This window comes from Corythoichthys intestinalis, chromosome 17 (assembly GCF_030265065.1).
Source record: "Corythoichthys intestinalis isolate RoL2023-P3 chromosome 17, ASM3026506v1, whole genome shotgun sequence".
NCBI classification, from domain to species: domain Eukaryota; kingdom Metazoa; phylum Chordata; class Actinopteri; order Syngnathiformes; family Syngnathidae; genus Corythoichthys; species Corythoichthys intestinalis.
In genome coordinates this window covers 37,782,767-37,911,064 of record NC_080411.1, presented here as the reverse complement: position 1 = coordinate 37,911,064, position 128,298 = coordinate 37,782,767, and the positions used below count along the sequence as shown (strand labels likewise).

Below are 128,298 nucleotides of genomic sequence, written 5' to 3'. Positions count from 1 at the left end.
ACCTCTTCAATTTTGCAGCAATGCTGACAGCACTCATGTAACAAGTCACATGACATTTGGAGGGAAAATGACAAGCAGTACTCAATTTGGACATTTAGGGATGTACACTTTTTATAGGGGTGTACTCACTTTTGTTGCCAGGGGTTTAGATATTAATGGCTATATTTTGAGTTATTTTGAGGGGAAAATAAATTAACTCTATTATGTAAGCTGCACACAGACTACTTTTCATTGTGTTAAAGTTTCATTTTGTCAGTGTTGTCCCATGAAAAGATATACTTAAATATCTGCTGAAATGCGAGGGGTGCTCTCACTTTTGTGATACACTGTAAGTACAACAAAGATTCAACATCAGCATAAAGTCATGTCAGTGCTAAAGTGCAGAGCAAAAATATACCTGATAAAAAAAAGGTTATAAATCAGTGCAAAAAGCAGATCAGTTAATCAAGTATACTGGTCGTCAACCAATGGGTAAGGGTCAGGGAGGAGGAAGTAGTGGGGAGTGCCATACTGCAACAATGCAAATAAGTTCAGAGTTGTTGTTGTTGGTGGTGGATGTGGATTATTGTCCGTAAGAGGGGGGTAGAGAGGGGAGAGGGGCAGAGTTCAGTAGCCTTACAGCCTGTGGATACAGACTGCGACCTATTTGTTGATTTATTTGGTTTTTACTAGAGGTAACACTTTATTTGCCAGCGGCGTCATAACACTGCCATAAGACCGTCATAATTATGAAATGACATTATCATGAGCATTCATGAATACTTATGATAGATGTCTTTAAGTGTCATCCAGCAAATTATATCACTAACTCTATTTATGTCCAGCTTGGATCTTTTACATCCATTCAATAGGTAGATCATTTGCCGGATGACACAAAATGACATCATTCATCACAGAACATGAATTTCAATTTGTTATTTACAGCTGTAGCACTGCAATGCCTGCTAGAAGGTATATTAGACGACAAGTGATGACAGTAGGTGGCAGTAAAGGTTGACTGTCTCCCCCAAGAGAACAGTGATGGCCAAATGAAGCTTCTTGAAACAATGAAGCTTTGCAGTGAATCGGTTCAAAGCTTCATGGTGGTTCTTTTGGTTTTATCACAGTCTTATGATGCTGCTGTATAATAAAGTGTTACCGGTTGATATCTTTTGGTGTAAATATCCCATAATACAGTGAAGACAGCTGCAGCTTATAGTCCAGTGCGGCTTATCTATGAACAAATGCCATTTCCGTTTCAAATTTTCAAACTCACTACGGTGGGAATTCGTTTCGCAAGGGTGAGAGTGACTGGGAAAACTTGGCATTAAATTGGAAATCTTCGCGGAACGCAAAAATTGGCATCTACTTCTCCACAGAAAACCTGCGCGCTCACACACGCACGCACATAGCTGGATGCTTGTATTTACGAGCATGGGCTAAGATACTAACTGGGTAAGTTAATTTTAGGGCTGTCAAACGATTAAAATTTTTAATCGAGTTAATTACAGCTTAAAAATTAATTAATCGTAATTAATTCAAACCATCTATAAAATATGCCATATTTTTCTGTTAATTATTGTTGGAATGAAAAGATAAGACACAAGACGGATATATACATTCAACATACGGTACATAAGTACTGTATTTGTTTATTATAACAATAGATCAACAAGATGGCATTAACATTATTAATATTCTCTTAAAGTGATCCATGGATAGAAAAACTTGTAGTTCTTAAAAGATAAATGTTAGTACAAGCTATAGAAATTTTATATTAAAACCCCTCTTAATTTTTCGTTTTGTTAAAATTTGTAAAATTTTCAGTCAAAAAATAAACTAGTAGCTCGCCATTGTTGATGTCATTACGGCATGCTCACTCCCCAAACCCATAAAATCATTTGGACCCAAGCGCCAGCAGAGGGCGCCAAACAACAAAAAACAAGTAACAAGCGGACATTACACTGCTGTCATTTTAATCTGAGGGGGGCATGTGCGTTAATTGCGTCAAATATTTTAACGTGATTAATTAAAAAGATTAACTACCGCCCGTTAACGCGATAATTTTGACAGCCCTAGTTAATTTTATTGCTGACCCCGCGTTTCGGGGTCATTAACATGCCCCCCCGCCACTAAAATCAAACTCTGCCAATGGGAATAGTGAATAGAAAAAATATATGGACAGTAGCACCTCTATGTGTGGGTGAGTGAGCGAGACCTATTACACACTACATAGTGGCATTAATTCAATAACAATAAAAAAATATATACATTTTACCAGATAATACAAATAAATGCAGCCGTGCCGCAGTTGGTAGCTCGAGTTGTCCTGGGCCCGGAGGGTCAGTGGTTCAATTCTCGGCTACGACTACCCACTGTCGAAGTGTCCTTGGGCAAGGCACTGAACCCTAATTTGCCCCCAGTTGGCAGTGCCTTGCATGGCAGCAGCACCATGAATGTGTGCTAATGTAAAGCGCTTTGGGCATCGTAACAACGTAGATAAATGCGCTATATAAGTACTCTCCATTTACCAAAAAATTAGAAATACCAAATCATCACATTTAGATTCATACAAACACCGGAGTCACAGAAAATTCAATAAAGGGACGGATTGCAAATATTAAATCAAGATTAAAACGAGAACTTAAAAGACCTTTCTAGATAACGTTGTGAAGAGATCGAACAAATATGGTTGCCTATAGAGAGTATAGACACACGGATCAAAATAGCCATGCGGGGTAATTACAGTTACTAAAATAGAAAACTATATAAGAGAAAATTACGTATTTTTAAAAAATCCCCACAACAAACCTGGTGTAAGGTGTAAGTTTCACTATTTGCTCGAACACGGTTTATAAGGGTAACACTGTTTGTTTCCAACCTCGAGATGTCCTCCTCACCACACACCCAGGTCAAAGAGGAAGAGTGTGTGGGCCGGGGGGCGGGGGTTCATGGCGGCTTAGCAGGACAGAGACGGATTTTTAAAAAAGGTATTTTCGGTGTTCAAGTAAAGTACTGTACAGTCGGCCAGCACACACATATGCACCTCCCTCCGCTTTGCACGTGCCAGTTGTACAATATATTGGTTTTGTCTCTCCTTAGCAACATGCAGCAAAACATTCTCAAATGCATCTTGAATTGAAATTACTTTGTTATAAGAACCACCCGTTCCTGTTGATTATCATGCGTTTTTGGCGACTGTACGTCATGCCTTGATAAGCAATTGCTGAAGATACATGAATGTCAGAACAAAACAACCCTAAGGAACATGATTTTCTTTTTCTGTTCTTTTTCTATGTCAAAACACTAGTTTTGACATACACCAACACAGAGACACATGAAATATTTCAATTTGTAGCAGGCCACCTTATAGTTATGTTTTCCCTTGGATGGCCATCATTGTGGACTCATTTATATTTACAGGTACTGTATGTTCATATATGGAGTTAAATATAGACAAAAAAATTCAATGATACCTGCAAATCAGAAGCCAGTAGGCCTGTGCAATATATTGTTTGAACATCGACATCACAATGTGCGCATGCGCGAGTGTCACATTGCAGGACATGCAATTGTTTTTTAACATGTTAACTTTTGTTTTACTTCATAAAAGCAGCAAGTGTGCAGATCCTAGATCCCTTTTATATACAGCAAGCCTGGATTAAAAAGCATTATATAAATTAGGGATGGCCCCGATTCGATCACGTGATCGGAAATCGGGCCAATCGCGCCATTTTTCAGTGGATCGAAATCGGGTGAAAACGATGGGGTTTTTAATTTAAAAAATACATTCATGTTTTTCTGCATCATGCTCGAACAGCGCCACAGCCTCTCATGCTCCCTCCTACTAAGCAGTGCGACAGAACTTTTGTTTTTTTTTAGTCACCAGTGCAGCTGGTGTTTGGTACTTAAGAAAGATTGACAGTTTCGTAGCTTTCATCTGGCCAGAGAAGCCACGGTAGCTCTACGATCAAAGGCACAAATGTGTTAATCATCGTTAATCTTTCAGCCCTGTCTGAAGTGTGATGTGCCAACCATTCATTGTGTAAGTGAGAGGTTGTTTTTGGCAGTGTGAGTGAATTTGAGTGGACTCATTTAATAAAGCATTTAATAAAGACAAGCATTTTTCTATGTTATTCTTGTTTTAAAATAATTTACATTATGAAGGCAGCATGGTAGGACAATGGTTAGCACGTCCACCTCACAGTTCTGGGATCCGGCCTTTCTGTATGGAGTTTGCACGTTCTTCCCATGCATGTATGGGTTCTTACCACATGCCCCAAAAAAAACATGCATGGTATGCTGATTGAACACTCTGAATTGTCCGTAAGTGTGAGTATTTGCGTGAATGGTTGTGTGTCTATATGTGCCCTGCAACTGGCTGTCAACCTGTTAAGGGTGTACCCCGCCTTCTGCCTGGAGTTAGGGCCCAAGTACACCAGATGCATGATCGTTGCGGTTCCGGTCCAGTTCAGTGTCGACTGCGTGCCACGCAGTACGTCAAAAACAGGCAAGTCATACCGGCTGCGCACGGCTGCGGTCCGCCAACTCCGTTCCCTCGTGAGCGCTCGCATGATCGCGCACTATAATGTGCCATTTAAAACAATGAAAAACTCACGGAGTCTATACTCATCAGAGAAGCAGAGAGAGAGCACATTTTTTCTTTGCATATTGATAATTTAGTTATGTCTGTCTCTTAATTCCAGATTGACTGCATCATGTTGAGATCAGGGCTCCGTGTGTGGGGGGTAGGGGGTCGGGGCCCTATTATGCCCATGGTTGTGTCGGTGGGTTTATATCTTTGTGCGTATTTAAAATTTATGGCACATAACATGTCATGGAGCTGTTATAAACAACTGTTAAATAATCTGTAATATTTATAAAATGGATAGCAAATTATATACTACACGAACTAAAAAACAGCGTACTTGGAATTGGTGTCTCAACACTGCAGATTCCTGTGCCCAGCGCAAACTGTTGGGTTTCCTATGAAAAGTCAAGTAAAATGCAGGAAAGAAAGAGAAACGTCTTGAATAGCCCACCAGGTCGAAACTTGTGGGTGTCTCTTTATTCTCTTTAGTACTTTTCCCCCTCGACTCTGTATACAAACCGACATTGTGTGTGCGCCGGGCACGAGAATTTCTGCAGTGGAACCACTTCCAGATACGCTGCTTTTTTTTTTCCGCTCAAAGTTGTCAGCACGTCGTGTGTTTGATATCACTGTCAGAAAAACACACATAATAGGACACCTTGCAGCTTCGCTTTTAATGCTGTCCTTATAATAACCATCTGCTGCATCGTATATCACTTTGTGACTTTCCACCTCCATGATGAAATGTTTTTCGTCCATGTTCGCTGGTGTTTAAACCGTGAATAAGCAACTGGGCTGTTATGTCCAGGCCCAGCTCCGCCCATTTTGTCGGATGCGTGTCCGGCAAAAATAGAAAATAGCCATTACCATGTATGGAGAGTGATTAGAAGTATGGCGTCAAAGGTGATGCATTGAAAAATGTGGCTGCGCCTACATTTTGTGCTTGTGCATCTTAAGAAAAATGTTAGGTGCAACTAATGCAAAAAGTAATTGTAGAGCCTTGGCAATATACAGTATATCGCAATGTTAATTTTTTCCCAATATCGTTCAGGCCTAGAAGCCAGTAATAACCTTTTGATAAAATATAATCATTCAATTTATTTTAAAACGTGACTAGTTTTTAACTTGCTTAGAATAGATTAAGGTTTTTAAGGGACAATTTAGCTTTGTATTTTTAATATTTGTTATTATTACTATTAGTAATAGTAGTAGTAGTAGTAGTAGTTCATTCATTCATTTTGTAGTAGTATTTTGACATTTCAATATCAAATGTGGGTCTGTGAGGCCCTTTGGGACTTTCATCAAGGATATGGTAAATAAATTTGGCTTGATGTGACGACAATCTTTGGCATTTTAGCAAGAAACATGAAGTCGATGCATATGGTTTGGTTTTGCGGGCCTCACAAAATCATGTGGTGGATCATATCTGGTCCCTGGGCCTTGAGTTTGACACCTGTGTATTAGGGTATTGACGTTGTCAGCCATGGAAACAATGGTTGCCAACTTACTTCATGTATCCGTGGAAATCGGATATCCAGCCTTTATTCACACTGTTTCTTTTGTTTGATCGTACTATATATCTGCAGCTTCATTAATAAGCCATTAATAAAACATCACACCCAAACGTGGTCAGCTCATATCTCAGTAAGTAACAGTTAAACACCTCCTGTCACGTGCTCATAGCATGAGGGAGAGGTGAATGCAGTACATTTCAACCTTCTAAGAGATAATATCCTGGGTCTCTATCACGGACTAAGTCAAGTCGTGGAAAGCCGAGTGAGGTGGTGAAGAAAGTATGGAAAAATCGGAATTGCACCAAATCATATAAAACTGTCAATATCTTAATAATTGTGTCATGTGGAATTCCCTCAACATCTACATTTATGGAAAGACTTTTATAAGAACAAGATACATAATACAATTATAGTTCAAATGATTACATTTGCTTTGCAAAAATATATTTTGATTTATGTATCTATTTTAAGTTAATCATCTACATGAAAGTTTTAAATTTGATACCATGACATTCAATAACTAGATAGAGAACCTTGGTCAAACTACAGACAACAGGGCAAACAAACGACACCAAAGTTCTGATTGACCAAACCAGTGGTCTCCAAACTATTCCACATAGGGCCACAGTAGGTGCAGGATTTCACTCCACCAAAACAAGACCATACACTTTTCACCAATCTGTTGTTTTATAAGTGTAATCAGTTGATTGCAGTCAGGTGCTGCTTGTTTTAGTACAAACCACATTGGTTAAAAGGTCTGTGCTTGATCGGTATGAACAAAAACCAGGACCCACAGCCAGGCCCGGAGTGACTAATCGGGAGCTTCTGGACGATTCCAGAAGGGCCGGCCGGGCAGATGGGTCGGTCCGGGTTTTATAAAATTTTTTTTTTTAAAATTACACTGTTATAATTTTTTGTTTGGTATTTATTTATGACAGTGTCACTGAGTATAACTTACATTCTGTTACCGCTGTCCCTGTGGGCCGTCAAAAAAATTTTTTTTGTAAAAAAATATATATATATATATATACAGTTTTTGTTTTTTTTCCAGACTCAACCTCACGTGTGCAGACGAAAAATACAGCATGCAGCTCCGTCCCCTAATTGTAGTCTGTATTGAGCCAAATTAGCTGCTATCTCGGTGCTCGGATGGATAAAAAGAGCAAGGGTGGCGCTGAAAAATAAGAATTAAACAGAGAAAAGCACTCGTAAAAGAATCGGCAAAATGCGCGAAAATAGCTAATTTTTTTTCATGCAACGACCCTGCTGCCTCAAACTACAGAGGATTACAACGAAAGTGGTAAGGCCAGATGGCGAATAAAATGCAACTTGCACCGTGTGATACGACAATATGTAATTGTGGAAACTTTGGCTTCTTGTAGCACCTCACAAGGGATATGTAGCAGAAAGCATTAGCCATAATGAACACACCACAGGTGGAGAGCTGGAAGGCAGGATTGCCATGTCGTTCAGCGTGTGAAAATTAGAATTAATATAATCAATTACGTGGCGTTTTCAAAGTGGAAATGGAAAATGGATAATAGTATCATTAGAAGTTGTTACAATGTGCAATACGTATTCTTTATTTTTCATATTGTTATGTTGCTATGTTTGTTTTATCTGTAAGCACTCATTTTGTTAATATTTGATGTTGCAGAAAAGGTCTTATTTATTAATTTATTTTAGGGCTGTCAAAATTATCGCGTTAACGGGCGGTAATTAATTTGTTTAATTAATCACGTTAAAATATTTGACGCAATTAACGCACATGCCCTGCTCAGACAGATTTAAATGACAGTACAATGACATGCCCACTTGTTAATTGTGTTATATGGAGTTTTGCCACCCTCTGCTGGCGCTTGGGTGCGACTGATTTTATAGGCTTCAGCACCCATGAGCATTGTGTAAGTAATTATTGACATCAACAATGGCGGGCTACTAGTTTATTTTTTGATTGAAAATTTTACAAATTTTATTGAAACGAAAACATTAAGAGGGGTTTCAATATAAAATTTCTATAACTTGTACTAACATTTATCTTTTAAGGACTACAAGTCTTTCTATCCATGGATCGCTTTAACAGAATGTTAATAATGTTAATGCCATCTACCGTATGTTGAATGTATATATCCATCTTGTGTCTTATCTTTCCATTCCAACAATAATTCACAGAAAAATATGGTATATTGTATAGATGGTTTGAATTGCGATTAGTTACGATTAATTTTTAAGCTGTAATTAACTCGATTAAAAATTTTAATCGTTTGACAGCCCTAATTTATTTTTCAAATGTATCATTTAATATAGTTTTTTAAAAATAAATTTTTAAATTTGTTCAAAATATGTTGTGTTGCACTTGTTAAAATAAAGCCACCTTGTTAAACAACCATTACCTGCACTGAATTGGAATACACAGAATTACAGTACATGGCTTTAGAGAACACTGAACTTAACACGTGTATGCATAATGACATTATTTTAAATGAGTGGGCCGGTCTGAGGCATGAAATTCCAGGGCCGAAAATGAGTCCCACTCCGGCCCTGCCCACAGCGGTTCTCGAGGACCTGTTTGGAGACCCCTGGACTAAAATACAACACGAATTGAAATATCCGATCACAACTACTGAAATATTGAACAGATTCAGGCATTATGTTAAACGTGAACAAAGTCAATACCACCACCTAGTGGGAATATTATTTATAAACATTTTAAAGAATGGGACCGTATTTGTTAGTGATTGTGTTGATGCAATTTGAAAATACCTGCATATGTCAAATTGTATTCCCTCTAGTCCTTTCCTTCAACAGTCAGGGCGATAAATATTGTGACATTGACACAACTCATTCATTTTGGCTCTAAGCATATGGAATCAGCATTGTGGGCTAAAAAAAAGTTATTTGTCTTGAATCAAGTAAAGAAATATTGTTAAATGGCAATAAATAAATAATAATAAAATAAATAAATAAATAAGACATTGAGAAATGCAACTTAAACTAAAAAGTAATCTAAAAATTAAAACTCAACACTTGCCCATTGATTCTTTTCTGGCTTAAGTCTGATTAGATGGACGTTAGAACACAAATCGTTTTGTGTGGAGTGCTTAATCGTTAAAATGCGTGTCGTTTTGAACAGAAGGGTGCATATGTGTGTTATAGCTTTATAAATTGTCAAACGTCAAGGAAGTAAAAAGCTTCAAAAAGCACAATTGCTTTTTTTTGCTGACTGTCAAGCTGAACAGCTTCATGTTTAGTGAGGACAGAACAATTCATTTTAATAAAGTAAAAAATAATATACTGTGAGGTACAAAATGGCGGACGACACTCCGTCGTCGTAAAATCGAAATCACGTAAATTGAGTACGTCATAACCTGGGGATTACCTGTATTTAAAAAATAAATAAATAACAATAAATAAATAAAAGATGGTATCCGTTGAGCCATAAAATGTTATAAAATGGTGCAACACTAATGTTAGAACAGGCAGGTTAACACAACCTATGTTTTTATTAATGTTATTATCTGTTATAATAATACAATGAGCAAGCAAAATGAGCATTGGCATCTAATCGCGCTTCATTTCATCATTATCACCATCAAGTAGGCAATGTATTGTGATGGCCTTCGTCACAAAGTATGGGTCAACGTTTGCCGCAGGATGATGGTTCCCAACATAGACATTTCTGTCTCGACGCATCTGAAGAGGAATCAAGATGCTGATCTCTCTGTTTGAAAATCCAGTAGAGAATTCATTCAGGTTGGAGGTCTCAAGATGTGCTCCGAGACATCTCGTAGACTGCTCCGACCGCCAAGTTGATTGTACACTTTGATAGGATCCATGTGTCTTTTGCTTAGCTTCCCAATGGCCTGCTCAGTGTATCTGTCATCACAAAGTATACAAATGTATGTGTTTGTTTGTTTTTTTAATTAATTTTTTTTAAAATTGAAAATTGTACTTTCGTTCAAGACTTTACCAATTCACTGCATACAGTGAAAACTGCCGCAATTGCATATTTTTGGAAGAATTGTTTACTTACTGCAGGCCTTCTTCTTCCCCCACGTTCTTGCTGCTGATGCTAGTATTGGTACCAGCGCTATTCCAGTTTTCCTTCATTGGTTTTGGATCCAATATGGCAACAACCCCAAAATCTTCACATACACGTTGTAACAAGAAACGTGCAGCCCATAGTTGATCTCCCACCTCAACACCTTCACAAGGGCCTACCTTGAACTTCCACTGAGGTTTGAAGTCAAGACAATGAAACAAATAAAATGACTACGGTAATTTTTGGACTATAAAGCTCATCTGACTATAAACCGCTACGCACCAAATTTGACTTGAAAAATTTGTTCATAGATAAACCACATGCACCAGACTATAAGCTTCAGCTGTCCTCACTGTATTATATGATATTTACACCAAAAGATATTACCAGTAACACTTTATTTGCCAGCAGCATCAGAAGACCGTCATAATTATGACATAACACTCCGATCTCGCGCCACCCCGCGGCGGCTTCTCAGCGTTCTCCTGCTTCCGCCTTCCTCTCTCTTCTCTGCCTGGGTATCCGCCTTGCACTTCGTCGTAGGTCGCTGGCTGGATGCCGGTGAGTTGGCTGGGTATTGCCTGCTCTGGCGGGGGGTCCTGCCGTGCCCTGTGCTTGTTGGGCCGTTGGGGGTCCCGCGATTGGCCGTGTCGGTTGGGGGCTGCGGCTGTGGCTCTTGGGCCAGGTGGGCGTGGTCCGTGGTGGTGCTTCCCTTATCCCATCCCTGAAGGCCGGTCCTGGATCCCTGGGGTGTGACAATGGCCCCTTTGCTGGGCTGCGGGAGATGGGATGGGCTGCGCTGGCTTCCTCCCCCGCCCCCGGATTGGCTGGGGAAGGGCCATGGCCCTGGGGTGGCACCCACACAGTATCTCCACTCATTTGCGGGACTATCACATGTTAAATGGGACTCACGCATGTCTAGGTTAAATTAGACATAATCAGGTAGAAAATCCTCGGTGTCAGGATTAGCGATGAGACAGCATAGAATAGGATGCCAACATTCTCACACTCACAAAGGATTCACACACATACTGGGTTCTAGACCACACGGCCTATTTATGTACACTTCACCCCTCCCAAACACTTATCTCTCAGACGCCCCCTCTTTCCTTGGTTATCAGGTGTCAACCAGAAATACAGTACAACTAGCTAACGATTGCACCATCATATTCATAGTTGGTTAGAGTAGGCGTTTAATGTATTTCTTGTTGTTGTTTGTGCTTCTTCTGTCTCTCTCTCCCTCTTTTCTTCTGTTCCCCCATAACCCCTTCCTGTTCTCTGCTTTCTCCAAATGAACAAGGTACGTTGGATGATCACAATGGATGTATGTCATACTTCGATGTGATACATTAAAACTGTTCAGATCAATCGGACACTCAGATCTCCATTCTCCATGTCAAGCAGCTGAACAGGACAGGTTTAAAAAGAAAAAGAAAAAAAAAAAAGATATCATTTGGTGTCATCCGTCATCTCACATTTGAATGGATGTAAAAGATTCAAGCTGGACATAAACGGAGTCGGTGACAAAATTTGCCAGATGACACATAATGACATCTGTCATAAGCATTCATTAATGCCGACGACAGTGTCATGTCATTATTGGGACGGTATTATGACACCGCTGTCAATAAAGTGTTACCTATTAACCCAAATAAATTAACAAATAACCCGCACTGGACTGTATAGTCCAGTGTAATCCGCAGGATTCAAAATTAGGGGGAAAAAGTAGCGGTTTATAATCTGAAAATTACGGGATCGGAAATTTAATGTAAATTCTGTAATATTTTTCATACTTGCCTGAGATGGCATAACATCAGCATTTTTTTCAAATATTTTGATCCCAGCAAAGAGACATGCTATATAGTGACACTCCATAATGTCCCGTCCAAAAGCTTTGTCTGCGCCCACTCCACAATAGTAAGGACCTTAAAATAAATAAATATATAAGATCGCCCCCAAATGAGCTTGTGTTTTTGCTCTGTAATCATTGAATAAGATTTTGAATTGAGGTTGAATAATGATAATCAATACTTTTTACTGCACAAAGGAAAAAGGATTTAAAGAAAACAATTTCAATCCTATTGAATTTCCAATTCAAGGCCCAAATTTTCTCCTATGTTAATGATCTTAATTTAGCATCTTTTTTTTTCTGGGAATATTTACCTATATGGAACATTCATGTCAAATCAAGCTACACTAAATTAGTACTCAATGCCCCAATAGTAATGCCTTGTGCATTTCCAAAGAGTTGACAACTCTGATCAAGTCATAAGATGCAATACAATTTTGTACACATACAGACCTGGCAATGCAGGGACTTCATTTTGAGGCCAACCCAAAGGATGCCCATCTTTTCCGATAAGTTTGTATTCTTGCTCTATAACAAAACGCATGCTGTTTTCTTCAACCTGGTCGAAGACTTTCTTGCAGCTCATTCGATGGTTTGTTTCTTAACAGAAAATTTCACAACTGTGGATTTCTCTCTCAATTTGGACAATTGTGTATGTCAAGAAAAGAAAGGAGAAGGTACCTGCAGGAAGGCGGTTGCTTTTCAAAACTTCGCAGAGAACCAATTTGTTGGGGTCAAGACTGAATGGATCTCTGAACATATAAACAGGCATGAGGCACATATATTCGGAGTCTTTGAAGTGGTTGCCTGACGCAGGCGTAGTCCATTCAGGAATATCTAAGAGTAATCAGATTACCATAGGGTTGACAAAGATAAAGGCTGCGGCTTTATGGCACAATGTCACTTACAGCTACAAGTCAAGTCAGAAATCTTGGCATGATTATTGACTCAGACCTAAAATTTGACAGCCATCTAAAATTCGTCACAAAATTATTCAATTACCGCCTAAAAATATAGCCAAAATTAAGGGGCTTATGTTTAAACAAGATATGGAAAAACTTATGCATGCATTCATTTTCAGTAGATTGAACTGTTGCAACAGTATCTTTACAGGTCTTTATAAAGAATCAGTCAGGAAGCTGCAGTTAGTACAGAATGCTGCAGCCAGAGTCCTTACAAATACAGTGGTACGTCGACATTTGACACACGATCTTTTGACACACGATCTTTCGACATCCAACGTCAAATTTGACTCGCCATTTGTTTCTACATCCGAAGACATGCTCGAAGTATGACGATTTATGACAGTTGTAGTTTCTTTGTTTTCCGCAGGACGGCAGACGGCGGATTTTCTTGTGAGAAAAATCAACATGGGTTCCAAGAATGTTGGATGACCCATGTTGATGACCCCGAAAAGCAGTGTCAGCAATAAAATTAACTTAGAAGAATATTTATAATAATAAGTTGAAAATGAGCGTTTCTTGTTTCCCGTCATTCTTGAGGGAAATTCTAAATCAGGCTGCTTAGGGCAGCTGTAGTTCTCACCAAGATCGTCATCCATTGAATATGGTATATCCGCCATTGTTGTGCCAATGTAGTTACCCCTGTCAAAAATTGTATCCCCTGGGCAGAGCCACTGCGCTGTACTGATTTGTTTGATTTCCGTGTTTTGGTGATGTAGTTAACTATGAGGTTTTAAAACATGGTCCATGCATTAAAAAAAAAAAAAAAAAAAAATCTGTCGTATAACGTAACATACGTATGTACTGAACGTAAAAAAAGGCAATTTTTACTGTTTTACTCATAGGCTGACCTATAACTGTTATTACTGTAATTAAAGTCCTGTATGGAGTTTCTCCAGTTTAATAAAATGTTGATTTCCAAAATATATAACTGTGGTTCTTTTCTGGCTTCAATTAATTATTTAAGTTGACATAACTCAAAACTAATGTGTGTGTGTGCGCTCCCGCGGCCAAGGGATACAATTTTTGACGTTGGTTTTGTACAATTAGTTTCTTTAGTGGGGCAAATTGAAACTCCGCTCACGATTTTGGTGGTGCTCTCTGGTGTTTCATGGTCCACATTTTCAACCCTTGGTTCTCGTTCAGTAGTCGTTGTCGCTTTTGAAAGCTTAGGTTTGAAAAAATTATGTATATCCATCTTGCCTCTTTGGGTGGTTTTGGCTAAGCAAAGCAAATAACGTCTAAGGGTTCGCTCCTTAGACATTTTTTTAAAATCGTTTTTGTGATCTGGGTAGATTTACAAGTACTCAGGGAAAGGAAAGTGTTGCCATTTATGCAGGTGAGCTCTACACGTTTGCTTCGTCCCATCTGATAACAATAGAGAAAAGGTTGTTGAAATGTTGCCAATCATTAATACAACATACTGCATTTACCGTGGATACTTTTTGGTTCGGTGTCCATGGTTCGGGTTTTGATACGAAATGCCTCCCCAGTTCCATCGATCCAGATGTAAGTCACCTGGCATTTGTCTCCTTGCGGTAGCCTCAGGAAATGCTTACGTATAGTCTTGTTTAAACAGCAGTTGGTCCACACTGATGTCATGTTTACCTGGATTAAGAACCGAGGGGGTTTACATTCATCAGAGTTGCAGTTTAACTTAGGGTTTTTTTTTCGGGGGTTCTACAGATAAGGCAACTATTAACTTAATCTCAACAGTTAACTGTTGATGTGTTTTATATTAATGCTTAGTCAAATTATTTCGTTTCACCATGCTGCTTAATGGTAAATGTAAAGATGATTAAATTAATCCGATTCATATAATTCCTTCCAAAAATTGTAAAATACAATAGTGTATATATGTACTGATATCTTTTCTGGACAAATTACTTGTAAATTTATATTACATTTGCAAGTAAATTACAGTACTAATAAATAAATTTGGATGATTTCACACCAAATACAGCCTGGCTAGAAAATCACTGGTTTAACACATTGCCTCCTCCTGTCTCCTTGTGTTCGCATGATGAAATGCTCACATATAGCCCTGTTAAAGGGTTAACATTGCAGTTGAACGACACAGATGTCATGCTTTTTGTTACAGCTCCTTGACATGCGTTTTGCAAATTCAATAGGAATATCAAAATTTAAGACATTGTGTCTGTTGTAAACACTATTGTATATTTGTAGGCATTCTACATAGCCTTCCGATTTAAGTAATGATTTACTTACTTTGTAAGAGGTCACTTCAAGTGTCAGCACAAAGCACTCTGTCAGAACCAGGCAAAACCTGAACTTGATACAACATATAACTGCATGCAAGGTATTGGCTCAGCTCTCACAAGCACACCCCCTTTCACATTCTCAAATATTTGTTTACCGATTACAATGACTGCCCGACAATTAAAATACATTTGCATGAAGGTCCAGTGAATATATACAGGTAAAGAGGTGTTTTAAAGTACCTGTGACAGCATAAAAAAATCTAAAATAGCATTTTTATTGGAAGGAAATTCATATTTTGAAACGATTTGAATATATACAACTATTTAGCAAAGCGCAGATGAGAAATTAGTCTTTTTATCTGCTGTTTAGCCCTGCCTGTATTTATCGCGCTCTGGCGCCTACATCTAGGTGATGACGTCGTCGGAGTAGTGATTTCAAAATTCAGCCCAATGGAAAAAGAAGCGTTTTTCAGCGATTCTGGTTCAAGTGTGGCTCTATTAAGTGATATTGCTGAGCCAGAGGAAGCCTTTGGCATACAGCCATAGATGTTTGAGTCGTATGTGGAGAAGGAGGAAGATTCGGAATGACAACAAACATGAGGCTGATGACTAGGGCATACTGTAAAATCTCATAATTGTTTTTTCTCTCTACTCCAGTATTTTTATAGGATATTCTTTATATTTAAGTATTTTTCCCCAATTGCTGAATAAATTGTATGGTCACGACAAATAACAGTCTTGAGCTAAATGTAATATGAAATATTAAAAATGCATTTATTCAGTACAACAGGGCTAAATTACTGCATAAGGATCAAAACTGCCGACTTTTTAAACCTTCCCAATGTTATTTTATGCCACTGGAGTTAATGTGGCTTTTGTCATTTCCGTCCCGGCGACTCCGAGATGGACGAAAGAGCGTAAACAAAAGAGGAAGTGTAAGAGTTAGGCTACATGCTAATCAGAACCGAGCGGCTCTTCCAAGTCTCTTCCTCGCCTTTCGAAAACGAAAAATCACACAAAGCTACCCCGACACATGTCACACACGGTGGCGGGGATGATAGCCTTCACCGATGGGTCAGCCCCCGGCGGTGAGCAAGTTTTGGCTCGTCGTTCCCCTGCTGTGGCCCCGGCAGGAGTGTTCGTCGCTGGGGACGCAGCTTGGGAATGAACGCCGAAAATTTCGGTGGAAAAACTGGCCGACGTCGGAGCGTGTGGTTGCCTGAGCCCAAGCCGAGGATAGTGCTCTCTCGGCGGGCACACGAAGAGGGCCGAGAGGGGTGGAAGTCTCTACACAATCGAGAACCGCAGACGAGATGGCGTGGCTGCCTGAGCACGGGCTCTCATCGGCCAGCGACCTTGGAGTGCGACAAGCCGCTGGTCGTCGGCCGAGGAAGGTGGCCACTCCTGCCTTTTCGGCGGACAGGGAGTATTGTCACCCACAAAATGCAAGCCATCTCCTTATAAAACGTGTGCCATGACCCCAGTATTTGACATGATATAAAAAACACAGCTTACTCACTTCCTTGTCCGTCCAATGGTCTCACAGTTATCGGACTTGTTTTGCCCATTCTTCGCGGTGAAGAGGATATTATTGAAACCCAAAAAGGCTCAAACGCCTCTCTCTGGTGCAGTGATAAAAGCCTGCAGCACATTGGGCTGGCGTGATGCGAAAAATGAACGAATTAATCTGCAAAATCATCTGAATCCGCAGTCGTTCTCCATACTATAGTAATGGCTGTATCGTGAAGATGAGTAGTCCGCTGATGTCACATTCCCCTTCTTCTTCAATCCAGACTCTGGCCGGAAGATACTCATTTTCATGGCACGATATTTAAAAAAATTGAATAAATATATCAATCGCTTCCACACACATCCAAGCGGTCCATTTCATTCAGGAGCATAAAATACCACGTGAAATATGAAATACACATGCATTTTGCTGTAATAGGCACTTTAAGTCCAGAATTTGAAAGTAGGTGCCAATGTGTGCCGTATTGCAGACCTTTTTAAGATACCTATCTACTCCACACTCTTACTTTCAAGTATTGCACTCCGTGAATGGTGAAACATTAGATTACGTACACACTTTGAGTCAGTTCAGTACTTTATGGCCACTGATGGCTCTCTGACAGGCGATGACAGCTGATGGCTGATGAAGTAGTGCTTCCGGTGTAGGCCCAAAGGGCTAAACTGACTCAGCATAGTGGCTGGTTGTTTAGAGGAGAAATATAATAAGCATATTTATGCTAGCAAACAACGTGCAATACCGTATACATTACACTGAACACACAAGGCTTTATCCTCTGCTCCCACACAGTCAGTGTGAACGTCACACATTGGGAGATTTAGAGATGTTCTCCAACTTAACACTTTCTGAAAAGACAGCGGGCCCTATTTTGGTATGCCAGAGAACTGTGCTCCAGCACTTAATGTGACATGAGTAGATTTCCTTGCCATCCTCAACTGTGTTTGGCAATTTGGCGGGCTGCTCTGTGGAAAGCTGGGCATACCCGCACATCGGTGTGTCCTTAAAGACATGCATGGTTCTGATAGCAATTTCATGGAAGAAAGCTTCACTTTTAATATGCCACCTTAGGAGTAGTCTTATTTGCAGTAAAAGGTAAACAAACCGTCGGTCTGGATTTTGGTAAACCTGCGATCGAGGCACAGGCAAACAGATATGCAGCTCTGCTGACATGTGAGATGATGTCATACATTAGTCATTCAAAAATATGTTTAGAGAGTACACATTTTTACAGTTAATTAACATTAGCTAACAAAAGATTGTTTATAACGGTCCTCAAACAAATTTTCCTAGTACAACTGGACTTCTAGGATTATCTGAGGTTGTGAACTGGTCATAGGATTCAAAGAAAGTTTGAAAAATAATTCGGAAATTCTTCTTAATAAAATTAATATTTTTGATAAATAAAATAGAGGTTTCACATTTGTAAGTTAATTTTATTTTCAGTTTCTCAGTATATAAGATTGATATATAATTTGCGTAAAAAAAAAAAAAAAACTGCTCTAACTTTGCTCAAAAACAACTTTGGTGTAATGCACATACACAAAGTAGTAATAGGTTCACAAATAGATAGTGTAGATCGGATAAATACATGGATGGATTGACAGAGTTGTCGTTTATTAATCACAGATGATTTGAAGACCAAAATGTTTGACCAAATCCAACTGTATAATTTTATCTAAAAAAGAAATCAACTATTTTATTGCTAGCATACAGTCAAGTGAAAAAATTACGGCACCCCATCAAATATTAATTTCTTTATTAAGAAATGTTTACATTTTTCTCTCACTTCAACAGTCAGGGGCACACCAAACTAAATGCGAGGTTTAAATAAGGGAAGCCTCTTTCAAAACAATGGGTTAAGATGTGATTTTAGCCATTATCAGTGGGATTGAATGTGGGGGTGTCCTAATTTATTCCTCAACATTTTTTTTAAAATGACATTTTACAGAAAGTTATAAAATACCTTTTACCCCCAGTTTTAATAGTTTAGTTCTATTACTTGAATCTCTCAAGACTGTTAAAATTGATAATAAATATCCAGAGACCAAATATGTTAGAAAACACACGACTGAATAATGCAACATGCCATGGATGGCTAAATGGCAATTAGCATAAAAAATACAGTTGATAATAAAATGGGGGGAAAGAAGCATGAACATTTAAATTCTTCAGTTACAGTGACATACATTTATATATGCGCTACAAGCAGACATACTGTTGAATTGACTCCGCCTTGTCATCTTATCTAATTGGACTTCACTTCTTGATCATCATCAAGCAGGCAGGTTCTTACGATGGCCTCAGTCACGAGGTATGGGTCACAGTTTGCTGCGGGGCGACGGTCTTCAAAGTAGCCCTTCTTTTCTTGGCCCACCTGGCGAGGAACACGGATGCTAGCGCCTCTGTTTGCAATTCCAGCAGAAAATTCGGTGATGCTGGAGGTCTCAAGATGACCGATGAGGCGTCTAAGGTTGTCCTGACCACCGTGTGGGTCATACACCTTGATGTGCTCCGCGTGTCTTTTGCTGAGCTTCTCGATAGCCTTCTCAATGTATCTGCCATCAAAAAGTACATAAGAGAATGCTATATTTCCTATTCTCAATATTTAAAATATAGTTTCCCTCCTGACGCTCTTGCCAAAATAAAAATCTCCTCTGTCTTTAAGTAAATGAGCACCTGTAAATACTGTATGAGGAAATACATGAGCTCAAACTTTTTTTCAAAACATCTACAGGTGATGTGATTTAGAACAATAACACGAATTTCGAGAATTGTTTACTCACTGCAATCCTCCTTCTTCCCTCATCTGTTTGGTGCTGACATTAGTGTGCCCGCCAGCACCATTCCAGCTTCCCTTCATTGGTTTTGGATCCAAAGTTGCAATAACCCCAAAATCTTCACATATACGGTGCAACAGGAAGCGTGCAACCCACAATTGATCTGCTATTTCAATACCTACGCAGGGACCAACCTGGAACTCCCACTAAAGTTCAAAGACAAAATAATGAAAAAAAAAAAAAGGGAATAACATTTCCGATATGCACAACTAAAGAAGATAGCCTGGGGAAATAATCACAATAGCAACGTAAACCATGTTATCTTTTTACACTTGCCTGAGCTGGCATAACTTCAGCATTTGTCCCAAAGATTTTGATCCCAGCGTAGAGACATGCCTTGTAGTGACATTCTACAATGTCCCGTCCAATAGCTTTGTCAGCGCCCACTCCACAATAGTAAGGACCTTAAAAACATTTAAGTTATTCAGTGTCACTCTTGGGATTGCCTGAAAAATTGTAAGGAGTTTTGGAAGCAAATGTTCATTGTTCAACTCGTGCAGCAGAATAACATAAATTACAAATACTTGCTGGTGGAAGGATATTTTGAACAGTGTTGTTAATCTTACTTTTAAAAAGTAATTATTTACAGTTACAATTTACTTCTCCCAAAATGTAATTGAGTTAGTAAATCAGTTACCTCATTGTAAGAGTAATTAGTTACTCACCAAAGTAACTGACGGTCCTTTTCATGTTCTACTACATGTTATTACATTATACATTCCATAACATCTTTCATATCAAAGATGTCTATGAAGAATAAAAACACTATCTTCTTCCCCACCCTCCTCCCCCCTCCCACTCTGCTCTCTCTAAGCACGCAGCTGATGTGTGACAAAATCAGACAACTTGCGCTTCATTCAACCAAATTGTAGTAACGCGTCTCTTCACATACCCGGTAACGGTAACAACGTTGCAAAGATGGGAAAAGTAATTAATTAGATTACTCAGTACTGAAAAAAAAAAAAAAAAAACGCCATTAGAAACATTGTTATACTCTAACGCGGTTATATAGCAACACTGATTGTGAATACTGTCTATTTTTCATTTGGGTGCCTCGAACCCAGGGGTGCCCAAGATCGGTCCTTGAGAGCCTCTATCCACCTTATTTTCCATGTCTCCCTCCTTTAAAGTGCCAGCGACGCAAAAAAAGCATGTTTATTTCATATTACATGTGGTATTTTATGCTACTGAATAAAATGGACTGGTTGGATGTGTGTGAAAGTGATCTATGTATTTATTCAATTTTTTGAATACCGTGCCATGAAAATGAGTGACTCCCGGCCAGAGTCTGGATTGAGGGAGAAGGCGAATGTGACATCAGTGGACTAAAAACACCAGGGAGCGTGATCCCTGTTCACCACGAAGAATGGGCAAAACAAGTCTGACAATCTAGAGACCATTGGACGGAGGCCAGTGAGTAAGCTAAGTGTTTTATGTTATGTCAAATACTGGAATCATGGCAAATGTTTTAATAAGGAGGTGGCTTGCATTTTGTGGGTGACAATGCTCCCTGTCCCCCTAGAAGGCCAATCGGCCAACGACCGACAGCTTGCCGAACACCATGGTCGCAGGCCAATTAATGTGTGCCCGCCTATAGAGTGCTATCCTCAGGTTGGGCGCGAGGAGCCCCCGCTTTCATCTCCGGTTCTCGATTGTGTTGAGACTTCCACCCTCCTCGACCCTCTTCACGTGCCCGCCTAGAGAGCGCTATACTCGGCTTGGGCTCGAGCAGCCACGCGCTCCGACGTCAGCCGTTTGTCCACCGAGAATAGCCATTTTCGGCATTCATTCCTTTCTGCGTCACCGGCGACGAGCAATGCCTGCCTGCCGGGGGGGGTGCAGCAGAACGACGACCGGAAACTTGCTCCCCGTTGGGGGCTGGCCGATCGGTGGAGACAATCACCCCCACCGCCGTGTGTGACATTAGTCGGGGTAGTTTTGAGTGATTTTTCATTTTCAAAGGCGAGGAAGAGTCTTGGAAGAGCCGCTTGGTTTGGGTTAGCATTAGGGCTGCAGCTATCGAATATTTTAGTAATCGAGTAATCGACTGAAAATTCTATCGATTAATCGAGTAATCGGATAAAACAAATATATTTTTAGGTGAAGAGCAATTATAAATATACATGAGAAAAGAAGACATTTCATGTAATCTTGAACCATTTTCAGTCAGTCAATGTCTTTATTTTCGATGTATATTGTTGAAAACAGCCAACAATTGCATCTCAGATGTAGCTAGAATTAAAAAAAAAAGACTAATTCACTGCTTTCACTCAAAAAACTTTTAGATCTTATTTAAAAAAAAAAAAAAAAAAAAAAAAAAATATATATATATATATATATATATATAGTACCTAAAAATGCCGTTACGCTTGATAACACACATCACTTAAAAGTTAGGATTTTTTCCCACGTGTTTCAATTGAATTTCTCTTTGTGTCAAGCCATTTTTAAGTTCTAGTTAAGTTTTAAGTTAGTCTAAACTGTAAGTCCTGATAGGATTTTGAGTTTTTGCAGTGTTCAAAATAAATGTATGATACAGGCTGTATTGGAGCACATTAGGGACCAGTGCTACTTGGTGTTTTATCCAGCAATGACTACTGAGCTAAAATTGATAGTTAGCATGATTAAGTTTTTATTTTACACCCTCATCACTCCACAATGCTATGTTATGTTATTGCCTGTATGTAAGACACGTTAGTAACGCATCGACAGTGGTCATAATTAATTGAAACCTAGCCCTCCGCAGGGCTAACTTTACGTGAGCTAGTAGCGACAGCAACGTTAATCTTATTTATTAGCGCTTAGCGCTCTTTATTAGCGCTTAGCGCTATACTGCTTTAAGATGGCGGCTGTTTAATAACGCTGCCCAGACGCGGCCGAGTCTGTCATTGTGCATCTAGTTCAACATACATGTGATCTTTATGAGACGCATCAGACGCTAGCTGTTACCAACGTGCATCATGCGGGCTAGTATTTAGCAACGTCGGCGTCGTTTGTGGCGGCTGTCAGCTGCAGTAAGTTTTTTTTTTTTTCCTTCTTCCTCTCCGCACGTGACAGCGAGTTGTCCCGCATTAAAAGTAGTCCGAGCAAAACGTAATGCTTAGAGCTGTCAAAATAAACGATTACTCGAGGTGAATAAAATTACTCGGATCAGTTTTTAAACTCGAATTACTCGAGTTGCTCGAGTACTCGTTTCAGCTCTAGTTAGCATGTCACCTAGCTCTCACGCCTCCTGTTTTGTTGGCGCTTTTTCCTCTGTCTATGAAGCCGGGGCAGGGAAATGACATAAGCCGGACTAACTCTGGTGGCACAAAATACTGTTTGGGAGGTTTAAGAAGTCAGCAGTTTTGACCATTATGCAGTAATTTAGCCACAATTTATTTAGCAATCAGGGAAAAATACTTACATAAAAAGAATATCCTGTAAAAATACTGGAGTAGAGAGATAAAAACGATGAAATTTTGCTGCTCTCTGTCGTATTTTCCTCGTTCTGAATGTTCCTCCTCCTTTGGGCTGAATTCTAAATCAGCTGAAATTGTTACTCTCCCGATGTCATCACCAGATGGCGGCGCCAGAGCGCTAGAATGACAGGAGTAGCTATACGGCAGATTGAAAGACTAATTTCCTGTCATCTGCGCTTTGCCAAATTGTTGTATACAGTCAAATTTTCTCAAAATATGATTTTAATTCACGTAATAATGCTATTCAAGATTTTTTTTATGATGTCATAGGCACTTTTACACAATTGAATCAAATGATCAGCTAATCATCAAGCTCCACAGGAGCCTGATAACAATCCTGATTATTTGATTCAGGTGTGTTGGAGGAGGGAGACATGGAAAACAAGCTGGATAGGGGCTTTCAAGAACCGGACCTGGGCACTTGTGCTCTAACCTGTTGGCAGCCCAACTACAACTATGATGGACTGAACCATCGTCACTGTGCTTAACAATAAAATGTGTAACTTTTTTTTTTATTTTGAGAAGCAACTTTAGTAAAATAATTTCTTGGCAGAAATCCTAAAGTTATTAAAATTTATTGGCGTGTGGTGCATCTCGATCTGGTTGTTTGTTGCATGTGTATTGCGGAGATCGACTTTAATAATTATATGATGTTAGGTTGGTATTGCAGTATAGTTACCGGTAGTTAGTATAGTATACAGTGATCCCTTGCTACTTCGCGCTTCAAACTTTCTATCACGGATTTTTTTTCAATTACAAAAAAATAAAAATAAAATACAGATGAGCTGTCCCGAACTGATCGCTTAGTCTCACTCTCTCTCCCTCCCTCCCTCTCTGTGCTCTTTGTTCCCCAGGTAGGCAGTGCACGTGCACTGAAGTTTATTAAAGCTTATTAAAGTTAACGATGTTGACAGATGTTTGTGTTTGATCTTGCCAGAGTCACGGGCTTCTAAAGCGCTGCATGCGTCAATCATCATTTAAATTGTTAAACGGTTGCTCTGCCAACTCATTGTGTGTAAGTCAGAGGATTTGAGTATACTCACACAATGAAGTGCTGCCTTGGAACAGACAGACTCTGTGTGCGCATTGCACGGGTGGGGGGATAAGGAAGCGCGCGCTGGAATGAATATGTGTGTGTGTGTGTGTGTGTGGGTGTGCGTGTGTGTGTGTGTGTGTGTGGCGACATTCGAGGCAGTCGGACGCGTTGTCTTCCCGCCAATACACGCCACATGTTAAAAGTGATCCTGAGCAGTTTGTTATTTCCACATGTCACTCCAAGATGCACAGCCAAGGGAGGTAACAGAAGCATTTAATAAAGCCAAGCATTTTTCCACTACAGTGCAATACTTTATTCTTGTTAAAAAAAAATGTAATTCGGTGGGACAGTAACAAGTTTAACACTTATCATAATTATTAAATTCTATGTGCTTAAAAACCATTCATTAAAATATATATACATATTTTTTAATTACATTTTTGGAAAAAAAAAAAAAACCATGTCTTATATGTATCTCTTTTCAATGCTAAATCTGAATAAATTCATTGAACACACACAAAAAAAGGGTGCGCTACTTTGCGGTTTTACACTTATTGCGGCGGGTTCTGCTCCCCATTAACTGCGAAAAATGGGGGATCACTGTAGTAATACAATCATTGTTACAGTTGTCAGGGTTGGCACAGTACAGTTGTAGTATTAAATGCCCAAAATTTATGTTGAAATGAGTAAATAAATAACTTTAGTCAAGTTATTTTTGTGTTGCAAAAGTTGCATTTCAATACTTTTCTTTCTACATACAGTAAATACCTTGAGGTGCAGGAAATCCATTTTTAGGCCAACCAAACGGACGGCCATCACTCCCGAAGAGTGTGTATTCCTGCTCTATGCCAAACCATATCTCGTGCTCTTTAACCTGGTCCATAGCTTTCTTGCATTTCATTCGATGGTTTGTTTCTAGACAGAAAATATAAAAATTGTGACTAATATCATGTCTTATTTTGAATAGTTGCATAGGTCAAAATAAGAAGCTAAAAACATACCTGCAGGAAGGCGGTTGTATTTTAAAACTTCGCAGAGGACCAATTTGTTGGGGTCAAGAGTGAATGGATCTCTGAACATGCACACTGGGATGAGGTACATGTCACTGTTGGAGCCCTCTGACTGGTTTGTGCTTGACCCATCAAAGTTCCATTCAGGAATTTCTAAAAGTAATCAGATTATTGCACAAATCAGACTCAGCAATTAAATTAGTGGATCGATTTAAAAATGAAAAACTTTAACATTCAATGTTTTTGAGGATCTAGGAATGTGTGAAATAATCAATAAAACTGTGTTTTACCATCTATATTTTTTGGTTCGCTATCCAGGGTCCGGGTTTTGTTGCGAAGTCCTTCTCCAGTTCCATCAATCCAGATATAAGTCACCTGGCATTTGTCCCCTTGGGGTAGCCTCATGTAATGCTCACGGACAGTCTTGTTGAAGCAGGAGCTAATCGAAGCTGTCGACATGTTTATCTAAAATTGCTTTCTCTCCTGTAATAGCATGTTGTGACAATGGAAATCATCAATTTTGTTATTAAACAAAGTCTTAATGTTAATGACTTATTTAATCAGATCTGACTTTTCAATGCATCCTAGCATCAGTTGAGGTTTCTGTGTGTCACAGGCGTTATTTTCCAGCCAACCTTTCTGGATTACATCTATTTAAACTCACAACTTGACAGAAAAAAAAAAAGAAAAAAAAAAAAAACCATACCACATAGTTTACTAGCTATCATGTTTTACTTCACTAGGTTTTTCACATGTAATGGTTAATATTTTGATAGCCTGTAAATCCTGTTAACTATTCACTTTATTTTTATACAGTACTTAGAGTACTGCAAGTGAGAATATTGTTATTACAGCTACTTGATATGCGCTAATTCTACTCTATCTTCTATATTAATCCAGTAGGTATTCCATATGACACATGCAACTTACTCTGTCGAAGGCTTCCTCAACTGCAAATTCTGATGTCAAGAAACAGCTCCTTATTAGCACAAAACAGAACCTGTTTGTGGTATTTAACTGCATGCAAATGACTGGCAGACAAACAGAATGTGGCATCAGAGACAGACAGCCTGTGTGTGTGCGTGTGTGTGTGAGCGAGCGAGTGCATGTCTTAATAGGAGTGTTCAACTACTCATGTACTTTTTTTTTTTTTTTTTTTTTTTAAATATTAAGTTTATATGACAAACAGGTTCAGTTCGTCAAACCAAATGTAATATCACACAGGGACAACCCAATTAACAAAGTACAAAATGCAGGTTGAAAATTTTTTATTTATCAAGGAGCAATATGCTCCTATATATATATATATATATATATATATATATATATATATATATATATATATATATATATATATATATATATATATATATATATATATATATATATATATATATATATATATATGTATGTATATTTAGTCTTTTCCGCCATACAATGGTGTATGGCGGAAAAGACTCAAGTGACTTGAAGTTCCGCAATGAGACCTCCCACTTTGGCCAAATTTCAAAATTGTCCTATATGCATGTTTCATCATTGGAAAGCTTAGTCTCAATTTTCTGGGGGAAGAACATTTTTGAACGGGAGGGCATTTAAAAAAAAAATTTTTATACCCCTAAACCTAAACTCGAGGTGAGAACATGAGAGAGCATAATTAAAGACACCATGATTTTTGGCGATTTTATGGGTGAAACACGGTAATATAACAAGGGTTGCGATGCAGAAATCGCAGACATCAAGGAGTGGTTGAGATTTTCTTCTTCAAATATATACCCCTTCAAACGTTCTAATTTTTCTTTTTTTTGGATCGATTATTCATCATCTAAAATATCGGGTTAAAATGTGACAGTAACAAAAAAAAAAAAAAATACAAATTAAGTGATACTTATGAGGTAGATGTGACCTATTTACAGACACTATTTTTTTTCATTGTGACATAATTTGTTTAAAAGTTTAAAATATGCGAGTGAATAATTTTATAGTACTTTTTTTCTTTTTTAAACTAAATACTACACATCAATTAATGATTTAAAGCTAAAAAAAATAGACATTTCAAATAATAAATATAATTATTTACCTTCTTTTTATGACTGGGTTTACAAAAGCGGTTGCGCGGTGTCTGTAAATGGGGATCTCCAGGGTAAAATGGACAAATTAAAAATAGTTTGGGGGCTTAATGAGCCACGAAACTGCTATGGCAGCACATAGACATATTATTCTATCAAACACAACAGTTATTTGGGTTTAAAATACAGCAGATTATTTTAAAGAGGGGTGCAAGAGCAGAAACTGCTTTTTCAGCCTTTGTATACACATATACATATATAATTTATTCATCCATTCATTTTCCATGCCCCTTTTTCCTCATGAGGGTCGCGGAGGTGCTGGAGCCTATTTCAGCTAACTACGGGCAGTAGGCAGGGGACACCCTGAACTGGTTGCCAGCCAATCGCAGGGCACATATACATATATCTATATATATATATAACTCCAAAAATGGGCTGGACAAAAGTATTGGCACCCTTTGAAAAATCGTGTGATGCTTCTCTAATTTGTGTAATTAATAGCACCTGTTACTTACCTATGGAACATAACAGGTGGTGGCAATAACTAAATCACACTTGCAGCCAGTTAAAGTGGAATAAAGTCGACTCAACCTCTGTCCTGTGTCCTTGTGTGTACTGCATTGGGCATGGAGAAAAGAAAGAAGACCAAAGAACTGTCTGAAGACTTGAGAAGCAAAATTGTGAGGAAGTATGCGCCATCTCAGTACTAGGCTAAGGGGGCCAAAACTTTTGTCCGGCTCAGTTTTGTGTAGAGTGATAATGATCTAATTTTTTTTTTGTCATTCTCTTGTGCGTTTTTTCATTGCAAGCAAAATAAATGAAGATATTATTATGAAAGCATTTGTAATTGCAATCATTTTCTGGGAGAAACTGAGCATTATCTGACAGAATTACAGGGGTGCCAATACTTTTGGCCAGCAGTGTATCTGGTAATTGGTTTGATAACTGAAACCTTTGCGTACGATGAATATGCAAACAACAGAAATAGAGAAGGGTGGCAAATACTTTTTCACTGCACTGTATCAGGAATTACACAGACATTTTTAACTTATTTGCATACATACCGGCATGTAGTGTATAGTATATACAAGCATAACATTTACGTACTAAACTATACCAAGATAATGTGCCCAGACATTTTGGCTGTCAATGCTATATGCCTCACAATGACAAATCAAGCTAATTGGAAAATTTCCATTTAAAAAACAGAGGCAGGCATGTGAAGATGAACTGTCCTTGCAGTACAATGCACAGGTTTACCTGAGTTGAACATGAACTCCCATGACAAATCAAACCAACATGATTATGAGTTGTCAAGATGAGTCGACGTTTGCAACTCAGTGAACTCAATTAAAACTTTAAAAAATAATCCAAAAACTGGGCTAATACCGGTATATAAGCAACTTAATAGGTTTTAGCTGCATGAAGAAACTACGTAAACAGAAAAAAACCCACAAACGACTGTTGTGTGTCACTGGCAGCTCAATATGACGCGATCAGAAAATAATTCTGACTGAAACGGCAAAGTTTTGGGAAAGTATGACAAGACGTGAGCACAATTTGGGGAATTTTTCAGCACTCAGCACTTTGTCATGTTTGATTTCTTCTTAAGCATGTTTGTGGAGTTTCATGCAAGACTGGTTGGACATGTTCATCCGTACATCCATTTTGTTTCCCACTTGTCCTCATTATTAAGGTACGGGTAAATGGAGGCTGTCTTGGCTGGCTGAGGTAAGAGGTATTGTACAAGTAATTAAATGCTTTTTATTTATGCTGTACTTCTCAGTAAAAACAATCAACACATAAAAATGTAGTACACATAAAATCAATAAAACACACAGTCTCATAGAATTACACTTACAGAGCCAAGAACAATGCTAAACTCTGTCATCTTCAGTAGTGGATGAATTACTCACTTTTTTATTTTTATTTTTTTTTAAACTTACGTAAAAGTACAGATACAGGTGTCTATTATTATTTTTTAAAAACTATTTTCTAGGTGTGTCAAAAAAAAAAAGGAAGCCGACAGAATATTTCCAATGCTCATCAATTTAATATATTTATCATCAAATATACAGATTAATCTTTTACATGCTTAAACATCCATTTACTAGCTGTCAACATTTCTTAAATTGACAATCATTTACCCTCCCTTTCATCTTTCTTAGACTTTGAATTGCCCTGAAAGGAAATCTTTCTATTGTTGGTGTTCACATTATAACTCCCCAAAAACTCCTCTCATCCTCATGAACTTTTGTTCTTCAAACTTCTTGTTCACAACTTACTTTAAATGCCTTTTCATTACAACTTTAAGGGATCCACGGATGTAAAGACTCGTAGTTCTTAAAACATAAACGTTTTTATGAGTTAAAATGATTTGATATTAAAACCTCCCTTGATGTTTTCGTTTTTATACAATTTGTAAAATTAGTTCAACTAGTAGGTTGCCATTGTTGTTGAAGTTGCAGGGCGGTGACATCACATGGTTACGTTGCCAGGCTTTCAGAGTATGACTCTAGTGACATAAACATGTCATCTGTTTAACCCTTTCAATTTAAACCTGAGAGGAACATTAATGAGCATGACAGCACTGTCGATATTTCACAAAACGAGCAGCAAAGGCAAAATGAACAGGAAAGACATGATGAGACAAGAAAAAAAACGTTCTGCCAAAATGTGCTACACCGTGAAACATCCTACAAGAGGCAAATTTGACACCCAAAGTACAACCGTGCGCTTTCAGCTTGTTTTGTTTTGATGCATAGACAGAACTTACTGAAGATGCCTTAACAAAATACTTAAACATACTAATATCAAATAAGAGTGGTTTAAATACGCTACATAACTAATGTGGTCAACAGATCAACAATCTGCTTTAAAGCTACCACAAGAAAACCCAATGCTTAAAAGTATGGGAGGGAAACACATGCAAAAAGTATTTTGAGGCAATGAAAAGGTAATGAAAGACGCAATAAAAATACAAATAGTAAGTACCAGCCGATTTTAACTGATGTGCGCATGTCTCGCTGCGTAGAAGGAATTGCAGAACACCTGTAGTCTTCGTCTAGTGACAGTGACAAACTACGTCATCACCCCGAGCTACCATCGCGCGCAAAAAACATGGCGTCCTCCTTAGGTCAAAACATGTACTAAATATTATAGATTTTTAAACCAATGGCAATATTTTTTGTGCTTCTAATAACATCCATCCATCCATCCATCCATTATCTTCTGCTTATTCCGGGGTCGGGTCGCGGGGGCAGCAGCTTTAGCAAGGAAGCCCAGACTTCCCTCTCCCCAGCCACTTCAGCCAGCTCCTCCGGCGGGATTCCAAGGCGTTCCCAGGCCAGCCGAGAGACATAGTCTCTCCAGCGTGTCCTGGGTCGACCCCGGGGCCTCCCGCCGGTGGGACATGCCCGGAACACCTCTCCAGGGAGGCGTCCAGGAGGCATTCGAACCAGATATCCGAGCCACCTCAACTGGCTTCTCTCAATGCGGAGGAGTAGCGGCTCAACACCAAGCCCCTCCCGGATGACCGAGCTTCTCACCCTATCTCTAAGGGAGAGCCCGGACACCCTGCGGAGGAAACTCATTTCGGCCGCTTGTATCCGGGATCTTGTTCTTTCGGTCACGACCCACAGCTCGTGAACATAGGTGAGGGTAGGAACGTAGATCGACCAGGAAATCGAGAGCTTCGCCTTTTGGCTCAGCTCGTTCTTCACCACAACGGACCGGTGCAGAGTCCGCATCACTGCAGACGCTGCACCGATCCGCCTGTAGGTCTCCTGCTCCCTCCTACCCTCACTCGTGAACAAGACCCCAAGATACTTGAACTCCTCCACTTGGGGCAGGATCTAATAACATATTTTAGAAAAAGAGAAAACAATTGCGGCTCATTAGAACCTACAAGTCTTTAAATCCGAGGTCATTAATGTCGATGCTTTAAAGTGCCTATGACAGCAAAAAGCTTGCTTATTTCATATTTCACGTGGTATTTTATGCTCCTGAATGAAATGGACCGTTTGGATGTGTATGGAAGTGATAGTTTTATTTATTCAATTTTTTTAATCCCGCGCCATAAAAATTAGTGACTTCCGGCTCCAGTCTTGGGTTGAGGACGATTGCGAATGTGACGTCAACCGGGTCAGGATCTCCCAATGCAGCATTGCTTCATAGCATGCAGATGGACTATGGATTAGGCTGATTATGTGGATTAATTCGTTTATTTTTCGCATCACGCCAGCCAAATGTGCTGCAGGGTTTTGTTGCTGCACCAGGGAGAGGCGTGTGAGCCTTTTTGGGTTTCAAAAAGTTCCCGTTCACCCAAAGATTGGCCAAAACATGTCAGACAACTTTGGGACCATTGGATTTACAAGGAAGTGAGTAAACATCATGTTTTGTATTATGTCAAATACTGGGATCATGGCACGTTTTCATACAGAGATGGCTTGCATTTTGTGGCTGACAAGGCTCCTTGTCCACCGAGAATGCCACTCGGCCAACGACCAGTGGCTTGCACACACACCCCTCGGTCCTCTTCCGTGCCCGCCGGGAGAGTGCTGTACTCGACTTATGCTTGTGCAGTTCTCCATATCGTCCAGACTTCCAGCCCCTCTGCCCTCTGTGTGTGCCCAGCAATAGACCACTATCTTTGAGTTGGGCTCGGGCAATTACGCGCTCCTCCAACGGTCACTCTCCAGCTGCTTCCCCGGCCAACGAGCTCTCCTGCCTCCAGCAGGGGAATGACGAGCTGTAACTTGCTCACCACCAACGGGGTTGAAGATCCATGAAGACAATCGACAACCCTGCCGCTGTGTGATATGCTCCGGGAATGCTTTGTGTGATTTTTCGCTTCGAAAGGTGAGAAAAGACTTGGAAACGCCGCTCAGTTCGGGTTAGCGTGTCTGCTAGCTGTCACGCCTCCTGATTTATTTACACTCTCCGAAGCCGGGGCAGGGAAATGACAAAAGCCGGACTAACTCCGGTGGCATAAAATATCGTACGGGAGGTGCAAGAAGTCGACAGTTTTGACGATTATGGAGTAATTATTCCATGTCGTACTGAATAAATGCATTTTTAATATTTCATATTTCATTCAGCATAAGATTTATTTGTCATGATCATAACATTTATTTAGCAACTGGGGAAAAACACTTAGATGGAAAGAATATTCTGTAAAAATATTGGAATAGACAGAGGGATACAATGACATTTTGCTGCTCTCTTCGTCGCATTTTCTTCGTTCTGGCCTCGTTCTGAATAATTCTATATCAGATTAAATTGTGACCCTGCCGATGTCATCCACCAGATGGGGACGCTAGAACGCTATAATGACAGGCAGGGGCTAAACGGCAGATTTCTTATTTCATCTGCGCTTTGCCAAATTGTTGTATATAGTCGAATCGTCTCAAAATATGATTCTAATTCAAATAATAATGCTATTTAAGATTTTAAGAGGTGCTTTATAACTTTAAAAGAGGTCTTATTGTCACGTTTCTATCCCTGAAACACTAATCGGACCTATTCACATCTGTCCACTGACGATAAACTACACAGCCCTGAGGTCATCACAAGCTCTGAAAACAGTACGTGCTAATTATTTCTGTCATCAGTAAGTATTTATGAATGTGTGTTAGTGTTGCACCAATACTGATACCAGTATCGGGACGGATACGGCACTAAATCACATCATCATTTCGGCGAGTACTAAAAAGTAACGTACCGATGCTGTGCAATATATACTTTTCAGATCTATTTTCCGACAGCTGGTCGTCTTACCCAAGATGACTGTCTCTTCTGCTGACCAAATGCACCGTTCCACCAATTAGTGTATCACTAGTAAAACGTCCAGCGCCATCGATGGCAGCTAATGAGTTAATCAGTATTTGATCAAGTTATGATAGCAATTACTTTACATTCAAGTGAGTATGCAGTAATTTAGTATTAAAAGGGAAAAAAATGTGTACAGTGGTACCTCGACAAATGTACGATCGCGTCGACATTCGATTCTTTCGACATCAGACCTAAAATTTGACCTGTCATTTGTTTCCACTTATGACGATATGCTCGAAATACAATGATTTATGACAGCGCAAGTTCATTGTTTTCCCGCAAGATGGATGCGTGGCGGATTTTCTTGAGAGAGATATCAACATGGGTCCCGAGAAAGTTAGTGCAAGTGGTGAAAAAGAAAATGGTAATGCTTACCATTGAAATTAAAAAGAAATGATAGAAAAATATGAGCGTGGTGTGCATGTGAGTAAACTTGCTAGACAACGCGGTTCACCAGTCCAGCCCCCACACCCGCCTAAACACCTTCTGTCTCCTCCCTCCGACCTGTATTCGCCAGCATGATGACAAAAAAAACTTTTTTTTTTTCATAATTTATTTGTTTTACATGTGTCTTATTTAATGCATTTGTTAAATTAAACAGAACTTAGTTCACCGTATCCACATGCAGCCGACTTCTATTCCCACCTCTGTTCGCTAGTCTCCAAGGTTAAGGTGACAATAAAAACACTTTCTTAAAGTTTCCGTTCATTATTATTATTCCAATTTGAATTTATAATTCATTTGTATTGCTATGTGCTCGACACATGACCATTTCGACTTACAAACCATGTCCTGGAACGAATTAAATTCGTATGTAGAGGTACCACTGTTTAAAAAAAACAAAAAACAAACATGGTATTGGTACAGTATCACCATCGGCCAATACCACACAGCCAGGCGTCGGAATTGGTATCCTGCAACACTAGATTGTGTGCGTGTGTGTGCGGTGTAAGGTCGACACAAGCAGTTCTTCTGCTGTGATATCGCCTAAATTTAACGAGGCCACGAATAGGTAGCCGGACCGCCACGCTTCTATTCTCACGCCACCTCCCTCTCTTTGACACCATCAGGGACCTGCACACAGTGAACATTGCGTGTAATAAACATTAAAAATACTTCTAATTATAGATAACAGAAATCACTCACAGAGACATTGTTGAATCCTGTTGCCATCGGGCCATTTTGTGTTGGTGGAATTGTCACATAGTCAACCTGTTGATAAGGGAAACATTAATCTAGCAATTAAAGAAACCAGATGGCTAGTGTTTCAACTAAATTGAAGATATTTTAGCCATCCGCCAAAGCATTTCGACACAAACTTACCATAAGGTCCGCATCATAGATCTGGTTGCTAAAACCAGTTTGAGTTTCAGGAGATGATGATGATGTATCAGTCAATGCTCTAACCTTCTTTTGGGTTCGTAGGTAGAAAATAAAGAGAGCAATCAATGTGCCAAGCAGTAGCACAACTACAATGACTGATGCAGCAATCCCTCCTGCATTACTGGTCTTGGTTGAGGCTACAAAGGAAAAGGAATGGGGATCATTTTTATGGAAAAAATGGACAAAGTGGACATTCAATTAAAAAAAAAAGATTTTTTTTTCTTCTCTTCCGGGTCCACTTCTTTACTACAGAAGTATAGTTGGATGATTGCATTAGCGATTACCAAAATATTTGCCAGGACCTGCATACGATAAAAGTCCTGCTACAATATATTTCATAAATGTACATTTTGAAAAAAAAAATCTTAAATTTGCCACAATTATTAAGGATTTTGCAACAACTCTATGTAGATTTGAGTTTTAGGTTTGGCACATTTTATTTTTTACAAATTAATATGAACAAAAAGGAAGCCAAATCTGTCATTCCTTACTTCCGTCAGTGACTTCATTAGCACAGTTGACTCCGAGGGTGTACTCAATGTCATCCAGAGCCAAGACACCATAGGCACCCTTTGTTCCCTCAAACACAATCTGGTAACAAAAGTAGTATGGATAACAATCAGTGTCACAATGGGATTTATTGAATGTTTTACAACATGTTAAAATCTCACCTGGTATTCCTCAGTTGAGACAATGTCAACGTCGAAACGTGCCCATGGTCCTGCAAGCTCTTTTACCTCCAGCTGCTCTGTCAAAAGACCTTTGGACAATGTCCATACCTTTAGCTGGCTGTCTGCTGCAAAGAAAAGAAAAAATGTGGGAGGATATAACGCATGTCATTGTGTCCCGTATAGTTTGGACTAAACATATTAGCCTTCAGAAACAGAGCACTTAAGTATGGTAGCCCTGAAGTGCAAAACACAACAGCAAATCAAAAAACAAAACGGCAAATCAAAAAACAAAATGACAAATCAAAAAACAACGGCAAATCAAAAAACAAAATGACACACAACAACAAATCAGAAAACACTACAGCAACTTAAAAAACCATGACAAATAAGGAAACACAACAGCAAATCAACAAATAAAATCACATAGCGGAACCGGAAAAGGTAGGTATCAGTCAAAAAGTACACTCATCGCTGATTGGACGAATCTACCATTTAGGCCAGGTTCTGATGAACTAGGAAATTATTCTGCTTCTAGCATGGTATTTGAAAATGAGCATTACCAAAGACGTGAACGTGGCTGCCGCTAGAAATAAATATTTTTATTCGGCTCATACATATGCAGTCCCAAAATATGTAAAATATGTCCAAAATAAAAATTTTAATTTAAATAAATGAATACTCTATTGAAGCGTCGCTACACATGCGTTGCCACAGTGAACGCATCGAAAGGAAAGTCGCACTGACACAACATCGCAGCACCAGCAGTACTCCTAGTGACGCTACAACATAATACAAAACAAATGACTATTTTTATTCGGACATACGTATGGAGTAATATTTTACTTCAATATTTTACTTCATACATATGTTCTAAATAAAAATATTTATTTATAGCTGAATCCCCATTCGCGACTTTGGTAATGCTCATTTTCAAATCCTACACTATAAACGGAATAACGTCCTAGTTTATCAGTGCCTACCCTTTCCGGGAGATTCATCCAATCAGCGATTTGTGTACTTTTTGACTGGTACCTACATTTTCCGGTTCCTTATTGTAACTTTGTTTTTTGATATGCAATTGTGTTTTTTTTGATTTGCCGTTGTGTTTTCGAATTTGCTGATTTGTTTTTTGATTTGCTGTTGTTTTTTGATTTGCCATGGAGTTTTTGAATATGCTGTTGTGTTTTGCACTTCAGGGCCACCTTACCTAAAGGGAACCAAGGATAGAAAGACTTCTAGTTCATAAAAGATAAATGTTACCATGAGTTAAAATAATCTGACATTAAAACCCCTCTTGATGTTTTCATTTTTTGAAAAATTAATTTAACTGGTCGGTCGCCATTGTTGTTGACATCACAGGGTGGTGACATCACTAGGTTACGCTGCCGGGCTTCCAGAGTATGACTCTAGCTACCTAAACGTCATCTGTTCAGCCCTTTCAATTTGAACCTGAGAGGAACATTAAAGAGCGTGACAGAACTGTCAATATTTCAAAAAACGGGCAGCAAACGCAAAATGAACAGGAGAGACAGGATGAGACAAAAAAACATGCCAAAATGTGCTACACCGTGAACCGTCCTACACGATGCAAATTTGACACCCAAAGTACAACTGTTTTGTTTAGATGCAATCAGACAGAACATATTTTAATGATGCTTTAAGAAAATACTTAAACATCGTAATATCAAATAAGGGTGGTTTGAATACGCAAGAAAACACAATGCTTAAAAGTATGAGAGGGAAACATATGCAAAATAAATATTTTGAGGCAATGATAAGGTAATAAAAGACTCACTAAAAACACAAATAGTAAGTATTAGCCGCTTTTGACTGATGTGCGCATGTGTTGGACATCTCGCCGCGTAGGAAGAAATTGCAGAACACCGGTAGTGTTTGTCCAGTGAGAGTGACAAACTACAGAGCATCCATTGCGCACATAAAACATGGCGCCCTCCGTAGGTCAAAACATGTACTAAATATTATACATTTTTAAATCAATGGCAATATTTTATGTGTTTCTTATGACATATTTTAGTAAAAGAGAAAACTTGTGACTTATTGGAGCCTACAAGTCTTTAAGTCTGAGTTTCCCTTCAAGAGAACACAGACCTCTACCAATGCCAAAACTTTTGGCATTTTTTTTAAATTAAACAAACAAACAAACAAAAAATTCAAATTCCAAAATTTAAAAACTCACAATGAAACTTCATGTAGGCCCAGAATTTCACACAAGTGCCTTTAGTCGGGGGCAAGTGAGGGCTTAGCAAGTGAGCTTTTTGATTGGCCGCGGTCCGGTTGCTACTTGGAATAAACAGGAAGTGACCTGGCAGATGGAGATTGGAACATTATGACCATGTCCCTTGACATATTTCTGTTTTGGATTTCATGTGAGAATATTCTTTCTCTTTATTTGCATCCACCGTTGACCTTTCTCTGTTCCAAGGCTGTGGTCTTCCGAGGGGGTGGAGTAGTGCTTTTCTGTCTCGTGACTCGTCAACTCCCAATCCAGTTCGTCCTGCTCATTGTTTTGAGTGTTACTCCAGCTGCACATTCCTGTTTCCAGAGTGCACTTTGAACCTACGACAATGCACAAAAATGTAGAATTTTAGCAGATACTGGAAGCAAGTGCTCCAATACAAATAGACAGGGCATAAATATAGTACTTGTAGATTAAAATGGTTGTTCAACCTACAAACCTTGATTTTCACATGGATGTACAGAAAGGAATACATCATCAATCGCAACATGAGCATCTTTTCCACCGTTTCCTATTACCTCAAACTGCAACTGTAAAACAAAAGGTCAGCAGAAAACATTTTAATAAATTATTTGTATGAACATGATTTATTATCAATTTTAACTTTGAGCATTGTAGAAGCTATTTTTTTTGTCAGATAGGAACAGTAGAAAATTGAAAAATGATCTCAAAACGTCCTGTCATTATGTAACATATCATTTGAAAATTAATGAATACCAATATTAATTACTTTATAGAATCAAATACCCCAGTGCATTAAATTTCTAAGGAAAATGAATGATGCTTTGGGAAATTATCAAGTGCTTTTAAGTGACTTTAGGATAATAGGAAGGAAAATATCAGGAAATCATTCTAGCATATTCTACAAAACCACTATTAAACAGAAAAACAAGCTGTTTTTATCTTTCTGTTGTGAATTGGGATGAGTTTATCACTAATAAACGTCCAATCCATTTGATGTGGGAGGGTTGGCAGCGAACCATTCACTGCCAACCCTCCCACATCAAATGTTCCACATTGAGCATGGAGAAAAGAAAGAAGACCAAAGAACTGTCTGAGGACTTGAGAAGCAAAATTGTGAGGAAGCATTGGCAATCTCAAGGCTACAAGTCCATCTCCAAAAACCTGAATGTTCCTGTGTCTACCATGTGCAGATTCATCAATAGTGGTAGGATACCCAGGAAGACCCCACTTCTGACCCAGAGACATAAAAAAGCCAGGCTGTAGTTTGCCTAAACTTACATAAGAAAGCCAAAAACGTTTTGGAGGAATTTTCTCTGGTCAGATGAGACAAAAGTAGAGCTTTTTGGGAAAAGGCATCAACATAGAGTTTACAGGGAAAAAAACGAGGCCTTCACAGAAAAGAACACGGTCCCCATAGTCAAATATTGTGGAGGTTCCCTGATGTTTTTGGGTTGCTCTTCTGCCTCTGGCACTGGACTGCTTGACCGTGTGCATGGCATTATGAAGTCTTAAGACTACCAACAAATTTTGCAGCATAATGTAGGGCCCACTGTGAGAAAGCTAGGTCTCCCTCAGAGGTCATAGGTAGAGATCACGTCATTTTCAAAGTATCGGAATCGGCAAAAAAATATCGGACATGCCTTTTTTTAATATATATATATATTTTTTAATTAAATCATTTTCTAATTGTATTTAACGTTACAGACATAATATGTTACACTTATCCAGAGTCTTTTTTTTTTTTTTTTTTTTTTTTAAACCTGTCCTGTTCAGCTGTTTGACACAGAGAATGGAAGTCTAAGTGCCCGGATTCTGAACAGTTTTAATGTTTCACATGGAGAGTCTGACATACTCCCATTGTGATCCTTCAAAATACCTTTTTATTATGACAAAGCAGCGAACAGGAAGGGATTATGGGGGGACAGAAGAAAAGAAATACAAGAGAAGAAAGAAAAGAAACACATACACAAACAACAACAAGAAATACATTGAACATCTAAACTAGTTACTAATATGCTGGTGCTATCGTCAGCGAGATGTATTTCCGGTTTACACCATGTGGGGGCCAATTGGCCAGTGAAAGAGGAGAATGGGGGTGGGGGTGTCTACTGGACTGTCTCAGAAAATTAGAATACACAATATTCTAATTTTCTGAGACAGTCCTGTATATTGTTCTATGTAAAGGACGTCAGCCAAGGTCGGCCCCCCACATTTTTACCACGCCAAATCTGGTCCCCTTTGCAAAAAGTTTGGACACCCCTGCTTTAAATGGTGGATTAATGTACAGGACTGTCTCAGAAAATTAGAATATTGTGTATTCTAATTTTCTGAGACAGTCCAGTATAAGACTATAAGCTAAGTGATTGAAAGGGGTAGAGTGTACACAAATCAGTTCTGTGATCTAGAACCCAGTAATCGTGTGAATCTCTTATGAGTGTAAGCCCGTTGGCGACCAACCCTACGCCGCCGCATCGCCAATCCCGGCACCGGAACCCCCAACCCGAGCATGCCCTACCACATCCAGCAGCACGCAAGCCCCACCGGGCGCGTGACAGCCACGCAGACGGGCGGAGAAACCGCGCGGGCACCAACCCAGGGCCACGGCCCCCACCCAGCCAGCCCGGGGAGGGAGGGCGGGTGGCGGGGTGGGGGGGCCATGCGCAGCCCATCCCTCCTCCCGCCGCCCAGCAAAGGAGCCACCGTCCCCCCCCCGGGACCCAGGGTGGTCCCCCGGGCCACCCGCGCTCCCATCAACCGGCCTTCAGGGATGGCAGGAGGGGACGTATCACCAACCCCACGCCTACACCCACCCCCGCCCGCCCACCCGGGCCACGAGCCACAGCCACAGCCCCCCAACCGGCACGGCACGCCACGGGACCCCCAGCGGCCCACCAAGCCCCAGGCAAGGCAGGGTCCCCCGCCGGTGCAGGCGACACCCCGCTGATACACCGGCGCCCAGCCAGCGACCCGCGACGGAGCGCAGGGCGGATGCCCAGCCAGAGAAGAGAGGGGAAGGCGGAGGCAGGAGAACGCCCAGGAACTGCCACGGGGCGATGCAAGATCGGAGACCCTACCGCCCCAACCCACTCCCGCGGCCGGCAGCCGAGGCAGAGGGGAGGCCACACCCCGGGAGCCACGCCATATAGAAAAAGTGTGGGACCCACCTACCACCCTATTACTGTGGCTGCCAGGTTCCCGACTGGCAGCCATCACCCAGCACCGTGATGGGGGTGTGAGGGGAGGGTAGTGCAATGTATGCATTAAAATAGGAGAGCTTGGCTTAGGGCAGTGGGACCGCAGCATGGAGTTTCTGTCCAGCCGCCCATCCCACCGCCCTTTGCCGGAGCTCTCCTGTGGAGTATGATGTGTGTGGTGCATTTAAAAAAGGTGCAGGGGTGGCGGGGCCTGTGGTGAGGAGGCAGCCGTGAGCCCCCCCCCCCCCCCCCCAACAGGTCCCAACCATCCCACAACCTTGGTGTGTGGTGCATTAAAAACAGGGGGGAGTCGGGCTGGGACTGTAAAGCCCCGTCCCAACTCTCCCCGGAGAAATGTATGAGCATGTAAGTGCCAGGGTGAAAAATATTTACAGTGCCGAAGTGAGAAGTGCGTGAGTTAAGAGGCAGGCTCCCGCGGGCGTGGCCCCGTCCACCAGAACCACCGGCCCCAGGGCGGAAGAAGCGTCAGGGCCCCGATCAATCCCCGCCCCAGACCACCCACGGCGCCTCCGCGACCGCCCACCCCCCTCCCACCCACCCCGCACCCCGAGCAGGCGCCACACCAAGCGCCGGCGACCAGGGGGCGTCCACCCCACCGGCAAGGGACAGCAAGCCTCACACTAGGCCCCGCGGGCCCCAAGAGGCCCCGCCAACGACCCCGCCGGCCGGGGGGCAGCCGCGGCCGCCACGGCCTAGGGAGGCGGACAGGGCCGGAAACAGACCAAGGGGAGGGAAGCGCACCCCCCACAACCCACCCCCGGGCCAAGAGGGGCGCGCGGTATGGCACCAGAGGGCACCTCCCCGGCACCCGGTACAGGGAGACGCGGCTCCGGCCGGGCGGACCTGGGAGGGAACCATGGCTGCCGCATACACCCCCCGGCCCCCACCCCAACTCCACCCCACCCCGGCCGGCCGGGGAAGGACCGCGGCCCCGGACCGGCACCCGCGCGGCCCCCCCACCCGCCCACGACACCAGCGCGCGCCCGACGGGACCCCCCGCACAGCCAGACGCAACCAGACAAGCCCCGGCCGAAAATCCCGGGGGCCAAGACCGGCGGCGGGACGGCCCAGGGCAGGACGCCAACAAACTCCACCTGTAAAGCTGATAGAAGAAGAGGTTTATCAAACACCATTAGATGTATGCCAAGGACCAGTGAAGTGTATTATTTACGCATAGTTCCTTAATTGTTCCAAGTCTGATAAGTAATACATAGGGTGTTCCAAAAAAAGTTGCATATGATCCCCAGTAGCTGGAAACCAAATTGTCTATGAGTATCCTTGTAAAATAAGCCCATTGACCGACTAAACTGTGAAGGAAGAAAAATTATTTATTACATGCTGTTGGGAGTGTATAAAACAGTTTGGATTTAAACATGTCCAGTTTCCAGCTGCAGAAGGATGCATACAACTTCCCTGGACACCCCGCATACATCCATTTATGTATACATTTCTATTATTTTTGTGGCATTCCTTCGCTTCCAGAGTCTTTAGTTTAGGCTTAAGGTAGGGTTATCAAATTTATCCCAATAACGGCGGTAATTAATTTTTTAAAAAATGCATCACGTTAAAATATTTAACGCAATTAATGAATGCGCTGCACGACCCACTCACGCATTGTCGCGCTCAATCTGTAATGGCGCCGTTTTACCTATATAGAGAGATAAAAGGCAGCGTAAAATGAGTAAAGAGAATTTTTGCAGCCTTTGGAGCCTTGTTTTAAATGGCTAAAGCCTTACAACCCCTCTCCCTAAGATTAGAAATATCGTGGGGAGCAATGTGGGGAAGCAAGGTAGTCATTGATCTTTTTCTTAACACCCTATTTTATTTCCCAACGCAGAGACGATATATCAATTGGTAGCACTAAGCACAGTCATGGTTGCACTTCCCATCATGCATTTGGGCAGAACAGATGGCTACAGTATCATTTACTGAAAGCTCAACAAATACACTAGATGGCAATATTTAGTCACAATATACAAAGTCACATTTATCCTTTAAGAATTACAAGTCTTTCTATCTGTGGATCCCTCTCACAGAAAGAATGTTAATAATATATATGCCATCTTGAGGATTTATTGTCATAATAAACAAATACAGTACTTATGTACTGTATGTTGAATGTATATATTCGTCCGAGTTTTATTCATTTTTTTCTTAATGCATTGCCAAAATGTATATGATCGGGAAAAATTATTGGGAATGATTGGAATTGAATCGGGAGGAAAAAAAAAAGCAATCGGATCGGGAAATATCGGGATCGGCAGATACTCAAACTAAAACGATCGGGATCGGATCGGGAGCAAAAAAACATGATCGGAACAACCCTAGTCATAGGTCTTCCAGCAGGACAATGACCAAAAACACACTTCAAAAAGCACTAGAAAATGGTTTGAGAGAAAGCACTGGACACTTCTAAAGGGACCAGCGATGAGTCCAGACCTGAATCCCATAGAACACCTGTGGAGAGATCTGAAAATGGCAGTTTGGAGAAAATCTCAGAAACCTGGAGCAGTTGGCCAAAGAAGAATGGTCTAAAATTCCAGCAGAGCATTGTAAGAAACTCATTGATGGATACCGGAAGCAATTGTTCGCAGTTATTTTGTCTAAAGGTTTTGGTACCAAGAAGTAGGCTGAGGGTGCGTGTAAAATGATAATGTTTTAAAAAATTTTTCATTCTCTCTTGTGTTTTTCATTGCAAGCAAAATAAATGAAGATATTACTACCAAAGCATTTGTAATTGCAATCATTTTCTGGGAGAAATTGAGCATTATCTGACAGAATTGCAGGGGTGCCAATACATTTGGCCAGCACTGTATATTGGGAACTACATTAATATTTTCCATACATCGTAAATACTTTTAGAAATTCCCAAATTTACTCTATTATTTCCTACAAACATTTCAAAGCATTTAATGCCACCAAATTGTACCTGCCAGTCCACAAGGTTGCTATAAATGTTGCCATAACCATGGCGCCAGGTGTCTCCTTGGTTTTGACCATCAGTAAAGATCTTTATTCTCTCACCCTTCACAGGCTTCATATAAACTGACAGAACACCTGAAAAAAAAAAGATATATTCGATTTGATATGGCTGTTAGTTTGTCTTTGGCTTCTTATGTGTTCGAGGGACTCACCAGGATTCTGGCCTCTCAAATGATACCAGAAATTCAGACACCTCGTTTTAGTTGTTCCCTGTTCAACAGGGGACGTCAGGGTTGTGGTAGCACCAGCGGGAAGGACGTTTCCCCCAGTTTGAACCATTATGTAGAAACCTCCACACAGAAAAGAGTATAATCTAATGGGATGTAAAATCTTTTTGTATGTGCGTTGGATGTAAAGCTTTTTTTATGAGTATTCGTGATAATGCTCAGTTTTATTATATTATATGGCTGCTTCCAATAACACCATGTTACAGAAAAAAATATATTTGCTATTAACCATTTTATTTTTGTTGCTTGTGTCCAAACAAAAGGAAAAAGTACCAATAAAAAAAAAAAAAAAAGTAAAAGTTCGGTTTTGCTAAAATTAGAGGCTATATTCAACATTTCCGATTTTACGTCCTTTACGAAATATTAACAAACACATTTGTTAAATGTCATTTCTTCATGTTTAAGGTCAAAATAAGTCCATTAAAAAAATATGCCAATGGGAAAACCCATTGACAGTGTATCAAATACTTGTTCTCCCCACTGTATATATATATATATATATATATATATATATATATATATATATATATATACATTTTTTTTTTTTTTTTTAGGGCTGTCAAACGATTAAAAATTTTAATCGAGTTGATTACAGCTTAAAAATTAATTAATCGTAATTAATCGCAATTAATCGCAATTCGAACCATCTATAAAATATGCCATATTTTTCTGTAAATTATATATATATATTCTGTAAAATAATTTGTTGGAATGGAAAGATAAGACACAAAATGGATATATACATTCAACATACGGTACATAAGGACTGTAGTGGGCATTTCACTCTACTGTCATTTAAATCTGTCTATGCTGTCCTCACTCCGAAGCGTCTACTTTTTCCAAAGCTAGACAGCTAGTGAACGACGCCTTAATAATCAGACTTCTTCCTTTTTCATCTGATTTATTAATAAAATGGCCTCAAACCACTGTCCTCTGCAGCAAGTAAACAAAATGAAAGTAAAAAGGCTCACTCCGTCAAGTCAGCCACGCAATGCGTTCAGGTACACCACACAAACACATTTGCCACATTAGAACCCTGTTTGTTACATTATTACAGGTATTAAAATTACTATTATTATTATTATTCCAATTTTTATTCATAATTTATTTGTTTTGCTCTTTGTAATTGATATTTGCAATAGTAACATCATTATTTATTAAGAATTTTGTGTAGGTTTTTGGCTGTGGAACAAATTAATGGAATTTTAATCTATTCTTATGGGAAAATCCTGCTCGACATACGACCATTTCGATTTACAAACAAGGTCCTGTAACGAATTAACTTCGCATGTAGAGTTACCACTGTATATATTTGGCGGAAAACACAGACAAGACTGAAAAAGCTGTTTCTGCTCTTGCACTCCTCTTTAAAAGAAACTGCTGTATTTTAAGCCAAAAGAACTGTTGTGTTTGACAGAACAATATGTCTATATGCTGCCATAGCAGATTCATGGCGCATAATGCCCCCGAACTATTTTTAATTTGTCCGTTTTACCATGGAAACCCCTGTTTACAGATGTCGCGCAACTGCTTTTGTCTCAAACTAGCCATAAAAAGGTCAGTAATTATATTTATTATACAAAATATCGGTCATATTCACCTTAGAATCATTAATTGATGTTTAATATTTCGTTTAAAAAAAAAAAAAAAAACACTTAAAAAAAAATGACTTAAACGCATATTTTAAATTTTTAAACAAATTACGTCACAATGAAAAAAATGCCGCTTGTAAAAAAGTCACGGATATCTACCTCATGATTATCGCTTCATTGTATTTTTTTTGTTACCGTTGCATTTTCCCAAATATTTTTACATGATAAATAATCGATCCAAAAAAGAAAAAGAAAAATACATTTAAAAGGATAAATACATGAAAAAGAAAATCTCAACCACGCCTCGATGTCTGCGATTTCTGCATTGCGACCCTTGTTATATGACCATGTTTCACCCAAAAAGTCCCCCCAAAATCCGGCTGCGGCCATTCACATCTGCGTCTTGACATTCGATGACCCGTGCTACATGGAGTTTTCGGATCGAAACCAGTTAAGTATGCAATAATATCTTGTTAAAATCATGGCGTCTTTAATTGTTCTCTCGCGTGCTCTCACCTCCAGTTAGGGTTTTAAAAATTGAGATTTTAAGCTTTTCTTCCGCTTTTGTTTCAGCTCTGCCATAAAACGAAGGTAATTAAATTGCAATAGGAAGGTAAGAAAATTGAGATTTTAAGATTTTCTGGGGGAAGAAAAATTTTGAACAGGAGGGCATTAAAAAAAAAAAAAAAAATTTTGAAACAGCAAAACCCTATGTATATATAACCCTACACTGTAAAAAATTGCTGTAAATTTACGGCCAATTTTGAACACTAAAATACCGTTTTTATGTTCAACAGTTTATTACTGTAGTTAGCAATGCATTGTGGGTAGTTAGCAATGCATTGTGGGTTACCAGCATTAAAGTAACAGACAAATGCTGTAAACGGTATGTTAATGTTTCAATTACATGACACTACCGTATTTTTTGGAAACTGAGTTTAGACTGGAAATTTGGAGCATTGTGGCAATATAGACTATGTTTTTTGCCAATTGAAATTAAAATAACTAGACACCGCAAATAATTTGCCATCAAATCCTGGAGGACCTAATTACCCATAATTTGGATGTTGGAGATTCTTCAGAGGATGACTTTAGATGACATTTGCTGCTCTTCATTGCTTGTTGTTCAACTTATATTGGGATTTATGTGTACCAATTTATAAACGGTAAGTTAATGAAGTCTTACTCATATTACCTAAAATGTTTTATATTAAACTAAAGTTCTGAGGATGCTGGATAGCGATATAAAATATTGATGTTAATTCCTCTGGAGTGCCAGTAGAGGGCAGTTTTCTATTGTTTTGCAAAAGATGCAGCTGAGAGAATTTTTGGGGGAAATAAATAAAAGTGTCTCATATGTATCCAACAGTGGAGTTACAATACGATAACATTTATTTTGAATTATTTCTCTATTTATATGAATATTTATTTAATAAATTTATTATGTTTATGTTTTGATTGTTAGTAGTTTTAAATTTTGAGGTTGCAAATGTTAGCTAAATGCATTAGCGTTAGCTGTACCGGATGATGTATGGGTGTTGAGCCTCAGACTACAACACAATCACATCGACGCAAACACCAGACTGGATGTTTGGTTGGCCTATACGCTATATTATTGTATTATTTGACGTCGCCTCCATTCTATTCTACTCATGTTATGTTTCTTGTTGTATCCCCACTCTGATCTAAACTGGCCCTTCTCCAAAAATTGTAGCATTCCATCACCCTGAAGGCTGATTTATGCTTCTGCGTAGCGGTGGTGGCAGACCTACGCCATTAACGCAGACCCGATTACGACCCTACCCCATAGCCTGATGTGCACCTCTAAAAAGTCCTGACTACACATCACATCAACGCGCGTGACGTGAACGTTGAAGGACTGTGATTGATCCGCTCAGAACATTGTTTCCGGTTCAGCACAACAACAACACCCTTTTCAAACATTCGCTAACGACTTCTGTGTCGCCTACGCTTCAACATTTGTATTGACAACATTTGTTGTTTAATATTAATTAGCTGCAGCTGCAAATGCACACGTTCCATCTCCATTGCCATTGCTGTCAATGACCGGTGGAAAATTAAAGGAATTCAACAAGAATCCCCCAAAACCATACAAAGACAAAGCCACACCAATCTAGTGGTATGGCGGTGAATTACTGTGGAAACGTCACTGGCTGCGACAAACTTTGTCCCCACGTCACACATGTGACCAATGTTTACATTTGGAGTAAATTAGACAGGTGCTTTTTTGCTTCAATTTTTTTTTTTTTTTTACAAACTCTTACTTCTTCATATTGAAGAACAACATGGACAATTATTTTTCAACCATTGTAAAATCAAACCCTGATAAACATCAACAAAAAAGCATTGAGCAGACAACCAGGGCGTGAACTGGAAAATCACCGGCATGCAAGCACTATGTAAACGATGCACAGCTGGAAGAGATTGGCCAATCAACCCATAAGCAACCCAGAGCTATAAAAGCAGGAAAGGAAGATGGCACCCTGGTTTGGCTATTGAAACTTGCCGTCCTGTGCAGCTGGAGACGTTGGCAAAAGATAACCAGAGAGGCAGCCGGTAAGCAGCAGAATTAAAAGATTAAATGTGCCAGCAGCGGCCATTAGTGATGGGTCCAGTGATACTAATGCGCCGGCGCGCGCGCCGAGCTCATGGAGCAACCCCTGCATCGGTGCGCGTATCGCTACAAGAAAATCACGTGACCGATGCATGAATTCATTGAACTGTGTCGACACAGTCATGACGCGGCAAACTGCTTCAAAAGGAAGCGCGTCTGTCAACGCGATGGAGCTGCTGAAACAATCCACATCTCACGGTTACTTCCTCGTTGTCTACATGCTGTGGAAATGGACGTAAGACAGGGAAAATGCAGTTGTCATCTTCCATTCAAAATACAATTAATTTTAATGTAAATCTGAGTTTATTAGTGTGACAGGTACACGCGGGTCCGTCATTTGTGGAGCCTTGCCTACACCTTTACCTGCATTTGACATGTTAGCTTAGTGGTCAGAGCGAACGCCACTCGTCCCCGACGCGTAGTGCGCGCGGGTTTGAGTCCTGGTCAGAACGTATCGCAGCGCAAGACCAAAATTTTCGGTTTTACTATTAAAGTTATTTTTTTTTTGCAGGTGAAATGTTGCATTTGTACTTTGTATATGACTAACCTGCCATATACAAACAGTTGCCACCTCCTCAATGCTGAAGCATTACTGGCCCAAGCATGAGAATGAAGTTTCTGATAATCCCAAAATAAACACAGGTATAGAGCCATTCCTTTACTTTCCCACAGTCACTTTTTTGGTAATTTATTAGAAATCTGTAATTAAGCTATAATTTATTTTTTGTCCACTTCAATTTCTTTCTGGTGGGTTATGGTAGCACTTAGATGACGAAGTGGGGAGTCAAGAAGGCAATGCAACTGTAGATGAAATTGCAAAAGTGCAACGATGCATGGCTGAGTTGAACATGAACCGAAGCCCAACTGAGCCAATGGACATCTTATCCAAACCTCTTTCAACTGGAAATTCTTGTGCATGCTGGCATCATTGGTTCCATGCGAGTGTGTTGTCCACAGCAGGCTTGTTTGATTTTAAAAAGGTAACCAACTAAATTTTAAACATTAAAAAAAAAAAACTATGTTTTTGAATAAAATTTTATCAGAACAAAAAGTCCACAGGCATTCCTCATTCACCCATTCATTATTACTTACATTTTCACATTATAATATATGTTCACATAATTTAAAGATATGGAATAATGCAATATGAATGCAAAGACTTAAATTATTTGATTTTACATGCTATGTCATCAATTCAGTGTCAGTCTGTCAAGTGGGTTGCCTGTAGGGATTTTTTATGTCCAGCAGGTGTCAGTATTCAATGACACAGTATCCACACTGTGTCAACACAGTGTGTCACTGTGTCGACACGCTTCATGAGGTCTCACGGACCCATCACTAGCGGCCATTACCACATGGCTTGACTCACCGGTGGAAATGTTTGGGCAATTGTAGTATATATTTTAGGGGTAATTTGGGATTTGAGACACTGACATTGACATTTAATGTATTCTAGCTTTCACTGTTTGTTGCTGTGTTAATTAAAACAATGTAATTTAATGAATTTGTCCTTTTATGGTATAGAAGTTTAAATATTTAAAAATGAGAGATTTAAACACTGTAATTTGAAATTGGTTATTGACTGTGCAATTTAAAGAGTTAATTGACTGTTCTAAAGTAGTTGTAGTTTAAGTGCTAGAGATTCAATGTTAATGTTGAATTGTTTAGTCAAATGCAACTGTTGACATTTTCTTTTTGTATTTATTGAAGGTTTTCACCTAATGGAGAAAGGTTTCCACATTGCTCAAATAAAAAGAAAAGCACGGCCTCCCAAATTCGGTATCAGTTCTTCAACGATTCAGCACACTCCTGCTCGTCGTTTGTCCTTGACCGATCACCACTTCTGACCCAGCCTGTCCTGCTTGACCCGATTACGCCAGATCTCCAGCCTGACCTACACGACCCGGCTGCACAATCTCTCTAGTTCCTGTCAGTTTTCACTGCCTGCCAACACGATGAAATAAAACCTGATCTGTTTCGAACCTGACACCCGCATTTTTTTCTGTACTAGACGGAAATATATGCATTCATGGACTGTAAAGTCATTTTCCCAAATAATAGTTAAAACACAGTATATCGTTAAAAATGCAGCATACTGCAGCTCCTCAGTTGCCTGCTCTTTACTGTGAATTCTGGCGATACAGGAATATAGTTTTTCCTGGATTACAGACTATTAAATATTTTTACATTACCAAGACTGTAGAATAACAGTCTGGTAATGGCAATCCTGCTGACGGACTTATACTGTGTTTTCTATAAATACAGGAATCAACAGTTTTTCTGGATTACGGACTATTACTGTGAAACATTTTTACATTACCAAGACTGTAGAAGAAGTCTATAAATGGCAACCCTGCTGCCAGCTCTTTACTGTTATTTTACGCTGAAATTTTTTACAGTGTATGTATGAAATTATTAGCACATTATTATATCATTTCATATGTTATTTGGTGTATGGAGTGACACTGATGGTTTGGTAAACTTGTTAGCATGTTCTTTATGTTATAGTTATCTGAATAACTCTTAATAGCTATGTTTTGTTGACACTCCGGCCACGTTTGCTTTTCGTTGTTCATGCATCATGTAACATTATCATACTGTACACTTATTCAGCATGTTGTTCTCTATTGTATTTTTATTTCAAAATTGCCTTTCAAGATGACATATCTGTTCTATGTGTTGGACTTATCAAGTAAATTTCCCCCCAAAATACGACTTATACTCTGTGCGACTTACATTTTTTTTTCCTCTTCGTTGGGCATTTTATTGGTTGTGCGACTTATACTCAGGTGTGACTTATAGTCCGAAAAATACGGGTACATACACAGTCTCTCCCAGACAACACAATTACAAATGTTTTCAGTATGTGTTTATTTTTTGGATTTGTATTGGAAAAACACAAAGCTAAAGAGAAAAGCCAAAATGTAGACAATTTTACACAGAATACAAAAAATGGGTTGGACAAAATTGTTGGCACAGTCAACTCAATATTTGGTTGCGCATCCTTTAAAAGAAATAACAGACAGCAATCACTTCCTACAACCATCAACAAGTTTTGTGCACCTCTCAGATGGAATTTTGGACCAATCTTCCCTTACGAACTGTTCCAGGTCCAGATTTGAAGGGTGCCTTCTTGGTCGTGGGTATTCCAACAGGACAATGACCCAAAACATACCTCAAATAGCACCAAGAAATGGTTGTAAACAAAGCGATGGAGAATTCTGAGGTATCCATCAATGAGTCCGGATCTAAATCATATTGAACACTATGGAGAGCTCTCAAAATTGCAGTTGCAAGAAGGCACCCTTCAAACCTGACAGGAACAGGTTTGACTGGAACAGTTTGCAGAAGAAGAGTGGTCCAAAATTCCAGCTGAAAGGTGCACGAAACTTGTTGATGGTTATAGGAAGCGATTGCAAACGATGCGCAACCAAATATTGAGGTAAGGGGGCCAACAATTTTGTCCAGCCTATTTTTTGAGTTTTTTTTCTAAGTTTGTGTCAATTTTGACCTTTTAAATCAGCTTTTTTTTGTCTTCCAAAGCACATCCAGGAAATAAACACTTTCATCCTGAAAACGTTTGTAATTACATTAATTTCTTTGAGAAAATGCTGTATTTTCTGGAAAATTCCAGGGTAACCAATCATTTCGTCCATGACTGTATATATAAAGCATTAGAGAGTACAACAGTATGTCAATGTGACGCAACAAACTAGGAAATACTACTCAGAACCATGGAACAAAATATATATTACATGGTGTAATCTGACTCTTTTCCGTGGGGCAAAGTGAGCAACCAAAATATATTTTGAAACATCTCTTGGCAGTTCAACATCACTGCAAACTATAATCACAATTTAAAAAAAAAAATTGCTTAATACCTGATTAAAATAAAACCCGAGTGTTGATATACAATGGTACCTCTACATACAAATCTAACTTGTTCCAGAACCTGGTTTGTAAGTCGAAATGGTCGTATGTCGAGCGGGATTTTCCCATAACAATACATTGAGATTAATTTGTTCCACTGCACAAAAACCTACGCTAAATCCTTAATAAATACTGCAGTTACAATTACTAATAGCATCTACACATAGCAAAATAAATGAATTATAAATACAAATAATAATAATAATGATAATAAATGTACATTTAAAAAAATAATAAAACATTTTTATTGTCATCTTAACTTATAGAGACTGGCGAGCAGAGGTGGGAGGAGAAGGCGGGTGCATGTGGATACGGTGAGGCGTGTTCCATCTAATTTAACAAATGCATTAAATAAGACACATGTAAAACAACTAAGTTATGAAAAAATATGAAATACCAAAAGCGGTTTTATTGTCACCTTAACTTACTGGTGAACGGAGGGAGGAGACAGTGGATGTGTTTGTAAGTCTGGGGAAGTGGTAAGCTGCGTTGTCTAGCCAGTTCACTCACACACACACCACGCTCATATTTTTCTATCATTTCCTTCTTGATTTCAATCGTAAGTAGAGATGCACGATAATTATCGGTCCGATAATTATCGGTCCGATAATAGAAATTATGACGTCATCCCAATAAATCCGATAACAATATATACTGTATTATCGGGCCTAATCATAATATTTTTGGCATGGTGTCAGATTAGGATGTGTGTGTTTGTTTCAACTCCTGTTTTGCCAATATGCAAAGTTTTGTTACTGTTTTAGAGGCCGTATTTTTCCTTCACTAATTTAGAAACCTTACTATGCCAATTAGCAAATGTTTGCATTTTACAGTGTTATGTTTGCAAGTTATTGAGAGGTCTTTTGGTTATTGATAGGCTTGCTGTTCTGTAATTTCCATTTTAAGAAAGTTGTTTCATGGACCAAGACGACAAAAATCTCCTCTCCTGTTGCACCAAATGTTTTATCTGCTGACAAATCACATTACCTGTTGGGTTTATGTTTGTTTTATGTCAGTGCTCATTGTTCAGGGGAACACATCGTCAATAATATTGACAGATTGATTGTGATTAACTCAAATTATATTTATTTGAAAAAAATAATATGGACACTTTATTTGAACTCAAAACTTCTTGTGTTTGTTTTGGTTATTATAATAATGTTCATGTCATCATAAAATTCTGGTTCGGTCAAAGGCAATTCTAAGCTGAATCAAACATTAGTATTTTTGACCTACAGGTGTTCAAAAACTCTATATACATTGAATATACTGTACATTGAAAAATTATAAATATATATATACACAGATATATACATATATATACATATATATATATATATATATATATATATATATTATCGGTTATCGTATCGGTATCGGCCTTAAGGAGCAGGAAGCTATCGATATCGGTATCGGTTTTATAAAATTGATATCGTGCACTCCTAATCGTAAGCGTCACTGTTTTCCTTTTTTCACCACCTGCAATAACCTTCTTGGGACCCACGTTGATTTCTCTCACAAGAACATTCGCCATGGGTCAGTTTTGCGCCAAAATAATGAACTTGCGCTGTCATAAATCGTTGTATTTTGAGCATGTCGTCATATGTGGGGACAATTGACGAGTCAAATTTTACGACGGATGTCGAAAGGATTGCATGTCGATGCAATCGTACATTTGTCGAGGTACCACTGTTATTTAAGAAATGTGTGTGTATTTTGCAAATTTTGCTAATGCTCATTACCCTGTCCTGTCCCCAGAGTGTGATCCGTTTTGGGTCCCGTCTTTCTTGCAGTGTGACCGTTTCTGCGGACCCAATAAGCCTCACCAGAGCTTCTATAGCCACACTGCTGACCTTCAAAGGAACAGAACCTAGGCACTGAACAAGGACGGGCCACTAGTGACACATCATCAATGGCCACCTGCCCATCAAAACCGGAGCGTACAGCCTCAAACATCAGCTGTGGGAGGTGTAAATATTAAAGCAAGTGAGATAAATGGGAAAGTGATAATTCCATGCCATCAAGATGTTCTAGAATACCTGATATGTTGTGAGCTGGTGTGGAACTGGGCACTGAGCTTCATGCCATGTGTTGCCATGAGCTCCACCTCGTGTCCACAGCAAATTCTGATAACCGTGTTTATCAAATAACTTCACATTCAGCATTCCTGAAATAGACATCATTTCATAGTTTGTATTTTTTGTTTGTTTTATGTGTGTGAAATTTTGGGTGAGTGTGAGGGTTTTTATAGTGAATGCTTTTTTTGTAGTAGGTGTGATGGTCTGTTTGTTTGGCTGTGCACCGTACCTGTGTTTGGCCCGTAGATTTTGTAGAAGAAAGTCAGGCAGAGACCCGTATGACCTGGTAATAGTGGTGATGAGAGTAAACGTCCAACTGCACCACGCAGTGAAGAATTCCACATGTCCACTACAAGACTTTTACCTAGAGATTCAAGAAGGATGACGGAAAACAGTTAATATTTCTTTCCATATTTTTGCTTTAATTGGCATTAGTGCAACTTTTTAGCCTTGTACACACATATTTTACGAATATTATCATTATAATTATTAAGGATGTAATTGGAAGCGCTACCTTCGAAGGTGCAGAATGCGTCAGTCATCGTTTAGCTTGTGAAACACTAGCGGTAGTGTGCTTTGGCAACTCATTGTGTGTGTGTAAGTGAGCGGCTGTTCTCAGCAGCGGATTTGAGTGGAGTCACTCAATGAAGCATTTACTAAAGACAAGCATTTTATTTAGCATGTTATTCTTGCTTTAAAATAATTCACATTATGAAGGTGGCATGGTGGGACGGTAACATGTTTAAAATAGGGCTGTCAAAATTATCGCATTAATGGGCGGTAATTAATTTTTTAAATTAATCACGTTAAAATATTTGACGCAATTAACGCACATGCCCTGCTCAAACAGATTAAAATGACAGCACAGTGCAATGTCCACTTGTTACTTGTGTTTTTTTTGGGAGTTTTGTCACCCTCTGCTGGCGCTTGGGTGGGACTGATTTTATGGGCTTCAGCACCCATGAGCATTGTGTAATTATTGACATCAACAATGGCGGGCTACTAGTTTATTTTTTTTATTAAAAATTTTACAAATTTTATTAAAACGAAAACATTAAGGGGGTTTTAATATAAAATGTCTATAACTTGTACTAACATTTATCTTTTAAGAACTACAAGTCTTTCTATCGCTGGATTGCTTTAACAGAATGTTAATGTCAATGCCATCTTGTTGATTTATTGTTATAATAAACAAATACAGTACTTATGTACTGTATGTTGAATGTATATATTCGTCTTGTGTCTTACCTTTCCATTCCAACAATAATTTACAGAAAAATATGGCATATTTTATAGATGGTTTGAATTGCGAATAATTACGATTAAATACATTTTTAAGCTATAATTAACTCGATTAAAAATGTTAATCGTTTGACAGCCCTAGTTTAAAACTTTTTTTTTTACTTTTTTTTTTCTGGTATCTGATCGCGACTATGTACTGGCAGATTCTCAAAAACAGATGACTCAGGTGCTAAAATATGTGATCGGGACATCCCTTATAATTATACAGTATACCACTAGACCGTATAAGGGGTTTATTCCACCTTTGCCTTGGTAATTTTTTTTTTTTTTTTTTAAAGAACTAAAAATAAAAATATACTAGTATAAGGTTAAGCAGGACTGTCCAAATGTCTGCTCAGGAAGGGTGACCCTTGCAAGTGTATCCCGTACCAAACCCGATGGTGTGGTCCATCCCATTAAGAAGAGTCCAGTCAAAGTTGTCACTGTTGTCCTGGTGCCACCCACACAGCCCATCCTCAAAGTTACATGATGGCTCTGCCCAATAAGCATGCAAAACAAAGCTAATTAAGGCAAATGTGTTCTGAACCATTTTGGTTAGCTCTTTCAATGAAACGAGGTACAGTGTACCTGTAAAAGATGGATAATAGTGAACATGGCATCCAGTGAAATGAATATTTGTTACTTTAATTTTGACTGAAGGGAACAGTTTCACCGCATGAGATTCCAATGCCAACTGAGGGAGAAAAGAGGAAATAATTAGTGGCTTTAGCGAGGCTAATGACAAAGTATTTATTGACATGAATGGTTTAAGAGGCTCAACAGTGGCTTATGTTAGTATGCAGCTAAATGCATGATTATAGTTTGAAACATAATTTGACCCAGAACCAATTATTACTACTATAAATTTATATAGCACTGTTAAAAGCACATTCACAAAATGCTTAGAGAATAAATAGTCAAAAAACACTGTAGAATACAGAAGCAAATGTCATCAACACAAATAACGTGCAGACACTCTGAAAATCATGGGAAACGGTCAATAGTTGCACATGTATAAGTGCAGTTTCGATTTTTCCATAGACATCATAATGATATTGACGGGACACATTCCCCAGAGACTGCGCTACGCCTTTAAGTAAGGGGTCGTCCCATACTCCGCTTTAGTCAGTTGAAGTCGGTTGCAGTTATTCTCTCTAACACAAGCAGCGATCCAATGCCGGATTTAGGTTGAAAGACTACGAAAGCTGTACCGCACACAAACAGGAAGGATTGTCTCAGGAGTGATTTGTGAAATTAACCGCTACGGCATTGGCGTCATAATTCGCATTATTATTATTTTTTTTTTTTCTTTTCTTTTAACCAAGAATCGAGACTGTTTTACGTCCATATCCATAAAAAATTTAAGGATTTAAGCATTTATTCACAAGAATTTTCAATGGAAAAAGCTCTTTGTGTTTCCACTCGGTCAGCTTTGACGGAGATAGGCCCCCTGTTAATCGGCCACGCGCCCCGTTTCCCGTCAATATATTATGAAGTCTAGGATTTATCATTAAATTTGACCAAAAAAAGCTTTAAATCTCTAACCTTTCGTGAGAAATGTATCTAGTTTAATTACTAGTTAATTGAAATCTTGGAACAAATATTTACCTGAAAACGATGATTCCTGGCTCCGATTGCTACTTCAGCATGTTGCCACTCATCTTCCCCTATTTCAGTCTTTCCACTGAACTCCCACAATTTAGGCAACACGCCTAACTTGCTGTCTATCACCCTGATTGATAGATCACCTGCAGATATAATACTTTCATTAAAGTATATCCAAGTATCGTGAGGAATAAATGATGTGATACAGTACAATAAAATGATGAAGAGTACCAATGTGAGCCGGATTTCCGGTGAGTGCAAAATCAAATTGTAAGGTACAAGACGGTCCAGAGGGGCCCAAGAGAGGGGTCCGCATCTGCGCCTCTGTTAGTTGCTGGCCGGGGGCCTCCTCCACATAGAAATACTCTTCTGAGGTAAAATAAACATGTTTAAATTAGAGTTATTTCCGCATTCAGATCTGTTAAGTCTGTCAGTCTATACCGTTTGCTGTGGAATTTTGGTGAAGCACCCAACCTTGAGCGCCAATACTTGTGTCTGTCCAGCCAGAGCTGCCTTCAATGTATGAGAAGTCCCCTTTGACCAAGAAAAAAAAAAAAAAAAGTTACAGCATGATAATTCGGTAACAGTTTATAATAACTATCCATTATACCTAGTTACTGTTAATTAGTAAACTGTTAATGATTTATTGATTTGTTAAGTGTTTGCTAACAGTTTGTTCATAATTTATAATGATGCCTTATAGATAGTTAATATATCATAAATAAACTGATGGTTAATTAGTAATAAATGTCTTGTAAGCTGTATATCAATGATCTATACCTACACCTTATGAATTAGTCATATACCATAAACAAGCTACTAGTAAATGACTAACGAATGATTTCTCAAGTATCAGTTGATCGTTTATTTATGTTATTGGGACGTTATTCTAAAGTTGCAACTACAGTCCTTCTCATTTCTTGATTGTAAATGAGGAATAAATGCTACAGTGGTATGAAAAAGTATTTGAACTTTTTGGAATTTCTCACATTTCTGCATAAAATCACCATCAAATGTGATCAGCTCTATGTCAAAATCACACAGATGAATAAAACAGTGTCTGCTTTAACTAAAAACACCCAAACATTTATAGGTTTTCATATTTTAATGAGGATAGCATGCAAACAACGACGGGGGGGTGGGGGGTGGGGGGGGCTAAGTAAGAATTGTCTCGATGAGAAGCATTGTCTGATAGGCATCATAGCTCGGTCAAAAGAGCTGCATGAAGACCTGCGATCAAGAATTGTTGATTTATATAAAGCTGGGAAAGGATACAAAACTATCTCTAAGAGTATGGATGTTCATCAATCGACAGTCAGAGAAGTTGTCTACAAATCGAGAGAGTTTGGCACTGTTGCTTCTCTCCCAAGGAGTGGCTGTCCACCAAAGATGACGCCAAGAGTTCAGCGCAGAATACTCAGAGAGGTGAAAAAAAAAAAAAACCTAGAGCAGTGGTTCTTAACCTTGCTAAAGGTACCGAACCCCACAAGTTTCACATGTGGATTCACCAAACCCTTCGGAATTAGATAATAAAAGCCCCCCCCCAATTCTAAACCGATATATCTAAGCTAGCAAGCTCATAATTTCGCAAATTCCTCTTTAAAATTCTTCAAAATTAAAAACAGGTGAAAATTTGAGACCTTGCTGCCCATTGGTCTGTTGTATTCCCACATATTAAGTGTGAGTCCACCTTCCACTGAGCAGACCAATTTCTCCTCCCATCAGATCGAGGACTAGCAGTTAAAAGAAATCGATTATTAGTTCCCCCTTTTTCAATCCAAACTCAAACCTCACCTGTTCACTCACCTGTCCATAATCATCTCTAATTTCTTTGTGTTTTAGTTTTCTGCTACTTATTTTTTTATGTATTAGATTTTTTTTTTTTTTTTTTTTTGCACCTCTTTAGTATTTTAAATTTCCCCTAAACGTTCTATACTTGATTATTTTTACTTACTTTCATTCGTTCAAATGTTTTTTTTAAATGAGTGCACGGCGACCTCGAGTGCCAGAAAGGTGCCTTCAAATAAAATGTACTATTATTATTATTATTATTATTATTATTAAACCTGTCAATTGGGAGCAAACCAGTCCAAAAGCTGGTTTAAAAGCACTTTGCCTAGATTCAATAAGCATACGAAAATAGGGCTGACACTGACACAGTCCAATATGTCTGTGCACACAGCCACTATATGTTAACACTATGGCCAAGAATGGTGTTCATGGGAGGACTCAACGGAGGAAGCCACTGCTGTCTAAAAAAACATTGTTGCTCGTTTAATGTTCGCAAAAAGGCAATTGGACACTCCGCAGAAGGTTTACCATCCATACATCACAGCAAACTGTTGACAAACTCTTAACAAGTCGATGATATATAATTTGGTAACAGTTCACTAATGATGTTTTGACTAAATATAACGGATTGTTTTTATAAAATGTTATCAATAATTCTACTGATTTTCTGTCATGCTAATCAGAGATACAAAACGAACCAATCCTTTGATTTAAAGGTGCCCTCAACTTTAAGTTAAGACATTTATTTCCATAAGTGCGGAAGCCATTTAACCAGGTTTGTATTAGGGCTGTTTGATTTTGCATACCAAGAAAATTCTGATTATTTTCTCTCGAATCCGATTTCCTGAAATTGATTATAATTTCTGAGCAAAATAAAAATAATGACAAATAGAGTATTCAGAATCTCTATTTAAATTTATTTTTTCTTTATTAGAACTGAAAGTGCCGGTTAATTTAACTCTGTTCATACACATAGAAGAACCCCTTGGGATTAAGAGAATTTTATTTATACAACAGACTCCAGCTCTGTTCATAGTTAAAGCGACAATGAAAGAAGAAAGTGCAGATACCATTTGAAACAAAATCAAACATGAGAAAAGGTAGTCTGTAAACCAAAAAAGTCTGACAGCAAGTCAGTCTGGCAACCAGCTAGCCAACAAGTCAATCAAGTCAGTTAAGTGAAGTAGGTAGGCAGCCAGGCTCAGGGTGCTGTCATATTTCTCTCTGGTCTTACTTACATAAATTAATGAATAGTGCAAAACTGTCACTGAATAATAACAATATGCAAGGCGGCAATCACCTTGTCTAAACTAACAGAAATATGCACCCCAGTGAAGGTAACGAATAGAATGATTATGAGCACCTCATCTTTACGTCGTCAAGACGTCAGGCCGAACACATTAATGGGCCAATGAACAAGGTGCACCTAGATTCAATTTTCAAATGTAGATCCAAATATGACCAAAATATCTTATTGTATTAATACAAAAAACAAAATGACACGCTTTTAGTTACTGTAATTTAGTAGCAGTAATGTCGATGGGAAAACGAGACAGAGAGAAGAGAGACACACACCCACACACCCGGACAGACAGACACAAACACACACAGATGCATATAGTTTTATACTTGTACAGTGGGGCAAATAAGTATTTAGTCAACCCCTAATTGTGCAAGTTCTCCCACTTTAAAAGATTAGAGAGGCCTGTAATTGTCAACATGGGTAAACCTCAACCATGAGAGACAGAATGTGAAAAAAAAAAAACAGAAAATCACATTGTTTGATTTTTAAAGAATTTATTTCCAAATTAGAGTGGAAAATAAGTATTTGGTCACCTACAAACAAGCAAGATTTCTGGCTGTCAAATAGGTCTAACTTCTTCTAACGAGGCTCCACTCGTTACCTGTATTAGTGGCACCTGTTTTAACTCATTATCGGTATAAAAGACACCTGTCCACAATCTCAGTCAGTCACACTCCAAACTCCACTATGGCCCAGACCAAAGAGCTGTCGAAGGACACCAGAGACAAAATTGTAGACCTGCACCAGGCTGGGAAGACTGAATCTGCAATAGGTAAAACGCTAGGTGTAAAGAAATCAACTGTGGGAGAAATTATTAGAAAATGGAAGACATACAAGACCACTGATAATCTCCCTCGATCTGGGGCTCCATGCAAGATCTCACCCCGTGGCGTCAAAGTGAGAACAAGAACGGTGAGCAAAAATCCCAGAACCACACGGGGGGAACTAGTGAATGACCTACAGAGAGCTGGGACCACAGTAACAAAGGCTACTATCAGTAACACAATGCACCGCAAGGGACTCAAATCCTGCACTGCCAGACGTGTCCCCCTGCTGATGAAAGTACACGTCCAGGCCCTTCTGCGGTACACTAGAGAGCATTTGGACGATCCAGAAGAGGACTGGGAGAATGTGTTATGGTCAGATGAAACCAAAATACAACTTTTTGGTAGAAACACAGGTTCTCGTGTTTGGAGGAGAAAGAATACTGAATTGCATCCGAAGAACACCATACGCACTGTGAAGCATGGGGGTGGAAACATCATGCTTTGGGGCTGTTTTTCTGCAAAGGGACCAGGACGACTGATCTGTGAAAAGGGAAGAATGAATGGGGCCATGTATCGAGAGATTTTGAGTGAAAATCTCCTTCCATCATCAAGGGCATTGAAGATGAGATGTGGCTGGGTCTTTCAGCGTGACAATGATCCCAAACACACAGCCAAGGCAACAAAGGAGGGGCTTCGTAAGAAGCATTTCAAGGTCCTGGAGTGGCCTAGCTAGGCTCCAGATTTCCACCCCATAGAAAATTTGTGGAGGGAGTTGAAAGTCCGTGTTGCCCAATGACAGCCCCAAAACATTACTGCTCTAGAGGAGATCTACATGGAGGAATGGGCCAAAATACCAGCAACAGTATGTGAAAAGCTTGTGAATAGTTACAGAAAACGTTTGGCCTCCCTTATTGCCAACAAAGGGTACATAACAAAGTATTGAGATGAACTTTTGGTATAGACCAAATACTTTTTTTCCACCATGTTTTGCAAATAAATTCTTTAAAAATCAAACAATGTGATTTTCTGTTTTTTTTCCACATTCTGTCTCTCATGGTTGAGGTTTATCCATATTGACAATTATAGGCCTCTCTAATATTTTCAAGTGGGAGAACTTGCACAGTTAGTGGTTGACTAAATACTAATTTGCCCCACAGTATAGTGCAATATACACTCACCCAGACGTGGTGTTATATTACTGTCTGTCGTTGTGTTGTACATAAAAGTGTACAGACAAGGTAAATGAGGAAGTGTTTTAAGGCTGCATGTTTTATTTGAGAATCCACTGCAATCCTTCTACATATACGACATTACTTAAAGCAAGTTAAAGTAGTATTATGCAATTTCAATCCGAAGTTGGCTGGGCAAAAGTTGCCTGGCACGGCCAAACTGTTCTCCCTGTGTTTTTAAACACCGTGAGAACAGTCTGGGATCCAGCTCCTTATTGGCCTCTCGAGCCTGAACGAAATCATTCGTGCAATCAGATTTGTTTATTTGCGTGACGTGTTCTTAACGAGCAACGTCACTCTTGCGTGTCGGAAGTCGTCTCCACAACAACACACATGGGGAACGATAGAGCCGAGAATATGTCACAATCCGTGGTAAATTCAGTTTTAAATGACCAAAAACACATCGAGTCGCTAAAACCAACAGTCTGTCTCGCGCTAGCCATGTTGAATAAACTTCTCCATTCTCCGCTCTCCTCATATGTTTATTTCGAAGCGCTACAGTTTCTTGTCGCTTTAACAACATCACGTCTGCCCGTCGCTGATTGCAAGGGCGTAGGTTTGGTCTGAACATTGGTAGGGACGATATAACAGCATAACCTGCATGTACGCTTTTTGCTGGGGACGGGACATTCATAATGATCAATGCAAAATAAACCTGTATTGATTTATAATAACTTTTATGTGTATTGGTTAAGGCTACACTGTTCAGTTCAAACCTTTGTGTTCTAAAACTACTAAAGAAACATTTTGAAAACTTCTCCAAAAAATGTCCGGATTTTAAGAGCAAATTTAAATTGCATTATTTGAACATAGATTAAATTATACGAACCTACAAAATAAATACAGCTAGTTAATTATCTCTTAACGATCCAGGAATTTAAGAAAAATAAACATTTGTCTTAAGCCCACTCAACAATGTCTAAAAAAAGAAATTAAATATAACTGAAAAAACTTCTTGGTCAGGGAATAACAAAATAAATAAATAAAATTGGAGCTGTCCTTCATAAAACACTACTGCTTTTGTCCATAAGCACAGCCAAACTCAACCAAAAAATTAAAGCTCCTTTGGGCTGCTTTAAGACTACATAAATAAAATAAAAAGTAAAATTGGGGAAAATTAACTTTTTCAGTTAATTTAATGTTAACAGTAGAAAACACATACAGGAGGACCCTTATCTCTAAGCAGCTTCCTACTCGAGTTTTGCAGGTTAGCAAGTTCAAACAGTTTAATGTTATGCTAACTCTGATGCAGATCAGACTTTCAGTAGCAAAATTAGTGGTGTGTTCCCCACTTCCACAACATTGATGTCTTTTTACATGTCTTACAGTGGCTGCTACTGGCTGGGGGAAAAAAACGTGTGTGTGTGTTTGTTGGGGGGAGGGGGTCACGTCATCAGCCAATCAAATAAGCGTTTCGGGGGGGGGGGGTGGACTGGCACATTCAGCAAGTGAAACGTAAGTAAGTAAGTCTGAACATAATGAAAATAATTTGCTTAATATTGGTGGGGTCAATTACATTACAGCAATTAAAACATATTGGATGACAATCTAAATGACATATAACTGAAGTCATTATATAACGTAAATAAGGTTGCTTAAAAGTTGGTTGAGCATCCTGAAAAGTTGGTAGTGTTTTGTCCCTACTGTCCCTATGCAAACCTACGCCCTTGGATGATTGAGCCACTCTGCTGTATGTTTGCTGTGGCTTGCTCCGCCCTGGAAATTTGATCCGCAGAACGGTCGCCAGACTCTATCGCTGGAACAGCGGTGAGTTCCTGGCAACGGCAAAAGTAGCAGAATTGCAGGTAGCCATGGTTGTTGTTTTTCTTGTTGTTTATGATGGCGTGCTCTCGTGGGAGAAAGAGGAAACGCAGAGGAAATTATGGTGGCTTAGATAAACCAAACTGGTGCGGATTTGAAAATCGAACGTATCGATTTGAACAATCGTTTTAACCAGAAAAGTTGATTTCGATTAAAAATCAATGAATCGAACAGTCTTAGTTTTTATGACAATTTGCATTGAAAGTCACCAGATTGTTATTTTTTTAGGCCATTTTAGTTGGTCCTATTCTTAGCCGTTCTGGAAAATGTTGTTGTTCATTAATATACAGCTTATTGGAGCTAATTTGCATACTCTTTGCTCTGATTGGCAGTCAGTGGAGTGGGTGTGTCTGTGACTGACACATCATGGGAGGGGGGGAGTCGATCGAGGAGCAGAGAAGATGACTGACTTTTGATTGACACCGAGACTGGTGCCACTCAGCGGTTTAGACGAAGAACAGTGGCAAGGGGCAATTGGTCGTGCGACCAAATAATTGCACTAAACCACAGCAAATACACACTTACATTAATACACTTAATGCGGCACCTTTTTTAACCAGGAAGTGGCAACCTCCAGATGCCTTTTCTCAGTGCTCAGCACTCCTGATAGCAGAGGGCATACTTGTATAATGAGGCATGGTGTGACATCACACTGTCATCAATTTCAAAACCTACCCTCTGCAAAAGGCTTTAACTTGCAAAGGAGATTGCAATCAAATGAAAAACTACTCTGGTAACACACTTCAACCAGGACACACTCCCTTTGTGACCCATCTTATGCATGGATCAGTTCAAAATAGTTGGAAAGTTGGAAAATGAGTTAAGGGCCTCTTTAATAATCTAAAGAAATAGTCCTCTTTTTGGACATACCACCTAATTCCATTAATTGAAAATACTTATTTATAGTACTTATGAGCCCTTAGATACCCCCTCCTTAAACGCCTGCAGGGGATATAGTAACCATACAGAAATTATTAAAATGCAAACTAGTTTGTTAAGTGCAGCTTTTGGTAAGTACAGGCGAATAATAGCAAGCTTTTTATATCATCTCAGAAGGAAGTAGCTTGAAAAAAAAAAGTACGTAATGTGGTTCCCTGGGTGTGGACTCTAAATGGCAGACTTATGCAATAAGATGACACATAGTTCCCATTTAAATTAGTTTGTTTGCAAGTAAATTCAAGCAAACAGGTTCAAGAAACTCACCACAAACGGCTTCATCTTCTGCTCCTTTACAATCTATGTGAAAGTCACACATCTTTTCAGGCACTGTACAGGGGTTCTTGGGAGATTTTGGGAACTCTTCGATCCAAACAGTGTCTAAAAAAGAAAGGGAAACTGACGTTTACTCAAACTACTGTGCTAAAATTTGGTGGTGCGGAACCATGAAAATCCCTTTTGTTGTCATTACCATTTGATCGGCGGCATTCAGGAGATAGCACAATGTCATCGACAGCGATACCTCCGTATGCAAGTTCTCTGATTGCTGCCATTACAAGAATCTTTAAAATGAGAGTATAATTATTGGTAATGAATTGGAAAATGTATCATAGATAAGCAACTGCAAGTTCTATTCATTCATTCATCTTCTGTGCCACTTATCCTCACGAGAGTTTCGGGCAGTATGTTTTAATTCAAATAAATACAAGACTAGCTGTCTAGGAGAAGATTATTTGGGTAATAATAAAAAAAAAAAAAAAAAAAAAAAAAGCAATACAGTATTTGTCATGTTTGTCTGGGCTTAGGCTACTCACTTGAAAAGTAGAGTTAGTTACAATTTCCACTTCAGCCTTTACCCAAACATCACCCAGAGCGCCGCCCCGCTTCCACACTGGGGAGATGCTCTTATCAGCCACCAGAACTGTCAAACCACCAGACCTTGGCCCAAACTGGTGTGTGTACATAACCATCTACAGACGAAAGTTGAGACGTTACTTAAATTAATTAACTGACAAGACAGCATTGCATACCTGTCAACCCGAGGCAGTTGGCGATCTTACAAATAGTGCCGTATGCCCTTACAAACTGGTGACTAATCTTACAACGTTGTATATAGCGTGCAATATGAAACAAAAATAAAACTCAATTTTTAAAATAATATGAATTTATTGGTAATATTGTAACATATAACCTGGTGCAATCAAAGTACAATCAATATCTTCAACTACATCATGATTACTAAAATCTAACAGTGACATTTGTTATTGTATGTAGCACTTTTGGCAATTTCTATCATGTCTTTTGATGGCTGCACTTCAGCTCGCAATTCAGTTCGACTTGAAGGTAGTTCGTAAGTGTGTTAAATTAGAAATTAAAAAGGCCAATTGATAAAACTAACTTACTGATGCAATCTTTGAGTCAGGGAACATTTCTTTTGCTAATTCTGGGAAGTGATCAGCAATAGTTGCGGGCAAATTGTGTTCGGCGACAAACTGGCAAATAATATCTCCGCTTTTCTTTCTGCAGACTTCATCTTTATGACCAGTGTTGTTAATCTTACTTTTAAAAAGTAATTAATTACAGTTACAAATTACTTCTCCCAAAAAGTAATTGAGTTAGTAACTCGGTTATCTGGATGTAAGAGTAGTTAGTTACTTGGCAAAGTAACTGGTGTTACCTTTTATGTTTTGTGTTTTTTTTTTCATTTAAAAAACAAACAAACAAACAAACAAACAAAAAACATAGCAACCTTTGCCATGTTTGGAAGTCATTTAATGTTGTGAATCAACTATTAAAGTTGTTAAAATTGCTCCCGTTTTTGCATTAGTTCCCTTCTGTCTACTTTCGACATGTGAAAGTTTTAAAACTGTTATATCATTTAAAGATTTTGCCGATTTAGGAGTATTTTAGATAAAAAGTTATTTAGATTCGCGAGGAACAACAGAGCCTTTCTGAGAAGTCTACTACTTTAAAACGGTGGCTGTTTACGCCGAGTTTGTCATTTCGCATGTACAGTGGGGCAAATAATTATTTAGTCAACCACTAATTGTGCAAGTTCTCCCACTTGAAAATATTAGAGACGCCTGTAATTGTCAACATGGGTAAACCTCAACCATGACAGACAGAATGTGGGAAAAAAAAACAGAAAATAACATTGTTTGATTTTTAAAGAATTTATTTGCAAATCATGGTGGAAAATAAGTATTTGGTCAATACCAAAAGTTCATCTCAATATTTTGTTATGCACCCTTTGTTGGTAATAACGGCGGCCCAACGTTTTCTGTAACTTTTCACAAGCTTTTCACACACTGTTGCTGGTATTTTGACCGATCTCCTGTAGAGCAGTGATGTTTTGGGGCTGTTGTTGGGCGACAAGGACTTTGTACTCCCTTCACAGATTTTCAATGGGGTTGAGATCTGGAGACTGGCTAGGCCACTCCAGGACCTTGAAATGCTTCTTACGAAGCCACTCCTTTGTTGCCCTGGCTGTGTGTTTGGGATCATTGTCATGCTGAAAGACCCAGCCACGTCTCATCTTCAGTGCCCTTGCTGATGGAAGGAGATTTTCTCTCAAAATCTCTCGATACATGGCCCCATTCATTCTTTCCTTTACACAGATCAGTCGTCGTGGTCCCTATGCAGAAAAACAGCCCCAAAGCATGATGTTTCCACCCCCATGGTCCACACTGGGTATGGTGCAACACAGTATTCTTTCTCCTCCAAACACGAGAACCTGTGTTTCTACCAAAAAGTTGTATTTTGGTTTCATCTGACCATAACACATTCTCCCAGTCCTCTTCTGGATCATCCAAATGCTCTCTAGCGAACTGCAGACGGGCCTGGACGTGTACTTTCTTCAGCAGGGGGACACGTCTGGCAGTGCAGGATTTGAGTCCCTGGTGGCGCATTGTGTTACTGATAGTAGCCTTTGTTACTGTGGTCCCAGCTCTCTGTAGGTCATTCACTAGGGCCCCCCGTGTGGTTCTGGGATTTTTGCTCACCGTTCTTGTTATCATTTTGACGCCACGGGGTGAAGAGGAGGAATGGGCCAAAATACCAGCAACAGTGTGTGAAAAGCTTGTGAAGAGTTACAGAAAACGTTTGGCCTCTTTTATTGCCAACAAAGGGTACATAACAAAGTATTGAGATGAACGTTTAGTATTGACCAAATACTTATTTTTTACCATGATTTGCAAATACATTCTTTAAAAATCAAACAATGTGATTTTCTGTTTTTTTTCCACATTCTGTCTCCCATGGTTGAGGTTTACCCATGTTGACAATTACAGGCCTTTCTAATATTTTCAAGTGGGAGAACTTGCACAATTAGTGGTTGACTAAATACTCATTTGCCCCACTGTAGTTCTATATGCATGTGATATCTAGGCGTAGATTGTAGGCTTTCGGCAGTCAGGAAATATTGGAGCCACCTAGCCTAGCATCGCGTTAGCTACAGCGTGACAACAAACACTCTTCCCCCTCCGAGTCGCTGACTTTTCTCGCGTCATTCAACCAACGTAGTAACGCATAGTAACGCACATTGTCTCGTTGCCGATACGGAAAACAAAAAAACGTAATGCACGAAAAACGTACGAATTTTGAACGTACACATTTAAAAAATCAGTGCTCACTTGTACAAATTACGCCGAAACCCTACAACTTGACAGGTATGGCATTGTTTTAACAATGATTTAATCACAGTATGAATCTAAGCTATAAAAGCAAACATGCCTTGCAAGGATGACTACTATTGGTGGGTTCTAAGCGAGGGCTTTGGAAAGCTGCCCAATCCTTTTGGAACCCTCCATCAGGAACAGTGACATACAAGAAGTGACCTGTAAAAGTTATAGGTAATTGTCCAAGTATGCTGTAATTTTCGGACTTTAAGGCGCACCTGGTCGTAAGCCGCCAAACACCAAATTTAACACGGAACCAGCATTTTTTCATAGATAAGCCGCACCAGACTATAAACCGCTGGTGTCTACACTGTATTATGGGCTATTTACACCAAAAGATATTAATCGGTAACACTTCATTTGACAGCGGTGTCATAAGACTGTCATAACACCGTCATAATTATTGTAAATGCAGCTAATCTGCATTCCAATGTAATATAATTTAATATAATCTTTAAAAGTTCAAAAGTTAATTTGTTTTGAATTTAATTATCCATATATGTCTGCTTGTTCATTCTGTATCATTATTTCGTGCAATTCCCATAAGCGCCATAGGGTGGCAACGTTGCGCAGGCTTCCCTAGTTTATCTGCACGAAGTAGAAGTAATGAGGAGAAAGGCCAGAGCTTCAGAATGCGGGAGCCACCGCTCGTTGCAGCCGTACGTTGCACAAGACGGCAAAAGGGAAAGTTCTAGAGGCGAGTGAAGAGATAAATGATAAATCCAAAATCGTTCAAGGTAATTTTTATTTAACATATAACAAATATTTTGTTAATATAGTGTCACATTAGGTGCTCTATTCATTTGTTTTAAGCACGTTTTTGCCTGCCTTTTGTTTGTCTAATGGCGCCCATTGTACATTTTCTCAGAGTGTCCATTAAAGCTGCAGACCAGGTCATATTGTTTTAGCACCCTTGGTCGGCGAAATAAGGTATTAGATAGTGAATTATAATTGAATATTTTATGGTTTGTTTGTGAATGTATGTTAATTTTGTTTGCTCATAATATTTTTTGTATGTAAAATTGTCTAGTTTTCACGGTGCACCAGGTGAACCAGGTGCTTATGGTGCGAACGAGAGTGGAGAGAAAAATAAAAGAAACTGGAGCATCAGTCGAGACTACTTCGTCTTTTTGGACCGAGGGACAGCTACAGTGAAAACTTATCGCATCCACATCCCAGCTAAGTCAACAAAGACATCTCTTGAAGCCAGTCCAGTGATCAGGTGACATTGTTCAACTGTAGCATCACAAATGAACTCCTGGTCATATTGCCACACAATATAAAGTAACACTGGAAGAAGATTCAACTTCACCTTCATGTTGAGTTTGAGAGACTTTATTGATGGATCTTTTTAAGAATCCCTCTTTCACGTATTGACTCAACACATCTACTTAGCAGTTGTTATATCTCATGTCATATTTGAAGTGACCAATGTAAATATTTAAAATCTTTTCCTGTTTAGAAAATGTTATAGCACTTCAAGGGTATAATATTGTGATTGCATTTGATTATTGCTTGAGATAACTTGCCACATTATTCCATATTTTTGATAATTTCTTGTCATCAAAGGGTTGTAGAAGTGTAATAAGCTTATAATTAAGCTCTCAAAACTTATAGTCATATATTTTGACCTGGTTCGGTTCTTACTAAGAACATAAGCGTGTTTAATAACATATTGTTGATTAATTGTCCGGTCAGTTTAGTGTTGTTCGTAAAAACAAGCTAGGCATAGCAACAGTATGTCGCTCCACGAGGAAGAAGCAACCCAATCTCTAGAGCAGAAAGAATTTGACCCCAGTATAGAGACTGCAATCGAAACGGGGTTAGAGATGCCCAATACCAGTACATTTAGTCAATACCCAGAGGTACATCAAGAAAGGCCTGATGGGCGCCAACGCACTCTTACTGAGAAAGGTCGAGAATTCCTCCATCAAGAGACCCAAAAACGTGAGAAGGCCTTCATTAAGGCATATGACTCCTGGAAGCAGACAGCAAAACAAAGTAGAGCGACACTAAAATCCTTATGCTCTCCTGAAGAGCTAGGCAATATCAGAAGGGAAATTGAAATAAGACACAGAACAGTATGTCAACAATATGAACCCATCACGCGTAACCATGCTACGACACCTGTGATCGCCAACAAAATGGACGCCTGCAACACTTTAACTGAAGAAATAACCACCCTTGTCAATATGCGAATGCAGCCACGTGAAGGGAGATATAATGAAGAGCTAGAGAAACAACGAGTAAGAATGGTGCTGAACAAAGAAGAGTATGGATCTGTATTTGGCCTTACAGAGACTGAGACCGTAATTTCAGAGCAATCTGAAAGCCAGCCATGTTCCAACTCATCATCTCATTCTAGTCAGCGTTTAGAGGCAGAAGCAGAGCTTGCTGCTAAGAGGGAACAGGTTAAAGCAATCGAAGACATCCAGGCTCAACAAGCAAAGATCATTCAACTAGAAAGTGAATTGAAGGTGGCAGAGGCGGCAATAAAGGTAGAGGAAGCAGCCAGGTTAGCTGAAGTTGAGAGGAGAAGAGCTGAGAGGCACAAGAAGCTAGAACAGGAACGAACAATGCTAGCGCGAATACAAGCAGAGAAGGAAGTCCGGATAGCAGCAGTGCGGGTAAAAGCGTATGACAGTTTTGGAAGTGATTATGAAAGACAATTTGAAATAAATACAGCTCACCAAGAGAAGAATCACATGCTAAACCCAAATGCAACTTCCTTCCAACCTCAACAAGCACCCTCTCAAACAGCTACACCTGTGGAGGCCATCAGCCTAGCTCAGGCGATCGCGAGCTCTCTCAGTATAAACCGCCTACCTGTGCCTGAACCAACAAATTTACTGGTGATCCTATCAAGTATGTCGACTGGAAGACAACCTTCATGGCACTCATCGACCAGAAACCCATACCTACGGCAGAGAAAATGTTTTACCTAAAAACCTATCTCTCTGGAGAGGCTCTAAAGGCAGTGGAAGGGTTCTTCTACAAGACCTCAGAAGATGGATACCAGGGAGCTTGGAAGGTTCTAGAAGAAAGGTATGGTAACCCATTTATAGTGCAAAAGGCCTTTAGAGACAAACGTTCCAAATGGCCGAAGATCAGTGCTACCGATCCAATATCCCTGAGAGAATTCACAGACTTTCTGCAAGGTTGTGTAGCTGCTCTACCTCATGTTAAAGGACTTTCAATCCTAAACGACTGTGAGGAGAACCAGAAACTACTCCAAAAACTGCCAGAGTGGATCGTGCGAAAATGGAGCAGAGTCGTGGTGGAAGAGCTAGACAAGTCTAACAGTTATCCAAATCTGGCACACTTCATAGACTTCCTGAACAAAGAGGTCCGGATTGTCTGTAACCCCATCACCGCTCCCTTCTTCATGAATGCAAAGGCTAACGAGACGAGAACACCGCAGAGGACCAGAGCCCTTAGTACAACTGCACAGATAAAGGAACCCATAAATGAGCCCCAAGAGATGCTTAAGCCAAAACCACCATGCATCGCTTGTAAAAATGAAACTCATGGTATTGCTTGGTGCCCAACCTTTGCATCAAAGAGCTTAGAAGAAAAGAGGGCCTTCATACATGAGAACAACCTTTGTTTCGGATGCTTGAGGAAGGGGCACTCCAGCAAGAACTGTCAAAGACGACATATCTGCAGCGTCTGTCATGGGCGACACCCCACATGCATGCATGAAGAGAGGAAGCAAAGGAAAACAGGAGAGATGAAGAATGACACACCTCCTGTAGACAAAACTCTTGGTCAAGAAGCCCACGTGGTGCACTCTCACACTTCAGTACAGTATGTACCCGCCACCTCCAGCATAGTCCCGGTTTTGGTGTCATCATCACTAGAGCCTCAGCGAGAAGTTCTTACCTATGCTATACTCGACCAGCAGAGCGACGCAACCTTTATCCTAGAAGATCTGCTCGACAACTTGAATGTAGAGTCAGCCCAACCAACGACGTTAAAACTTAGCACCATGACTGCCGTTGACACTGTCTTGCCAAGTAAGTGTGTCAGTGGGCTGCAGGTTCGAGCACTCCTTTCCGGAAAGCCTATCCAAATAAACCAAGCCTTCTCACGGAGCTTTATTCCCGTGGATAAGTCATACATCCCGACAAAAGAGACAGCCCAGCAGTGGTCTCACCTACAGCATCTGACAAACCAGATACCGACACTCCAAGATTGTGAGGTAGGACTGCTAATTGGATCAAACTGCCCAGCAGCACTAGCCCCAATTGAATCTGTCATAGGTGGAGGAGACAAACCGTTTGCACAGCGGACAGAGCTCGGTTGGAGCATTGTAGGACCATCCAATCTGCATCACGAAAAACAAGGAAGGACCAGCTACGTCCACAGAATTGCTGTAAAAGAAATCCCAACCTCACCAGTCATGGATGAATTGAAAGCCCTTGAGCTAGATTTTAGCGAGAGAAACTGCGAGAAATATATGTCGCAAGATGTTAACTTAGGACAGTTCCTCAGCAAGAAAATTAGGCAGAAGGATAGACACTTAGAGATGCTTCTACCTTTCAAAAATTATTCTCCATCATCTCTTTCAAACAACAAGAAGCTTGCCACCATCCCACTTCAATGTCGGAAGAGGAAGCTGAAGTCCGACCCACTCCCAAATGACTTCAAATCACGGTGGGAGAAGTGGAAACTCTGTCTCGAGAAGCTACAAGAAGTTGTAATTCCACAATGCTATCACCCACAGAACTTTAGTGCCATCATTAGAACAGGACTGCATCACTTTGCCGATGCCAGCTGCAAAGGCTGCGGTGACTCAGAAGTTAAGGTAGCTCTAGCATGTAATACTAAGTCCAACGATAGTGTCGTCCTCCTCAACCGTCTAAGTCGGATCTCTTTGTTGATGAAACTCTTGAAAGTAGTCACAAGAATCAAGAGACTAGAGTCCAAAGAACCACACAGAGAGCTGGTGACTGTCACAGATACAGAAAGAGCTGCTAAAATCATCCTCAAGCTCGTCCAGCAGCAAGCTTTTCCCAAGGAGCTGAAGATGATCCAGAGAGGAGAATATCTACTAAGCTCGAGAGCTCTTTCCCGTCTCGACCCAATCCTGCGGAGAAATCTACTCTGTGATGGTGGAAGGTTAAAGAAGTCAACACTGAGTCTGGAACGAAAATGCCCCATCATCCTTCCAAAGGACAGCAATGTCATCAAGCTGATTCTTGCCCACTACCATATCAAGACCTGCCATCAAAGACGAGGACAAACCCAGATGGCCCAATTGGAGAGCACAAATTGAGAATTCTGGATCATTCATCCGAACCTTCGATTATAGAGAGGCGAATTCAAAAGTTAGTGCTTCTCCTCGAGAGCGAATAGAACTGTTACCTCACTCACACTTATTAGCGTAAAAGTACAAGGTAAAATCAGTTGCAGATTAGAGTTTAAAATCCTGCATGAAGCATTTAAATTGTTCAAAGCAGGATTTGGTGGGAGTGTAAATGCAGCTAATCTGCATTCCAATGTAATATAATTTAATATAATCTTTAAAAGTTCAAAAGTTAATTTGTTTTGAATTTAATTATCCATATATGTCTGCTTGTTCATTCTGTATCATTATTTCGTGCAATTCCCATAAGCGCCATAGGGTGGCAACGTTGCGCAGGCTTCCCTAGTTTATCTGCACGAAGTAGAAGTAATGAGGAGAAAGGCCAGAGCTTCAGAATGCGGGAGCCACCGCTCGTTGCAGCCGTACGTTGCACAAGACGGCAAAAGGGAAAGTTCTAGAGGCGAGTGAAGAGATAAATGATAAATCCAAAATCGTTCAAGGTAATTTTTATTTAACATATAACAAATATTTTGTTAATATAGTGTCACATTAGGTGCTCTATTCATTTGTTTTAAGCACGTTTTTGCCTGCCTTTTGTTTGTCTAATGGCGCCCATTGTACATTTTCTCAGAGTGTCCATTAAAGCTGCAGACCAGGTCATATTGTTTTAGCACCCTTGGTCGGCGAAATAAGGTATTAGATAGTGAATTATAATTGAATATTTTATGGTTTGTTTTTGAATGTATGTTAATTTTGTTTGCTCATAATATTTTTTGTATGTAAAATTGTCTAGTTTTCACGGTGCACCAGGTGAACCAGGTGCTTATGGTGCGAACGAGAGTGGAGAGAAAAATAAAAGAAACTGGAGCATCAGTCGAGACTACTTCGTCTTTTTGGATCGAGGGACAGCTACAATTATGACATGACACCGTCATGAGCATTAATGAATGCTTATGAAAGATGTCATTTAGTGTCATCCGGCAAATTATCTCACTTTTGAATGGATGTAAAAGATCCGAGCTGGACATAAATGGAGTTGGAAACAAAATTTGCTTGATGATACTTAATCATCGACATCTGTTATAAGCTTTCATTCATGCCCATGACAGTGTCATGTCATACTTATGACAGTCTTATGACGCCACTGTCCAATAAAGTGCTACCTTTTAACCAAGATAAACCAACAAATAAGCCACACTGGACTATAAACAGCAGGATTCACAGTAAGGGAGAAAATGTAGCGGTTTATAGTCCGAAAATTGCGGTAGTAGATTTTAAAAGTTGGAATTTTTGTATATCACCTTAGAAGCAGCATATGGCATTCTGGAGCAAAAATAAGGTCAAATATTTAAGTTAGAATTGGTCATACCTGATGCGCTGTTGGTGGAATGATCCCGTCCAGGTCCTTTCCGAGGATCTGAGATGGAGATGTTTTCCTGATTTGTCCTTACCCATTTTAATGTGGATAATGACCTGAGGTCCCAATCACATACATCATTCTCAAAGTCACAGCGCTGATATCCCTCTGCATGCATAAAAAAACATGAAAAACATTACTATTTTGATTGATGATCATTGTATACTGGGATTAACACTACGAGATATTCATGATAATGACATGTATAGTAGTTTGGATTGTTTGTTTTTTTATTTCAAATCAAAGGGAAACAGGAGTCTTCCTTCCAGTTGACTTAAACATCGATGGAGTGTCCACTTACTGAGCCATATGTATGCAGTTTTTTTTCAATGAAGAGAACACTCTCTTTTATGAAAATCTAACACAAATGTAAATTGGAGAATTATAATCCATGCTTTACTGCAATGAAAAAAGTCATGTTGTTTAAACCTAATTTTCTAAAAACTGATATTTTAAAATGGGGTGCACTGCCATAGGGCAAGGCAAAGGCAAGGCAACTTTATTTGTATAGCACACTTCAACACATGGCAATTCAAAGTGCTTTACATCACATGAAGATCCACAGGCAGAGATAAAATGATTCGGGAAAAAAAATCACAATGAATCAAAAGGAAAGTTAAGAAGAAAGATAATTGAAACAGGAAATAAAATTATGCATAAAAATCTCATTAAATCATCAAGTGGCTTAAAAGAATAATTGAAATCTGAAATAGAAATAAAACAAAAAAACAAAAAAAAAGCAAGTAGCTTGAAATTTGAAAAATATAGACAGTTATGAATGTGCTGTAGTAAACAATAGCGTTTTTAGCGCTGATTTAAAGGCATTAACAGTTTGAGCACACTTGCCATTGTTTGACATTACTCACCACAGTTCTCCTCATCGGTCCCATCACCACAGTCATCAGTGCCATCACACACCTGACGTTGGTCAACACAGCCCCCACGTTTACATTCCAGCATTTCAGCTGGACACTCTTTGCCAGGTAGGGGCACTGGAGAAATAAGGAGATGGGGAAAAAAAACTAAAGAAAGCTTTACTGTCTGGTTCATTATTAACTACTGTGATCCCTCGTTTAAATATGGCGGAAAACACTCAGGTGACGTGAAGTTCCGCTCTGAGACCCCCAATTTGGCCAAATTTCAAAATTGTCCGATATGCTCGTGTGATACATCATTGGAAAGCTTAAAATCTCAATTTTCTGGGGGAAGAAACATTTTGAACAGGAGGGCACTTAGAAAAAAAAAAAATTAAACAGCAAAACCCTATCTGGAGGTGAGAGCAAACAAGAGCAGAATTAAAGACGCCATGACTTTAACGAGATATTATCACGTACTTACCTTGTTTCGATCCAAAAACTCCATGTAGCATGTATCACTGAGTGTCAAAACACAGCTGTGAATGGCCACAGCTGGATTTATGGGGGATTTTATGGGTGAAACAAGGTAATGTAACAAGGGTCGCGATGCAGAAATTGCAGACATCAAGGAGTGGTCAAGATGTTCTTTATCATATATTTACTCTTTTCAACGGTTTTTTTTCAATTTTTTTTTTGTTTGGATCGATTATTTATCATCTAACATATCGGAGAAATTGCGACAGTAAGAAAAATATTACAATTAAGCGATAGTTAGGAGGTAGATATCCGTGACTTTTTGACAGACACCATTTTTTTTCATTGTGACGTAATTTGTTTAAAAGTTAAAATATATGAGTGAATAATTTTTTAAAGTCATTTCTCTTTTTTAATGCGCCATGAATCTCATATTGCAGCATATAGACATATTGTTCTATCAAACACAACAGTTGTTTTGGCTTAAAATAAAGAAGTTTCCTTAAAAGAGCAGTGCAAGAGCAGAAACTACTTTTTCAGTCTTATCTGTGTTTTCCGCCATATGTACATGGCCCATTTACAGATGTCGCGCAACGCTTTTGTTTCAACACAGCCATAAAAATAAGGTAAGTAATTATGTTTCTTATTCAAAATGTCTGTCATTTTTAGCTTAGAATAATTAAACTTTTAAACAAATAACGTCACAATGAAAAAATTCGTCCGTAAAAAAGTCACTGATATCTACCTCATAACTATTGCTTCATTGTATTTTTTTTGTTACTGTCGCGTTTTCCCCGATATGTTAGATGATAAATAATCGATCCAAACAAAGAAAAACTGAAAAAAAAAAAAAAGTTTAAAAGGGTAAATATATGAAAAAACATCTCAACCACTCCTTTATGTCTGCGATTTCTGCATCGCGACCCTTGTTATATTACCATGTTTATGTGATAATATCTCTTAAAATCATCAAAATCAAAATAAATCATCTTAATTCTGCTCTTGCGTGCTCTCACCTCCAGTTAGGGTTTTGCTGTTTAAAATTATTATTTTTATTTAAATGCCCTCCTGTTCAAATTTTTCTTCCCTCAAAAATTTTAGACTTTAAGCTTTCCAATGATGTATCAGCAAGTGTAAGCAATTTAAATGTAATTGAATTGTAATTATGATAACTTTTAAACATGTTACTGTCCCACTGAATTATTTTTAAACATGAATAATGTACTGTAGTAGAAAAATGCTTGGCTTCATTAAATGCTAACTCCCTTGGCTGTGACTCTTGGAGTACTCAGGATCACTTTTAACATTTAACATTTCGTGTTGATTGCTGCAAACACAACACGTACGGCTGCCTCATATGTCGCTACACACACACTCATTCCAGCGCGCTCCTTATCCCTCCCGCCCGCGCATATGCACACAGAGTCTGTCTGTTCCAAGGCAGCACTCGCAACATTTCATAGAGTCTTCTCAAATCCTCTCACTTACACACAGTGAGTTGCCACAGCAACTGTTTAACAAGTTAAACGATGATTGACACATGCGGTGCGTTTGAAGTCCGCTTCTCTGGGAAGATCAAGCATAACCACCTGTCAACATCGTTAACTTTAATAAGCAGCTCCAGTGCAGTGCCGCAGCAGGGAGAGGGAGGGAGGGAGGGAGGGAGGGAGGGAGCGAGAGTGAGACTTTGTGATCGGCCCGGGACAGCTCATCTACAAATATATTTTTTTTGATTGAAAAAAACATCCACGATGGACTGAGGGCGTGAAGTTTGAAGCACGAAGTAGCGAGGGATCACTGTATTTTGTATAAATTTCCAAATTGTTGTTAATTAATCACTTCATGCAGAGCACTCATTTAACTTATTGTCTGCCATTGACGGCGCTAGACTTCCAATCTATTTTGACTGGGAGGGGTGAATGAACGTTAATTCATTTGCCCCTCCCAGTCTAGCACGTCAATGGCACTGAAACATGAATTAGATGTCTATCATCATCAATGACAATGAGTTAATTACTATGATACAAAAAAATCTACTTTAGAGTGTTACCTGGGGCCGTAACAAGAGTGTAGAGTATTTCTGTTTTTCCTCATTTTAATTTCAATAATTTAGCTTTTACCAACATTGTACAGTGGTACCTCGACATACGAAGTTAATTTGTTCCAGGACCTTGTTTGTAAGTCGAAATGGTCGTATGTCGAGCAGGATTTCCCTTTAAGAACACATTATAATTCCAGTAATTCGTTCCACAGCCCGAAAACCTACACTAAATCCTTAATAAATGCTGCTGGTATGATTGCAAAAAGCAATTGCACAGAGAAAAACAAAATATATTAAAAAATCATAATACCGTATTGGCCCGAATATAAGACGGCCCTGATTATAAGACGACCCCCTCTTTTTCAAGACTCAAGTTTGAAAAAAGACTATTTGAACACCAAATTAATTTTCATACAGAAAATAATTACAGAACATCTGAAACAAATAATTATAATAAACTTAAAATAATTATATAAACAATATATTTGAGAGAAAAAGCATGTTATTTTTCCTCATTCAAATCTTAATATCTGAACATTTGAATATGTAAACTAAAGTGCAATCACATTCTTAAATGAATGGCTTCTGGTTTTTGAAATGTAAATAAACCAATCTATTGTGGTAAAACAGCAAAATTGCAATAACTGCATTAACCATCAAAGTGAAGTCTAACTGTAACTGTAGTCTTGAAACAAATCTGAATAAGGAAAAACATTGCAATACAATAATGCAAACTGGTTAAACTAGTAGCTAATATCTGTCATGACAGAACATCGCTTCAATGATATCTAGCGCCATCTAGCGTCGTGAATGGGGAGAGTAGCTGAGATCTGTCATATCAGAACATCGCTTCAATGATATCTGGTGTCATCTAGCGTTGTGAATGGGTATAATGTCTAGACCGCGAATAAAAGACGACCCCCTCTTTTTCAATCTTATTTCAATGCAAAAAACACCGTCTTATATTCGGGCCAATACGGTAATAATGTAATAACAGTAATAATAATACTACCTGTAATAATGTAACAAATCGGGTTCTAATTTCACGGATGTATTTTGCGTGTTGTACCTGAACGCACTGTGTGGCTGAGATGACAGAGTGAGAGAGGGACTTTTTACTTTCACTTTGTTCAGCTGCGGAGGACAGTAGGCATTTTGTGTTGCACAAGTTCTGTAATAAATAAACCTGACGAAGCTGCCGATTTTTTGGCGATGTTACCACAGCTAGAACTGTCACCTTAACTTATAAAGACCGGTGAACGGAGGACGGAGGAGGACCGTCGAGATCATAGATATGCTACGGCTGTATTGTCGAGCCATTTCACGGACGCGCACACTACGCTCATATTTTTCTATCACTTTCATCTTCACTTCAATGGTAAGCCTCCCCTTTTTCCTTTTTTTTTACCCCCTGCACTAACAATTTTGGAACCCATGTTGATTTGTCTCACAAAAAAATCCGCCATGTGTCCATATGCGGGAAAACAAACTGCGACGCTGTCGTAAATCGTTGTATTTCGAGCATGTCGTCGGATGTAAAAACAAATGGTGAGTCAAATTTTACGTCGGATGTCAAAAAGATCGTGTGTCGAAACAATCGTATGTCAAGGTAACACTGTATTGGTACCACTGGATTGATGTATATGATAATTACAAAAAAATATATATATATATAATAAAGTACAATCATGATTAATAATAACTGTTGCTAATAAGTTTTTTTTAAATGACCAAAAACAGCCGCTTGCCCTATCAAGGGTTAAAGGTCTTAAGTGTCTAAAAAAAGTTTTTTTTAAATAAAATTATAACTTGCTCTGTAAAAGGTTAAGGGTCTTACGAGTCAACTTCTTAATAGCAGTCTACTATTATGACAACTGTCTCTGAAAGGATTAATAAGTCTCACTAATCACAGAATTAAGACAGTTAAAATCACATGAGATCAAATACAAAACAGGTATCGAATTTGATATGTGTCTATCGTCTTTACTTTTGTGGTCGTGCTTTATGGTGACAATCATGAGTTCTTCGATTTGTGTAGTTGAATTTTCACAGCCCTTGACATTTTACTAACCTTCCTTCTTCCCTTTGAAAAGTAATTTAGGCAAGAGATGGGGTATGCCCTGGAATGTCAGTCAATTAAAGGAAACTGACGGAAGCCATTTAATACAGTTTTCAAAACAATAAACAGAAATATTTTGTGCTTACTGGGTAAAGCACAGTCCAGAAACTCTAGTTGGTCCACAGCAACATCTCCTCTTCGCCCCTTAAGGCGGTCCGAGGTAAGATAGATTTGAAAGGGTGACGCAATCCGGCCCAGAAAGATGGTGGCCTCCCGCCATCCTCGGAAACTAGTGGCTTCAGGGCGCCACACGATGGCCTTTTGAGAGTCTTGATGAAGAACAGAGGCTGACAATGGAGAAAACCAAAGTCCTGTTTCACCTGTGGACAGAGGACATAAACTTATAATACTTGAGTTGATTTGATCATATCACGTGCACACTGCAAATCGAAACGTCTATGGTTTGAGAAAAAAATAACTACCGTAATTTTCAAACTAAAGGGCGCACCTGACAAGAAGCCTCCACCCACCAAATTTGACATGAAAACGACATTTGTTCATCGATAAGCCGCACTGGACTATAAGCTGCAGCTGTCCTCACTGTATTATGGTATATTTACACCAAAAGATATTAACCGGTAACACTTTATTTGACACCAGCATCATAAAAATGTCATAAGACCAAATGACCCATCATGAAGCTTTGAACCAAATTGCTGCAAAGCTTCATTGCTTTAAGAAGCTTCATTTGGCCATCACTGCTCCCTAGGGGGAGACTGTAAACCTCTGCTGCCACCTGATGTCAACACTGTTGTCGTCCAACATGCCTCCTAGCATGCATTACAGCGCTGCAGATGTAAATAACAATCAACATTCATGTTCTGCGCTCTGGTATTCTTTAACACTTTATTTGACAGTGGCGCCATAAAACTGTCGTAAGACCATCAGAATTATGACATGACATTGCTATTAGGATTAATGAATACTTATGAGAGATGTTGTGTCATCCGGCAAATTGTCTCACTTTTGAATAGATGTAAATGATCCAAGCTGGACATAAATGGAATTAGTGACATAATTTGCTGGATGATACTTAATGACATCTGTCATAAGCATTCATATGACGCCAGTGTCAAAGAAAGGGTTAACTATTAACTCAAATAAATCAACAAATAAGCCGCACTGGACTATTAACCGCGAGTTTCAAAATGAGGGAAAAAAGTAGCGCATTATTGTCCGAATATTACGGTACTTACCCGAGTCCCACAAAAAATATCTAAGACGAAGGCGACATGTAGGTGATGACTCTTGGATCTTAGGTGACACAAGGACAGCAGTTTTGACACCTTCGGGCTTAACCTCCGTTACACCCATAAACCAACCTGTGTGAATCACAAGTTTTACAGAATAATGTGCATTACATTGTCCTACATATAGCATTTATTAAATTTAAAAAATACTGTATATACCATGTTTACCATTTAAAATTGCAGAAAAATACAGAATTTATTCTTTTTTTTTTTTTAATTTGTAAACCTTAGCATGATTGAAATATATTGAGGAAGAGATTTTGAGTGACTCAATTAAATAACTTAAGCATGGATTAAAAAAGTCATGAACAATGTTCCCTCTAAGCAGCGCACATGTGCGATCGCACACGGCTTGCACATACTCAGTGCAAAAGAAAATCTAAAACAAAAGTTTAGGATGAGATGGCAGTCAGAGTATGTGCAAATAGAAGAACAAGTGGTGATATTGAGTGTTTTTTTATTTTGTTTTTAAACCTGTATACACAGCATATTTATAGCGTCTTAATCAGGTAATTTTTCTTAAATCTAGTCAAATCACTTTCTCCATCTTGTTTTGAGTGTTAAAGACTAGTTAACAGATTAATGCATTGGATTATTTACTTTCGTTAAGTAAATATTGCTGTCTGTTGTTATTAAACCATATATATCTAAAGGTTGGTAATTTTTCACCTATATCAAGAAAAATTTGCTTTCAAATGTTTTGAACAATATCTATTCTTGAATTAAGAACATTTCTGACAAACAAGCTTTTTAAAAAATATTTACTATACTAATGTGTTGCTTAAAACAAGTCTGTTAAGCTTATTTTCAACTAGCTATTTTTTTATTTCAAGAAATCTAAGCAAGTTAAATTTACTCGAAGCACTGGCAGATAATTTCATTTATTTCTAGTAGATTTAGGGAATTTAACTCGTTTTAAGGAAGTGTTTTTGCAGTGTAGATGCTTAGACAAGGAGAATAGGGTTCTTGAGTGTCCTTATTGTCTGAACGGTTTTAATGTGGGAGTTTCATACACTCCCGTTGTGGTTGTTCATTATGTTTTTTTTATTAACTCACCCATGCCACAACTGGGCCTTACCCAGGCCAAAGCAGGACTCCTTCTATGGTTAAAGCAGGAATCTCACATATAACATAGTACACATCTAACGAACAACGAGATTTTTGTCTTTTTCATTTTAAGTGGGCCGAATCAATTATATTAAAAGTAAACAAATGCAAATTGCTACTGTAATTTCATTTTTTTATTAAGCCATGTAACTTGCTATAATCCAGGGTATTGAACAGACGTTATACTGCTGTGTGGCCACAGCGAACACATCTGATGTTGCTCACAGTGGTCCGCAATGTGCTCAGGGAGCTTGTGTGTCCGCTCAGACACATGAAAAATTAGAGGTAACATTGGTCATGACTAAGTGTAAAAGTTTAATTTCCCTTGACATTTAATGATACCTGAGGCAGTCCCACTCGTAAAGTCAGAGGACGGCCCGCTGTCTGGCAGTCTGTCACCTCTCTGACGCCGTTCCCATCTGTATGCTGTATTCGAGGACTCGTCCTTCCATCCACATATTCCTGTGTCCTCAAAGTCACACTGGAAATCCTTCCCGTTGTAGCCTTGAAAACAGAATTACTGTACACTGTCAAACAATATGTTTATACAACTATTATATGCAGTTTGAATACAACTATTTGCTTTAAAGTGCTTTGTTGTCAGTTATATTGACATAGCAATTACCTTCCAATTCAAAGTCCTTCCTTGACAACTATTGAATCATTCAGTCTTTACTATATACTAGTTGGGCTGCACCAATACCGTTTTTGGGCCTCTGATACAGATTCCAATACGGTTGTTTAATGATAATGACCCTTCCAGTGCTACTGATGGCGCTAGACCAAATTGCAAAGAACCTTTAGGAGTTTAAGCCGCTTAACATGTGTCACCCTATCTTAAGAAAGCACCAACACAGAAAAGTCAAAACTCTCTAAACATTTGAATGTGAGCGTTAATAATTTTAATTGATTAATTAATTGACTAGTGATCAATTATCACACAAATCCAAAAGGGATACGTTCCAGCTCACCCATGACTCAAAAAAGGAAATCAGATAAATGTTGAGAACATACCGCAGTTCTGTTCATCAGTGCAATCCGAACAGTCACACACAAAGTCACAACTCTTTTCAGGGCCAAGACACGGATGAGAAGTAGCTGTGGTATAGAAGAGGAAAAAACAAAAGATGCTAAGGTTTGGACAGCCAATAAACAGAATCATGAAAAGATTTAGTTTTTGTGGTCAATTTCTATACTGTGGTTCCAGTGTTATTTTACTTTTAAATCAATATTGCTTCTATTCAGAGGTGGCTAGTAAAGCATTACATTTACTTGAGTAACTTTTTGGGAAAATTGTACTTCTAAAAATAGTTTTACAAAGCCATACTTTTTAGTTTTACTTGAGTAGATTTTAAATTCTTCCTCTTTATTCTAAATATGAGATTTTTTTTTTTGCCGGAGACGCCAACAGTGGCTCTACCAGTTTCACTAAAGAGACGTCGCAACAATAATCACGATTCCGCTATACCAATGTTGCTTGACATCAAGCTTGCCGTTCTATGATCACGCCAGCCTGTTCAATCACGTGGCGTCTTTAAAAAATTAAGTATTTGATATGCCGTCATATGACTCTCTGATTGACCATGGAAAAACAGAGATATGATCCTTTTAGTTTCATAATGGGAAATATATTTTCTCCACTAGAGCGCACTCCTGCTCTTTGGACGAATAATGCTTAATTTCTGTAGATGTTTTTTTCTCTCGCCGCAATTCAATGTTTTGTTTTTTTCCCTTTGGCTTAATGAGGTTATGTAATATGTTATTGTACAGTGTAATGATAACAAATAATATAGATAACTTGGTGCTGAAAAAAAAAATATTGTTAAAAAAAACACACAAAAAAACACATCTTAAGCAATTATAATGTTACTCATTACTTGAGTATTCTTTTCACTAAATACTTTTTTACTTGTACTTGAGTACATTTTTTTGGACAACTACTTTTACTTGAGTAATATTATTCTGAAATAACGCTACTCTTACTTGAGTAAAATATTTGGCTACTCTACACACCTCTACTTCTATTACATCTTTGTCATTTGATGTATCATCAAATTTCATCACAATCAGAGTTTATGGCACAGATCTTTGCAGCAGGCTCAAAGGCCACAGGTAAAGCAACCATATTAACTCGGTCAAAATGCCACCTATCCATCCAAAGGTTTCTAAATCAAACATGAGGCAACAGATCACATTGGACAAATCCAGGTAAATGCAGTCATACAGATTTTCGGACATAACTCTTGCATTAAGTGTTTTTCTCTAGACGGTCCAGGTGTTCTTAATATTGTTCATCTGGAGTGTTGTTAATTTGATAAATTGTGTTTTATTATTGTTGTTGCAGTTACCTGACAAAAATACTGTATAAAAATCAGCAAGCAACAAAACATGTTCTATCTCAAAAAGTTGACCTATGTGTTATGCCTGTTTCAAATTGGCTACTAGCTCCAAGCTAAACACGTTGAATGATTGTGAATAATTTTCAACTTTTATTTGAGCAAATAAACCTGCTAAAATCCCACTTTCCAAATCATTTGACCAAATTCTTACCCGAGTGCAGAAACAAAGCCAAGATGAAGGTCAGGGTCTTCATTTGGAGATTGTCAATCTTCTTCCACCGCATTGGCAGCTATGAGCATGATCTAACGCATGTTCTCACTGGAAACACCTGGAGCTCATATTTACTGCCTTTTACTTATCTTTCTAAATAAAAGATAACGACTGGACTTTAAGCTCCTCAAGCATACAACGTCATAATACCATAAATGTCATCAGAGTATATTAAGGCAAAATGGCCATTAACATTCACAGGATCAGCTAAACGGTGCATGCCTGATATGCAACGGTTTGCCATTCAAGGCTCACAATAACGAATGTCTCACAAGAATATCAATCTACAATATTGTTCGATACAATCATTTAAGAGAAAAACAATCTATTTTAAAATGGAAAATAAAACGTTTATTTTTATGTTTTATGTATACTGTCGCAAACGATCTGCTAGGGGTGGTGCTGCAGGGGGTGCTGAGGATCTTAAACAAATTTTTCCGATTCAAAAACGGCAGTTTTGGTCCAAATTTGTCATGCTTGCGCGTTTTAAGGCGTGCACAATGACAGTACACACGCATGCTGGATAGTTTACGTACAACTAGGCTACAACAAAGACAGCGTTCTATTTCACCTAACGTGTGTGTTGGAGTTTTTGTATTGGAAATAAAAGCGCCTGTGTATCATAACGCAAATAGACTATAATGCAGCTAGACGGCGCAATTAAACATGAACACATTTGGAAAACTAAAAGGGCCAATAATCCTTGGTTTAACACCCCCTTTCACAACACTGAAATAAATTGCACACGAATATCCAACAGCGTGGCAGCATCTCAACAGCAACCACAAACAATAATATGGCTACAATGCAAGCATGTCTTCCCTGTATGAAAACAACAAAGGGCAGTCATCTTCATTTTCAACCTTAAATTGAATCTTAGAAAATTTCGCCTTTTTTTGGTAAAGAATAAATAACTAATTTGTTTAATTGCGATATTAACTCCTCCTCTGTCCTCAGTTTACTTCTCCGTTCCAATAGCGCCTTATTCAACGTGATCCGGTAGCCAGCAAGGTGTCAGGTGGTGTTATTAACAACGACAACAAAAACTTTTTCAACGTATATATTTAATCCCTTAAGTTAAATACGCTATTATTTCAATATATTTATTTTTTTAACAACAACAAAAAAGAATCTACCCCCAATTTTTTTCCTCCCCAAGACTAGGAGCTGCTGCAGCACCCTCAGACCCCCACTTCCCACGCCATTGTAAAAACCTTTGTCTTCCTTACAGAGTATGAGGATAATTCAATGCAACATTTCTGTCAATAAATACAGCAACGCAGTATTGTAGCAACATTCTTGTAAGAAAATGAGTGTCTTTAGTAACTAATTGCCTGATTTTGACAACGATACAAGTCCAATTCATTTAAACTGCCTTTGAATGTTCACATTTGAGTTAATTTGCCCCTCCTAGTCAAAATGAATTGGACGTCTAGCGACATCAATGGCAGCCAATGAGTTAACATAGACAGTATTAGTGAAAATTTCTGGTCTAGTGGAAAATTTCGGTAGCACCCTGTTGGTTCTTTTATTAAAAAGTTATATATTTTTAAATTATATATAAATTCTTGGCAGGAGCGTATCAATAACTGATTAGGATACACAGTATCTTGATGCATCACCATATCCATATACTGTCACAACTCACAACCGTAATTTACATACAGTCACATACACTGGTAACAAGTGTTTTTATTCCACACCATTACGACCTGTTTTATTCAAACCATTTTACATCTAATACGTTTCTTCCGGTAATTACTGACGTCAAATCATGTTAATTAAGTGTCGTGTCACATAAATGTCCAGTACCCCTCCTCAACTCACTGAAGGATCACCAATAAGGGTGGTGGGTGCAGTTTGGTTATGGGCTAGACCCTCGTTTTTCAACTTCACTCAGGCATCGGTGCCTAAGTTTGTTTTCAAATAAAATTTTGGCACGGATAAAAACAGGAACAAAATGGGAGTTAGCAGAAACTTTCACCACAGTACAGTTCACATTTAAATTGTTGACAACCTGTCAGTCAGGCAAATTAAATAAGGTTACGTCTATGTGAACAAAAAAACACTTTGTTGCATTACATGTACAACTGCAGTCTTTGTATTTCCAGCATAACTGAGAAAGTACATGCAAGATAAGAGTCAATAAGCACATGCTACACCTACAATAAAAATACTTGGGTGCCTATGAATAGTATCAAATACAGTGGTATGAAAAAGTATCTGAACATTTGGGACTTTCTCACATTTCTTCATAAACTCACCATCAAATGTGATCTGATCGTTGTCAAAATCACAATGATGAAAAAACTGTCTGCTTTAACTAAAACATCCAAATATTTATAGGTTTTCAAATTTTAATGAGAATAGTATACAAATAATGATAGAAGGGGGAGAAATAATTAAGTGAACCATCACATTTAATATTTGGTGCCCCCCCCTTTGGCAGCAATAACTTCAACCAGACGTTTCCTGTAGCTGCAAATCAGTCTGGCACATCGATCAGGACTAATCTTGGCTCATTCTTCTATACAAAACTGCTGTAGTTCAGTCAGATTCCTGGGATGTCTGGCATGAATCGCTGTCTTTAGGTCATGCCACAGCATCTCAATGGGGTTCAAGTCTGGACTTTGACTTGGCCACTCCCGAACGTGTATTTTGTTCTTCTGAAACCATTCTGAAGTTGATTTACTTCTGTGTTTTGGATCATTGTCTTGTTGCAGCATCCATCCTCTTTTGACCTTCAACTGTCTGACAGACGGTCTCCGGTTTTCTTGCAAAACATCCTGATAAACTTTTGAACACATTCTTCCATTATTGATTGCAAGTTGTCCAGGCCCTGAGTTAGCAAAACATCCCCAAATCATGATGCTCCCTCCACCATGCTTCACGGTGGAGATGAGGTGTTGATGTTGGTGAACTGTTCCAGTTTTCCTTCACACGTTGACGTTGCGTGTTACTCCCAAACAATTAAACTTTGGTTTCATTAGTCCACAAAATATTTTGCGAAAATGTCTGTGGAGTGTCCAAGTGCCTTTTAGCAAACATTAAACGAGCAACATTGTTTTTTTGTTTTTTTTTAGAAGCAATGGCTTCCTCCATGGAGTCCTCACATTAACACCATTCTTGGCCATAGTTTCACATATAGTTGATGTGTGCACAGAAATATTGGACTGTGATTTCTGTAAGTCTTTAGCAGAAACTCTAGGTGTTACGACTCACTCACCCTCACATTCACATCCTCCTCCCCCTTGTCTGCTGTGCACATCTGTCATCAATTTCCACACCTGCCTCCACTTCACAATCAACAGCCTGCCACTACAAAAGACCGGTCTGCACGTCATTCAATGCCAGAACTTCACCTCACCTCACATGGCCACTCACAGGCCACTCAATCGACCAAACTTTGACTTATTGATATCCCTTTTCTTCGCAGCAACTCAAAGCCATCTCAGCCTTTCCAGCACTGCCAGGAAATACACTAGGCCACCACTTCCTACTGTTTTTTCCCCCTTTTTGGTGTTCAATAAACACGCCCTCGGGCTGTTTCTGATAACCGACTTCTCACTGCTGAGCTTTTGGGTCACATCCTCCAGCCACCATAACACTAGGGTTCTTTTTTACCTCTCTGAGTATTCTGCGCTGAATTCCTGGCGTCACCTTTCGTGGACGGCCACTTCTTGGGAGAAAAGCAACAGTGCCAAACTCTCTCCATTTGTAGACAACTTCTCTGACTGTCGATTGATAAACAATCAGACTTTTAGAGATGGTTTTGTATTCTTTCCCAGCTTTATATAAATCAACAATCCTTGATCGCAGGTTTTCAGACAGCTCTTTTCACCGAGCCATGATGCAAATCAGACAATGCTTCTCATCAAGATATTTCTTATCAGGTGCGTGTGTTTCATAGTGGCAAGGGCAGCTTTAAACCACTCATCAGTGATTGGGCACACACCTGACTTAAAATGTATGGTAAAATTGGTTTCAATTGCTCTTTATGTCTCCTTAGGCAAAGGGTTCACTTACATATTTTCTACTGGTGTCAACAATAATCGATGCGGCGATGCATCCCGATGCGGGCCACGGACGATGCAATTCGATGCGGGCAACAAGCCGAATCGATTTAGCACATATTAAAATTAGGGCTGTCAAAATTAACGCGTTAACGCGCGGTAATTAATTTTTTTAATTAATCACGTTAAAATATTTGACGCAATTAACGCACATGTTCCTCTCAGACAGTATTCTGCCTTTTGCTAAGTTTTACAGCAAGGCGTTTTGTGCTGTCTAACAGCGAACTCTTGTGGTCGCTTTGCGACATGGTTTATTTTTTTTCTTGCCAGTTCACTATGGCTGCACGACGTCTCTGTTGTGCTTATATGATCCTTGGAAAAGATTTGTCCGTAAGTATGGTTGTTGTAAAGAATGTAAATGTTATGTTAATAAGCGAAATGTTATATTTTTTGTATGAGACGCTTTTTGTTTATGTTTAGTCAACCTGTATAGCGTGCTAAGCTAACGTTGTTGCTAATGCAATGCTTGTTTACTTTTTTTTTGTAGTTTTAAGTAAACGGTCTAAAGAGGACAATGGTTTGAGGCCATTTTATTAATAAATCAGATGAAAAAGGAAAAGTCTGATTATTAAGGCAAAAAGTAGACGCTTCGGAGTGAGGACAGCATAGACAAATTTAAATGACAGTAGAGTGAAATGCCCACTACAGTCCTTATGTACCGTATGTTGAATGTATATATCCATCTTGTGTCTTATCTTTCCATTCCAACAATTTATTTTACAGAATATATATATAATTCACAGAAAAATATGGCATATTTTATAGATGGTTTGAATTGCGATTAATTACGATTAATTAATTTTTAAGCCGTAATTAACTTGATTAAAAATTTTAATCGTTTGACAGCCCTAATTAAAATATATAAGTCCGTTCATAAATCTTCCGGTGATGCAATGGATTTGGTTTCCCCATTTGTATTATTATTCTCATGTTTACCTGTAGAGGGAGCTACTGTACAAGCAATGCAGGGGGGACGAGGAACCCAAATCTGCTTCCTCACGGGAGTAACGTCGCAGACATGCGCATTTGCGCAGTGGCAATCGAGAAAGCAGAGATAAGACATAACAACAATGGCTGAAGCGGAGAAAGAGGGAGCGCGAAAGATTATTGACGCACCAAAGACATTGAAAGCAGGCATATGGAGACATTTTGGCTTCTATGAGGTTGGTGGGAAACTTGACCAAACTTATGCGGTGTGTAAAAAATGAAAGGCTACTGTGTGTAAAAAAAAAAAAAAAAAAGAAAAGAAAGCCCTGGCCTCATTCAAAGCACTAATTAAATGCTGTGATGTTTTTATTTTTTATTTTTATATATATTACTATTTTCATTTGACTACAACCAGGAATGACACAAGAGCCTATAAAAAGTTGTTTAATGTCTGACCGCTTGTGTTGCCTCATGATTCATGAAAAATGTGCTTTGCTTTAGCATTTTAATGCATCCCAGGCTTTAATGCATCGTGATGCATTGCCGAATCGAACAGAATTGAATCGTGGCCCTCTGAATCAAATCGAATCGAATCGTGGCCCTCCGAATCGTAATCGAATCGAATCGTGAGGGCAGTGCCGATGCACAACTCTAATATTTTCCCCCTTTTGTCATTGCTTGCATGCTATCCTCATTAAAATATGAAAACCTATAAATGTTTGGGAGGTTTTAGTTAAAGCAAACACTGTATTTTTTTGTCTGTGTGATTTTGATAAAGATCGATCACACTTGATGGTGATTTTATGTAGAAATGTGAGGAATTCCAAAAGGTTCAGATACTTTTTCATACCACTGTAGTTGGATTATGGACTAGACCCTTGTTTTTCAACTTCACTCAGGCATCAGTGCCTAACTTTGTTCTCAAATAAAATTTTGGCACGGAATACAAAGTAATAAAAACAAGAAAGAAAAAGGGAGGTGGCAGCCACTTCCCAGTACAGGTCACATTTAAATTGTTGACAACCTGTCAGTCAGGCAAGTTGAATAAGGCCATGTCTGTGTGAAGAAAAAAAACAACAACACTTCGTTGCATTACATGTACAACTGCAGTCTTTCCAGCATTACAGAGAAGGTGCTTGTAAGGTAAGCCAGTCAATAAGTACATGCTACACCTACAATAAAAATACTTGGGTGTCTATGAATAGTATCAAATACCTCACTAAAAAGGAGTGAAATCCAATCATAAGAAATGTCATCATTTTGTTATGTGAAATAAATTAAAACTAATTACAAGTAAAGAGTTGGTTCAGATTATTATTTTTTTATTTTATTTTATACATTTAGCTTAATTTTTGAGTTAGCGGGCTTTTAATTAGTTGGTGGAGTTGATTTTAACAAATTCGGTGCAGTTTGTTAGTTATTTGTTAGTTGCAGGGCTCCGGCGTGGCTAAGCTAGCGCGAGTCAATGGTGCTTGCTAGCACGCCAATAAAAAAAACTATATTTACCAACGTAACTGTTCAAACAAAGCCATGTTGTGGTCAAAGAGTAAACAGTATAATGCGTCAGGGGGATTGATTTGTGGGATGGGGAGTCCCTTTCATTCCAACCAAAAGAAATCAGCGGTGAAAAAAAAACAATGTGATATCAACCCACTCTGCTTGCAAAGATGGCATGTTCCCTGCAGAGCTGCTGGATTACAAATGTTGCTGTTAATACTACAATTAATTCACATGCCATGGTACGTTTAAATAACTTTATCTGGAAAGCAGCCAACACAACGCTATTGATTGCATGGGTCATCGGCGATTTTCATGCGTGCATACAGTATATTGTTTTTTTATTGGCATGTTAGCAAGCACCACTGACTCGCACTAGCTTAGCCACTCCAGAGCCTTGCAACTAGCAACTAACAAACTACACGGAATTTGTTGAAACAAACTCCACCGACTAATTAAACCCCCGCTAACTCGAAAATTATGCCAAATGTTAAAAAATTCTGAACTTCCTCTTTTACTTGTCTTATAACCCAGATGATGGTGTACTGTGTACAGTATTTGTAAAATCAGAACGGTACTACTTTCAGTACAGATTCAACAATAAGAAACATATTTTACATGACGTGTCCATTTTAATCAACATGTACTCAAATGTCCAATACAATAGGTAGAGGTCTATTTTCAAATTTAAACCTTGGTAAAGTCAAGGCTGTGTTGAAATAAGCAGGGTGCAGCCTTGAGTGGTTGCCATTGTAATCACATGGTACACATCGACAAACAACCACTGGCGCTCACATTTACATTCAAGGAGAATTTACATGATTGGTTAACTGAAGAATTTAATTCTAATACAATGTGGGTGGAAACCACAGTAGCCTGGCAAAACAGGCACAGGTTTAACATGCAAGACCCACACAGGCCAATGCCTGGATTTCTAAACTCTAATTTCTGAAATGTGAGGTGCTCACAACTTAAGCAATGTACCACCTGAGAGAAATGACTTCATTTTTATTAATGGTGACATACAGTGGAGAAGTAGTCGTGGGATGTAATTGTGCCGCCAAAAAGCTAATAATTGAAATGTCCTAAGATGATGGTGTTAACATGTAACTCAGTCGAAGAATGTCAATCCTATTGGTTGCAATTCATTTTAGTATCCTTCATTATCCCAGGTCACCTCATAGTCTGGATAGCGAACCTTTAGTTTCTCAGTGGCGATTGCGTGGTTAGCTCTCCCAAACCCCTGAAAGGTAGAGCAGAAAAAATATATAGTCCCTGATTACACTTGGTAATTAACGAGACTATTGGTTGCATGAGATTGTGTTTGTGCTTTCGTGAAACTGAAAACCTACCATAGAATAGCCGTAAACACGGATTTTCTTAGCTTGGTCATCATGTTGTATTCTTCCCCCTCCGACGCACTCGCAGTCTAGGAGTCCATCTCTTTCCAGCTCCTCGGAAACCTTATCGTAGATATCCGCTACAGAGAACAACAATTTTATGGGATTGAGTTGTAAGAAAAATAATACATCTGGATACTTCATTTGTTTGTGTCATTAAAATCAAAGCTGTGAATAGGTGGTGATACTAATACAAAACAATTACGAGTAGGTTTATTTTGATAGCTTGATTTTCAGAGTCATGCGACGTTCCAATTTCAATAATTATTAAGATACTGTATGTTCAAAAATAATGAAATGGTCGTAAACACAAGTGCTGCCAGCTACTTGAGGAACAAAAGAGAAGTGACACTAAATCCCTTTTCACACACATATCAAGGGAAATTCCCATATAAAGTGACATGGGATTTACTGACACGGGTTGGACACTTTCACAGACGTGTCCCGTGTTGCCCACTGGCACTCTCTGTGCGTGGAGGGCTGCTGGTGCGATTTTACAACCCGAACATTACGTAATTTTCAGTTGGCATCGGCTGTCACAATGTTGGTCAAATCATGTTTTGTTCCGGAGGGAGCGTTACAGATGTCGTTACAGCAGCCGATTCAAGCTCATCAAGGGTGTATTTTAGCTAGAGGTAAGACCGGGCCTAAAAAATCCAGCCCGACCCGACCCAGGTCCGCGGGTATTAAAGCCCGAGCCGGCCCGGCAAATTGCAGGCCCGAGTCCGAAAACCCCACGAAATTTTATATTTATTTGTAGGCCCGAGCCCGAAAGCAAGCACTGCTTGCTGCTTGGGAAAACGAACTGGTTGCTTTTTGTGTGATCACATTTGTGACGATGCCTGTGCATAATGATAACAAATTAAAGCCTGTCTTTTGTAACGAATTCTCAGTTGGCAGGAAAAAATTGCAAGTTTTCTTAGTGTTGAAATAGTCTACATATTTTTATGATCATTATAAATGTGTTTACACAGTGAAATAACGCTGGAAAAGTTTGTTCAATATATTTCACTTATGAGAGCAAAGCGGCACCTTTGTTACACTCATACAATTTCAAGCCTTTCCACACACACCACCCTTACCGGTGCGTGTTTGTCTTTTCAATTTCCCCGGCTTTCGTTTGTTTTTTAACTACTCGCTGCTCCAAATCGAAATACCAGGTCAAAAATATGTAATAGATGCGGTTTTGCAGGCTCGCAGAGGGGAAGATTAAAAAAAAAAAAAGTACATGGCATGCTCTGGCTCTGCGGCTCTTGCCTGGCACCGCCAGATGATTCCCCCTGTATTTTTCAAACACTATGAGAAGACTCTGGGACCCATCTCCTTATTTGCCTCTCGAGCCAGAACGAAATCATCCGTGCAATCAGATTTGTTTATTTGCGTGACGTGTTCTTAACGAGCAATGTCACTCTTGCGCGATGGAAGTCATCACCACAACAACACAGATGGCGAAAAGGAGAGCTGAGAATATGTTCCAATCTGCGGTAAATTCAGTTTTAAATGACCAAAAACACATCAAGTCGCTAAAACCAACAGTCTGTCTCGCGCTAGCCATGCTGGATAAACGTCTCCGTTCTCCATTCTCCTCGTATGTTTATTCCCTCGTGCTTGAGTTTCTTGTCACTTTATCAACAGCACGTCTGCCCCTCGCTGATTGGTCCACTCTGCTGTCCGTTTGCTGTGGCTTGCGCCGCCCTGGGAATTTGATCCGCCGAACGGTCGCCAGACTCTATAGCTGGAACAGCGGTGAGTCTGGTGTACCAGGCAACTGCGGCTCCTGTTTGCAATTAAGATACAGCGCTTTCCATTTCCTATCCAAATTATATATTTTATAACAAGTATTCCTTAGTTTAACATCCATACATCGTTTTAGTATACGTAAAAGTTAGCAAGAGAGAACCCCGAATGCAGTAATTGACATTTTGAGCCCGACCTGGCCCGAAATTCGGGTTGGGTTCGGGCTTAAGATCTTACTTCTAATTTAAGATCTTACGTCTAATTTAAGTCCAGGCGATCCAAGAGAAGGGCCACTTACGTTAGTATTTTATTGATCCCCGTCGACCTACTGTCACGGACCCATTGTGCCTTTCCGCCTTCCCTCAGTTGATTTCTGCTTTGAAGTACAACCTTGTTTCCGCAGTAGTGGACCCTTACATCGGCAACAAAAATAAACCACACATTTCCAAAGATGGACGACTGACTTTCTTCCTTGGCTCAACGATCGCAATTTAATTTTGTTATATTTTCACTTTCATTTAGCTATTTTCAGCTTGCTATGTTGATAAATGCGATATTTGTTTACAGCTTTTCGTCTTACTGCGAAGAGGGAGGAAGTGACGATCGGCCCGCCATGATATTTACGTCATCATCTATCGTGCTGTGACCCGGGAATTTTAAGGCCTGCTTTCACGCACACCGCTTCTCGGGAAAGTTCCGGACATTATACTAAGACGCAACCCATGAAATGTCCGCGCAATCTCCGTGTCAGTTAACCCGGGAAACTGTTTTCCCAGACAACTGCTGCATGGTTAAATCCCGCGATATTCCCTGTGTTTCGGAGTGTGTGAAAGGGGCTTTAAGTCCCTGTAACAGACAAGGTGAATATTGTGGAAGTAGGCAGGGGCGCCGTATAGGGGTGAAAAGTGAGACTGATTCTAAGGGCCCACAAAGAAAATTGGAACATTAGGTAATCGTTTGCAAATTTAAATATTAATCATAATTTTAATAGGAATAAAACAAAGGGTTTCGTTTTCTTGTTTTGTTTTTGGCAAAAAGTAAGCACCCAGAGAGCATATTTATTGCCAGGCCCCTCGCTCCAAATTTTCATTTAATGGTTTGGTCCGCCCTTCCTTCGATCAGACCGGGAGCATCGCGGTGCTCATTTACTTTTACACCACTCAATGACTCAAAGTGCCCGCAGCGCAGTCCTGCAGAAATGTTTTCAAAACAAAAATCGGGTTTTCAAAAGAGGAAAGAAAAGAAAGCAAAACAGGAGATGGGTAGAAAAGGCCAACAGGATGTGACAAAGTACTTCACAAAGGAAGGTTGGTGTCTTGTGTCAGTGTAGTGCTGAAAATTAACCTTTTATCTTAGCTCCAAAACGAGGTCCCAGCTCACTCCGTAAGAAATACGGAAAATTTTCCCAGCCTCAATGAGCGACATGCACCAATTCAAAAACATGAATTTCTAATAATGACACCATTTTTTGGTATCCTACAGATGTTGAAAGTTTGTGTGGAAATTTTCTTTTTTAAAATCGGCTTGAATCCATTTTGTCAAGAATTTATTGAATTTAGTTTGTCATCAATTGAATTTAGTTTGTTAACAAGGGACCTCACTTCGGAGCTGTAGCCTATAGACCCTACCCACGTGACGTCACAACTCCGCTCTCCTGACTGGTGCCGCCCACTTGTCCGTCAACACATCGTGTTGACCTGTTACGGCTATGTACATTCCTCCTATTTACGGCGTGTTTTTCTGCTCGTTAACATTAATAATCAAAATGGTGAAGGCGTGTGTGGCGGTCGGTTGCAATAACAGAGAAGATAGACGGAGAGACTTGAAGTTCTACCGGATTCCGAGAGACACGGAGAGGAAAGAGCGAGATGGGCTGCTGCAATTCGACGAGAAAACTGGGCTCCAAACGATTACCACAGATTATGTAGTAGTCATTTTATATCTGGTAAGATGCATTTAATATATATTTAGAGGGTTTTGGGCTGACAACCACAATTAAGATCATTGCTAGGCTAATCGCCGACAACATACACGTATGTATGTAGTGAGAGTGCTATGGCTAAACCATATAAACATTAAAAGCCCTAGCTCCATTGACAAATGACATGAAATACATTAGACTTGACAGTGGATGTTAGCAAGAACAAAAGATTTTGAATTGAAAATTTCGTAACTCACCTTCCGAGCACAAGATTCCTGCCGAATTTTCGTGTGCGAGGACCTGTTTCACCCAACCAGCAACGTAGCATTTATAAGCCTCCAAGCTCTTAAAGTTTTTCAAACTTTTGTGAGAATAGGCTGATTTTGTGTGGACAAGATAGTTGTAAATATCAGGGTCAGGCAGAGACGGCGAAGGCAGCCGGTCAAAAATCATCGATTTAGGCATCAAATATGGATCTGGCGACTGTATAGAACGAAGCTTTTCCACATAACGCCTTTTATGCAACACATCCAGTGAGTTTACGGCATCAGAAAGCACCGGGTCTTCCATGAAATGAATTTTAAATTCCTCGATCAATTGAAACCAATGCTAATACAGAGACAAAATGACGGACAAGTGGGCGGAACCATACAGCGAGCACGTGGTTTTGTGGCATCGGTGGGTAGGGTCTATATACCCTACCCACCGACGTCACAAAACCATGGAAGACCCGGTGCTTTCTGATGCCGTAAACTCACTGGATGTGTTGCATAAAAGGCGTTATGTGGAAAAGCTTCGTTCTATACAGTCGCCAGATCCATATTTGATGCCCAAATCGATGTTTTTCGACCCACTGTCTTCGCCCTGTCTGCCTGACATCTGCTACGCTGATATTTACAATTATCTTGTCCACACAAAATCAGCCTATTCTCACAAAAATTTGAAAAACTTCAAGAGCTTGGAGGCTTATAAATACTTCGTTGCTGGTTGGGTGAAACAGGTCCTCGTCCACGAAAATTCGGCAGGAATCTATCTTGTGCTTGGAAAGGTGAGTTACGAAATTTTCAATTCAAAATCTTGTTATTGCTAACATCCACTGTCAAGTCTAATGTATTTCATGTCGTTTGTCAATGGAGTTAAGGCTTTTAATGTTTATATGGTTTAGCGATAGCACTCTCACTACATACATACGTGTATGTTGTCGGCGATTAGCCTAGCAATGGTCTTAATTGTGGTTATTTGTCAGCCCAAAACCCTCTAAGTATATCTTAAATGCATCTTACCGGATATAAAATGACTACTGCATAGTCTGTGGTGATTTTTTGGTGCCCAGTTTTCACGTCGAATTGCAGCCGTCCATTTCGCTCTGCTCTTTGGATCCCTCGGAATACGGTAAAACTTCAAGTCTCTCCTTCCATCTTCTCTGTTAGTGCAACCAACAGCCACACACGCCTTCACCATTTTGATTATTAATGTTAAGGAGCAGAAAAACACGCCGTAAATAGGAGGAATGTACGTAGCCGTAACAGGTTAACACTATGTTTTGACGGACAATTGGGCGGTACCATTCAGGAGAGCGGAGTTGTGACGTCACGTGGGTAGGGTCTATAGTGAAGATCGCAAATTTCCAGGTGAGGCTAAGCCTACTCCATAATGAAATACTGTAATTGTTTGCAAGCTAGTTTTTGCTCCACTTTTAGCTTACATTTAATCTGTACAGCAGGCAAATCCTTAGCAATTTCTTCATATTAAAACAGTTGTATACTGTAATGTATACTGTAACTGTAGTATAGTTAAGTTCAAACAAAACATTTATTGTAAGTCATTCATTATGGTATTTGCTTTGAGAATATTTCCAAAAAAAAAAAAAAAAAAAAAAAATTTAGATTGTAAAAGATGGCCTTCAGTACATTTCTTATAGATGATATCAGTCTATTCATTATTGCTCTATACACTGTATGTTTACTTAAATATATTTTCATCTTAAATTAATGCAGAAAATGCACAAATTAGTGTGTAAAGATTCACCAGAATGCAGGAAATTACGTACTTGATACTCTAAATGGGTGTGTGTGTGTGTGTGTGTGTGCGTGCGTGCGTGTGGGTGTCGGCACTGGTGGTGGGGCCCAAAGTGCTATCTTTTCATGGGGCCCAAAATCCCTGGCAGCGCCCCTAGAAGTAGGTCTTATGTTGTGGCTATCCTCAAAAATCTAAGTTTCTGTGTTTCTGTAGTACTCGATTGGCTGTAGTAGTTTTAGAAATGATAGAGTATTTTTTTCCCTCCAGTATGTATCATTTTGGTTATGATAGATACTAAGTGCTGCTTACTCATGCGATGAAAAACTATGGATGGTGGCGCATGTTCAACTTAATATTATGTTCTATTTGTGGTCTTTGCTGCCACCTTGTGATGGTAACGTGTATTCCTCTGTGGCACTGTCGCTGGTAGCCAGGTGTAATTATTTAATTACTCATACTATTTACATGTACACAGTATATTTGCAGAAAAACACAAACAAAGGCACACCCTAACAAACAGTACTTTAAACACGCCTTATAAAAGTTCAGGACTTGCCATTAACTCATTGACTACTATTGACGGCGATCGACGTCCAATCCATTTGAAGTGGGAGGGTGGCAGTCATTCTGCCACCCTCTCACGTCTAAAAGTGATACATTTAAATACCCAAGTATTTCTTTTGATTGTTAAATGTTACACATTCGCAGTGCTTACCGTGGAACTCAGCCCAGCCGTATCCACGAACAATATCTACTTCCGTGTCATCTCCTTTCTCTTTGCTGTGGACTCTGATGAGAACGTATTTAAATACACCGGAGGGATCGATGTCTGCCTGCGGAATGTTGACCATGCGGGCAGCCGCTTTCGTTTGGGTGCACATCTCAACCCAAGTCGACAGACACGTTAGCAAGAAAGTTAGATAACTTAATGATCGTATTTTAACAAGAACAATTAAAAAGCCCTGCGCACACGCACAAAGTAATCACACGGGCAAAATACATTCCCTACTTTGTTAATGAAGCAAGCAAGAGGACAAGCTAGATTGTTTTTGTATTCTGTTAAACTTCCGTTCATATCTTCTTCTTCCGTTGATTTCCGGCAGACTCGATGCCTACTGGCACATTGCTGCCTTACCCAATGCGGCCAGATCACGTAATGACCTCTATGTCCAGTTCAGCCCGGAGGCAACTACGAAGTCCGCCAAAGCTCTTAATACTCCATCCTGTCCCTTTGCGGGCCACAACAAATCGTTCATAGTCACAGCGCTTTGCGGCAACGGACTACTTTAAAAAAAAAAAAAAAAAAAAAAAACTCCCGTGTCTGTCCACTGTACTGCGGACACTCCATCAGTACATGTTTCACCGTTTGATGTTGTTTGCAGTGCTCACACTTTCCATCAGGATGCTTACCCATCTTGGCTAGATTCCACGCTAGTCCACAGTGACCCAATCTAACACGCGTTAATATAACGGCATACTTTCTTTACCGGTATACACCGGAGCAGATGGATTAATAGAAAAGTAATGACGCCCCCTGGTGTCACTCTCCCATATTTTTTTTGCCAGAGAGCTGTCACATATGCCTTAATTTTAACCTTCCACTCATAAACTCCAGGGATGACTTTAACTTGAATTTCTCGTTTGAGAGCCCATTTTGCCGCCATATCGGCCATTTCATTTCCGAAGATCGCTAAATGGGCTGGAACCCATAAAAAAACCTACCTCACCACCTGCCCTCTCAATTCTATGAACGATTGACAACAACTCTGAGATGAGGTCAGGTCTTATACCTTGTCCTCTCCCCTCCAAAGCTTCCAGTTCAGATGCTGAATCAGTGCACACCACTACCCTTTGCTGTTTTGTACTCTCTGCCCACTGTAAAGCACTTATTATTGCTGTAATTTCAGCTGCATATGCAGACACATTAGAAATACTTTTAAACTGCAGAATATCATAATTGGGAACGTAAATTGCAAAACCAGTTTTCCCCGACTTGAGGTCCTTTGACCCATCAGTGTAAATCTGAAAAAAACCCTCCCATCTACTTGCTATCAATTTATCCAAAAGCCCCACATGATTACTTCCTTCTTTAGCTAGCGCCATCACTGACATATTAATGTCTGGGGTGGTAAAGTCCATGGTGGACTACCAGTCCAAATCACACTTGGGGCCACACCCACCTCTCCTAGTTTCTACCTTCGCAGCTCTTTACTCATTTTGTATACATAAAGCACAGTCTTGTTAGCCCCCCACTCGCACACCTCCTCAAAGGACCTGCTTAGTAGGATGACTCCCTGAATAGGCAGTTAACTTGATCACGTATTGCATGGCTAATTTTGCTCTTCCAATCGACAGGGGAGTCACACCCAACTCTACCAGCATTGCCGGGATTTGGCTTGTTCTGAGGGCTCCACAACAGACTCTTAAAGCTTTTGCTTGAACTGTATCCATTTTTTTTAGATAGAAGGCTGCAGCTGCTCCAAAACACATACCTCCATAATGTAATCTAGAGCGGACCATTGCTCTATAAATTATTAGCTGAGGTTCCCTAGAGGCCCCCAATGCACTTCCAGCAAGCATCCGCAACACATTAATAACTTTTTCACGCTTTGACACTACACTTTCAATGTTCTTTCCACGTATGCTTTTCATCAAAAATAATTCCCAAGAATTCAAAATCTTTAACTTTTTCAATCGGTTTTCCATACATCTGCAAACTCTGGTGATCTCTAAACTTCGTATAGCCAAACAACATACATTTAGACTTATCCACAAAAAATTTAGAATCCAATTTCTCTCCCCACCTGACATTTTTATTTAGGACAGCCAGCATTTGAACAAAAATGTGATTCACATTACGCCCTCTCTTCCACACTCCGGCATCATCTGCAAAAAGAGATGTGCCCACTCCAAGACCCACCTCTTTAAAGATGTCTTTCACCATAATGTTGAACAATACTGGGCTGATAACACTACCCTGAGGAATTCCATTGTCAATTTCCGTTCCTTCAGAAAGACAGTTTCCCACCCTCACTTGAACGACTCTACTTTGGAGAAAGTTCCAAACCCAATTTAATCATCTTCCTCTAATACCAGCATTGTACATTTTTATGATTAAATCCTCCTTCCATAACATATCGTATGCTTTTTCTATATCCAAAAACACCACAATCACGGATTCATTATTAACAAGGGCTTTTCTAATATCAGAATCCAAACACACCACAGCATCCATAGTCCCTTTTCTCTTTCGAAAGCCACTTTGCACCTCTGCAAACTTTCCTTCACTCTCCAGCTTGTACACCAATCTATCAGTTACCATCCGCTCCATGATCTTACAAAAAACAGAGGTTAATGCAATCGGTCTGTATGAGCCTGCCTGCTTAGGATCTATATCCGGCTTCAAAATTGGCACAACAACTGCCTGCTTCCATGACTTAGGTAGACATCCCTCCTCCCACACAATATTAATCAAGGCAAGCAGTTCATGTAAAACGCTATCTCCCACCCTTTTTAGCATGTCATAACTAATCTCCTCCTTGCCGGGAACTTCCGTTCATATAATACGACTGTGCCGTTTGATTAGTTTGGAAAACCTGTTTTGGAGTACTACAGTATTTTGGATGTTTTGACACAATCACAATGTTCTTTCAAAAAATATGATTTTTCTCAATTGCAAATGCTGATTTACAGAAACTATTACACTAAAAGTAGTTTCTCATTAGTCGACGTCCATTTGAACTGGAAGCAATGGTAGGGTTCAAATTAATGGATTGGACGCAGGGCCAAAGAGTGGCCAAAATTTCTTGCCGGAACTCCCTGAAATGCAAAAACTGCTTTGGCACAATTATAAATATAACACACAATGAAACACAACATGTTTCACGCACACATTGGTTAGCACGTTCATCTCACAGTTCAATCCAGGGCTCCGGCCTTTCTGTGTGGAGTTTGTATTTTTCTCCCGTGTCTGCATGGGTTTTCTTCAGGTACTCTGGTTTCCCTCCACATCCCCAAAACATCCATGGTAGGCTGATCGAACACTCTAAATTGTCCCTAGGTATGAGTGTGTGCACGAATGGTTGTTCGTCTCCTTGTGCCTACGATTGACTGGCAGCTGATTCAGAGTGTACCCCACAAACTGCCCATAGTTCGCAGCAATTGGCTCCAGTGTCCCCGTGACCCTCATGAGGATAAGCAGCTCGGAAAATGAATGACTGATAGGTTTCACACATGCATTAGGCTACTGCATTACACTGGAACAAGGCATAAATGAAAAACAGTTCCATTCAAAATTGTATTTTTTCACTGATTTTCAAAGGTCCATCTAAAACTCCATCTAATTTTTACTTTCTCTCATTTCCTCAAATCTAAAAGCAAAACCTTAATTTGAACTATTCAGAAACATAAGATGTACTTTAAAATTGAAAATAATGTAAATATACAGTATATACATAGACTTCATAATTGTATTGACGGGTCACCTCCGTCAGCCACTTTGCCTTCAAGTAGGGGGCCGTCATACAGTCCGCTTCAGTTATTCGCAGTCGGTTGCAGTTAGTCAACACATTCAGCGATATAACGCCGGATTTAGGTTGAAAAAGTTCAAAAGCTGTACCGCATACAAGCAGAAAGGATTGTCTAAGGAGTGATTTGTTCGAGGATCCAAGGTAATTATTATATTTATCGTACCATGCATGTTGTGAAAAAAAATCAATGGGAAAAATTAACCGCTACAGACTAGCATCATTGTTCGACATATTTACGTAAAATAAATGCTAAGTGCACGTTTTTTGCTTTTAACCAAGAATCGAGACTGTTTTATATCCATATCTATAAAGAAGTCAGGGATTTAAGAATTTATTCATAAGAGTTTTCACCGGAAAAGCTCTGCTTACATATGGCGACCGCCACATTGACTCACAGACTAGCATCGTCCTTTGACATATTAAGGTAAATGCTAACTGCACGTTTTTTTTTTTTTGTTGCTTTTAACCAAGAATCACGACTGTTTTACGTCCATATCTATAAAGAATTCGGGGATTTAAGCATTTATTCACAAGAATTTTCAACCAAAAAAGCTCTTTGTCTATGATTCCACTCAGTCAGCTTTGATGGCCACACCAACAATGCAGTCCTCCGATTAATCGGCCCCGTGTCCCGTCGATATCATTATGAAGTCTATGAGATACAAGTGACATATGGTGTTCCAAAATATTTGACCCCAATTTGTAAGCCAATAATGTTGACAATTTTCGTTGGAATGACGTTCAAATTTTCACAGCTTTTGTGGAAACGTTTCAAGTTTTTGCGTGTACCATTTGGCATTTCTATCTTTTCAGGTTAAGAAATGCCGTTCACTTCAAAAGAAAAGGCATATTGCGTGTTAGAGTATGCTCGGACTCAGTCACCGAAGACAGTGCAGCATGCCTTCTTCACAAATTTTGCAAAGAAGGCACCAACTAAACAACAAAACAGAGAACTACAGCTGCAATGGAAACTGTTACCAAAGACATGCTACAGCGAGTTTGGCACGAGCTCGAATACCGACTCAACGTGTGCAAAGTCACAGGTGGCGCTCATATTGAACATGAATGAAAATCTGTCATAGAATCAACAAATATTTGTACTTTCCTTTGTAAATTTAACCAATAAAACTTATGATCTTCAACATAAAGTGTATTTAGTTTCATCAAGATCCATCAAGTAGTTTCCGGGATATGGGCATTTAGAATGGGGTCAACCATTTTGGAACACCCTGTACATTAACAAGGAATAAGTACAAATGACTTACATTATGCACAGTGAATGGAATATATTTTGACGATAAGGCAAACATAATAGCAAAAAAAAAATAATAATAATAATAATAATTACAAGGAAATAAATAAGTAGCCTTGCATAAATGAACAAAAATAAGTCCAAAGTGCACATTAACATGGAAGATGTTCTGAACCTCCGCCGTTCTGGCCCACTTTCACCCCTGATTGGACGTCTATTGCCGTCAATCACATCCAATGAGTTAACTATATCATGGCATTCCTCATGCACACACTGCTTCCTATAGTGATAATTGGCGAGGCTATTATAATTTATATAAAATTATTTAAAAATTATATTTATAAATTATAATAAACACTAACCCTAAACCCAGTCAAACTTTATTCATACACCAAATTTAATAATGTTAAAATAAAAAAATAAAAAATCAAAGGAACTCAAAGTTCTTTACATATATACAAATCACCTTCTTCTGCCACTCATCCACAAGGACCCCCCCCCCCACACACACACACACACACACACAAAAAACACTTATCATCTTAGTCCTCTGCGGTGACTAAGAACCAAAAACATGCCTAAATGCATCCAATGATTATGGATCAATTATGGATGGTGGTTTCTTTACTTTATTTCAATAAATTTAAACTAAAAACATTACCTGCATAATTTTAATTTAATCAATGAACAAAAAAAGTCTTATGTAAACACATGATTATCTTAAGGTTAAATGGGTTAAATTAGACAAAGTCTGTGGCAGACTTTTCTTTTTACTTGAAAGGTGTTCATTACAACTGTGAACTTTGAATTATAACTGTACAGACACCATAATTTCCACATTTCTAATAACATAACAAAACCATAATACAATTGAATCCAGCTGAGAAAAGGGTTGTGTTGCTGAACCAGAGTTGTCTCACAGTAATATTTTAGAAACATATTTATCATCGTGCTCTGTGCTGTATGTACAGCATATAGTATATACGTGTATTACCTTATACTTTATGTGTTGTCCACCAGGGACATTACATATAAAGTATTTATAAGTAAAATTATAGTAACACTTATGTCTACTGTGAGACAGAAGTTTCTTTGAAAGCAAGTTTGAGGTCCTTCAACAAAGTTTAAAACACTAATCAATTTCACTTCCATATATAAATCCAGGAAGCCCCATTGATTTCTTTTTGCACTTCACAGGTCTAGATGGCTCTGTCATTGAGTCTTCTCTTTTGCCACTCCCAGGCTCGCAGTGCAATGAAGACCAGAGAAGTTAGCAAGACCATCACAAAAAGAATTGTGAGGCTTTCCCATATGCCCGGTGCTAATGCCTTCCACGTTCTAACTTTTTCTGCCGGGAGCAAATTACTCAGGCTCAACATGTAGCCAAGAGCCCATCCAACTGAGGTGTCCCCAGCCTGCAGGATCAAGAACAAAATATGCTTGAAATACATGCTTTCACTTTCTTGTTGACAATGTAGCATTTACGATAAGGAAAACTATCACCTTCTTCTTAAAAGAAATACGTGAGAATGAATTTTCATCAAAGCTGTATCCGTTGAGAAGAAGAACCTTGACAAACACAGAAGAAGCACAATAGTCGCTCAGGCGAGATGCTTGATCTGGAGCAAGAGCCAGCATCTAAATAAATTTAAAGGAACAATATGAGATAGCATTAGTGTATAATTGATATTTTTTATTACACTATCAGTACAGATACGGCACTAAAAGGACATCATCGGTATTGGGGACAACAGTGGTACCTCGACATATGATCTTTTCGACATCCAACGTAAAATTTGACAAGTCATTTGTCTCGACATATGACGGCATGCTCGAACTACAGCGATTTATGACAGCGTCACAACTTCATTTTCCCGCAAGATGGACGCACGGCGGATTTACTTGTGGGAGAAATCAACATGGTCCCAAGAAAGTTAGTGCAGGTGGTGAAAAAAGGAAAATGGTGACGCTTACTATTGAAATTAAGAAAGAAATAATATGAAAATATGGTGTGCGCGTCAGTGAACCGGCTCAACTATACGGCTGTGCGGAATGTGTCTACGATTTGTGCACTGTCATTTACCGACCACCCAAGTACAACAAAGATTTTTTAAGTGACTTTGCTGAATTCTTGGCTGAAATTTTACCAAAATATGATTGTGTCCTTATTCTTGGGGATTTTAACATTCATGTCTGTTGCCCTGATGAGCCAATCTCCGGCAGCTTCTTAAATGTTATTGACTCTTTTAATCCTTTCCAATCAGTGGTCGGACCTACCCATCAACTCAGCCACACGCTTGATTTGGTGCTATCACATGGGTTTTGTGTGTCCAATCTGAACATTCATGATGCAGTATTTTCAGACCACATGCCCATTGTATTTGACGTTCCTACTCGGCAGGAAGCTAAACTGTGCGCACCCCCGAAACCCTGTCGCACATTCAACTCCTCCACTCCAGCTCTTTTTACATCGACTTTTTGGGATATTGCCAACGATCTCCCTCTCTCACCCGAGTGTTTAAATGCTGACGAGCTGGTTGCTTCTTTTAATACTGTTTGCTTACGAACACTGGACACGATCGCTCCCCTAAAAAATCGGCATGTCAAACCAGCACCGGAGCCCTGGCTTAATGACGTCACTCGCGCCGCCAGACGAGAGTGCAGGAGAGCGGAGCGCACTTGGAAAAACGACAAGCTGCGCGTTTCCCGGGAGATCTTAAAAGACTGCTTGGTAAAATATCAGAGGACTGTGAAAGCTGAGAAGCACAAGTACCTCTCGCAAATTATTGCTAGTAGTAATAATCCCCGTGCTCTCTTCAAAACTATCAATTATGTCCTCGATGCTCCAATTTCCCTAGATCCTACCGCACTGAATGAAAACCTTAGCGCTTTCTTCAGTTTTTTATTGACAAAGTTGCTACAATTAGAGCCTGTATTTCACCATTTTGCAATGATCCTTCTCTTCCCATGCGCTGTTCGTCTGTTTTTGCGCAGTTTGAGCAAGTTTCTCCTTCTTTTGTCATTGTCAAAGACATTGTTAGTAATATCAAGCCCTCAGGTTCCCCCTCCGATGTAATTCCCCCTCGCCTATTTAAAGAGGTTTTTGACATCATTGGCCCACACGTCTTAAAAATTATTAACTGTAGTCTCCTTACTGGCACAATGCCATGTGACTTTAAGCAGGCAGTAGTACAACCTTTATTGAAGAAAAGAGGCCTAGACTCCACCCTCTGTTCAAATTTTAGGCCAATTTCTCATTTTCCATATATTTCTAAAATACTTGAAAAGGTTATCTATAGTCAGCTGCTACCGTTCCTTGAAGAAAACCAGATTTTGGAACCATTCCAGTCTGGTTTTAAATCCGTCCACAGCACTGAGTTGGCACTTTTAAGGATATCAAATGATATACTTTTGGCAACAGACTTTGGCAAGTTGGTTGTTTTAGTTCTTTTAGATTTATCTGCAGCATTTGATACCGTAGACCCTGAGATTTTAATTTCTTGTCTCGAACACAGTGTGGGTATTCAAGGTATCGCTCTTGAATGGTTCAAGCCGTATCTAAATGAACAGAGTTTTTCTGTGAAAATGGGCAATTTTATGTCCAAAAATACATCACTTCCACACGGGGTTCCCCAGGGATCTGTCCTCGGCCCTCTTTTATTTTCGCTTTATTTATTGCCTCTTGGTTCTGTTTTTAGGAAACATGGTGTTTTATTTAATTTGTATGCTGATGACTGTCAGATCTATTTTCCAATGGCACAAAATGGCACGTTCTGTCAACTCATTGAATGCCTCAGCGACATAAAGTCGTGGCTTTCCCTTAATTTTTTAAGTTTGAATGACAGCAAGACTGAAGTCATGGTGTTCAGACCAAGTAGCCAGGCCTCCCTGAATGTTGACCTCGTTTCATTGTCTCCATTTCTTAAGAACTTTGTCAAAAATCTAGGGGTCCAATTTGATTCTGATTTTAAATTTGAGAAGCAGATTTCTTGCGTTGTATGTGACTGTTTTTATCAGCTTCGCCAGATTGCTAAGGTGAAATCTATTGTTTCACGCTCTGATTTGGAGAAATTGATCCATACTTTTGTCATAACTCGGCTGGATTATGGTAAATCTTTGTATGCAGGCGTCGGTCAGGCTACACTGGCCCGTCTACAACTTGTGCAAAACTCTGCTGCTCGATTCCCAACTAAAACCCGCAGGCGCAAACATATCACCCCGATTTTAGCATCTCTTCACTGGCTCCCAGTACATTACCAAATACATTTTAAGATATTATTATTTGTTTTAAAATGTTTGAATAATCTTGCGCCGCCATATCTGTCAGAACTGCTTCAGCCTTACAGTCCAACCAGAACCCTCGGATCAGCTGACCACCTGCTTCTAGAAGTCCCAAGATCAAGGCTGAAGCTTAGGGGTGACCGTGCATTTGCAGTGATGGCGCCCAGGCTGTGGAAACAATTACCACTTAGTATTAGACAGGCCCCTTCACTCACGGATTTTAAATCACGCCTTTAAACATTTTATTTTTCTTCAGCTTTTAATGTGCAATGACTGTTTGTTTATTTTATTTTTATGTGTTTGTTTTATCTTTGAAAGTTAACTTATTTTGCTGTTTTATGGTATGTAAAGCACTTTGGACTGCTTGGCGGATTTTTAAAATGTGCTATACAAATAAAGTTGATTGATTGATTGATTGATTGATTGATTGATTGATTGATTGATTAATTGATTTATTTCGAGGACAACTCTCTTTATTTTATTATCATTGTAACATCGGCAAGGAAGTCACCAGCTTCATCAGGTTTTTAATCATTTATTTCCGAACTTGAGCAACACAACAGGCTACTGTCCGCCTTAGCCGACGGCAACAATTACAGAACATGAAATGAGAAAGTAAAAGCTTCCCACTCTAACGCACCACTCTTACTCTGTCGTCAGTCACACGGTGTGTTCAGAAACAGCATGCAAAACACAACTGCCACATTAGAACCAAATTTGTTACATTATTATTATTATTATATTATTCCCATTTGTATTTATAATTTCTTTGTTTTGTTATGTGTAATTGCTATTCGTCATTGTACCTGCAGTATTTATTAAGGATTTAGCATAGGTTTCGACATACGACCATTTCAACTTACAAACCAGGTCCTGGAACAAATTAAATTCGTATGTAGAGGTACCACTGTACTTAGAAATAACATGCCGATGCTATGCAATATGTACTCTTCGATATTTAGTTACCAATCGCTAGACAACCTACCCAAGGTGTCCACCAGCTTCACATGCTGCTGCTAAAAAACTACCAATTATTGCCTTTCCCAAAATGATGATAGTCTACAATGTGGAATATCATTGAGTTTATCACTAATAGATGTCCAATCTATTTGAATTGGAGGCAGAGTGGAAACAAATGAATATTTGTTCATCCGCTGCAGAAAAGTTTTGGATGTCTAGCACGTTCAATGGCAGGCAATGAGTTAGGCAGTGTCTGACCATGCCATGATAGCAATAAGTTACATTCAAGGGAGTATGCAGTAATTTTGTTCAAAATTTTAAAAATTATATTTTTTCAAATAACGTGGTATTGGTACAGTATCGGTATCGGCTATACCACACAGCCGGCTATCAGAATCAGTATCAGGAGCCAAAAAATGGTATCGAATGGTACCCAAATTTTCTACACTGCTGAATTAAATTTTTTAAAAATCCATCTCATATTGTCATAGATTTCGAAATGCATTTTTTTACCAATACATAGCACATGTGAAGATGTCAGACATTAAAAATAGGTATTAATGGACACTATCAATCACAAATAAAACACTAAGCTACACCACATTACCTGCGAAAAACTCATCTTGCATACTGATTTAGCAGCTTCTTCCATTTGTATGGGAGTACTAACAGAGATTCCAGTAATGCGCTGCAGGAAGGCGTGAATGTAGAAGAAAGCTGAAAATGCCTGTTTAATGCAGAAAGGTGCACGAATCAAACAAGTGAGACAATTGCAAGCACATGTAATACTGTAAGTTGTTGCAATTGGTTTGTATTTGCATAGAATATGTCACCAATTCTTACCATGAAGCTACCAGTCACATTGGGCTGAAACACTTTATCGAAGGAGCAGTGAGAGAATGGACATGTGTCGAAGGAGAACATCTCTGACACATTGCCTACACATTGCTCATAATGTCCACTACCGAGTATTAGCATAGTGTCCTGTGCTTTGTAGCCACTTGGTTTGTACTTCGCAGTACATGGAGAGTTGAATATACTTTCCAGATGTACTTTTACTGAAGAGTCAATTGGATGGCATGGGTGGGTAACTGATATGGAATATCCCTGAGACTGAAACAGAGAGGGATGGATTGAGAACTTTACTCGCCTGTTTTCCAAATACATTATATAGCAATAAACAAAAATACAATGCACACTTGATTCATTAAATCATGATTGTCCCATCAACATGATAACACTGAATAATTATGTAATCCCAAAACATTTTTTAATCTTACAATATACTGTAAATATACCAGTATGTTGTTGTTGCTGTTTTTTTCATCATGCAATTTTAGGCTAGTTTCATACTGCAGGTCTTAATGCACAATTCTGATTTTTTTTGGTCATATCTGTTTTTTTGGCGTGCCCATTAAAACTGCCTTTGTCCACTGAGCCCGTTCAAGTACCACGCATGCGCACTAATTCACAGTCCGAGATGTGCTGTGCACGCAGGAGCATCAAAACAAATGCTGGCTCAATGTTGTTCTAGGGTGATCATACTTTGATGTCCAAAAAGAGACATAAATAACAGACATAAATAATCCCCGTTTAGTCTTATATTCAAAGTTTTTATGGATTGATAGCATGCACGCACTGTGCGTCCATGACGAACACATATAAGTAATCTTGAAATATTGCTCATTTGGAGCACAGTAAAAAAAACGAGCACCCCCCCCCCCCCCCGACACACACACACATTCTATTTTTTTTTTTTAATGACTGTTGTCAGTCTTGCCTCTTCCCTAAAAGCCACATTCTAGCTAGGCGCTAATGCTAATGCACAGCGCCATCACTAACATAGCGCCATGTCTCTCTCACTCTTTGCTGGCGTAATTGCTGCATGAATTCCGATTTGGGGGACTTGCCAGTTCAGATGGCAGCCACATTCTGGAAAAATGTGGCCCTGCTCGGATTTTAATCACATATGAAAGTGACTTAGATCGGATTTAAAATGGTCCACTTTTATGCGACCTGTCCCAATCAGATCGTCAAGTTAATGCCTGACTTGAGTCGGAAAAACACGAAAAAATCGGATTTGTGCATTAAGACCTGCTTTATGAGCCTAGCCTTATTGAAGTACCTTGACAATGTGAGCCAGCAGTCTCTTAAGAACTTGATCCTGCCCGTAGCAGAGGAAGCTGTGCGTGTACAAAGAATATTCTTGGCCATACAGGCGTAGCTTCATCATGTCCTTCTCATCCTCCACTTGCTCCTTAGTCACAAATGTTATCTGGGTGGATGCACCACCAAAATCGAGGGCCCCAACTGTTGGCCTGCCAGAGCTGAGCCACCGCCCAACAAATCCATACTAGAAAGAAATTATAGATCAGGGAGACATTTTGGCGTTCATTTTTTAAAAAAAGTGGCAATCCAATCCACACTGTTCATATCCACGACCACAAGTCATAAGTCATCAGTTGAACCTCATCCCACTGAGTTGCTTTAGCAGTGGTAGTTTGGCGGTAGAGCTAAAAAAAAAATTAATATATATATATTTTTTTAAACATTTTTATTATTGTTTATTTTAAATTGTATTTATTTAAAAAAAAAAAAAATAAATAAAACAAAACAAAACAATAAACACACATGTAAAACTTGTGGCAGATTAGCACCATCACTTTTCTTTCAAGGTAAGGTCATATATCAGGAGCTGGGAGGGTAATCACCATAGGTGGAGTTTGACTTTTGTGGAAGAGGGGGCAAAAAAGTTGATGAACCCAAAAGCTAGGTGTGTGTGCATGTTCGTGCATGTGTCTTACCTAGTGGAGAAGTAGACGTTGCATCCTTTTTGACTGAATATTCCAGCCAAGAACATTTATAATAATTAGGGCTGTCAAAATTATCGCATTAATGGGCGGTAATTAATTTTTTAAATTAATCACGTTAAAATAGTTGACGCATTTAACGCACATGCCCTGCTCAAACACATTAAAATGACAGCACAGTGTCATGTCCATTTGGTACTTGTGTTTTTTGGTGTTTTGTCGCCCTCTGCTGGCACTTGGGTGAGACTGATTTTATGGGTTTCAGCACCATGAGCATTGTGTAATTATTGACATCAACAATGGTGACCTACTAGTTTATTTTTTTGTTTGAAAATTTTACAAATTTTATTAAAACGAAAACATTAAGAGGGGTTTTAATATAAAATGTCTAAAACTTGTAATAACATTTATCTTCTAAGAACTACAAGTCTTTCTATCCATGGATCGCTTTAACATAATGTTAATGTTAATGCCATCTTGTTGATTTATTGTTGTAATAAACAAATACAGTACTTATGTACAGTATGTTGAATGTATATATCTGTCTTGTGTCTTATCTTTCCATTCCAACAATAATTTACAGAAAAATATGACATATTTTATAGATGGTTTGAATTGCAATTATTTACGATTAATTAATTTTTAAGATGTGATTAACTCGATTAAAAATTTTAATCGTTTGACAGCCCTAATAATAATATGTTGTAAATTAGTGTTTTTTTTGTATTTCCCATCATTTTTTAGGGGAATTCTAAATCAGGCTGCTTAGGAGAGCTTAACTTTTGCTAGCCAAGATCGTCGTCCATTGAATATGCTACACTCGGTGGTGTCTCTGTTGTACAATTAACGTCTTAACGGCTCACCATTTTGGCTTGCTTTCCGGCATTTCCTGGTCCACATCTTCAATCCTTGGTTCTGGCTCAGTAGTTGTTTTCGCTTTTGAAAGCTTAGGTTTGAAAAAATTACGTATATCTATCTTGCCTCTTCTGTCCTTTTTGTTGTTGTTTTTTTTTGGTGGGGCTAAGCAAAGCAAATGACCATCTCTAAGGTGCTAGTCATATGATATACCGTACTGTATTTGAAAAATAATTTTGAACCATTATAAAAATATATTTTTTCATTTCATTCATTTTTGTTGCTGGTTTTATTGCTTTACAACTTTTATAGACAACGTTTTACTAGCAAAGTCTTAATTTTAAATTCATATATTGTAAAGTCAATATCATGCAATGACATTCTTGGCCACCAGGGAGAACTATGCCCCCTCTTGATTTCCGTTTATGGTAATTATAGGTTGCTGGTGCAAACAATAGATAGTCATAAATGTTGCTCTAATGCTGTTTAGATGTATGAAACTTGTGCTTGGAAGAACTTGTGTAGCCAAACAAAACAAAGCATTGACACTAATATCAGTATTAAGACTGCAATAAGTGAAGTTAAAAAAAAAATACAATTAGTCAAACTATTAATGATTTTTACACTTACCTTGATGAAATTCTCTAACAGGTAGTTTACAGTGACCCAACCATACGCCCCCTCCTCTTGACCAGACAAAATGGTGGCCCCTTGGTAGTTGAAAGGGTATGACTGGATTTTACGGCCAACTTCTTGCAAAATTTGATCAGAATACTCTGGATTGGAAATACTGGGAGAGTGAAAATTTAATAGTACAGTATTTTCAATTGCTGCCATGCAATCAAATGTGTTTGATTTCAGTGATCAAAATAATTCTATACATTTGTAATTAGAACCAGATGCAGTTCAGGACCTAAAAGGGTTAGAACTAACAATGTAACAGCAACATTAACTCTTAAGCAATTGATCCATCCAATTTCTACCCCGGTAACACTTATTTGGGCAATGGGTGTGCTGGAGCCTATTCAGGGCGAGAGAAAAGATATTGTACTTCCTGGGAGTTTGTCTCACATACTAAAATGTATGTTAGGGCAATAGAGGACAACATTTTGTGGACATGTTGTTTTTAGTGTGAATTGTTGTTTGTCTATATTTTCTCTTTGATTAACTGGTGACAAATCCAGTTTGTACACTGTCCTCTGCCCACAATCAGTTAGGTTAGACGCCAGTTTGCCTATAGCCATGATGAGGAAAAGCGGAGGAGGAAAAAAATTGATGGGTATCCTAGATATTCACTCTAAGAAAAAGCAATGCAAATTCCTATCTGAACCACACAGATAATCACAAAAACTGACTCACTGCAAAAGCCTCATGCCAGCTGTGGCACCCAGGTATACAGGTGTGGCCCTGTGTCTGTGGGCAGGAACGTCATTCACTGCCTGGTCCAGACATTCCTCCAAGCTCTGCCCTGCTGCTCCCTGTTTTCCTGCATAGCTGGATATCCCACCTCCTGAAAGAGTATAAGCCTTTCGTGTTGTGAATTGAGCGTGATGTCATACATGCCACCATTAACACAATTGGACAAACTTTTTATACATCTACAGCAGTGATCCCATACCTGTCAAGTTGTACGGTTTGGTGTAATATTTACAAGTGAGCACTGATTTTTAAATGTGAATGCCGTACGTTCTAAATCTGTACGTTTTTTGTGCATTACGCTTTTTCTTTCTCCGTTCTGATTTTGTCACCGTTTCGGCAACGAGACAATGTGCGTTACTATGCGTTACAACGTTGGTTGAATGACGCGAGAAAAGTCAAGAGACGCGGAGAGAGAAGAGTGTTTGTTGTGACGCTGTAGCAAACGTGATGCTAGGCTAGATGGCTCCAATATTTCATGACTGTAGCTGACAGCCTTCAATCTACGCCTAGATATCACATGCATATAGAACTACATGCGAAATGACACGCTCGGCGGCGTTGGTAAACAGCCGCCATCTTAAAGCGGTAGACTTCTCAGAAAGGCTCTGTTGTGGAGAACCTTTCTGGCGAACCAAAGTAACTTTTTATCTAAAATACTCCTAAATCGGCAAAATCTTGACTTGAATCTATCTTTAACTGATGAAACAGTTTTGAAACTTTCACATGTCGAAAGTAGACAGAAGGGAACTAATGCAAAAACGGGCGCGATTTTAACAACTTTAACAGTTGATTCACAACATTAAATGACTTCCAAACAGCAAAGGTTACTTTTTTTTTTTTTTTTTTAATAAAATGAAAAAAAAACATGAAAGGTAACACCAGTTACTTTGCCAAGCAACTAATTACTCTTACATTCAGGTTACTCAATTACTTTTTGGGAGAAGTCATTTGTAACAGTAATTAATTACTTTTCAAAGTAAGATTAACAACACTGGTCATAAAGTCTGCAGAATGAAAAGTGACGAAAGGGGAGATTTTATTCTGCCAATTTGTTGCCGAACACAGTTTGCCTACAACTATTGCTGATTACTTCTCAGAATTAGCAAAACAAATGTTCCCTGACTCAAAGATTGCATCGGTAAGTTCATTTTATCAATTGATCTTTTTCATATATAATTGGTCACACTAATGAACTGCCTTCAAGTTAAACTGATTTGCGAGCTGAAGTGCCATGAAGTGCAGCCATCAAGACATGATAGAAATTGCCAAAAGTGCTACATACAATTATAACAAAAGTCACTGTTAAATTTTAGTAATCATGATGTAGTTGAAGATATTGATTTTTCTTTGATTGCACCAGGTTATATATTACAATATTACCAATAAATTCATACTATTTTAAAAATTGAGTTTTATTTTTGTTTCATATAGCACGCTGTATACAACGTAAGATTAGTCACCAATTTGTAAGGGCATACTTCACTATTTGTAAGATTTCAAACGGCCTCGGGTTGACAGGTATGTCAGATCCCCAACCACCGGGCCAGTCGTTCTTTGGCTTATTTGCTACCTTATTTGTTAAGGACCCCAATCTGGCCTGTGTCTCTTGAAACATCAATATACCAGTCTACTCTATAGATATAATAATAAAACTGTAAACTGGAAGTTGTCATTGAAATCCATTGAACTACCATCTAGGATCTATATATTATATCTATCTGCGCTTGTTCTCGATAAGACGTAGGCGCATCAGATTTGTTCTTGAAAATAATAAATCCACACGTTAGCGAAGATGGCCGTAAAACAGGTGACTTTGGACAGGTTTTTACGGGGAAAAGGCCATCTGCTGAGCCATAACAGGACCCTACAACCAGTGTTAATCCTGTTTTAAAAAACTAATTAGTTACAGTTACAAATTACTTCTCCCAACAGGTAATTGAGTTAGTAACTCAGTTACCTCATCGCAATAGTGATTAGTTACTCAGTAAAGTAACTGATGTTACTTTTCATGTTCAACACATTATTACATTATACATTGTATAAACATCTTTCACATAAAAGATATTAATATTTTATCTGATTGAATTAAAACTCTACATATAGTATTTTAGAACATTTGGTATTTATTTGGATCAAATATATCAGTCTGTTAAGAAAACACAAATGTAAACTGACCGTTAATTCCATCATCCTGTAAAGTAACAATATTAAATATTGAAAATAATTCAAGTACAAAAACTTCGGTAAAAGGACTCATTCTTGCCAGAACAAGATCCGGCACCTCTTGATTATGGCCTCCCTGTGTTCCGGGACTTATTTGGGCAAATCTGGCACCTCTAGTGTATAGAAAAATAATAATAATATGAAAACGTTTTTATAAAATCTATAAAATAAAATAATAATATACATAAATTCATTGACAGAACCAATCCCAAGAATTGCATGTTGTTTATAAAAATTTCACGTCATTTGAAAGAGTTGGAGATTTGTTGATGCACTGAAAAGCTGGACCAACAAATCACGCTCCTGACATTAAAAAAACTGTCTTTACTTTACTGTCTTTTTTCAAAAAGAAGGAAGATGGTTCAAAACGAGTCGGAAAAGCAACAACCGGTGATGAGGGCAGCTGCAGCGATCACGCTAACGGGGAGGACCGGGTACAGCAGGAAGCTAGCGCTTCAGCAGCTAGCCAAGTTCGCGGACAGCCAGTCAAGCTGGGGCAGGAGGCTGGTATTGGGTAGCAGCTGGTCAGGTTCAGCGCCACCTGGAGTGGGGGCTAGCTACAGCGCCAGCAGTCAACCAGGTGGACCACCAACAGCCAGAGCAAAAGGCCATTACCCTTATGGGAAATTCAGGTTTGGGCTGCACAATTTGTAAGGCGGTGGGAACTTTGGGTCCAGAGAAGAAGGGGGGGATGAAACTCGCAAAAGAATGGGTTTGTGTTATTTATTGTAATCTCAGATTTTTTTTTTTTTTTTATGTTTTACAAGATAGACCTGTTAAGAAACTAATTGCTGACTGTGTACTGTAAGTCCCACCTTTGGTTATGTGGGCAATTGCCCGTGCTGTGCAGAGTATAGCCTAAATAATAGTAAATTGTTGTCATAACATATATACCATGGATATTATCTGAAATTGAGGCTTGGAAGTCCCACAGCATGGCAAGTCGGCATTTGCGTGTTGTTTTCAGCACCGTTTTCTGCGTATGTTCTGGGACCTGTGCCCGTATCATCATCCCTGCGCTGTCATATGTACTTTGCGTTCCGGCACCTTATGATTTACAAATTAAGCACTGCCCCCAAGGGTTATCACAGGTCAAATGTCCGTCGAGTTGGTCTACCATTGAAACTGCGACATCGTTCCTATTGTTGTTGCTGGGAGTAATATTTTTTTAACTATATTCATTTTATAGTGCCTTTTGACTACTAAGCTTATTAAAAAAGATAATCATTTTTGAATATTATTTAAAGTAACTTGAAAGCCTGCGAAAATACCTCTAGTAGGGAGGGAGGGAGGGACAGAACACCACTACTCGCTACTGAAAAAAAAAAACGCCATTAGAAATGCTATTATACTCACACTGCCTAAAACCAAGTCCATTCTGCATAATATAAAAGCTAAAAGCTAGCAAACGGGCCAAAAAAAGCATATGCACTATAAGCATCATATCTCGTGGCGAACCGTATTGCTAAAGCCAAGAAATATTTCACAACTGGAGAAGAACACATTATGCCTGCGACAAAGGATAGTTGCCGTCAAGTTCTAGGTGACAATGCTGTTAAAAAAGGTCGATTCAGCTTATGGTGAGTTACATTTTCCCAGCACTTAATGTTCATTTTATGCCTGCGACCAAGGATAGTTGCTGTCAAGTTCTAGGTGAGGATGCTGTTAAAAAAGGACGATTCAGCTTATGGTGAGTTACATTTTCCCAGCACTTAATGTTCATTTTTAGCCCGTCCTATCATTTTATATTTACCGTAATTTTCTGCCACACATTGCCGGTTCGTGAAAAAAACGCCCACATCACACCAGTCCGTAGTGCAAAAAAGGTTGGGGACCACTGCTCTACAGAATAAGTATACTCAGTTTCAACCTACCCTTTGCGTGACATTCACTGTGTTGGGTGACCACACCGGTGCCATTTTGCTTATCTGCGGGCCACTTGTATACAAATAAGGACGTGTGTGAGGATCCAGCATCCAAAACAATCCCGTACTATATTTATGGAACAGATAGGTAGTTGTTAACAAGTGAATGGAGACGGTAATGCATCAGTACACAACACGTTTTTTTTTTAGCTTTATCTAATTTATACAAAAAATAGGCCCTCCATGCTGACAGCAGTGAATGAGGTTTGAATGCATTAATAAAGGGTGCATAAAAATTGAAAAAAAAAACTCGTCATAATGGTAATGTGAGTGCACTTCTACAGTATAGTTTATCAACAGTGCAGAAGTTGATATGTCAAGCTCGACATTCTTGTACTCTTTAAAAGTAGGGTAAAATGCAGGTACATTGCAATGCACCTTCAACCATTAAATTTTATTTTGAAGTTTATATGAGAACTTTAATTCAAATTGAGAACATTTTATTCATTCAAATAGCATTTTATCTGAAAGCACAGTACTTATTAATGTAGCGTATACAGCTATTCTTTCTCTTGTCCAGTGCCAGAGATTCCTCAAGGGAGCCATGTCACATTGTCTTCATGTTAACCAACTTCACACTATCACATCCAAAAATAACCTATGGGATCGACCTTACCATGAACCCGGGCGCCTTGGGAATATCTTCGCTTGGCACAGTGAGGAGCAGGACTGCGGCCAGACTAAGCAGCAACAGCACGATTAGGACAGCAGGATGAGTTTCACACTGAGCCATGATCGAGGCAAAAACGAGGCTCACTATAGATGACTGGAATACAGTATGTGTAGCCCTCAAGTTGGAGAAGTTAGTCTACCTCCTGCACTCGTTTACATTCCTGTGCAGAAAGCAACATTAAGCATTTCTGGATTTATGATCCTCCGCACGTTTCAGCTCCAAGGCTACTCGTCCTGTTGAAGGAAAAATGTTTTTACTTTGAGCCTGAGCTGATGTGGAGAGAAACCTGATGAGCATTTGTAGCTTGAAAGGAGCCTAAAATCCACGTTTTCTTGGTCCGAGGGACAAAGCACACAGTAATTCGCTCGTGAGATGAAAATAATGGATGTCTTGGACTGGCAGGGATCCACATTGTAGGTGATTGGACTGAGGAACTGCAGGGTTGCTTGTTGTTTTGGTCTTGTATTTGCATGTAAATGGGAGCTGACCTTGAGCTGGCTTGCAAATTGCATCGTCTTTTGAATGTAAAGTAAAGCTTAGAAGTAAGCTTTCCACAAAGCACAAAAATGGTGTTGATGCTGTTTAAAAAACAAATGGCTCAAATGTTAAAAAAAAAAAAAAAAGGTCGCAAAATGCTATGCATACTTTACTTAGTGTATTCATCATCTGCCATACTACAATCCAACGTGAACTGATATTAAAAACTGCATAAGGCTACCCTAATCTGCATATTGTTACAACAGAAAACGAAATGTTTTTTGGTCAAGTTACATGTTCTCTTTCAGTAATAAAAGTGATAAGTGATAAGTGGTATCACCACCCTTTTTGAAGGAAGCGACCAATTTTTTTCAAAACAATAGCGCTTCCCGTTCCAATTGCCTACTGGTCAAAGTGTTGTTGGGCATGGCACTGAACCTCAACATAGCTCCTAGTTGGCCTGGCAGCATCTTACATGGCTTCAGCCCCCTATTGTTGTACAAATCTGTGCACAAATGGATGAATGTGAGCCTATGTAAAGCACTTTTTGCATTGTGATGGTGTGCAAAATGTGCTTTAATATTTCAACATTTTCTTCTAGTATGTCATCGAATAGGTGGTCTTATTATCAGTGCAATGTAGGCCACTGGTCAAAGGCAAATTTGGCGAGGTTACGACCAAGCTTTGCTGAAGAGATGTAGGTATTACATGCAGGGGTGAAAGTGGATAGAATTTCTTGCCGGAACTCCCCGACATGAAGGTCGCCACGGAGCCAGAAATTTTATTTATATACTGTATATTATATATATATATATATATATATATATATATATATATATATATATATATATATATATATATATATATATATATATATATATATATATATATATATATATATATATATATATATATATATATATATATATATATATATTTTTTTTTTTTGTTTTTGTTTTTGTTTTTTGTTTCCTTCATTTTTTTGGGGGGGGTCAAAACTTTTAAACTACTGAAATGCAAAGAAAACTGTTTTAGACCAGTTATTTCTATAACATATACAAAAACTGATTTTCATTCAAAATTGTATTTTTTCAATGATATGCAAAATAAAAGCTAGCAAGAACAGCAATAACCCCAACCTCCATCTCCTAAATTTTATTTTCCCTCATTTCCTCACATAGTAAATGCCAAATCTCAATTTTAACTAATTAAGAACATAGGATGTATATTAAAATTGAAGTTAATGTAAATGTTTACTTTTTTTTTTTTTTTTAATAACAAAAATATAAGTAAATATACATTCAGAAAAATAAGTACAAATGACATATTATGCAGAGTGAAATGGAATATATTTTGAAAATCGCGCAAACATTGACTTTTTTAAATCATAAGGTAATGAATAAGTAGCCTAACATACAGTACAGGAACAAATATAAGTCCAAAGTGCACATTGACAGCTAACATGTTCTGAACCTCCCCAACAGAGCAAATAAAACGAAATATTATAAATAAGCCTCCTCAACTCTTTTGTTGCTCTTAAAGATTTGATCTGATTTGATTTGAATAAAATAAATAATAAATATTGATGGAAACAGATTACGCTACACAAGCACTTTATTATGCTTGTTGTTAACACTTGTGTATGTAAATCTGATGTTGGTAGATTGTTTTCTTCTTGTAGATGAAATGCATGTGTTTCATCTTAGCATTTTGTAAAAAAAATTTTTACATAGCGTTTTGACAGCCGCCGTCATATTTCCGGAATCAAAGCACTGTGTACCGGAACAGCATTCCGGCCCTGAATCTTATACCGGAACAGCCTTCCAGCCCTGAATCTTATACCGGAACTGCGTTCTGGCCCCTGAATCTTATACCTGAACTGCGTTACTGTTCTGGCCCACTTTCACCCCTGGTTACATGTTATCCATTCGCAAACATGCTGGCTAGTTTACATACTACTAGTAGGCTACTACAATGACAGTGTTCTATTTCACCTACAGTGTGTGTTGGAGTTTTGTATTGGAAGCAAAAGCGCTCGTGTATTATAATACAAATCCCTGCAGCTAGATGGCGCAGTGACACACACACTTGAAAACTAAAAGGTCCAAATAGGCCCTCGATTTAACACCTAATTTTCACAACAGTCAAATAAATTGCACACGAATATCCAACAGTGCTCTGCACGGCAGCAGCTCAACAGCAACAAAAAATATATACGTATATGGCTACAATCAAGATATTTGAAGTTCTCCACGGTCCAAATCTGCAGCTGACTTTTCCTCGCTGCGCACTATTTTCAACTATCGTAATCATTTTCATTTTCGACCTTGAATTGAATTCGGTTCCAATAGCACCTTATTCAGCGTGACCTGGTAGCAAGCAAGGTGTCAGGTGGTGACCATGTTATTTAAAAAAATTAATAAATAAAAATTCAACATATACAGGGTGACCCCAAAAAAAGTGTACACTGCCATTATACAATTTAAATGCCATGTTTATTCATCTTAGAAATAGAATTTAATCACAAATTATACATTATTGTAAAGAACATGTACTGTACACTCTATTTTTCAATGTGTCCACCCTTAAGTGTCACAACAGCCTCCAAGCGCCTGCGGAACGCTTGACAGGTCTTCTTTATGTAGGATGCTGTCATCTTTTCCCAAGATCTAACAATGGACCTCTCCGAGGTTGCCACAGAAGTTTGTGGCTTCTTACAGGTACTGTCCTCCACAGTTGCCTATATGCTATAATCCAGGGGATTGAGATCTGGACTATGGGTGGCCACATATCACCTTGTCAATCAACTTTTTGATCCCCACAGATCGGGCACTTCCAGACCCAGGTTTTCGTGAGGCTGTTCCAGTATCTTTCAGCTTCTTTTTAACTTTGTAGACTGCACATCTGGATATGCTCAGATTTGCTACAATCTCAGTAGGTGTCAGACCGGCACGCAGCAATTCAGGTACAGCTAAAGCTTTCTTCATTTTCAGCAGAAGCACAGGAATTGTAGAGATGAGAGATTACCAGCTGCATTGAGTGACCTTAATGAATCACTTAAACATGACAACCTATTTAGATATGTTTCAATGGCTTTTAAACAAGCAGTCAACTGAGTGTAAACTTTTTTTTGGGTCACCCTGTATATTTAATCCCCATAGTTAAATACGCTATTGATCCAATATGTTTTACTTATTGATTTATTAAAGTAAATGCATTCATCAAATCAATGAATGGATGTGCCAGAATTTTCTCCAGTTAAATGTGGAGAAGACAGAGGTGATCATTTTTGTGCCAAAAAAGGAAAGGTCAAAGATAAGCAGGCAACTTAGCACAATGTCACTTACAGCTACAAATCAAGTCAGAAACCTTGGCGTAATTATTGACTCAGACCTAAAGTTTGATAGCCATTTAAAGTCCGTCACTAAATCTGCTTATTACCACCTAAAAATTATAACCAGATTTAAGGGGCTTCTGACCCAACAAGACATGGAAAAACTTATGCATGCATTCATTTTCAGCAGATTGGACTATTGCAACGGTATATTTACGGGTCTTGATAAAAAATCAGTCAGGAAGCTGCAGCTAGTACAGAATGCTGCAGCCAGAGTCCTCACAAATACAAGGGAGCTGGACCACATTACACCGGTTTTGAAATCGCTACACTGGCTTCCAGTAAGTCAAAGGATAGACTATAAAATACTACTGCTCGTCTACAAAACACTTAATGGCCTTGGACCAAAATACATGCTTGATTTGTTAGATTCCTATGAGACATCTGGACCCCTAAGGTCGTCTGGAACCGGTCTCCTGCATGTTCCAAGAAGAAGAACCAAGCAGGGTGAGGCAGGATTTAGTTATTATGCTCCTCACCTCTGGAACAAGTTACCTGAACGTCTGAAGTATGCTCAAACTGTTAGCTCTTTTAAATCAGGGCTGAAAACGCTTTTGTTTAGCACTGCATATCCATAACTGTCAATATATTTCAATCTACTTGCTTTCTATTCCTCTTGTGCTTATCTCCATTGCTGATTTCAATTATTATTAGTAGTAGTAGTTTTTGTAGTATTTTTTTTTTTAATTCTATTTGTGATTAAATGCGATATTTTATGTATAATTTTATTTCCGATTTTGATTGTCTTGGTTTTTACGTTGTATTGATTTAAATGTGATTTTTATGATCTTCATGTGATGTAAAGCACTTTGAATTGCCTTGTGTTGAATTGTGCTATATAAATAAATTTGCCTTGCCTTGCCTTATTTTTAACAACAACAACAAAATAGAATCTAGCAAAACATATTTTATCTTTCCAACACCAGGTGGTGCTGCGGCACCCTCAGCACCCCACTTCCCAAGCCACTGGTGATTTATTGTGAGCTGCTAGTTATACCTTAGTTAGCTTTATTACTGCTCATTCAACACATGCAGGTGAACTTCATTTATTTATTTATTTTTTTTTGCCTGAAATAATTGTACTCTATAAACAATACATGCTAATTCAATCAATACCACATTTTGATGATGTGTTGATGACCCTATGAATGCTTAATGACCCTACCTCCAAATAAATGAAGGGAGAACACTCAGTGCATTAACTCAGGGGAAGTAAACTATCTTAAAAACACAAGAGACATTAGCTCTTGACACACTGCAGAATTTCTTTAAAATGCTTGGTGTGAAATGATCAATCAGTAGTATAACCGGAGCTCTCTTCAACACCTTCACTTACTCCACATCAATTTGGTAAGTAAATATTGCGGCAAGTGACGTAGAAAAGAATGACAGAGACTGTGTTTTGTTTTTAACGCTTGCTGTTCTTGTGCCCCATACACCACACAATCCCGAGACACAACACACTTTTTTGAACAGAACACACATGACAAAACAACAGCAATCATACTCTCAGTCGTGGTTGGCACAACTACTCATCATCCATTGCGGAGGAATAGATAAATAACAGTGGAGACAATATTTTACTCTTTTATAAACTGTTGCGTTCCAACGCGACGGATCATAAAATAGTAAAACATTTTCTTACCAAATCGATGTGAAGGAAGTAAAGTAAGTGAAGGTGGTGAAAAGAGCTCTGGTTGACAGCACGATTCACTGTGGACGTGCGCGGGAATCTTTTGGTGTCAGAAAAGCGCGAAATAGACGAGGCAAATCTGCGTGTCTGAAAGAATGCCCAAAGAACACCGGGTACTAAAACTTATTTTATTATTTTTTTTCTCATTTGACTTAACTGATGTACAGTGAGGAAAATAAGTATTTGAACACCCTGCTATTTTGCAAGTTCTCTCACTTACAAATGATTGGCGGGTTTGAAATTTTCATGGTAGGTGCATGTCCATTCTGAGAGGGAATCTAAAAAAAAAGCCCCAAATCAGAGTGTATGATTTTTTTTAAACAATTTATTACGGTAGTATTATACTGCTGCAACTAAGTATTTGAACACCTGAAAAAATTTAATGTTAAAATTTGGTACAGTAGCCTTTGATTACAATTCCAGAGGTCAAACGTTTCCTGTAAATTTTCACCAGGTTTGCACAGGCTGCAGAAGGGATTTTGCACCACTGCTCCACACAGATCTTCCCTAGATAAGTGAGGTTTCTAGACTGTTACTGAGAAACACAGAGTTTGAGCTTTCTCCAAAGATTTTCTATTGGATTTGGGGCTGGAGACTGGCTAGGCCCCTCCAGAACCTTGACGTTTTTTACGAAGCCACTCCTTGGTACTTCTGGCTGTCTTCTTCAGGCCATTGTCATGTTGGAAGACCCAGTCATGACCCATTTTCAATGCTTTAAAGGGGAACTGAAGAGCTTTTCAGATTTCGCTCTTAAGTGTTTTACTCAGTTGAATTGTATTAAATGCATCATTCGCTCTCTCAAAAAGTCACATAAAAAAATAAAAATAATAATTGACCGTGTAGTTTTTGAATTATGGCCATAGCAACACCATAGCAACGAGGGACGCGCCGTCCTGCCGACCCCTACCTCGTGACGTAACTTCCAGGAAGCCTCGCCACCACTCTGAACACGGAAATATAGCACCACGCTATCCTCGCCATATATTGCAAATATTTTCTGGGTTTTACTCGCGGGATTCATCATGCCATCTCGATGTGTAGCGATATGAATTACTCACAGGAAGACTCCAGACTCTAGCAGTGGTCCAAAAAAAAACTTCTCCTGCAAAGGTTTGGACCGTTTTTGTTAGCATGCATACAGGTCCCCAATCGGCTCATTGTTTTCATCATTTCAGCCACGACAGCTTTGAAAACCTACAACAATGCAACCTTGGTTTTCCAAAGACGTAAGTAGAACATTAATTGCTTTTTTTTTTATAAACGAGGGGGACTCCTACTGCCAGTTTGTTGAAGTGCGACATTTTTTTTTTTTTTTTTTTTTTTTTGCTGTTGGCCTGTCATAAGTAGATAGGTTGGCTGACATGTCGTCTACTCATGTGATTTTATTACTATATCAATAGGTGTTATGTAAATTCAAATGTCCCCAGCACCAAATAGGTCCTTGGCTTGTTGTTTTTTATATTTCAACATCAAGGTCTGCCTATTTGAAGAGGGAACAATAGCATCAAATAGATGTTGCTATGACTGGAGCATTATTATTTGATCACCAAGAAATTATTATTAAATTAAAATTGGGATTCATCCAATATTTTCATGCTGCTGTGATTTTTTTTTTTCCTCCAGGAAGCCAAACATAAAAAATTAAGTGGCGGAAACCCTCAACACGATGAAAAAAGCGTTGCAAGTCAGTTGCCACCCAGTTTCCAAAAATCAAGAGAGAGTGGGTCGAGTCATATGATGACCGAAGTGATGCGGTGTCCAGCGATGACGACTGAAGAGATCCTATGAGGCCTGCCAGATGCTGAATTTCTTCCGTCTGCGACATCAGATGACGATGATTTAGGAGAAATAAATGTAGCAAATTTTGATGATATGAAATCATAAACTAGTCATATATACAGTACACATTTTTTAAAAGAAAAATCAAGTTACCTTCATATTTTAATGATAATGCATTATCTTTGTATAGAGAACACTTCATGCTACAGAAAAGAATAAATACATATTTCCCACTGCCATTATCATTTTTCAATGTTGCGCTAGTCCGTTGCTATCCTAACTTTGTGTTGCTTACTAAAATTATGCTCTTTGATGTGTGCCGTTGTGTACTTTGTATAACGTGTCACAATCTGACAACGAAAGCTAATGCTGATTCAACATAAACCTGGTATCATTTATTATTGCGGCCTATTGAATATTTTTTCAGAATGTAATATAATTACAATATATTATATACCAATAGAATACATTAAACAGTCAACAAAATGTGTCAATGTTGTTAACAATTTATGGTTTTATTTTTTTAATGAAATTCATGCCCCTGTCAGTGCTTCAGCCTCCGCAAGTTTGGCTCTCACGTCTGGGATCTCCTGATGACACAGGCATACTCTTGGAAGGGTAATTACTTGACGGTTTACAGCAACACCTGGAAAATAAAATGGTTTTGTCATTTATTTTGAAATATCAATACCATATCATTCATTTAGCCACATTTGGGCTAGCTTTATCATATTTAGATCGGTAGGAGCTGTCCCATTACCTAATATCCAGTTTTAGCTATGTGTAGAGCATTCATTTAGCCACATTTGGGCTAGCTTTATCATATTTAGATCGGTAGGAGCTGTCCCATTACCTAATATCCAGTTTTAGCTATGTGTAGAGCATGGAAAAATATACAACCATGTAATCGCATTCTAATAAAAAAATCACGATGCTGGATTTACCACTCCCGTTCGTGAAGTGTCGAGCTGTCAATTGGCGTCATGACGCCATCTGCT

At 39.0% G+C, this 128,298-nt stretch overlaps 4 protein-coding genes and 1 pseudogene across 4 annotated transcripts; all 5 read right to left on the bottom strand.

Moving 5' to 3' along the window:
• Window positions 1-9,645: 9,645 nt before the first annotated feature.
• LOC130905196 (glutamine synthetase-like) lies at window positions 9,646-15,190 on the bottom strand (annotated as a pseudogene).
• A 3,332-nt stretch (window positions 15,191-18,522) lies between these two features.
• Window positions 18,523-26,108, bottom strand: LOC130905254 (glutamine synthetase-like). The gene is made up of 7 exons (XM_057818447.1): window positions 25,962-26,108; window positions 25,322-25,514; window positions 25,023-25,184; window positions 24,790-24,936; window positions 19,801-19,928; window positions 19,471-19,670; window positions 18,523-19,242 (listed from the first exon to the last, which is right to left on the bottom strand). The coding sequence occupies exons 2-7, from the start codon at window positions 25,488-25,490 to the stop codon at window positions 18,933-18,935; spliced, it is 1,116 nt and encodes a 371-aa protein (XP_057674430.1). The 5' UTR covers window positions 25,491-25,514; window positions 25,962-26,108; the 3' UTR covers window positions 18,523-18,932.
• Window positions 26,109-33,967: 7,859 nt separating this feature from the next.
• On the bottom strand, window positions 33,968-85,448 carry mamdc4 (MAM domain containing 4). Its single transcript, XM_057818338.1, has 29 exons — window positions 85,397-85,448; window positions 83,861-83,944; window positions 83,189-83,350; window positions 81,686-81,811; window positions 80,576-80,809; window positions 75,865-75,990; window positions 74,951-75,106; window positions 68,329-68,432; window positions 65,412-65,567; window positions 65,069-65,159; window positions 64,864-64,977; window positions 57,191-57,283; window positions 56,981-57,118; window positions 56,753-56,892; window positions 55,733-55,838; window positions 55,535-55,639; window positions 54,093-54,227; window positions 53,825-53,952; window positions 53,528-53,744; window positions 43,554-43,691; window positions 43,349-43,476; window positions 37,680-37,770; window positions 37,411-37,560; window positions 37,181-37,306; window positions 34,984-35,108; window positions 34,804-34,903; window positions 34,253-34,449; window positions 34,076-34,141; window positions 33,968-34,003 (listed from the first exon to the last, which is right to left on the bottom strand). Exons 1-29 carry the CDS (start codon window positions 85,437-85,439, stop codon window positions 33,968-33,970), a joined length of 3,615 nt encoding a protein of 1,204 aa, XP_057674321.1. The 5' UTR covers window positions 85,440-85,448.
• Window positions 85,449-91,888: 6,440 nt separating this feature from the next.
• Window positions 91,889-100,132, bottom strand: phpt1 (phosphohistidine phosphatase 1). Its single transcript, XM_057819958.1, has 3 exons — window positions 99,746-100,132; window positions 93,306-93,433; window positions 91,889-93,196 (listed from the first exon to the last, which is right to left on the bottom strand). Exons 1-3 carry the CDS (start codon window positions 99,909-99,911, stop codon window positions 93,104-93,106), a joined length of 387 nt encoding a protein of 128 aa, XP_057675941.1. The 5' UTR covers window positions 99,912-100,132; the 3' UTR covers window positions 91,889-93,103.
• A 5,835-nt stretch (window positions 100,133-105,967) lies between these two features.
• LOC130905759 (ectonucleoside triphosphate diphosphohydrolase 2-like) lies at window positions 105,968-120,017 on the bottom strand. Its single transcript, XM_057819408.1, has 9 exons — window positions 119,901-120,017; window positions 119,234-119,351; window positions 115,077-115,227; window positions 114,348-114,507; window positions 112,178-112,405; window positions 110,896-111,165; window positions 110,660-110,779; window positions 106,315-106,449; window positions 105,968-106,226 (listed from the first exon to the last, which is right to left on the bottom strand). Exons 1-9 carry the CDS (start codon window positions 120,015-120,017, stop codon window positions 106,011-106,013), a joined length of 1,515 nt encoding a protein of 504 aa, XP_057675391.1. The 3' UTR covers window positions 105,968-106,010.
• Window positions 120,018-128,298: the final 8,281 nt, after the last annotated feature.

Bases quoted from the DNA above. Each gene is read 5' to 3' on its own strand.
- LOC130905254 (XM_057818447.1), bottom strand. From the start codon at position 25,490: ATGTCGACAGCTTCGATTAGCTCCTGCTTCAACAAGACTGTCCGTGAG. The intron at 19,929-24,789 runs GTATTTACTGTA...AATGTTTTTAAG, and splicing joins TGGATTTCCTGCACCTCAAG to GTCCTTACTATTGTGGAGTG. The intron at 19,243-19,470 runs GTGAGTAAACAA...TTTTGATGGCAG, and splicing joins AGGGAAGAAGGAGGATTGCA to ATACATTGAGAAGGCTATCG.
- mamdc4 (XM_057818338.1), bottom strand. From the start codon at position 85,439: ATGAAGACCCTGACCTTCATCTTGGCTTTGTTTCTGCACTCGG. The intron at 43,477-43,553 runs GTGAGTCCCTCG...TTTTTTTTTCAG, and splicing joins TTTGAGAGGCCAGAATCCTG to GTGTTCTGTCAGTTTATATG. The intron at 34,450-34,803 runs GTAAGGAATGAC...TTTCCTTTGTAG, and splicing joins TAATGAAGTCACTGACGGAA to CCTCAACCAAGACCAGTAAT.
- phpt1 (XM_057819958.1), bottom strand. From the start codon at position 99,911: ATGTGCACCCAAACGAAAGCGGCTGCCCGCATGGTCAACATTCCGCAG. The intron at 93,434-99,745 runs GTAAGCACTGCG...TGTTCTCTGTAG, and splicing joins CGGCTGGGCTGAGTTCCACG to CGGATATCTACGATAAGGTT. The intron at 93,197-93,305 runs GTAGGTTTTCAG...TCTACCTTTCAG, and splicing joins GTGTTTACGGCTATTCTATG to GGGTTTGGGAGAGCTAACCA.
- LOC130905759 (XM_057819408.1), bottom strand. From the start codon at position 120,017: ATGGCTCAGTGTGAAACTCATCCTGCTGTCCTAATCGTGCTGTTGCTG. The intron at 111,166-112,177 runs GTACTTCAATAA...TCTCTGTTTCAG, and splicing joins TGCTGGCTCACATTGTCAAG to TCTCAGGGATATTCCATATC. The intron at 110,780-110,895 runs GTAAGAATTGGT...TGCATTAAACAG, and splicing joins ATGTGACTGGTAGCTTCATG to GCATTTTCAGCTTTCTTCTA.